The sequence below is a fragment of the Lactuca sativa genome, chromosome 6, assembly GCF_002870075.4.
Source record: "Lactuca sativa cultivar Salinas chromosome 6, Lsat_Salinas_v11, whole genome shotgun sequence".
NCBI classification, from domain to species: domain Eukaryota; kingdom Viridiplantae; phylum Streptophyta; class Magnoliopsida; order Asterales; family Asteraceae; genus Lactuca; species Lactuca sativa.
The window spans coordinates 103,765,518-103,909,696 of NC_056628.2; the positions used below are offsets into that span (position 1 = coordinate 103,765,518).

The 144,179-nt window shown below is 38.3% G+C and overlaps 3 protein-coding genes across 3 annotated transcripts; 2 read left to right on the forward strand and 1 right to left on the reverse strand.

The window, feature by feature from the left end:
* Positions 1–5,704: 5,704 nt before the first annotated feature.
* On the reverse strand, positions 5,705–120,996 carry LOC111908261 (sorbitol dehydrogenase). The gene is made up of 6 exons (XM_023904093.1): positions 120,885–120,996; positions 120,717–120,785; positions 120,282–120,517; positions 120,166–120,201; positions 5,906–6,144; positions 5,705–5,819 (listed from the first exon to the last, which is right to left on the reverse strand). Exons 1-6 carry the CDS (start codon positions 120,994–120,996, stop codon positions 5,705–5,707), a joined length of 807 nt encoding a protein of 268 aa, XP_023759861.1.
* An 8,534-nt stretch (positions 120,997–129,530) lies between these two features.
* LOC111908251 (uncharacterized) lies at positions 129,531–131,656 on the forward strand. Its single transcript, XM_023904085.1, has 3 exons — positions 129,531–129,962; positions 131,193–131,309; positions 131,351–131,656. The coding sequence occupies exons 1-3, from the start codon at positions 129,531–129,533 to the stop codon at positions 131,654–131,656; spliced, it is 855 nt and encodes a 284-aa protein (XP_023759853.1).
* A 33-nt stretch (positions 131,657–131,689) lies between these two features.
* LOC111908324 (uncharacterized) lies at positions 131,690–132,223 on the forward strand. Its single transcript, XM_023904155.1, has one exon. It carries the CDS (start codon positions 131,690–131,692, stop codon positions 132,221–132,223), a length of 534 nt encoding a protein of 177 aa, XP_023759923.1.
* Positions 132,224–144,179: the final 11,956 nt, after the last annotated feature.

Below are 144,179 nucleotides of genomic sequence, written 5' to 3' on the forward strand. Positions count from 1 at the left end.
TATCCCACCGCGGTAACCTTTATATCGAATATCGGCCCTTGACCGATATTTGATTTTCGACCGCTATAACTGCATAGCCAGGAATAGTAGAAATGCTGGTGGCACTTCAGTCTCAAACCAAAACAATTCAAGGCATTGTTCATACAAGGATTTCATGGGCTACAAACCCCGATCCTTCTACTGTACAAAAGGAGTCGTTGGTCTATCCCACTGGATAGAAAAAATCAATGTTGTAAAAATCCCAATTAGGTCCCGATTAATCTCCGATTAATCCCTAGGCGCTACTCGACCGATTAGAGAGCGCCTAGCGATTAATCCATGTATACAAAATGACTGAAACAATAGAACCCGATGAAATTTTAACACTTTGAACAAAATTATATCTCAATATAAATAAACTATTTGAGGTATGATTAGTGTTGTATTTATCATATCAACCTATTTTGTTATGATATTAGTGGTCTTTATGAACTTTTATATGATATTAGTCCTATTTAATTTTTTAAAATCTAACAAATTAGCAATTAATGGTCCCCGATTAATCCCCCGATTAATCTCTGCCTAGCCGATTAATCCCTTAACCCCAGTCCACCGACTAGCTAACGTCGAGCGATTTTTACAACCTTGGAAAATATGGAGACAATATTTCGCATCAATGCCTGCACTGTGGACTGCTGAGTGAAATACGCAACCTATACACTGATGGATTCCTCCTTGACTTGGTGGGATAACCATACTAACTCCATAGGGATCGATGAATCCTATGCCATGGGCTGAGAACCTCTTAAGAAGATGATGGCCAAAGAATTTTGTCAATGACAGGAAGTACATGCTCTAGAGCAGGAGATTTGGAACTTTACCATGAAAGGATTAGAGGTGGCTGCCTACATCCCTCGATTCAATGACCTTGCATAACTTTTCCCAGGAATGGTGACCTCGGAAGACAAAAAGACGAAGAGGTACACCTGGGGACTTGCTTCACTAGTCCAAGGTCTGGTTACTATGTCTAGACCCTCCAATTTCAATAGTTCCAAGCAATTGGCATATTAGTTGACTAAGAAATGTATATGTAAGAGTACCATGACCTCGCCAAAAGAGAAAAATCATGTTGGGAGTACAAAGAGGAAGTTCCATTAAAATCTGAAAGGGAACTTCAAGAATTGCAAGCCCAATCCAAAACCTATGGTTGTATATACTGCAATCACAAACAAGCCTTATTCTAGAACCCTACCTTGCTGTACTAAGTTGAACTTTCACCATGTTGGAAATTGATTAATGTGTAGCATCTGGAACTTGAGTGGTCACAACTCTAAGTTTTGCAGAAAGGCCCCGAACAATACAACCACAACCACTACTATAGGGGGAAGCTGAAACTGCTTCGAATGCAACCAACAAGGGCACTTCAATAAAGACTTCCCTAAACTGAAGAACCAGGGTGGTAAAGGAAGAACATTCGTTATAGGTATGGGAGACGCACAACATGAACCAATTGTGGTTACGAGTATGTTTCCTATCAACAATATTTATGCTTCTGTATGTAAATGACAACAAACAAAGGGTGCGTAGACAAGGTTTGAAAACTTGAACCTTCATTTTACTTAAGATCAATGTCTGCTAATAATAAAGATCTAGTCAAGTCTGGTAAACCAACCTTGTCTCAAAATTTAGATAATCAATAAAGTGCTCAGAAGTATAAAAGATTAAGTAAGAGTTATGTAAAGTAACTTAAGAACAAGAAGAATGTTCAAGAGAATGATTGCCTGAATAGTTATTGTTTTTATGTGAAAAAGGTGAATGTCCCACATATGACACATAAGAGACTACTTCTTAAATAGACTAAGAGTAACTAGAAGACAAATGAAGAAAAGTAAGCGTGGACTGCTAAACTTCTGAAGATCAACACAATGACACAGCCGTTAATGTTGATCTTATCTCATGTACGATACAATGCGAAAATGGGAACAACACAAAATAGTACTTGTAGCAATTAATGCACATTACAATCCAAAAAATACTTTAGCACTAAGATGCATCTTTGTCATATCTTTTACTTCAGAATAGTCTACACTTCGGAATTCATCACCTCGGACATGCTCCACTTCAGATTGCTGTAGGATCACTTTTCATGTTCTAACAATCTCCCCTAAGTGACCTTAGCAATCATCCAATTCATCACTTAGCTTCATCAAACACAAACAACTAAGCACTCTGGAGCCAGCTTTGGACTTTGATGTTCCATTGAAGATGATTAATAAATTTCTTTTTGATATGCTGAAATGAATCACTCTTGGCAGCATTTGAGATGAACTTCTGAAAAATCTATGAGGTAGTTATCAAGCACTTTGAAAAATTCCTTTTGATTGGTCTTATTTCTGAGGTAGGAAAAACCAAGTTCCGGTTCTTCAATTGGACCTTCTGCTAAGATTTGGGCCCAGGAAGTTTAGTAGTGATCTTGGCCAAAAAGTTTTCAATTTCGAAAAGATGCGCAAACTCTACATCAGATCTACAGAATTCAGTGATGTAGTCCTTTAGAAAGCTGATAGATGAGTTGTAAGCTTCGATGCTTGATTCATTTTGTTGGCGATCTCAGAGATGAGCAACTATAACGAGAATGTCGTTTGGATTCATTGTGGGAAAATCAACATCAGTCAGAGTGATGTTGGATTCCTTGTTCCAAGATATGTAGTATCTGTACAGAAGAGAGTCAAGTTTAAAATTTTCTTGGACCTTTCTACCATGACCAACTATCTTGGTAATTTTCTTCCAAGACCACACTTCCTTTTGGGGATGTGCGTTGATAAAATAGAAGGTGCTCAGTCTCTCTCGCTCAGTTTAGATAATGATATGCAAATCATCAGATGGATGCAAGGGAGCGAACTAGATGTAGCGATGGCCACAAGGAGATATTGGTAGGTCATGTTGAATTACATCATGTGTTGGAAGATTGAAGTACATAAAGGTCACGAAGTGTATGTCATGAAGAATCCCTTATTGGAAGAGAGGAGAAATGCCAATCATTAGATTTGGATTGTCTTTGAGTGCTTGAATCCAAATGCTTTCTTCCATTGCTTGTTGTTATTGTTCTTTTGACTAGTCCTTGGACATTTTGAACAACTTCAGTCGGCTGTCAGACCCAGTAGATATTTGTTTCCCTTTGTCTATTGATTGATCAGCTTGAGATGAGACGAAGCATATGATTTGTTGGCCAGATAGAGTAATGAATATCTCGAATGAAGGAGGAAGCATAGACTCTTTAGGGATCCGATTTTATGATAGGAGAACATGCATGAATTTGGACAATCCTCAGAGTAGGAATCGAAGGAGGCATTGGTTCAGTGGCTCGATAGGCATCAACCGTCAGCTTTATTTTGAACTTCACCATGTCTCGGCTCCTTTTAAATTCTTTAGACAAAGATGATGGCCAAGAAACTGAGGACCATTTCATCTTCTCTGCTTCTGAAAGGACTTTGGTAGGAGGTGCTCTAATAGCTTGAAGTCCAAGAATTACATCACTCACAAAATCAACAGTTGGATTAGGTGTCAAAGCCCATAACTATAATTCTTATGTACTTGACCCGAGAGTAGCATGGTCCATTTGGGTTGCATATCATCAGGACAATTTGTTAGGATGGACTTTTGAGAGAAGAGGTTATTTGTGATTTATTAATTTATTATAAGTTATAGTATATTAATATGAAATTATATGATTTAATTAGTATTGATCAAGATTCAGTTTTCTATTAATTTGGTGATCAAAAGAGACTAATTTAATTTATGGGGACTAATTATGGTAATTATTTATATTTATATGTGTTGGACTTATGATCCATGTTGGACTAAGTTTATGTATGGATACACAAAGAGTTGGGCCACATGAACCATGGATCATAAAACCCATGGGTATGGATTTGGGTTATACCCATGACCCTTGGAATCCTACTTATAAATATGAGCTCCTTAGCCAAAAAAAATGCCTACACTAGTTCTTGGAGTTCATGAAGGTGTTTTTGGTGCATGGAGATTCTCTCTCAAGTTCCACCTTTGTCCATGATGTGTTGTGATTCCATTTGAGGCTTCCACACTATTGGGGCTAAGTTTTTAATGGCCAAATACAACAAGGTTTCAAGCTACATAAGAGGTATGTCATCCTAAGTAGTATTTCATATTGTTTATGTCATTTGCATGCTAGTTATAGGCTTAATGCTTTGGAAACACCATTATATGTATAATTAGAGAAAACATTGATCCAAGGCATTTAGGTTTGTATGTGCACCATAGGATGTTGTAGTATACTAAAACCCAACATCATCATCATCATAAGCTTCAGATGTGTCTACTTCCACAACTTCTTTATTTGCATCTCGGAGAGCATATTCTGAGATTGATCTCCATTGAACTATCTGTTGTTTTCTTTGTTGTTCTACAATATGATGTTCTCCACCTCTTGCATGTGATGGCCCTACCTTCGACGCGAGTAATATATTTGACTTGAGCTCGCTTAAATGGTCAAATACTCGTTGAAAGCTTATATTTATTTGCTTTGAAAGCAAATCATAAGCTTGTGCAGTTGGAGCTTGAGATTTGAGGTGATCAAAGGTCTCGTTTAGAATGAGAAGCACTTCATCAAACTTGAAGTTCGGAACATCCATATAACGTTAAGCTGCAAAGATGACCTTGATAAGTACTTCTTGCATAACCATATTCATTGCATATTTGATAAAAAATCTTTTTCTCCAATCTCTGAATTTGTTTCACATGACGAATATGAGTTTGCTTGATTAGGGTGATTGTAACAGAGAGCATATCATCATCAACCTTGAGCATAGTGCTGATAGTACTGATGTGATGATTCGTGTTCTCCTTGTAACAAGCTACAAAATATTCTAGAGTATGATTCAGGTGAAGCGAGAAAAGTTGGTCAAGTTGATTGGCACGGTCAAATTTGGATGGAGCGGCTTCCTTGATCTCCGAAAGAGATTTGAGTACCATATAAAGTTTTGACTCATGACCTGCTACTTGATGAGTAACCTTGTCAACCTGGGAGTTTGTTGTAGCAATGATATTAAAATGTTCTAGCAAGGAAAACATATCCATAATGTTTTCATTGGAGGATACTGTGTCCAAAGTGAAACTTTCACACTTGTGATCAACATCATCCTTGCTATTGTAATCATCATGTGGATCTTCTCTGGTAGGAGAATCTTGATGACCTTGTAATGTTTTTTTATGGATGAGGAGGAACAACATTATTTTGCTAAAGTTCATCTTTATCATCTGATGCTGCTGAGGATGAAGAGAGTCTAAAATGAAATTGAGCTTTAGAGGAGGAAAGCTTCTAAAAAGTGTTGAAAGAGGTGCGAATACGAATAACACCGACAAGTGTGATGTCATCTTCAAACATGATTTCTTCTGAGACATCATCATCAACAATTGGGGAAGGAACATCTTTAGCAAACACAAACTCTGAAGGAAGAAGTTTGAAGCTCTTGATGAATGTGCCACCACGCTAAAGCGGAAACACGAGGCGCAACAATACACAGGGTTTCATAGCAAAAGAAAAAGAAAACAACAACCTTGGAATTTACTTTACAGTCTTATCTCTAAGTTCCAGTAAGGCATTTTCATTGGGGGATACTATATCCGAAGTGGAACTTTCAGACTTCTGATCAACATCGTCTTTGCTATTGTCATAATCATGTGGATCTTATTGAGTAGGAGAATCTTGATGACCTTCTAATGGTTTTTCTGAAGGAGGAGGAACAACATCATTTTGATCAAGTTCATCTTTTTCATCTGAAGATTTCGAGGACAAAGAGAGTCTAAAGTGAAAATGAGATTTAGAGGAGGAAAGCTTATGAAAAATGTCGAGTGAGGTGCGATGCGCGATGTGCTATCATCTTCAAACATGATTTCTTCTGAGACTTCATCATCGAAAACTGGGGAAGGAACACCTGCAACAATCATAAACTTTAAAGGAGGATCATCCGAGATATAGGTTGGTTCGGGAACATCTCCTATAGTAGCAACATTGTCTTGTAGAGGACCATTCATAGTATCAACATGAACATGATCGAACTTCTGAACTCTGTATCGCCTTGACTGTATCGATGGAAGGTTGAAGCTTTTGATGAATTTCCTACCCCGCTAAAACAGAAACACAAGGCACAATAGTACTTAGGGTTTCATAGCAAAAGATAAAGACAACACCAACCATAGTATTAAAAAGCGATACAATTTACAGTATCTCTTGAACAATTTTTAAAAGAAATTACAATGTTGTAAAATAAAATAAGACACACAAATGCTCCTACAAGTGATGTGTCCCTACGTTCCACTTACTCGATGATTCCTGAAAAAGCATGTAAAACGAGCGTCAACCATAGAAATAGTTGGTGAATACACATGTTTACAAAAAATGTGGTTTCATTAATCATAATCAAAGTTTTGATAGATGTTTCCATAAGCAAAAGTACATTGCTAAAATGAGTTCACAGAACTCTGCCAAAAAGCAATAGGTCATGGCTGTTGATGCTGCGATAACACCTACTGCTACTGCGCCAATGAAGCAGTATGCTGGAAGCCTGCCCAAGTGCAACAAGTGTAACTTCCACCACAACGGACCCTGCCAGGAAATGAGTGCGCTAACTACAACAGGAAGGGGCACACTGCCCGTTTCTGTAAGTCTCCGGCTAGGCCAATTACCCAAGTCCCCGACATTGGTGTGGGCCAGGCTTGCTACAGATGCGGAGAGGTGGGTCACTACTAAAGGAACTGCCCAAAGGCAGGGAACGTTGGCGGAGTGGGAAGAGTTTTGGCTATATGTCACGAGGAAGCGGTAGCCGACCCTACAGTGGTCACTGGTACGTTTCTCCTTGATAACTCTTATGCATGCATTCTATTTGATAGTGGAGCGGAGAGGAGTTTCGTGAACCAGAAATTTGCTCACTTACTTAAACAACAATCACGTGCACTTAAAGAATTGTTCACTGTAGAAATGACTAACGGAAAGACTGAGAGCACTAGCAGTATATACATAGGATGTACCCTAACTCAAGATAGCCATTCATTTCCAATCGACCTCATGTCGGTCTCAATTAAAAGTTTCGACGTCATTACCGGCATGGATTGGTTGAGTCTTCATCATGCTGACATCATGTGTTATGAAAAGGTCGTTCGCCTTAATCTACCGTCTAACGAAACTCTAGTTATCTATTGCGACAAAAACGGCATGAACCTTCGTATCATCTCGAGTATACAAGCCCAGAAGTACTTACGAAAGGAATGTCATGCATTCCTTGCTCATGTGGTTGATATGAGCCAAGAGACTAAAGACATGAAGAACATCCCAGAAGTACGTGACTTTCCTGACATATTTCCAGAAGAACTACCAGGATTACCACCACAACGTCAAGTCGAGTTCTGAATCGACTTAGTTCCAGGGGCTACCCCAGTAGCCAAATCGCCCTATCGTCTAGCATCAGCTGAGATGCCTGAGCTATCCGATCAACTTAACAAACTGCTCAGCAAGGGCTTTATTAGACCAAGCTTCTCACCATGGGGAGCACCGGTCTTGTTTGTGAAGAAGAAAGACGGATCGTCCCGTATGTGCATCAACTATAGAGAACTAAACAAACTAACCGTCAAGAATGGTTACCCTGTACCTCGCATAGACGACTTGTTTGACCAACTGCAAGGGGCAAATTACTTTTCAAAGATAGATCTGAGATCCGGGTATCACCAGTTATGAGTGCTAGAGGAGGATGTTCCCAAGACAGCCTTCCGAACTCGTTATGGACACTACGATTTTGTAGTGATGCCATTCGGATTAACCAATGCGCTTGTAGTCTTCATGGACTTAATGAATAGGGTGTGCCATCCTTAATTGGATCAGTTCGTCATTATGTTCATCGATGACATACTTATCTACTCTCGAAGTAAGGAGGATCATAGTCAACATCTACGTCAAGTCTTGGAAACACTACGGTCAGAGAAGCTCTAGACGAAGTTCTCTAAATGCGAGTTTTGGATTCGAAGATTCAAATTCTTTGTCACGTTGTTAGTGAAGAGATAATTCACGTGGACCTTTCCAAAATAAAGGCCATTGAGAACTGGTCAGCACCGAAGACGCCTACAAAAATTCGTCAATTTCTAGGCTTCAATGGCTACTATCGCAGGTTCACTCATAACTTCTCTAGGATCGCGAAACCACTTACAACATTGACCCAGAAGGGCGTGGCCTTTGACTGGGAAGAGAAACAAGAGAAGGCGTTCCAAACGCTGAAGCGAGCCTTATGCAGTGCATCGATACTATCCCTCCCAGAAGGAATAGAAAATTTCATGGTTTATTGCGATGCATCCAACCAAGGGCTCGGTTGTGTTCTTATACAACGAGGTAAGGTAATCGCCTATGCCTTAAGACAACTAAAGACACATGAAGTCAACTACACCACACATGATCTTGAGTTATGAGCAGTGGTATTTGCTATGAAGATCTGGAGACACTACCTGTATGGCACGAAGAGCACAATATTTACAAACCACAAGAGCCTTCAACATATATTCGACCAGAAAAAGCTCAATACAAGACAACGACGGTGGGTCGAGCTACATAATGACAACGAATGCGAAATTCGTTATCATACATGTAAAGCCAACATAGTAGTTGGCGCCCTAAGTCGGAAAGAATACTATGGTCGTAGAGTCAAATCATTGACTATGACTATCCATTCACACTTTTCCACATAAATTAAGGAGGCTCAACTTGAAGCCTTGAAACCTGAAAATGTGGGGGTGAATCCCTGAGAGGGATGGATAAAAGCTTGGAAGGCAAGGGTGGCGGAGCCTTATATTTCATGGATCAGATCTGGACACCAAGGCACGGTGGTTTCAGAGACTTAGTCATGATCGAAGCACTCAACTTGAGGAGGAAACTCCAGTTGAGCCAATTGACAAGTCTGTACCTCTGAGGCATTCCACAAGGGTTAGGAATGAACCTGAGCATTACTATGGATTCCATATTACTGTGGAAGGTGATACACTTATTAGTGATGAGACATTGATAGGTCTGGATGAACCTAACAGTTATGCGGAAGGCATGGTAGGCCCTGAGTCAGCCATGTGGAAAAAGGCAGTGGACAGTGCGATACAGTCCATGTATGACAATCAAGTTTGGAACTTGGTTGAGAATGTACCAGGTCGTAAGACTGTAGGGTGCAAATGGATCTTCAAGAAGAAGACCGACATGGATGGTAATGTACATATTTATAAGGAACGACTGGTTGCAAAGGGTTTCTTACAAACTCCGGGAGTTGATTATGATGAGACCTTTTCTCTAGTGGCCAAGATTAAGTCTATTAGGGTTCTATTAGCCATAGCCGCATTTCATGACTAGGAAATATGGAAAATGGATGTCAAAACCGCTTTCCTTAATGGAAAGTTGGCTAAGGATGTTTAGATGATTCAGCCAGAGGGTTTTGTTAATACAGAGTATCCTAATAGAGTTTGTAAGCTTGAGAAATCCATTTATGGTTTAAAGCAAGCACCTCGAAGATGGAACCTTTGCTTTGATGAGAAAATCAAAGAATTTGGCTTTTATAGGAGTGAAGATGAATCTTGTGTATATGTCAAGGCTAGTGGGAGTATAGTTAGCTTTTTGGTATTGTATGTGGATGACATACTACTCATAAAAAATGACATCCCAACTCTTCAGAGTACTTACTTGGATAACGTCCTGAATAGATTTAGCATGCAGGACTCGAAGAAAGGAGAGTTACCCATCCAGAGTAATGCTAGATTGAGTAAGACATAAAGCCCTAGTACTGAGGCTAAGATATCATAAACGAGTCGAATACCTTATGCTTCGGCTGTAGGATCGATCATGTATGCTATGACGTGTACTCGACCTGATGTAGCCTTTACCTTGAGCATGGTTAGCAGGTATCAGGGGAACCCTGTCAAGGCACACTGGACTGCGGTAAAGAATATCCTCAAGTACCTACGGACGACTAAGGACTGGGTCCTTACCCTCGGTGGGAGTGATGACTTGAGAGTTGTAGGGTATAATGATGCTAGTTTTCAGACTGATAGGGATAATTTCTGCTCTCAGTCAGGCTAGGTCTTTACCTTAAACAGAGGAGCAATTTCTTGGAAGAGTTCCAAGCAAGAGACAGTGGCTGATTCAACTTGCGAATCAGAGTATATAGCAGCTAGCGAGGCAGCAAAGGAGGCAATATGGCTGAAGAACTTCATCGGAGACCTTGAAGTTGTACCAGTTATTAAGGAGCCAATGGAAAGTTTCTGTGATAGTGAAAGTGATTTTATCTTAGCCAAGGAACCAAGGGATCACGGGAGATCCAGACACATCGATAGAAAATACCATTTTATCAGACATCGAATAGAAGAAGGACTCCTCGTGGTGAAGTGGGCATCATCATATGAGAATCCAGCAGATCCCCTCACGAAGGGACTGAATCGGGTTAAGCATCTCCAGCATGCTCGGAGCATAGGGATGAAGGATGATATTAGATTTAGTAGTTAGATAACCTTGAAATTTGTAAAGTGTAATTGACATTAGATGATGAATAAAAGGTGTTTTATTTATGAGTAAAGTGTTGCTATCTCTTGTCGATCATTTACTATATTTCTTTTGCATGTTTTGACTTCCAGAATAATTATGTTTGGTATATCATATTATTCGAACCTGCACAGTCGGTCATATGTCAGAAGTAGGTATGAATCAAGACTGTCATGATTGGTTGTAGAGGTCTAAGTTGTTGGACATGGCTACAAAAATCATGAGTGCTCATAAGTTCTGAGCATTGGACTCAACCCACGCTCACTGGAATCACGTCATGGAATTTATCTCGAGTGATCGTGAGACGGTAATATCATATAAGTCTTCAAACCTAGAGATATGAACCTTGGAAACCAAATTTTGCATGTATTTAGAAAAACATAGATCCAAGGTTTATTAGGGTTGCATGTACACTTAGGAAGTGTTAGAATGCTCAAAACCCATCAGTGGTATCAGAGCCTAGGCTTGTTTGTTGAATACTTGATGCAAACATGTTTTTCAAAAGCCAAAAACTGTCCAGACAGGAAAACTCGATGCGTTCTGGCCAAAAACTTGCCGAGTTTGTGTGTTATACCATGAACTCGACGAGTTCCTAGGTGAACTCGACGAGTTTGTCATCCAGTGAGCAGTTTTTGGAGCTCTGCTGCTGGAAATGGACTAGAAACATTACCCTAAACTATTTTGGTTTTATGAAACTTTTTTTAGATGGTGTAATAGTTGTTCTAATCCATCTACATTGGCTAATATCAATTTTAATGATTATATGTGTTCATATGTTCTTGAAATGTTGATATGAATATTCATGTTCTTATGAGTTCTTGATATATCATAGGAGTTACTTGTTCATATGATTAATTCATGATCTTTATGTGTTTTAATGGAGTCCATAACTTGTCCTCAAGTTATGGATAACCAAAAGTCTCTTTGTGTTAAAAGCCATTAAAAGAACACATAAGTTATAAAATGAAGAATCTTCATTTTAATAACTCATAAGTTATGAATATGAAAGGTTTTGTAAAGTTACAAAACTTTCCCTCAAGTTTTTGAACATGTAAAGTCACTTAATAAACTTTAGTTCCAACCCTTAGAACTTTAAAAGTTAAAATTCAACCCTTATACTTTATATTATAATTTAATAATATGTATATGTATAAGATCAAGTCGTCTTACCGCTAGTACGCCTCATTCACGAAGCCGGTCTATAAGGGGGGTATAAGGTTGTTGCCTATAAAATGGCAACCTAATGGGTGTCCACTCTCACCCAACGCTTCCTTGCTCGGTGGAGGGTCGTTAGTCGAACGGGTAAGACAAGGAGTTATAAATTCACATTAAAAAGTATGATGAATATTATACAGTAACTAAATGCTTTTATTAAATTCTCAATCTTAGTTACTTTAGGAAAAATGTGAATAAGGTGCTAATCCATGAAATTACACTTTACACATTGTTTAAGTCGTTGGTGGAGTGTGTGTGGTTAACCGGCACACTAACTTGGACTTAACAAGGTACGTAAAGGGTCACTTAAGGTTTATCATAGTATCGGTGGAGCATGTATGGTTTACCGGCACATCGATTGAGTGATAAACTTTAAGGGTACCAAGTGATTTGCATGGTTACTTCACACCTCGTTTTGTGATCCTCGATATCCCAGTCTGTAACACTCGTGTTTCTAACCTAGGCATTTATATTGATTTAATAGTCTAGGTTAACCTTTGTAACTCATTTAAAAGAAATGAAAAGGAATTATGTGAATTTTATGTGAATTATGTGTTTTATGCTTAATTATTAGGGTGTAATTAATTAAGAATAAAAATAAGCGTCAAAATTAAAGTGTGAGATAAGCCTGATATCTTTACATGAAGTTGTAGTGGTCAAAACAAGGATTTCGGGGATATAAAGAATGTCGAAATCCGAGTTATAACGAAGAAGTTATGACCTGTCGAAGTTTCGCGACAAAACCGGCACGGTGCTGAATGTCGTAAAAAGTGATTTTTCGATAAACTACTTTTTAGCCTTAGTAATCTAAACGAAATTTGTAGTATTCATTAAACCGAGAAGTTCGATAAAAAGAATGCCCAAATCTGACTTCGTATGAGGAAGTTATGATTTTTCAAAGTTTCAGCTTAGCAGTAGACAGCTAAAAACTCGAATTTTAGATCGAGCGACTTTTAGCCGACACAACCTAAACGAGAATTGAAGGTCTCGTCATTAGAAGTACAACGGTAAAAAGTCTGACGAAAACGGACGTCGGATGAAGAAGTTATGAATTTTTAACGGATTTCCTGTCCCGGTCTGTTAAAAATAATAATATAAAATTTAAATTCAAAATTAGCCAACGAAGTCTAAAGGGAAGTTGTAGAGAGTAATTTTAGCTACGCTTGCATATAAATACGTCAAAAACGGAGCTCGTATGCGAAAGTTATGGATTTTAGAAGTTTTGGCGCGAGAATCAAGAAAATTCGCATAGTCACGAGTTGCCACGTCACCCTCGCTGAAAAAGTACCACGTGTCCTGCTGAGTCACCAAGTTGTTGAGTCACCGAAGTTGTTGAGTCATGCGAAGCCACGTGTCGGATTCTGATTTGACCGAAGGGAGGTCCAATCCGAGCCACCCCCTGCGAAGCCTCTCAGCCGTCGGATCAGAAGCTTCTCAACTGTTGGATCAGGACATCGGACCCTATAAATAGAAGGGTACCTTCGAAGGCTCTCGGTTACTTTTGGAATTTTGCCATATTTAGCCTCTCTCTTCATATTTTCTTCATCATAGAATCCCCCAAAGCCCCGATATCGATTGTAAAGCCCGGAATACGCCACGAAGTGCCCGAGAAGCCCGGAAAATTTATTTTTTCGGTTTCGAAGCCCGACTTTTGCAAAGCCTGGTTTCTCAATAAAACTCCCGGTTTTATTAGAAATGATCGTTTTAGGAAACGAATTGCTGCCCGGTTATCATCAAATTAATGAGTATATAGTCACTTTCATTTTACACATAGATATGAAGTATTTACCTTATAATACGTGCTATGTGTAAATATATTAATTGTTTATTTGAGGTGACTGTTGAGTTGACATTTTATACAAGTTTTAAACTGTATAAGTATTTTTATCTACAAATATGTTAGGTAGAACATGGGTAGATAGTGATGTGTGATGAAATAAAATTGAGGAGAGGCCTCGATGTGTTTTGAGATCCAGTCATCTAGCGGAGTTTGGATAACGACCACGGACTTTCTAGACAGTCCAGTGGGAAACATTTGTAGGTCTGTAACCTGTAGGAGTTAATGAACTGAGAGTGTTCATTCGCTGTACTCCATCCCCCTCATGGTTGCCTTTAGGACATGTATGACAAGGGAAACCCCTTAGCAGTAATGTCCATCCCGATGATATTCTTTAGGCTAGGTCCCTTGTGAAAAGTGTTTAGGGACGTAAAGTGAGGATAACGGGAATGGGTAATCAGGGTTATTGTTGATTGGTGAACTTAATAAGTTTATTATTATTGTGGGTTGAAAACCCTCTATGCTCACCAGGCTCCCAAGCCCGACCCACTCAACTTTTTATGTTACAGGTAATGGACCCCGAGCATAGTCGGAGGACGACGAGAGATTTTTGGATTATAGACCAGTAGTTGTAAATAACTGTTGAAAGGCTTATAATGTCTTATTTATGCTTTTGATCTGTATTGGAACATGACATCCTGAGGTTTTGATATATATATATGGAAAACATATACCTTCTTAATGAAGGGTTTTGATAAACTTTTATCATATTTTGTTTGGGGACCAATTCTGCAACATCTTTTAAAAAGATTTCTCTGATTTTATTTTAAAAAGCATAAATTAAATCGGTCTTTTCTGGCCGAGAAATTAGGGGATGTCACAGTTGGTATCAGAGCATTAGTTTAAGCAAACTAAGAAATTGTAGAATTTCTAGACCTGAAGTTAGAATGCTAAGTGATGATTGTGAGATGAGTGTCTTCGATATTTTAGACACGACCACTAGTTTATTTTAGGGAAGATGCCTAAAATGCCCTTATGTGCTAAATGCTATGTGTTTGCCATGTGTGCCATTATTTGTTCGGATCTATGGTCTGTTGCCGACTGGATCTGGAAACCTTATGTGTGTAGGATTCTAAGCGTATGATTACGAGATTAGAACTAACATGTAAACGTTTCCGAGTGATAAGGGAATTGACATGTCTAACAAGGATAAAGACCTAAATTCGCCTTATTCGTTATATAGATTGTAACGGCCAGAACTTGTAGTGGAGCTGAAAATGCAAATTGAAACATAGATCAACAGCCTCAACTTCAAGTAGTTAAGCAAGTACCTGTTGTAGGAGCTGCACCTGAGCCAATGACGATGGCTGGGGTACAAGCAATGATCCAGATGATGTTAGATCGCCAAATGGAGGAGACAAGGTGATTACTACAACAACATAAGGAAGAGACTACGATGCTTGTTGAACAGCCCGTATTGAATGAAGGGCAATCAGTAGGAGGGAACTACAGTGGGACTCTTGGTCAAGCTATCACACCCCAAAACCGAGAACGGCGGAAACGTTATGGGGTAGAGGACGTCATGTAATGTATCACAACAATGCAATGTAGTAAACAAGCAACAACATCATTCATTGCATTAATACTATAATTTTAATTACATTTGAGTTCTTTCATAGTAAAATTCTACAAAATGGATATTCAAAATAAAATACGAGTCTTGACCGCTTCGTCTTCACTAAACCTGGTAGTCGTATCTATCTATCCGTGTCTTGGGAATACAAGTTATTTTGAAAGATAGTATCAGCAATAATGCTGGTGAATTCATAAGTATTTATGTGACTTTGATTTGTAGAACTGTAAAGAAAGACCTGTAAATGTTTGAAGGAAAGTTTGTACCAATGAACATGTTGGGCTGAAGTTCTGTTTTGTATTGCGTCTTTTGGGCTCGTAGATTAGCCTTGTATTCTCCGGTTTGGGCCTGTCCAACCGAGAGCCTTTTATGTATAGTATATAAGTTATCGCTTTCATGCATATTAGGTTAAGATTCAAGATTTCTGTTTTAGCGCTCCAGAGTTTACGTATTTGCTCTCTTGTAATCTTCTAATCCTTTACAGTTGATGTTCTTAATCGAGCTCTTCTAAGGATTTTATTTAATCATTCGACACGTTTGATTCAAGCTGTTTGTTCTTAATATTGCGTTCTTCCTTGTTATTTATATTGTGTTCTTGCAGTTTCACATTCACACACTTGTTCAAGATCTAATCGATCTTTATAGATTAAAAGCTATTGTGTTTTAAATCTCATCAATTGGTATCAGAGCAGGAGGCTGTGTAATCGATACACTTCTTTTCTGTGAAAAAGATTCTCATTAGGGTTTTCCGCAATCATCGATATTTATTGAGTCGTCATCTTAATTGACGTATCTTAGTATTTATTGTTTTGCCCTAATCTGCTTTATTACAAGTCTGATCTTTGAACAGGTTATTACGATCATCATGGACGCAACGCAATCAAACCCTATTAATATTTCCAACAGCATTGGTTCGACGACAAAGATTCCAATCTTATACACCCATGACTATGAAGTATGGGCACATCATTTTGAAGATTACGTGATTGGATCGGAGGACAATGGCTTTCTCATATGGGAAGCCATTATCAATGGACCATTTTCTCATTCAGCGACATCCAGAGTTATTAAGAAGCAAAAAGAATACAATGATTTGCTCAAGGACGTGACGAATCTTGCACAGGATGAGAAAGATAAATTCCAGTGCAACATTAAGGCACTAAGGTTGATCAGATTCGCCCTTCAGTCCGACACATTCAGACTAGTCAGCTCATGCACTACGGTGAAGGAAGTGTGGGATAGACTTCGCGAACTGTATTCAACAGACGAAGACCTTGAACACTCCATCCAAACCTTGCTTCTATCCGAGTTTGGTGAATTCAGGCAAGGAGCCGAAGAAACCGTGACCCAGACGTTTGATCGCTTCAATCATCTTCTCAGCAAGATGATCAAACACGACATCGAAAGGAAGCTCATCGAACAGAAGGTTACTTTCTTGAACGGACTGAGATCGGAATGGAGAGCAGTAGTTTCCACAGTCAAAGCCCATGAACAGTTTAAATCATACTCTTTGGCGAAACTGGTGGGTATTCTAAAGTCCCAAGAGAAGATTGTTGTTCAAGAGAAGAACGTGTCTAGTCTTGGTTCGTTGGCCCTCCTATCTAAAAGTAAAGCCGTGATGGAGGATGAAGAGCTCAACTTGGAAGAATATGACCTCACAACTGAGGATTATGCCATGATGGTATCCAATCCTAAGAGGTTCATAAAGAAGAGGTTCCCCAGCAACAAAAACCGAAACTGGCAGGGGAGTTATAGCTCTGAGAAGGCAAACAATGAACCGAAGGCTGAGGAGTCCAAGAAGGAACCGAAGGCAGATGGCGATTCCGGAGTAAGCTGTTTTTACTGTGGTGGCAAGAACCACTATGCTAAGGACTGTGTCCTTAAAAAGATGGCTGAAAAGGATGACGGAAAGGATGAGGAAGCCGTACTGCAGAAGAGGTTGGACGAGTTGAGGAAGAAAAAGTCTACCGCTAACCCTTCTATTAATGCTCTTATTGTGCAGGGTTCGGTTAATAACGATGAGTTCGGTAGCACCGAAGTTTGGTCCACTGACTCAGAAGACGAAGAAGTGAGGAAGCCTACTCATGGAAAGGCTTATATGGCTAAGGAGGAAAGCAGTGGTGGAAAATGCTTCATGGTGTCAAGCGCATCTCAAATGAGGGGATACAACACCGATGGAGGAAGCACTGGACCGAAAGTGCAGGAAGATATGTGCTTCACAGCCAAACCACTTAGCCAACAGTTCAATGAGCTTGATGAACTGATAAAGAAGGTACAATCTGTTTTTATTTCATCTAAAGTACCATCATCCTCATATGAGAAAGAACTAAAAAGCGTTAACACAAGAATTTCTCATTTAGATAGTAGCTTAACTCAAACTAGAGTCACCAATTCTAACCTGACTGATCAATTAAGCAGGGTGGCGTCGAAGAGTGAGGAGCGGCGTATGTGGATTGAGTTAAAAGAGTCGGAATTAATTAAAGTCAAAGACGAAAACATTTATTTGCAGAGAGACAATTTGAAATTGTTAAAACAACGAAATGTTTTTTGTTTAATAGCTAAACGTTTATATTCCAATATTACTCAGCTGCATTTGGACTGTGAGATAGGCAAAAAGATCCACCGTATGATTTTACCATTCCTTGAATTTAAGGAGGATGAAATCGATGCCGAAGCCTACAATTGTGAGAATGTGATTTCGTCTGATGATGTCAACCCATCTTATCAAATTGGACTGGACAAAATTGAGTCCTTCATTAAATCCAAAGACCATAAGGACATGCTCAAAAATCTTTTGGACGAAAATGATAGACTTAAACTGAGAACCGAAACCATACAAAAGTTTGACTCTCTAAATGCCAAAGTAAGCTCAGAAAATAAAATTGACGTTGAAAATGCATCTGAGCTTAACGAGGACGAAAACATGAGTGAAATTTCTGTAGAGGATACGGTTGACTGCTCAGAATTTGTGAAAAGCGAAACTGAAAACCACAAAAATCTTATTTCTGAAAATTCTGTGGAATTCGCTAGATTGTCCCAACAAAAGTCCCCGAACTTGGTAGAAAAGGCTGTTGTCTATCAAAAGGTCAGAACCACTCCGAATCAGGTATACAAAGTGACTGGAGTAACCGAACATCAGACAGCTGAACTCACGGCTATTGTTAACGAAGACAATGCTGATGGCTGTGATGAGTTCTTCTGGGAAGCTCCTATTGACAATGGAAACGAAACCGTTGGCCTATCTGAAAGAACCTCTTGGATGAAGAAAGGGAGATACATACCTGAACCTTTGAACAAGCCTGATAAATTCAGTGAACCAAGCACAAGTGGTACTAAAGACACTCCTCTAGAGGGTGATCATTCAGCAAAAGAAGACATTCCTTCAACGCCAACAGCTCGAAGTGAAATTTCATCAGATACTCCTTCCACTTCCTCAGGGCAAACTGAGTCTTCGTCAAACATTCCCTCTGCACCCTCAGCTCAAAGAAAAACTCCTAAAGATCAAAAGGAACCAGCCAAGGTGACATCAAAAGGGAAAGCGAACGTTCATCATCAACCCAAACAGATGAGGGATAAAAAGATAGAAAGGAACCTAAGATACAGGAAAAACCTTTCTGAAAGGAAACAATTCTGGCACTCCCAGAATGCATACTATTCGCACAAGGACAAGAATCTGAAGTATGAAAACAATCCCGTAAGAAAGCACGATAATTCCAACAACCGAAAGCCAAGGTTCGGTTCGCAAGAAGATACCAACCGAAAGCCAAGGTTCGGTTCGCACGAAGATACCAACCGAAAGCCAAGGTTCGGTTCGCACGAAAATACCAACCGAAAGCAAAGGTTCGGTTCAGAAAAGGATTTCAACCGAAACCAAAGGTTCGGTTCCAAGAACAACTCCAACCGAACTCAGAGGTTCGGTTCTGAAGTCAGAAGAGAACAAGACTTAAAGGTTAAACCCACCAACGATCAAAAGCTAAAGGGTCACCTAAAGTCATCAGCAAGGAAGACATCTCGATCTAACTCTTCTCGTCATTCTACTCCTACTCACTCATCTTCATCTTGCTCTAACGCTAATCCCACTTTTCCTCAAAAATCTCATTCATCAGCTGAACAGAAGGGAAAGCAAAAGGTCGATGAATCCAAGCCTGAGCCTAAAGGAAACCAACCTAATCTTAACAAAATAAAAGTTTTCACCATTAAAAGGAAAGATGAAACAACTTTGATTAAAAGAACATATCTTGTTGATATCTCTCTAACTATTCCTGTTCCCATGAAATCCTCACATGGACCCAAGAAACTTTGGGTTCCTAAATCTGCTTAATTTTTGCAGGTTATAAGTGACGAGCAGTTTGACGAAGAATGGTACATCGACAGTGGCTGCTCGCGTCACATGACAGGAAGGAAGGAGGAACTCAGGGAATACAGATCTCTTGCAAATGGTGGCAACGTTAAGTTTGGAAATAACTCTTACGGCACCATAAAGGGATATGGGATGATAACGAATGGTGATTTTACCATAAGAAAGGTGGCGTATGTGGAAGGACTTCAACACAACCTCATCAGTGTATCTCAGCTTGTTGGAGGTACAGGTCTCAAAGTTTTATTCGATGATGAAGGTTCTGAAATCATAGAGAAAACAACAAAGAAAGTGATTCTGAAGTCAGAGCGAAAGGGTGAAATGTTTCCGCTGAACATGAAACCCATCAAAGGGAACCCAGCAATCTGTCTGCTATCAAAAGCTCAATCCGACGAAAGCTGGTTGTGGCACAGAAGACTCTCTCATCTCAATTTCAAAGATATCAACCGACTTGTCACTGGAGGTCATGTTAGGGGTCTTCCATTGCTCAAGTTCGACAGAGAACATTTGTGTGCTGCATGCGAAATGGGAAAACAGAGTCGTCAAAGTCACCCATCTATAATCAACACAAAAGTTGTTGAACCACTCGAATTGCTTCATATCGATTTGTGTGGTCCTTCATCTATAGAAAGCATCGGTGGTAGCAAGTATATTCTTGTTATCGTTGATGACTTTTCACGATTTACATGGGTGTTCTTTCTAAAGCTCAAATCTGAAGCGACTCAAAAGCTGAAAGTATTTATCAAGCAAATTGAAGTCCAGCTCAAGAAGGTTGTTCGGAACATCAGAAGCGACAATGGTCTCGAATTCAAGAACAAGGAGTTTGAAGAGTTTCTTGCAGAAAAGGGAATTAGTCATAATTTCTCAGCTCCCTACACACCACAGCAGAACGGTATAGTCGAAAGACGAAACCGATCTCTGTGTGAAGCTGCCCGAACTATGTTAAGTTTCGCTTCCTTACCTCTTTATTTTTGGGCTGATGCTATTTCTGCTGCTTGTTATACACAAAACAGGTCCTATCTCAACAAGCGATTCACGCTCACACCATATGAGATACTGAACAACAGGAAGCCCAATGTGAAATTTTTCCACGTTTTTGGCTCAAGGTGTTTCATCTTTAACTCTAAAGAACACCGCAACAAGTTTGATGTCAAAGCCGACGAGGGAATCTTTCTGGGTTACTCACTCACTTCAAAGGCGTACAGGGTCCTAAACAAACGATCAAGAAGAATTGAAGAAACATACTATGTGACCTTCGACGACAGCTATGTCAAGAAGCTACAGGCCATAAATGACACTGCCAGGGAAATCTTCCCTCAAACTGGTCAAGTCACAGTCTCAATCGCCAATATGTACGAGAATTTTCTGGATCTCTTTGATGAACCGGAAAAAGCTTCTCTCTCAGAAGCAGGAGCAGCCGACAACAAAATAGATCATATGAAGCAGGTTGTCGAAGATGCTGCAAGAAGAATGCATGAAGGAGAAACGCCTACTGTTGAATCTCCAACCAACAAAGCTTCAGTCGAGGGGGAGCCAAGCTCACAAGTCCAGGGGGAGCCAAGCTCTACTACTTCAACCGAAGGTCCTTCACCAACCGAAGGTACCTCTCCAACCGAAGATGCCCCTCCAAACGAAGGTGCTTCAATGCCTGAAAGTTTAGCACCGCAAGAAACCCCTGAACCTCATGTTTCTCAAGACTCATCCATTGAGGGGGAGCATGATGATATGACGCTTGATTTCGATAGCCAATCTGAGCCTGAAGAGATGATCAACGCTGAACTAGATCCATCCTTTGATCCGAATTACCCTCCTCTTACAAAATGGACCAGAGATCATCCTATCTCTCAAGTAGTTGGTGATATATCTGACAATGTTCTGACCCGATCCCAACTGAAGGCAAAACAGACATCCTTATTCTCAAAAGTTGAGTTTTGTATGTTTAACTCATTTGTATCAAAAGTCGAACCGAAGACAGTGAACACTGCCCTCGATCACTCTGATTGGGTTCAAGCTATGCAAGACGAACTAAACGAGTTTGAGAGGAACAAAGTCTGGCGCCTCATTCCAACTCCTCCGGATGCTTCAGTTGTTGGTCTCAAATGGGTTTTTAGAAACAAAATGGACAAAGAAGGTAATGTCATAAGAAACAAGGCTCGCCTGGTTGTCAAAGGATACTGTCAGGAGGAAGGGATAGATTACGAAGAGACGTTCGCTCCAGTAGCTAGGCTAGAATCGGTTAGAATATTTCTGGCCTATGCTGCTCACAAAAACTTTGAGGTATTCCAAATGGACGTCAAGTGCGCATTTCTCAATGGAGAACTTGAAGAAACGGTGTATGTGGAGCAACCTCCTGGGTTCGTGAACGAAAAGTATCCACATCATTGCTACATTCTGGATAAAGCTGTGTACGGCCTCAAACAAGCTCCGAGGGCCTGGTATGAAACGCTTACAAAATTTTTAAAGATGTCCAAATTCAAACAAGGTTCGGTTGACCCCACCTTCTTTCGCAAAAAGGAAGGTAACCACCTTATGATAGTTCAAATTTATGTCGATGACATCATCTTTGGCTCTACGAATCCCAGCTTAACAGCTGAATTCAGAAAGTTGAATGAGACTAAGTTTGAAATGAGCTCAATGGGTCCTATTAATTTTTTCCTTGGTTTAAATATAAGACAGGGACCCGAAGGCATCTTTATCAATCAGGAAGCTTACACGAAGACTCTCCTAGCAAAGTTTGGCATGATGGGAGACTCAAAAGTCAAAGTCCCTATGGCATTCGGCACCAAACTTACCCCTTCACTCGATAAACCGGCCGTCGACATCACGCTCTATCGTCAAATGATTGGCTCACTGATGTATCTAACTGCTAGCAGGCCTGATATCATGTTTTCTGTATGTTATTGTGCTCGATTTCAGGCTAACCCACGCGAACCTCACATGCTGGCAGTGAAGAACATCCTACGCTATCTCAAGCGAACCGCCTCCTTGGGTCTATGGTATCCTTCCAACTCAGGCTTCTTCGTTCAAGCCTATTCTGATGCCGACCTTGGAGGATGTGGACTCGACCGTAAAAGCACAACTGGTGGCTGTCAATTTCTTGATGGGAAGTTGGTCAGCTGGCAATCCAAGAAACAAACATGTGTGTCGCTGTCTACTGCTGAAGCGGAATACATTGCCGCTGCATCTTGCACATCACAAGTGATTTGGATTCAGAGTCAACTTCGAGACTATGGACTCAATATGAAGAAGATCCCTCTATATTGTGACTCTGAAAGTGCAATTAGGATCTGTCATAACCCGGTGCAACACTCCAAAACCAAACACATAGCACTACGGTATCACTTCATTAAAGATCATGTGGAAGATGGAAATGTCGAAGTTCACTTCGTAAGAACCACTGATCAACTGGCTGATGTCTTTACCAAAGCTCTTCCTGAAGCATCATTCAATAAAATATTGCAAGGGCTCGGTATGATGGAATCAGAATCAGTTCCTCACACTACCGTAAGAAGCGAAACCAACCGAACGTTCGGGTTCGGTTCAACTATCTGACTCGCTCATTACTTCAAAGGTAGTTTTTCTGTGTTGTATATTTCTTGTGCAAAATTTATTTTCTTTATGTATAAAGTTTTTTTATTGCATATCTAAACTCCTTGGTTTCTTAAAATTTTCAAGAACCGAAACCAACCGAATGTTCGGGTTCGGTTTGTCAAAATTTTCAAGAACCGAAACCAACCGAATGTTCGGGTTCGGTTTTTCAAAATTTTCAAGAACCGAAACCAACCGAAGGTTCGGGTTCGGTTTTTCAAAATTTTCAAGAACCGAAACTAACCGAACGTTCGGGTTCGGTTTTTCAACTTTTTCCAACCGAAACCAACCGATCGCTCGGGTTCGGTTTTTCAATCTTTTTCAAAGTTTTTTTTAATTGTTTTTTTTACTCTTCCATAATTTTTTTATTATTTTTAATTTTTTTTATATATATAAATTTCAAAAAAAAAAAAAAAAAAAAAAAAAATACAAAAATATTTTCTTTTATTTTTCTTTGTATGCTCGTTTGTTTATGGGAATATATCTGCTGAATTACTTAAGTGTCCCTAGAAGCATGCTGCTGTATGTGTCCCAAGCCTCATAAGATTTTGAATAATAGCCTTCACGACTTGGTATACACAAACCTTGTCTTCCCAATAAGGCTAACTTATTTATTCTAATCGTGAGCTACCTCACTCTATTCTCACACGAGATGAGAGTCTCCTGCTTGGTCCTTCTATTCGCAGCAGAGGTACTATGTCTTCTTTAACCATCTCCATTACAAATTCTCCATAACATTCGTTTCATCACTGTAATCCTTGAGACTCTCAGAAACTACCACTGAGGTTTATGGTTACACCACTTCTGTGTTTATGATCTTAGTTTCGTGCCACTACAAACTGAGTGAAACCCAACATTCAACACCAAAGCATTGACGGTGACCAATCAACTTGATCAAGCTTTCACCAATGAATTGACGAATGTACCTTCATGAAATCTCAATTTCTTTTCGTTTTTGCGTGGTTCCAATGAAATTGTTACACACCATAACATTTCTTCCCATGGGATCCAGTTATAATTTTTATCTGAGATTTTATACTTCTCCAAGTCACTTAAAAATCAACTCCAAACCTACTTGTTCAACAGACTACACTGGTCTCACAAGTACTTTGTTCACATTCGTTCTTATATCAAGAATTGAATTGATGAATCAAAGCGAAACCACCCTTAATTTGCCTTATTAAAAGAAGCCTTTCAACATTTCTTAATAAATGTTTGATCGTAATTTAACGGGATTCCACACTAACACTTTGAGGTCTTTCTTGACCTTGAAGGAAGAGATTCGTGCCCGGGATCATCAGTTTCGTGTCCTTATGGACATCACAGATTATCCTAAAAAGAGTTGCTTTATTTCTTTTTCTTTTACACTCTTTGCACGAAAATCCAAAATTTTCAAAAATTCCGTTACTAATTATTTTACAGGCTGGATATTCACTGGATGATTACAAATGAAGTTGTGGTCAAAAATTAGCCACGTGGATTATTAATTCCAAACAGCCGTTTAAAAAGGGAAAAGACAAAAGATGCTGACGCGGCGGAAGTTCAAAGGATAGGAATTCAAACGACGGTAAAAAGCAGGCGCGTGAATTTGAAGAGGTCGCGCTTTTTCTGACACTATTGGACGCGTGTGCAAGTATTGAAGCGTCATCCATCAGGCATTAATGGCGCGTGTGGAAATAGAAACGGTTCCTCTCTCTGAACCGGCGCTTATTGGGCGGCGTGATCCTAGGAATCTGACACTCTCTCTCCTACGTGATCATCGCACGTCCCAACTGTCACCAATCAGTCTCTCAAAAACCCTTCCATATTTCCATAAGAGATTTGAATCGATCTTTCTCTCTCCTATCACCTACTATAAAACCCCAGCCAGACCACCTTTTTCCTCTTTACTGCCCCCATAATTTCCAAAGCAAAAATACTTCCAAACTCTCTCCCGGTTATCTTCTTCTCCAACCTGCAACAATGGCTGAATCCTCTTCCGTCCATGCTACTTCTCAGATTCTTCCAATCCGCCCTCAGCAATGCCTCGTGATTGATCTGAACCCACTGGCCTATGATCCCTACATGTCGCCGATCATCGAGTGTCTCAAATACTCCCAGCTTGCTCCGGCACTGTCACGGATTGAAACGGTGCCAATGGTCGCCCTATCTCAGGTCTACGCAACGGCTTATTACGACAAGGCCGTTGACAGAGTTTTCTTTGAAGTGGCGGAACACAAGACGTCAATTTCTCGTCCCCGCTTTTGCTCTATGCTTGGGTTTGCTGCTGACCCATCGCGTGTTCACCCGGAGACAATTCCAGTTGGTATGCTCTACAGCATGTTCTACAACATGGGCTACATGGAAGTTCTCACCTCCGTCGCCAGATTCAAGAAATCATGCCTACCGCCCCAATGGAATGGATTATTTACAGTTCTTTTCAAGGGACTGTCAGAACGAAGCTCAGGATCGGACGGGGCCAGTCGTCTGTTTCTGTCAATCATGTATGGGGTGTACAACGGGATCAATCTGGACTACGGATTTGTTCTTTGGCAACAACTGATTCAGAGCCTCTCTTCCACTTCCCGACACTCCGAGGTGTCACTAGCCCGGTTCTGGATCTTGATCACAAGGTGGGCTATGGACAAGTTCGATGTCCAAACTGCTGACGGTGCACCGATGTCTTCGGTTGGTACGTTCCACACCACGAAGATCATCGTATCAGCTGCATCGAAATTCTCCTTCATTGGCTCTATTCCGGAGTCGATGTATGGCAGTGTGCCATCTGAAAGCAGCTTCATCAAGGCGATCAGGGAGTTAGGGCCATCTGGTCCGAGGGAACTGACACCGGAAATGTTGAAATCAATCCATGATGCCGACAAACCGGTGGCAAGGGGTAAGAAGGCCGACAAGGGGAAGAAACCATCCAAAGCCCCAAAACCTACTCCCAAAAAGCGCAAACAGCCGAAGGCTGCCTCGTCACCACAACCGAAAAGGAGGAAGACCCAACAAAAGCGAAAGCTAATCCTTTCCTCCTCATCAAGTGAATCCGAAGGTGGGAGTTCGGGCTCTGAGGAGTCACAAGGAGACGAATCTCCACAAAGAGGCAACACACCTCCTCGGTCCCCAACCCCGGACATGGAACTTCACCAATCCCCAGTTCCCTCCCCTCAACCCACAATACCTATTTCCATTCCCACCATAACCCCCACTATACCATCAACCTCATTCCCCATACCACCACCAATATTCACCACCTCAACCGAAACCCCTCCCGTAACCGAACCTCCACAAACCGAAACCCATACACAACCACCAACCGAAACTAACCCCCCACCTACTCAACCTGAACCCACCAAACCCATAACACCCCTAGCCTCACCACCACCTCCATCTCCAGAAGACGCCTCCAATGGCGATGATCAATACCTAGGTGGTGATCACCTGAACTTTGATTCGGTCTACTACAGTCCGTTTCAAGTTCAAAGCGATGAGGAGGATGATGCTCCTGTTACTAAGAAGCATCTCCGCGAGCTGAACGAGAAGGTTGATCAACTTCTCGCCTCCTCTTCCAATCAGCAGTCATCATTATCTGAAGCTGCCATTCAGAGGATAGTTGATGCCTTCTCTCAGGCTCAACATGACTCAGTGGCCTCTGCTACTGCTGCTATAGACGCCTCCACCCGAGCTTGTGAGGCAGCGACCGAAAAAGTCGATAAACTATTCCACGACGCTTCTATCCTGCTGCAGTCTATGCAGGAAAGCGCCGAAGCCAACAAAACAACACTGGAACCTCTTGTTAATCAATTGGCCCAGTTTGTGAAGACGGAGTTATCCTCGTTCGCTACCCTCAGACAAAACCTTAGCGACGACAACTCGGCACTCCGTGCCTCCATTGAAGCCCGCTTGGCAAAGCTACAAGAGGATCTTGCGGCTGAAAATAAATTGATGGACGTCCTGGCGAGTAAGACCACTGCCCTCAAGGTCAAGAGCACTCAACTTTCCAACTCCGAACAACAGTTGGAGGCTCTTCGATCCGAAAGGGAAATAATCAAGACGTGTGTTTCGGATGTCCACGCGGCTCTATCCAACATCCTGGAAGCACACGATCCCATCCTGAACCACTCGGTGAGGCGTACCCTCGCTGAGAAACTCTCTCCGGCCATGGCTCTCTTGAGTAAAATTGAAGGCCTACCCAGTTTCGTGTCCATTCCGAAACAAGGGGGAGATGAGAAGACTGGATCGAAACCACCTCCTTCCTCAAAAGCAACTCACACAACCGAACCAACCCCAACTGGTCATGCCTCGGGTTCGGGTGTGAAGGACAAGGGCAAGAATATTGCAGAGGGAGGAGATGAAGATGAAGATGAAGACAAGGAGACTATTGCGGACATGTTGAAGAGAAAGAACAGTCGCAATACTCATGACGATGTCAATCGTGTGGCACGTGAAGCTGAAGAAGCCGAACGTAAACAAAAAGAAGCCAACGATCTCCTTGAGAGCCGAAAGCTGCTCTTCCCTGCCTGGACCAGGGATCGACTGATAAAAGAGGCCATAGAGACTCCAAGCATACTATGGCTCGAGCCGGTGATATCATTCGACTGCATCAACTCGGTCGATTCGCAATTTGATATGCCGCTGACTCGAAAGGCGTTCATCTTCCACGCCTTCTCCAACATTTACGAAGTCCCGCATCCGAACGATGAGCTTGACAGGGAGCTCATTGACTTTTATCTGGAGGCCGCTCGCCCTCAATACCTTACATGGAGCGCCCAGAAGATTGTCAATGTTCGGGTGATGAAGCCGTTTGCCGTGGGGAGATTCACCAACGTCAAGTTCAAGCTTATCCGAGGATCTGCAAGAACTGCTCACATGATCTCTCTGGCGGATCTGCCCAATCTGAACCCTCATGATTGGATAGTCTTGTACAACATCTTGCTGAAAAACGAAGCTGAATATAGTCCCATCTTGGACCATGTCAAAAGGATGCTGGCATGCTATATCATGGAGGTGGACTTAATGGATCAGGAGGTTGCCACAGTGTTTAAGAAGAAACCGAAAGTCAAGCCTGTGGGATCGGCCAGTGATCTAAACACGATGAAAATGGGCAAGATAGATTCGAGGCGAAACTCTGTGATGTTCACCAGAGCCGAAGGACAGAAATGTCTGTTCGCGTTAGCTGACAAGCACCTCTACACCACTACCTGCTTGGAACACGTCCTATCTATCATCAAGCGGTGTAAGGACAATTCGGCTGATGACATCAAATATTTTGAAGACATGATCAATTGGTACATCCGGTTTAGACAGACCATCCTTTCAATAACCAAGTGTCTGTTTAGTACCGTGAAGAAGAAGGTACCAGCTTCAGCTGCCGGCCCAAGTAAGAAGTAATGGTCTCGCTCCAAATTGACGCAAAGGGGGAGATTGTTGGGCTGAAGTTCTGTTTTGTATTGCGTCTTTTGGGCTCGTAGATTAGCCTTGTATTCTCCGGTTTGGGCCTGTCCAACCGAGAGCCTTTTATGTATAGTATATAAGTTATCGCTTTCATGCATATTAGGTTAAGATTCAAGATTTCTGTTTTAGCGCTCCAGAGTTTACGTATTTGCTCTCTTGTAATCTTCTAATCCTTTACAGTTGATGTTCTTAATCGAGCTCTTCTAAGGATTTTATTTAATCATTCGACACGTTTGATTCAAGCTGTTTGTTCTTAATATTGCGTTCTTCCTTGTTATTTATATTGTGTTCTTGCAGTTTCACATTCACACACTTGTTCAAGATCTAATCGATCTTTATAGATTAAAAGCTATTGTGTTTTAAATCTCATCAGAACATATTTGTAAGTAATTGTAGCCTTCTACCAAGACCCGACTGTTTTGAATGTTTGCTTTTAGAAATTCAATATTTTCTTACAAGTGAGTGGTAGTTTAAAAGTCCCAAACATGAACTACCATGGTGTTTTTCATGTTTAAAACAGTAGATTTGTATACGTATATAATCGCTAAGGTATTTGATAACCCCGTAAATCAACATGCTTTTAATACTCCATGTGAGTTTTATAACCATGCTAATGACCAAGACTGCCTGTAACAACGTTCTTCAGGTGTTGGAATGTTATGACGTTTGTCACCCCAGGCCTGCCGGCCTAGCTATAGCTAACAGCTTAGGTGTGGGACTGTCAATCCCTTATAGATCTATAAACAAGTATCACGCTCCCCCTACAAGGGATTATCGTATATAATACAAGACTTAATAATGCATACTCGAAAGTACGTGAAACGTCTCCCAAAACCTAGTATAAAATAGATTTACATATGAAAATGTCTATTTGTTTTTGTATATGAAAATATCTCTTTGATATGGTACTTGTAATATGTAAAATTTCATGAATATCTAGTACACTATCTTATGTAATCGTATCTCTTGAAATTGTATGTAATCGTATCTCTTCATATAGTATGTAATGTATTTGTATAGACTCATGAATAAACTGACTCTTGTGTGATCCCTTGTACTTGGGATGGTAAGTAGTATCTCCTAACTGTACCTATTATAGTTTCTAGTATTGTATGTGTATAACCGAAATATGCCTTTGCTACTCAAAGGTACTGAACCAACTGACGGAAACTTTTATGTCTATATATGTACTTATGATATATATAACTAATATTTAGATGACATTCAGACGAATATCCGATGCCCTAAAGCCACATCCCAACGAGGAAAAGGAAATAAAGCAAGCTAGCCGTCCTAAGTCTTTCAAACATTACTTATATAACGATACATATATAGGCATGCATTTGCCAATATAAAAATATAAAAGAAGTTTTGTAAAACCTTTGAAAAATTTAATAATAAGAAATGATGACTTGAGGTCAGTTTATAAAACGATTTGAAAGTAGTTTGTTTGATAAGAACAATTTGAAGCATAAGAAGACCTTTGTTTCAAACACGATTCTAACAGCGTTTGAAAGGAAACATAAAGTATGTAAGACAGTTTGATAAAGAGTTTTTAACATGTAAAAATGTTTGTCGTAACTATTATAGTTTTTCCAAAAGTTTGTTTCGTTTGTATAGTAAACCCTAGTGAAATGCTCACTTGTTATGTAATGTGTAACTTTTGTAGTGACATAAATGAACACATATACTCAAAGTATAAATAAAGTGTTTGATTCGTATATGTATTACAACATATTTAATTTCAAAAGACAAGATGTTATCGTGATATATTTTGCGTACGAAAGGTTCCACGTAGTACTCATGAATCACATATGATTTACTTGATAAAGAGAGCATATAGTGAAACTTTAGGTTACACATGATAATAATCGTGTGTTTACTTGTATTCCCCCCCTTAAAAGTGTATATAAAAAGTATTGATAACACATTTAAAAATGTAGTTTATAGGGGTATGAACTCACCTAAGAAAGTGCGTGATTTGAAGAAAACGAGATTTTCCTGGGCGGCACCTCGACCGGAAAGTGACGAGATTCTCGGAAATCTTAGGGCTTTGGACCTTCGTCGGGGCTTAGATATGAAACCGGGAAGTCGGGATGTTGTCGGCACGAAAAACGAGGTGAAAATGTGAGAGAAATGAAGAAATTTAGCAAAGGTAGCAGGCACCATCGCACTCTATTTATAGGAGCTAGAGGTCCTCGGTACGCTGGGCGTACTTCAGGCTTACGCGGGGCGTACCTCGTATGTTGGGCGTACTCCGAGCTTACGTTGGGCGTTCGCTTGCATCACTACTGACCACATACTTGGGCGAAGTGTTTGGTCGACCTGGACGATCCGGAGCCTAGCATCCGAGTACGCTGGGCGTAAATCGTTTCGGTGTGTGTGCCACGAACTTGTAGAATCCGTAACTTTCGCATACGGGCTCCATTATTGACGTTCTTTATATCCACGCGAAGGTGAGAAAATACTCTACAACTTTCCTTTAGACTCCGTCGGCTAATTTTGACTTTATTTTTTTATTATATTTTAATTAATAGGCCGGGACACGATAACTTCGTTAAAAATCCATAACTTCTTTATCCGACGTCCATTTTGGTTTATCTTTTTGCCATCGAACTATTATTGTCGAGACCTTCAACTCTCGTTTAAGTTGTGTCGGCTAAAATTCGCTCGATCTTTATTTCGAGTTTTTAGCTATCTACCGCTGTTACGAAACTTAGTAAATTTGTATCTTCTTCATATGAAGTCGGAGTTCTTTTTAGGCATGATCATGGTTTAACGTAATCTACGACTTTCGTTTAGATACCTAAGGCTAAAAATTATTGTATCGAAACTTTGCGTTTTACGTCTATCAGCGTTGCCGGTTTTTGCCGCGAATCTTAGATTGGTCATAACTTCTTCTTTATAACTCGGATTTTAGTGTTCTTTATATGTACGGAAACCTTGATACGATTCCTACTACTTTATTTAACCCAAATAAGATTTGTAGGAAAGTTATATTTTGGCCTAAATTTGACTGGTGTTACATTTTATTGTCTCAAAACATCGGGTTGTCACATCATCCCCCTGTTAGAGGGAATTTCGTCGCGAAATTCGAGTTTAAGCAGTATTAATAAACATGCTACGGACAGAAGTTTTATTTGCTACTCATGTTCTTAAGTGAACATTGGTCTTCACCTGGCATTCCAGCGAACCTTTCACTATCGGGATACGACTATGCTTCTTTCGTTTGACTTCACTGGTATGATAACTTTTCTTTGTCGAATGTGTGTTGACTGTTTCTGTGGTCTGTGAGATTATTACACCTGGTACCCTACAAGTAGTGTCTCCAGATCTTTAGAGCAATTACCGCTGCTCATGATTCAAGATCACGTGTTGAATAGTTAACTTCCTGTGTCTTAGGCTGTCTTGAGGTATGGGCAGTGACTTTTCCTATTGCTTAAGAACACAACCAACCCTTGGTTGGATGTATCGCATTACACCACGAAATGTTCTATTCCCTCTTGGGAGGGATAATGTTGGTGAGATGCATCAAACTTACTTTAACGTTTGGAACACTCTTTCTTGTTTACAGATAATTCCGGTGCTCTTCCAAGTGAGAAACTTGTCCTAAAGAATCCCCTTCTGAGGAGTTTATTAAGCTCGCTAGGAAGTTCTCGCATCTCAGTTGGAGCTAGACAACAAGGTGATTTGGCTACTGGGGCAGCCCCTGGAACTAGGTCGATTATGAATTCGACTTGACGTTGTGTTGGTAGTCTCGGTTGTCCTTCTGGGAAGGTGTCGGGAAAACCGCATACTTCTTGGATGTTCTTGAATGTCCTTTACTTCTCGACACGTCTCGGCGATGTGTGCAAGGAATGCATGATATTCCTTTCGTAAGCATTTCTGAGCTTGCACAAACGAAATGATGAGAGGGTTCGTACTTGGTTCGTGGCTGTAAATAACTAGGGCTTCGTTGTTTAGGGAGGTTAGGATGAACTGCTTTATCAAAGCACCTAATGTTGGCTCGATGTAGACTTAACCAACTCCTACTAATTATGATGTCAAAACCTTGGGGTGGATTAGCTGTCGTGAAGATCTAAAAGATAGTATGACTACTCATGAATTAGGGAAAAGGATAGGTATTTCCAAGTTTATTCTTACTGAAGCACGATCATTCGTAGTCTTGGGCAGTCTCCGTCCTGAAGTTCATAGTAGAACTCATACTTGGTTCATCTATCACAGTCTCGGGTATACGAGTCGTATATAATTAAGATTGAGAAGTCGTATATAATTAAGATTGAGAAGGTAGTCGAATAAATGATTCTTCTTTAAGCCCACATCCCAACGAGGAAAAGAAGTTAAAGTGGAGTCATCAATTCTAAGCCTGTAGAACCTTGATTATATACTACCCCCATGTATACATTCTTCAGCGATAGATCAACCATATGGGTCTTTGGATTGAACTTGACGTACTGTACGAGTGGTACTTCTGGGAGGTTTGCTGAGGTTTCTTTGGAAAGGATAAGAAACATGAGGTATTCTATGCATGAGTACTTCGGTGTTCTGGAATGACAGCTTCGCTAGAAAGACATTTTCGGAGAAGGAGAAGTGCGCACGAAACTGGTATTGCGAGGATCAAATTGAGTCAAGTTGTATGATGACATCGGACTTACTTGGAAATAACGGTATTAGATTTGATCATCAGGGTGTTACAGACAAAACACAACAGTGCAACTTTTAACAGAGTTATAGTACTTTGGTTTTACTACAAGACTATTGTTGCGAGCAAGGTATACTACAAAAGGTAAGTATACGCAGCACGAGGGTCCCCTTTACTGACGGGATCTCTCAAAATATAAGACTCGAGTTGCAGTAGTTTTAAACATGTTTAACATCATACTTAATGCTGACGATTGGAAGTGAGTCCCCATTATAGTTGGGTCCTTTATTGCTTTTTTCCATTCTGAGGTCAAACTCCTCATGTTCCACTGTCGTTCTTCTCTGTTGGGCAATCCCTCTTGAAGTCTCCCATTAAACCACATAGATGGCATATCCGAGAATTTTCGACATTGGTGGTTGAAGTAATGTGTTGGACCCCAGTCCCGCAGAAGCGGGTAGTGTGTCTGTTCTTGTTGCAGGTCTTGCAGTGTAATAGACGATAACTACCTAGGTGATGGAAGTTGCACTTATTACACTTCGGTAGGTTCCCAGCATACTGTCTGGCCAGGTTAAGGATAATTGGGATACTAGTAGTGTTGGGTGTAGGAGTTGTAGATGTCGTGGCTGCGAAGGCTGCCATCAGCGATGGTTTCTTGTTTGTCCCTCGAGGTGATTTGCCTTTAACTTTATCCCAGAATTTTTGTTTATTTCTCTTTGGTTTGAGGCCCGGAGTGTCGTGGTAGTTTGTTACTTGTGGGTGTACCTTGTTACTTGGATTGGAATTATTGAAAACCATCCCGCTAACACTTGCGTTGTTAGCGTTAAGGTGATTCAGAACAGCTGTGACGGCAGCTGAGACTGCAGCTTGAAAGGTAGCTGCATCAATCTGAAGAGTTGGTGTTGGGCTGATGGGTTGATTACTTTTCTTCGGCGACATGATTCTATAACATGAAAGAAAAAGGAGGTCGTGAGATATTATAGTTGAACCTAGATGTATTTCGATCGCTTTAAATAAAGAGTAAGAGTATGTTCTCGAAAGTTTGACCTACATCCCTATGATGCAGTCCTAGTACGAATTGGAAGTATGTTCATGATGGTTTGACCTACATCCCTATGATGCAGTCCTAGTATAATGTAGAAGTATGTTTGTAGAATGGTCTTAAGACGTTTGTCGTTCAAGCCGAGGTATCGCTGGTTGGTGAATAACATGATCTTACCACTAAAAGAGACTTGGAAATGTCTCCGGAGTTAAATTGATATAGTCTAATGACTTGACTAAAGCATGTTTCGGATAGACTCCAACGGAGGTATGATGAGGGTTTTTGAACAAAGAGCGACACGGAAGTTAGCCGACTGTCAATATCATCGATGTTTAAGATGTAATAAGTTTAGGAAAATTTTATCTTGAAGAAGGTCTTACATCATATCAGGAGTAGAAAGGTTTTGGCTGCATAAAGGCCTAACTAACAGTACTTACAGTACAAGATAGTTACATAGAAAAATGCTACATAGGATATACACAGGAAAATGATTCCTTTAAACAAGGAAGGGGAATAAAGCATTTCTTACTAGCGGCGGTCATCCTTTTAGTGAACTCTTAGTCCAACCAATTGACGTTCCATCATCAAGCAGGTGTCTTTCGTACACTCTCTGGCGTACTCATATCTCTATGACTTCAGCTCGTGTCTTAGCTAATGCTTGCAGCAGGGTCTCATGGTCTCTCTCCGATCTCTCACGAGTGTTTTCAAGATGATTGGTGTAGATGGTGTGCATTCTTGTATTGGCATTTAACCTCTTCGATATAATGGAGAGTCGTCTTCCCTGAATTTCGTTTCAAGTAACTCTACGGATCAGGATTGGTAAAACTTTGCCTGCTGAGCTCCCCTTAAGTTGTAGCAGTTTTGGTCTCTTTTAAACGGCATAGGTTGATTTTTCTCTTCGCTCCATGTTTTCAGGCATTCTATCCAAGGAAGTGTCGAGCCATGAAGAGCTGGACGAGGGTTAGGATTTCAATTGGGAGTTACCGGGGGTAGGTTCTCATTCTCGAGTTCGGAGTTATCATCATCTGAAAGGCCTTCAACATGGTGATCATTCAAAAGGGATTGGATGATCATTCTCTAGTTCTTCTCTGAACCATCCAACATTGCCTTTGTTTGGGAAGCACGGGTCATCGTGGGGAAGGGGTCCAGCTATGTTATCTATGTGATATTTGGGGTATAAGAATCTAACACATAAGTAGTTTATAGTAACACACAAAATACTCCTATAGTATTTTAGGTTTATGTTCTATTGTTCTCATTATGGTATTGTGGGTAAGTTTTTAGACTTGTTGCAACTCACAGCCACACTTAGGCACATGCTATTCAACCCTCGGATAATATAGTTGATCAGACTATATCATCCCAGTTTTGACTATATGTCTCTAAGTCTACTTGTGCTTCCCAACAATCGTAATACTTTTGTTCTGTCCTAGTGACACTGATTTTAGTATAAATGTAGGCATGTATACTCAATTAAATATTTTATTATTTTAAAAGTAGACTCTTTATCAGAGTATTTTAATCCCTATTGTATTTATAGTTTGTATATCTTTTATGGGTTGATATACTCAATTCACTATAAACAATGCTCTGATACCAATCTGTCACACCCCAAAACCGAGAACGGCGGAAACGTTCTGGGGTGGAGGACGTCATGTAATGTATCACAACAATGCAAAGTAGTAAACAAGCAACTACATCATCCATTGCATTAATAGTATAATTTTAATTATATTTGAGTCCTTTCATAGTAAAATTCTACAAAATGAATATTCAAAATAAAATATGAGTCTTGACCGCGCTCCGTCTTCACAGAACCTGGTAGTCGTACCTATCTATCTGTGTCCTGGGAATACAAGCTATTTTGAAAGAAAGTATCAGCAATAATGCTGGTGAATTCATAAGTATTTATGTGACTTTGATTTGTTGAACTGTAAAGAAAGACCTGTAAATGTTTGAAGGAAAGTTTGTACCAATGAACATGTTTGTAAGTAATTGTAAACGTTTGAAAACCCTAGAAAATCCTATATTTTCTACTAGTATAAAAAGTAGCCTTCTACCAAGACCCGACTGTTTTGAATGTTTACTTTTAGAAATTCAATATTTGCTTACAAGTGAGTGGTAGTTTAAAAGTCCCAAAAATGAACTACCATGGTGTTTTTCATGTTTAAAACAGTAGATTTGTATACGTATATAATCGCTAAGGTATTTGATAACCCCGTAAATCAACGTGTTTTTAATACTCCATGTGAGTTTTATAACCATGCTAATGACCCAGACTGCCTGTAACAACGTTCTTCAGGTGTTGGAATGTTATGACGTTTGTCATCCCAGGCCTGCCGGCCTAGCTTGTCACACCCCCAAACCAGAACGGCGGAAACGTTCGGGGGCGGAGGACGTCATATTCAGTATCATAACAGTTCATAGAAAGGAAAGTACACACCACGATATATATTAAAGTTTCCAAAATGTTTACATATTTGTATTCGTTACATGTTCAAAAGTTAAATACATAAACATCTTTCAAAATAAGTAATTAATGTCAGCACGTTACTCTCCAAAAGTTGATTTCCAAATCTGCTTAGCGGTTCCCTGAGAATACAAGTTATTTCAAAGAAAAAGTGTCAACAATTAAGTTGGTGAGTTCATAAGTAGTGTTTTGAGAAAATGTACGCCATTCGAAATTTCGTGTATGTTTTCCAGAAAAACGCAGTGTTTCAAATGTAAAGAGTTATGATTTGTTGTGTTGAAAATGAATGTATTAGATCCAGAAAATCCCATATTTTCCCTAATGGTTGAGATATGAATTGTTGTGTTTTCCAAGAAAAACCCTTATTTTCTTATAAAAGTATGAAATGCATATGAATGTTCGTGTCATAAGTTGTAAGTAATTGCACCAGGAAAATCCCTTATTTTCCTATTAGTTGTTTGGTTTGTATCTAGTAAAAACCCTTATTTTCCTAACATAACTGGCAGCCTCTAAGACCGAAAATCGCAAGCAACCGACGTGCTTGAAAGTTGTTTCATAGTTTTATATAATAAAGCTATACGAAGATCGCACTTGTTAGATGAAGAATAGATTTAATAGCTACTCGTTCATAAAAACATAACACTATAATAATTGTATATCCGATGAGTTTTATAACCATACTAAACATAATATGCCTGTTGCAACGTTCTTCAGGCGTCGTGGCGTTATGACAAACTGTCACCCCAAAGGAAGGACTGTAGCTTAACAGTCAGGGCGCGGGATCATGACTTCCCGTATAGATCTATACACATTTGACACGTTCTCCGAACGGGAGACTCTGGTTATAGACAAGACTTGTAGCGATACCTTCTAATAAAAAGGCAGTAGTTGAAGATGTACGTATCTCATGGATTCTCAACTAAGTCTGTATTAAAGTAATAGTTTTGTGTGCAAAGTTTATCCTTTTTCACAATGTTTGACAAAGCATAAATCATAAGTTTTTAGAATGTATAAAACGGTTTAGTAATGAAGGATACTTTGGAATTACTAAATACTTCGTATAAATCTAATGCATGTAAATTATGACAAGAGTTTTCACATAGCAGTACTAAATCACAAGTGATTCATTTGATGAAAATGAGTAAGTGAAATATTATGAAATACACGATAATAACCGTATGTTTACTTGTATTCCCCCCCCCCCCAAAAGAGTATAAAAGCATTTAAAATATATTTAAAGTGTGTTTGAAGGGGTATGAACTCACTTGGAAGTTTGAGGAATGCGAGATGGAAAACCGGGCAGAGTTTCGTCTCGGGAAGTGGATCTTTCTCGGGATTCTCGGGAATCTCGGGAGTAAAATCGACTCTCGGGACTTGAGTAAAAATGACCAGGGCTTCGGGTTTGAACGGGCACGGAAAACGAGGCAAAACGCAAGAGAAACGAGAAGAAATGAGCAATTTTTCCGGAGACCCTCGCATCTCTATTTATAGTGGTCTGGGAAGCCTCGGTACGCGGGGCGTACTAGAGTACGCGCTGCGTACTCATGCGTCATGCATGAGCGCATCCTCGGTCGAAACATCGGAGCGACGTGGACAGTTCGGAGCCCTTGATACGAGTACGCGGGGCATACGAGGGTACGCAGGGCGTACTCCGGTCCTATCTGCTGACTCCCCTTCGGATATTACCAAGAGTTTTTATTTATTTTTATATTTATTTTAAATAAACTTCTAAAATTCATATCTCCTTTATACGAACTCCGTTTTCGACGTTCTTTATATCCACGCGTAGGTGAGACTAAGATCTACAACTTTCGTTTAGATTCCGTTGGCAAATTATGAAATTATTTTTTATTATTTATTTATTAAAATGACGTGATTAAGGAATTTCTTTAAAAACTCATAACTTCTTTATCTGACGTCGGTTTTTGCCAGACTTTTTACCGCTGAAATACCATTGACGAGACCTTCGATTCTCGTTTAGGTCATTCTGGCCAATAGTCGCTCGATCTCCGATTCGAGTTTTTACGTAACTTCGTATTGCCGGTTTTTGTCGAAAAAACTTAGAATGGTCATAACTTCTTCGTTATAACTTGGATTTTAGTGTTCTTTATATGCTTGGAAACCATAAGACGATATCTATTACATAGCGTACTCCAAACAGAGCCTTTGAATACTTCATTTTTCGATGATATTCTAATTACTTTTTCAAAGAGGTTACAAGACTCGAATTTCAAGGACCTGAAACGACGGGTTGTTACATCATCCCCCCATGTTCTAATTAGAGGGAATTTCATCCCGAAATTAGAGTTCATGCTACGGATAGAAGTTTTATTTGCTCCCCATGTTCTTAATTGAACTCGGTTCCTCGCTTGGCATTCCAGCGAACCTTTCACTATCGGGATACGACTTTGCTTCCTTCGTTTGACTTCACTGACATGATAACTCTTCTTGGTCGAACGTATGTTGAATGTTTTTGTGGACTGTGAGAGTAGTACATCTTGTACCAATCGACAGAAAGGGGCATGTTTTGAGCTTCTAAGTTTATTTGTATGGGAGCATGATCACTCGTAGTCTTAGGCAGTCTCCATCCTGAAGTTCATATTAGAAATTCATACATGGTTCAACGATCAAAATCTCGTGTATACAAGTTGTATATAATTAAGATTGAAAAGGTAGTCGAATAACTGATTCTTCTTTAAGCTCACATCCCATTGAGGAAAAAGAAGTTAAAGTGGAATCGTCAATTCTAAAGCTGTAGAACCTTGATTATATATCACCCCTACGTATGTATTCATCAGTAACAGATCAACTGTATGGATCTTTGGATTTGAACTTGACGTACTGTACGAGTGACACTTCAGGGATTTCTTCGGAGAGGGAAAGAATTATGAGGTACTCCATTCATGAGTAATTGGGGTTCTGATATGATGGCTTCGCTGGAAAGGCGATTTCGAAGATAGAGGTGTACGTATGAAACTGTTTTTGTGAGAATCAAATTGAATCAAGTCGTATGATAATGTCGGAATCATAAGGAAACCTAAAGACATTAGATTTGAACATAAGACGCTTACCGACAAAACACAACTGTGCGACCATCAATAGAGTTACAGTACTTTAGTCTAGACTATTGTTGCGAATAAGGTATACTACAAAGGCAAGTATACGCAGCATGAGTATCCCTATACTGCCGGGATTCCGCAAAAGACAAGGCTCTGGTTGCACTAGTTTTGGATGGTTTATAAGTCTGTTACTACAAAACGTCTAAATTGCATTAATGTGGGTTCGGAGTAGGTCCTCCTGCAACTGTGGTCCTGAGAACCCTACCGTCTATGCCAGAACTCTTTGTGATAGGGCAATCCTTCTTGAGGTGCCCTTATCTCCTCGCCTTGGCGGCATGACTGGCTAGTGCTAACCTTAGTGGCGGGGGTGAGGTGTTTAGCCAGTGTTAAGTGGACACGAGTGCCTTCCTCAATACCCCACCTTGGAAATTGCTTCCTAAGGCGTTCTGCAGGAGTTGCCACTTGTTTCTTTATGAATCTAGATCCTAATGTGCGTGTTTCAGCGGACCTTCATTACTCCGCCTATCACTTCGATTGATCGGGATCGTGTGGTTTTGGGTTTAATTACTTACATTCTTCTAAATGTTAGCATATTCACTCGATGCATTAGGGTAGCTACGTTTTAAAGTTCATGGTTGAATTAACTACTAGTTTCTGGGTTTGGATTTGACTTGTTGCATGCGTGGTATTTCTAAATGATTTGTTGGGGGATACTACGGGAAGGTTGTAAAGATTCCTCATATGAGTACTTCGAGGTTTTGAAACTACAAACCAATTGGGGTTTGTGTGGGGTTTGTCATTATAAATCGATCGAGTTTAGTTAGTCGATGGTTAAAGTGAAAGGGTCCTTTATAACACATGGAACTGGTATGGGTAGGGCCACACCAATCCACGTCAAATGCCAATGTCGGTACTTCTCATTGTAAGACGTTCGTTAGTGGGATAGGGCATTCTACGTATGTGTTTTCAGTGCTTTTTAGTCTATCTCTATTATTACTACTATGAAAGTTTTGTTTAATGATTAGGGTGTTTGTTCGAGTAGATTTTTAAACTTGTGACTCACGGAACACCTCTGCGTCCCTACTATCAAATGGAATGTATGCAAATAAGTCATCAAGGAGAAATGTAACCAGAATAACCGTGGGGTCTACAATAGCCTCCTCTTGGCCCATTGCGAATACTTGGCCTTCTCCACCAGCATTCATGATGCTTGACTCCAGGCAGTCCCTTCGGAAGTGTCCCGTTACTCCGCATTCATAACAAGCGCGGTCTACTCCTACATTTGTGGCTAGAGCAGTTGGTTGGGCTAGTTCTCTGCAGTAGCGGACGATGTGTCCCTTTCTACTGCAACTAACGCAATGTAATTCACGGTAGGGTCCGTGATGATGAAAGTTGCATCGGTTGCACTTAGGCCGGTTGCCGTTGTACGACTTTTTGGGTGTAGGGGTATGGTTTGTTGATTTCTTTTTGGCGTTTCTTTGAGTTGATTTGCCTCCCCTCTTGCTCCAGGGTTTTCGTTTCATGTTCTTGTGTTCGCACCTTGCGGTATTCTTGTAGGTAGCTACTGGTAGGTGGCTTCAATTGTTTCTCTGATTAGGATTTTTGATACCGTTTCCTTCCCTGCTTGAGTTGACAGAGTTATTGTACGCTATAATGGCTGTCACTGTGGCTATAACTGTAGCTTGCAGAGTGGCGGTGTCCAATTGTAGGAATGGGGTTGCGTTGGTAAGTTGATTATTTCCGGCCCTTGTTGTGCCGCTAAAGTTTGCTTGAGATAGTGCAGCTGTTACTGCCGCAGCGATAGCAGATTGCACTATGTTGGGGTCATATTGAGTAGGTGGTGGTGGGGTTGGATTTCTACGTGCTGATCTACGAGGAGACATTGTTCTGATAAGGAAATAACATGAAAAACTATAAGTTTTAATGATTCGAAAGTCGCACATTAGTGATTTGTTATATATCAGAAGTTTGGTTTACCCCTGAATAGGGTTTTGAGTTCGACTCATAAGGAGAGTAGATAAACTCATGAATTGGAGGGGTATGAAAAGGGTTTAATAAAGGAAATACATAATATATTATAAAACATGGTGCGTTACATTTTGTAGTTAGGAAAATCTTGACCTATCTAAAGGTCTCCGGTTACAAGATTTAGAAAAGTAAGGACTTTATCCGAGGTCTTATGCTATGACAAAATTTTGGGAGTTCAGACAGGTATTATTTGTTACGCGAGCTGGCTACATGGGCCTTAGGTTCTGCCAACTGACGCTCCATCTCGAGCATACGTAGATCATGTCTTGTCTGGCGTGCCCGAAGTTCTATCACTTCGGTTTGAGTTGTCGTTAGCTCTCTCTGTAACACTTCATTTCGATTTACGATTCTCCCGTGAGCTAATCCTAACGTTCGGATGCGAACTGTGTTGACTCCAGTGTTCGCATCATTTTCCTCAGTTCGATGGAGGGTCGACCGTCCTTGCTCACCAATGCGAGAAATCCGACGAACCAATATAGTAAGGGCTCTGTCTGCTGAGCCTCCCTCGCTTAGGTTGTAGAAGCTTCGTTCTCCGTTGAATGGAAGGGGTTGATCCTAATCGCGGCTCCACCTATCCAGGTAAGTTGCCCAAAGGGGCGTCGAGCCATGAAATTCCGGTCGAGGATTAGGATTTTGAATTGGAGCCGTTAAGGGTAGGTTATTGTTCTCTGGATCTGAGTCTGATTCTTCTTCTTGCATTCCTTCTTCAGGATCATTCTCTATCCCTTCTCCATTACCTTGGTTGGGGTAGTAGGGGTCACCGGGGTGATGGAATCCAGCCATTGAGTCTATACGAGAATAGGGTTAAGAATTGACTATAAGCTAAAGCACATGGAATTTACTCTTTAAGTTTAAGGGTTGAAGGCACTCGAATACTCCCTTAGTATTCTTTAATGATATGCTTTTGGTAAGTTTTAAATTTTTTGTCCATTGCAGACACTCCTTGGCATATGATAGTCGGCTCTTGGACAAATATAGTTGATCAGGCTATATTCTTCCCAGATCTGATTACATGTCCCAAGGCATACTTGCACTGCACAACTTATTTATAATACTTCTATATTGTTTTAATTATGATACTGACCATGTTATTAATATGAAATGAATGCATGCCTACTTTACAAAAACTAAATAAATTTAATTTTAAAAGTATGACTCTTACTCAGAGTGTTTTTGCCCAGTTGTGTTTATAGTTGTATACCAAAATGGTTTTGATATACTTAATTCACTATAAACAATGCTCTGATACCAATTTGTCACACCCCCAAACCAGAACGGCGGAAACGTTCAGGGGCGGAGGACGTCATATTCAGTATCATAACAGTTCATAGAAAGGAAAGTACACACCACCATATATATTAAAGTTTCCAAAATGTTTACATAGTTGTATTCGTTACATGTTCAAAAGTTAAATACATAAACATCTTTCAAAATAAGTAATTAACGTCAACACGTTAATCTCCAAAAGTTGATTTCCAAATCTGCTTAGCGGTTCCCTGAGAATACAAGTTATTTCAAAGAAAAAGTGTCAACAATTAAGTTGGTGAGTTCATAAGTAGTGTTTTGAGAAAATGTACGCCATTCGAAAGTTCGTGTATGTTTTCCAGAAAAACGCAGTGTTTCAAATGTAAAGAGTTATGATTTGTTGTGTTGAAAATGAATGTATTAGATCCAGAAAATCCCATATTTTCCCTAATGGTTGAGATATGAATTGTTGTGTTTTCCAAGAAAAAACCCTTATTTTCTTATAAAAGTATGAAATGCATATGAATGTTCGTGTCATAAGTTGTAAGTAATTGCACCAGGAAAATCCCTTATTTTCCTATTAGTTGTTTGGTTTGTATCTAGTAAAAACCCTTATTTTCCTAACATAACTGGCAGCCTCTAAGACCGAAAATCGCAAGCAACCGACGTGCTTGAAAGTTGTTTCATAGTTTTATATAATAAAGCTATACGAAGATCGCACTTGTTAGATGAAGAATAGATTTAATAGCTACTCGTTCATAAAAACATAACACTATAATAATTGTATATCCGATGAGTTTTATAACCATACTAAACATAATATGCCTGTTGCAACGTTCTTCAGGCGTCGTGGCGTTATGACAAACTGTCACCCCAAAGGAAGGACTGTAGCTTAACAGTCAGGGCGCGAGATCATGACTTCCCGTATAGATCTATACACATTTGACACGTTCTCTGAACGGGAGACTCTGGTTATAGACAGGACTTGTAGCGATACCTTCTAATAAAAAGGCAGTAGTTGAAGATGTACGTATCTCATGGATTCTCAACTAAGTCTGTATTAAAGTAATAGTTTTGTGTGCAAAGTTTATCCTTTTTCACAATGTTTGACAAAGCATAAATCATAAGTTTTTAGAATGTATAAAACGGTTTAGTAATGAAGGATACTTTGGAATTACTAAATACTTTGTATAAATCTAATGCATGTAAATTATCCCAAGAGTTTTCACATAGCAGTACTAAATCACAAGTGATTCATTTGATAAAAATGAGTAAGTGAAATATTATGAAATACACGATAATAACCGTATGTTTACTTGTATTCCCCCCCCCCCCCCTAAAAGAGTATAAAAGCATTTAAAATATATTTAAAGTGTGTTTGAAGGGGTATGAACTCACTTGGAAGTTTGAAGATAGCGAGATGGAAAACCGGGCAGAGTTTCGTCTCGGGAAGTGGATCTTTCTCGGGATTCTCGGGATTCTCGGGAGTAAAATCGACTCTCGGGACTTGAGTAAAAATGACCAGGGCTTCGGGTTTGAACGGGCACGGAAAACGAGGCAAAACGCAAGAGAAACGAGAAGAAATGAGCAATTTTTCCGGAGACCCTCGCATCTCTATTTATAGTGGTCTGGGAAGCCTCGGTACGCGGGGCGTACTAGAGTACGCGCTGTGTACTCATGCGTCATGCATGAGCGCATCCTCGGTCGAAACATCGGAGCGACGTGGACAGTTCGGAGCCCTTGATACGAGTACGCGGGGCGTACGAGGGTACGCAGGGCGTACTCCGGTCCTATCTGCTGACTCCCCTTCGGATATTACCAAGAGTTTTTATTTATTTTTATATTTATTTTAAATAAACTTCTAAAATTCATATCTCCTTCATACGAACTCTGTTTTCGACGTTCTTTATATCCACGCGTAGGTGAGACTAAGATCTACAACTTTCGTTTAGATTCCGTTGGCAAATTATGAAATTATTTTTATTATTTATTTATTAAAATGACGTGATTAAGGAATTTCTTTAAAAATTCATAACTTCTTTATCTGACGTCGGTTTTTGCCAGACTTTTTACCGCTGAAATACCATTGATGAGACCTTCGATTCTCGTTTAGGTCATTCCGGCCAAAAGTCGCTCAATCTCCGATTCGAGTTTTTACATAACTTCGTATTGCCGGTTTTTGTCGGAAAAACTTAGAATGGTCATAACTTCTTCGTTATAACTCGGATTTGAGTGTTCTTTGTATGCTTGGAAACCTTAAGACGATATCTATTACATAGCGTACTCCAAACAGAGCCTTTGAATACTTCATTTTTCGATGATATTCTAATTACTTTTTCAAAGAGGTTACAAGACTCGAATTTCAAGGACCTGAAACGACGGGTTGTTACATAGCTGTAGCTAACAGCTTAGGTGTGGGATTGTCAATCCCATATAGATCTATACACAAGTATCACGCTCCCCCTACAAGGGATTATGGTATATAATACAAGACTTAATAATGCATACTCGAAAGTACGTGAAACGTCTCACAAAACTAGTATAAAACAGATTTACGTATGAAAATGTCTATTTGTTTTTGTATATGAAAATATCTCTTTGATATGGTACTTGTAATATGTAAAATGTCATGAATATCTAGTACACTATCTTATGTAATCGTATCTCTTGAAATTGTATATCTTGAAATTGTATGTAATCGTATCTCTTCATATAGTATGTAATGTATTTGTATAGACTGATGAATAAACTGACTCTTGTGTGATGCCTTTTACTTGGGATGGTAAGTAGTATCTCCTAACTGTACCTATTATAGTTTCTAGTATTGTATGTGTATAACCGACATATGCCTTTGCTACTTAAAGGTACTAAACCAACTGATGGAAACTTTTACGTCTATATATGTACTTATGATATATATAACTAATATTTAGACGAAATTCGGACGAATAACCGATGCCCTAAACCCACATCCCAACGAGGAAAAGGAAATAAAGCGAGCTAGCCATCCTAAGTCCTTCAAACATTACTTATATAACGATACATATATAGGCATGCATTTGCCAATATAAAAATATAAAAGAAGTTTTGTAAAACCTTTGAAAAATTTAATAAATAAGAAATGATGACTTGAGGTCAGTTTATAAAACGATTTGAAAGTAGTTTGTGTGATAAGAACAATTTTAAGTATAAAAAGACCTTTGTTTGAAACACGATTCTAATAGCGTTTGAAAGGAAACATAAAGTATGTAAGACAGTTTGATAAAGAGTTTTTAACATGTAAAAATGTTTGTCGTAACTATTATAGTTTTTCCAAAAGTTTGTTTCGTTTGTATAGTAAACCCTAGTGAAATGCTCACTTGTTATGTAATGTGTAACTTTTGTAGTGACATAAATGAACACATATACTCAAAGTATAAATAAAGTGTTTGATTCGTATATGTATAACAACATATTTAATTTCAAAAGACAAGAGGTTATCGTGATATATTTTGCGTACGAAAGGTTCCACATAGTAGTTATGAATCACATATCATTTACTTGATAAAAAGAGAATATAGTGAAACTTTAGGTTACACACGATAATAATCGTGTGTTTACTTGTATCCCCCCCCCCCTAAAAGTGTATATAAAAAGTATTGATAACACATTTAAAAATGTAGTTTATAGGGGTATGAACTCACCTAAGAAAGTGCGTGATTTGAAGAAAACGATATTTTCCCAGGCGGCACCTCGACCGGAAAGTGATGAGATTCTCGGGAATCCCGGGGCTTCGGACCTTCGTCGGGGCTTAGATATGAAACCGGGAAGCCGGGATGTTGTCGGCACGAAAAATGAGGTGAAAATGTGAGAGAAATGAAGAAATTTAGCAAAGCTAGCCGGCACCATCGCACTCTATTTATAGGAGCTGGAGGTCCTCGGTACGCTAGGCGTACTTCGGGCTTACGTGGGGCGTACCTCATATGCTGGGCGTACTCCGAGGTTACGCTAGGCGTTCGCTTGCATCACTGCTGAACGCATCATCGGGCGAAGTGTTTGGTCGGCGTGGACGATCGGGAGCCTAGCATCCGAGTACGCTGGGCGTACAAGGGTACGCTAGGCGTAAATCGTTTCGGTGTGTGTGCCACGAACTTGTAAAATGCGCAACTTTCGCATACGGGCTCTGTTTTTGACGTTCTGTATATCCACACGAAGGTGAGAAAATACTCTACAACTTTCATTTAGACTCCGTCGGCTAATTTTGACTTTATTTTTAATTATATTTTAATTAATAGGCCGGAACACGATAACTTCGTTAAAAATCCATAACTTCTTTATCCGACGTCCATTTTCGTTTGACTTTTTACCATCGAACTATTATTGTCGAGACCTTCAACTCTCGTTTATGTTGTGTCGGATAAAAATCGCTCGATCTTTATTTCGAGTTTTTAGCTGTCTACCGCTGTTACGAAACTTAGTAAATTTATATCTTCTTCATACGAAGTCCGTTTTGGGAGTTCTTTTTAGGCATGATCATGGTTTAACGTAACCTACGACTTTCATTTAGATACCTGAGGCTAAAAATTATTGTATCGAAACTTTGCGTTTTACGTCTATCAGCGTTGCCGGTTTTTGCCGCGAATCTTAGATTGGTCATAACTTCTTCTTTATAACTCGGATTTTAGTGTTCTTTATATGTACGAAACCTTGATACGATTCCTACTACTTTATTTAACCCAAATAAGATTTGTAGGAAAGTTATATTTTGGCCTAAATTTGAATGGTGTTACATTTTATTGTCTCAAAACATCGGGTTGTCACACAAGCCAACCCACCGATAGTTAGACAAAACAACTAGGATGGAGTTGATGGACGCGGATGCAAATATAAAGATTTCATGGCATCTAAACCGCCGTGTCTATCTGGGAGTCCGACACCGGTGGAAGTCATGAATTGGATCTCCGAAATGGAGACGATGTTTGAAAGTTGCGAGTGCAGCAACACACAAAAGACCGCACTTGCAATCCCTCTGTTAAAGTCTTGTGTGTTGAGCTGGTGGAAGTTACTAGATGATTCGATGCCCAAGGGTGAAGCTAGTAAGATGTCTTGGGAAGAATTTGTGGTATAACTGAAATTGCAGTACTGCTCTGAGCAGGATCTTCTGGAAATCAACAATGAGTTCCAGAATTTAAAGAAAGGAAAGATGAGCGTTACTGAAACGCTGCTAGTTTTATGGAAAAGATGAAGCTAGTTCCTCATCTAGTTCCAACTGAACTCTCTAAGGTCAACAAGTTTGCCCTCGGATTACCAACGGACTTTGGTCCGATGGTTAAGCAAGCAACCACTTTGAAAGCCGCCATCTGGGCTGCTAAGAATGTCGAGGTTCAGATCAAAGAGAAGGGTATGGAGAGGGCAGAAGTTGGTGAAAAGAGAAAATTTAAAGGAACTTTGGGTTCCAAAATGAAAAGCAAATTTTCTAAGTCCAAGAAGTTTGGAGGAGGAGGAGGTGAAGTGAAATGGTGTGAGAAGTGCAAAGACTGGGAGATGTAGTGAGGAGGTGACTTGCTTCAAATGTGGAAAGACTGGGCATTATGCCAACGTGTGTCCGTCCGACAAGAGGGTATGTTTTGAGTGCCATGAAGTAGGGCATCTAAACCACCAAAGCCAAAGGCGAGAGCCTTTCAGATGACACTTGAAGTTGCAAAAGAAGAAGTCGATGTCGCTTCAGGTACCTTTCTTGTAAACAAATTGCCTGCCCAAATTTTGTTTGATTCAGGAGCCAATTACTCCTTTATATCGCATGAATTTGGTAGAAAGCTAGCTTTGCCTGTAGATAGGCTACTTAATGCCTTATTAGTCGAGATTGCTAGTGGCAAGTTTTTACCTGTTAGCCATCGTATGAAAAACATCCTCATTGACTTGGATGGGAATAAGTTCCACGAGGAATTATTGCCTATCGAGTTAAATGGATTCGACATAGTTTTAGGAATGGATTGGCTTAGCGCCAACGATGCAGAAATATTATGTAGAAAGAAGATAGTAAAAGTAAACCCACCAGGGAAAGAGTCATTTATGCTGTACGGAGACAAACGCAGAGTAAATTATGGAATCATTTCCTTAATGAAAGCTAGAAAGTGTTTGGCCAAGGGATGTACATCATATCTACCGTTCGTGATTGATGCTAAGATGGAAAAGAAGGACGTGCAGAATATTCCGGTGGTGTGTGATTATTAGGAAGTCTTTCCCGAAGATCATCCCAGATTGCCCCCTGATCGACAAGTAGAATTTCGTATCAACTTGTTACCAGGAACGACACCGATAGCAAAAGCACTATATCGATTAGCACCAATAGAGATGAAAGAACTTATGACACAGCTTCAGGAGTTATTGGATAATGGTTTTATTCGACCTAGTTCATCGCCCTGGGGAGCCCCTGTGTTATTTGTAACGAAGAAATACGGAAGCATGAGAATGTGCATCGATTACAGACAGCTGAACAAAGTGACGATAAAGAACAAGTACCCGTTGCCAAGGATCGATGACTTGTTCGACCAATTACAGGGTTCGAGCTATTTCCCGAAGATCGATCTTAGGTCAGGATACCATCCACTAAAGGTGAGAGAGCATGATATCGAAAAGACTACGTTTAGAACAAGATATGGACACTATGAATTTTTGGTTATGTCGTTCGGACTGACCAATGCCCCAGCAGCTTTCATGGATTTGATGAATAGGGTTTGTAAAACATTCCTAGATAAATCCATGATTGTATTCATAGATGACATCTTGATTTATTCAAAGAGAAAGTAGGAGCATGAAAAGCATCTGCGTGAAGTGCTAGAAGTCCTGAAAAAGGAGAAGTTGTATGCAAAGTTCTCCAAATGTGAATTTTGGATTCAAGAAGTCCAATTTCTAGGTTATGTGGTTAACCAAGAAGGAATAATGGTTGACCCAACAAAGATTGAAGCTGTGATGAAGTGGGAACAACCAAAAAGTCCTACGGAGATTCGAAGCTTTTTAGGATGAGTTGGATATTACCGAAGGTTTATCCAAGGCTTTTCTTTGATTGCTACTCCATTAACAGCTTTGACCCACAAAGGAGCTACTTATGCTTGGAATGAGAAGCATAAGGAAGCCTTTGAGAAGTTGAAGAAGAGATTGTGTGAAGCACCGATTCTTTCGTTGCCTGAAGGAGTTGATAACTTCGCAGTTTATAGCGATGCGTCTGGAGTTGGGTTAGTTTGTGTTCTGACCCAAAGGGATAAAGCGATAGTATATACATCGAGGCAATTGAAGGAACATGAAAAGAACTACCCCACTCATGATCTGGAGTTGGCAGCGGTAGTATTCGCCCTAAAGATATGGAGGCATTATCTTTATGGCACAAAGTGTAAACTTTTCACTGATCATAAGAGTCTCTGATATCTCTTTAATCAGAAGGAATTGAACATGAGGCAATGACGCTGGCTAGAGTTACTCAAGGACTACGACTGTGAGATACTTTACCACCCTGGTAAAGCAAATGTTGTTGCTGATGCTCTCAGTCGGAAGGTAAACCTTGAAAAGAAAAGGGCAAGAGCGTTGAGAATTGAAGTTGCCTCGACAATTGTGGAAAGTTGTCTCGACAAGGAACAGTCACGACATGATTTTGGTGGTCGTTGATTGCTTCACTAAGAGTACGCATTCATAGCAGCCAAAGAGAAGTGGTCTATGGATAAACTTGTGAATTCTTACGTGAAGGAAATTGTGAGGCTTCACTATGTTCCGTTAACGATTGTGTCCGATCGTGATAGCCGTTTTACCTCGAGATTTTGGAGGAGTCTACAAGAAGAATTGGGTACCAAGTTGTGTTTGAGTATAGCTTACCATCCGCAGACCGATGGTCAGAGCGAACGGACGATTCAAACATTGGAGGATATGTTGAGAGCATGTACCCTAGAATTCCAAGGTAACTGGGATGAACACTTACCTCTAGTAGAATTTTCCTATAATAATAGTTTCCACTAAAGCATTAAGATGGCACATTATCACGCTTTGTATGGGGAAAAGTGTCGAACGCCATCATGTTGGCTGGAAGTAGGGGAAAAGCAGTTTATGGGACCTGAAATAGTCCATAAGACTGCTGAAAAGTTGAAAGTGATAAGGGAAAGGATGTTAGCTGCTCAAGATTGACAAAAGAGTTATGCTGACAAGAAAAGACAACCGATAACCTTTGAAGTTGGAGATTCGGTTTTACTTAAAGTCTCGCCGTGGAAGGACTTATAAGATTTCGTAAAAGAGGGAAGTTGAGTCCAAGGTTTATTGGACCATTTAAAGTTCTCCAGAGGATCGGGAATCAAGCTTACAAGCTAGAGTTACCGGAAGAACTGGAGGGTATTCATAACACCTTTCATGTGTGTTACTTGAGAAAGTTCATGGGAGATGTGCCCGACATAATTCCGATTTCTGAGTTAAGGTTGGATGAAAACAAGAGGTTGATCGAAGAACCTGAGGCAATCGTTGACCGTAAGACTATGAAGTTACGACGCAAGATGGTCGATTTAGTGCTTGTGCGCTGGAAACATACGAATGGACCAAATCTCACTTGAGAAACGAAGAGTGACATGATGAGTCGCTACCCGCAGTTGTTTGGTGATATGTGATTCCGGGGACGGAATCATCCTAAGGGGGAGAGAATTGTAACACTCGTGTTTCTAGCCTAGGCATTTATATTGAGTTGATAGTCTAGGTTAACCTTTGTAACTCATTTTGAAGAAATGAAAAGGAATTATGTGAATATTATGTGAATTATGTGTTTTATGCTTAATTATTAGGGCTTAATTAATTAAGAATAAAAATAAGCGTCAAAATTAAAGTGTGAGATAATCCCGATATCTTTACATAAAGTTGTAGTGGTCGAAACAAGGATTTCGGGGATATAAAGAATACCAAAATCCGAGTTATAACGAAGAAGTTATGACCTGTCGAAGTTTCGCGACAAAACCGGCACGGTGCTGAATGTCATAAAAAGTGAGTTTTCGATAAACTACTTTTTAGCCTTAGTAATCTGAATGAAAGTCATAGTATTCGTTAAACCGAGAAGCTTTTTAGGATTAGCTGGATATTACCGAAGGTTTATCCAAGGCTTTTTTTCTTTTGCTACTCCATTAACAGCTTTGACCCACAAAGGAGCTACTTATGCTTGGAATGAGAAGCATAAGGAAGCCTTTGAGAAGTTGAAGAAGAGGTTGTGTGAAGCACCGATTCTTTCATTGCCTGAAGGAGTTGATGACTTCACAGTTTATAGCGATGCATCTGGAGTTGGTTAGGTTGTGTTCTAACCCAAAGGGATAAAGTGATCGCGTATGCATCGAGGCAATTGAAGGAACATGAAAAGAACTACCCCACTCATGATCTGGAGTTGGCAGCGGTAGTATTTGCCTTAAAGATATGGAGGCATTATCTTTATGGCACAAAGTGTAAACTTTTCACTGATCATAAGAGTCTCCAATATCTCTTTAATCAAAAGGAATTGAACATGAAGCAACGATGCTGGCTAGAGTTACTCAAGGACTACGACTGTGAGATACTTTACCACCCTGGTAAAGCAAATGTTGTTGCTGATGCTCTCAGTCGGAAGGTAAACCTTGAAAATAAAAGGCCAAGAGCGTTGAGAATTGAAGTTGTCTCGACAATTGTGGAAAGTATAAAGAAAGCTCACGAGGAAGCTTTAGATAAAAATGACCGAAAGGAAGAACATTTGGGCAAAACGTTAGTGTTCGGTACAAACAACCAAGGGTTGAAGGTATTCCAAGATAGAATTTGGGTACCTAAGACGGGCAGAATAAGAGATCTTCTTATGGAAGAAGCTCACAAGACCATGTACTCGATTCATCCCGGCAGTACAAAAATGTATAGGGATTTAAAGCCCTATTATTGGTGGCCGACGATGAAGCTCGATGTTGCTAAGTATGTGGCCGAGTGTGTAACTTGTGCTAGGGTTAAGGCACAACATCAGAAACCATATGGGAGTTTAGAACCTTTACCCGTACCCATGGGTAAATGGGAAGACATCACCATGGATTTTGTGACTAAACTACCCAGAACAAGGAACGATCACGACATGATTTGGGTGGTCGTTGATCGCTTCACTAAGAGTGCGCATTTCATAGCAGCCAAAGAGAAATGGTCTATGGATAAACTTGCGAATTCTTACGTGAAGGAAATTGTGAGGCTTCACGGTGTTCCGTTAACGATTGTGTCTGATCGTGATAGCCGTTTTACCTCGAGATTTTGGAGGAGTCTACAAGAGGAATTGGGTACCAAGTTGTGTTTGAGTACAGCTTACCATCCGCAAACCGATGGTTAGAGCGAGCGAACGATTCAAACATTGGAGGATATGCTGAGAGCATGTACCCTAGAATTCCAAGGTAACTGGGATGAACACTTACCTTTAGTAGAATTCTCCTATAATAATAGTTTCCACTCGAGCATCAAGATGGCACCTTATCACGCTTTGTATGGGGAGAAGTGTCGAACGCCATCATGCTGGCTGGAAGCTGGGGAAAAGCAGTTTATGGGACCTGAAATAGTCAATCAGACTGCTGAAAAGTTGAAAGTGATAAGGGAAAGGATGTTAGCTGCTCAAGATCGACAAAAGAGTTATGCTGACATGAAAAGACAACCGATATCCTTCGATGTTGGAGATTCGGTTTTACTTAAAGTCTCACCGTGGAAGGGACTTATAAGATTTGGTAAGAGAGGGAAGTTGAGTCCAAGGTTTATTGGACCATTTAAAGTTCTTCAGAGGATCAGGAATCAAGCTTACAAGCTAGAGTTATCGGAAGAACTAGAGGGTATTCATAACACCTTTCATGTGTGGTATTTGAAAAAGTTCACGGGAGATGTGCCCGACATAATTCCGATTTCTGAGTTAAGGTTGGATGAAAACAAGAGGTTGATCGAAGAACCTGAGGCAATCATTGACCGTAAGATTATGAAGTTACGACGCAAGATGGTCGATTTAGTGCTTGTGCACTGGAAACATACGAATGGACCAAATCTCACTTGGGAAACAGAGAGTGACATGATGAGTCGCTACCCACAGTTGTTTGGTGATATGTGATTCCGGGGACGGAATCATCCTAAGGGGGAGAGAATTGTAACACTCGTGTTTCTAGGCTAGGCATTTATATTGAGTTGATAGTCTAGGTTAACCTTTGTAACTCATTTAGAAGAAATGAAAAGGAATTATGTGAATTTTATGTGAATTATGTGTTTTATGCTTAATTATTAGGGTTTAATTAATTAAGAATAAAAATAAGCGTCAAAATTAAAGTGTGAGATAATCCCGATATCTTTACATGTAGTTGTAGTGGTCGAAACAAGGATTTCGGGGATATAAAGAATGCCGAAATCCGAGTTATAACGAAGAAGTTATGACATGTCAAAGTTTCGCGACTAAACCGGCACGGTGCTGAATGTCGTAAAAAGTGAGTTTTCGATAAACTACTTTTTAGCCTTAGTAATCTAAACAAAAGTCGTAGTATTCGTTAAACCGAGAAGTTCGATAAAAAGAACGCCCAAATCTGACTTCGTATGAGGAAATTATGATTTTTCGAAGTTTCAGCTTAGCAGTAGACAACTAAAAACTCGAATTTTAGATTGAGCGATTTTCAGCCGACACAACCTAAACGAGAATTGAAGGTATCGTCATTAGGAGCACAACGGTAAAAATTCTGACGAAAACGGACGTCGGATGAAGAAGTTATGAATTTTTAACGGATTTCCTGTCCCGGTTTGTTAAAAATAATAATATAAAGTTTAAAGTTAAAATTAGCCGACGAAGTCTAAACGGAAGTTGTAGAGCTTAATTTTAGCTACGCGTGCATATAAAGAACGTCAAAAACGGAGCTCGTATGCGAAAGTTATGGATTTTAGAAGTTTTGGCGCGAAAATCGAGAAAATTCGCATATTCACGAGTTGCCATGTCACCCTAGCTGAAAAAAGTGCCACGTGTCCTGCTGAGTCACCGAAGCTGCTGAGTCATGCGAAGCCACGTTTCGGATTCTGATTTGACCGAAGGGAGGTCCAATCCGAGGCTAGCATATGGACCGAACCTCGCACCCTAGCTCCGAGCTTCGCATGTGTGATACGACTCCGCGGTCCAGTCAGCGAGTGCCACCGAGACCTTCACACATGCTGACCACCTACGCATCGGACACACGCCTTGGTCCACTTAGAATCAGCCAGCGAGCCCTCGCATGCGCAGACCATGTGCAAGCCACCCCCTGCGAAGCCTCTCAGCTGTCGGATCAGAAGCTTCTCAACCGTTGGATCAGGACTTCGGACCCTATAAATAGAAGGGTACCTGCGAAGGCTCTCGGTTACTTTAGGAGTTTTGCCATATTTAGCCCCTCTCTTCATATTTTCTTCATCTTAGAATCCCCCAAATCCCCAGTATCGATTGTAAAGCCTGGAATAGGCCACGAAGTGGCCGAGAAGCCCGGAAAATTTATTTTTTCAGTTTCGAAGCCCGACTTTTGCAAAGCCCGGTTTCTTAATATAACTCCCGGTTTTATTAGAAATGATCGTTTTAGGAAATGAATTGTTTCCCGATTATCATCAAATTAAGTGAGTGTATAGTCACTTTCATTTTACACATAGATATGAAGTATTTACCTTATAATACATGCTATGTGTAAATATATTAATTGTTTATTTGAGGTGACTGTTGAGTTGACGTTTTATACATGTTTTAAACTGTATAAGTATTTTTATCTACAAATATGTTGGGTAGAACATGGGTAGATAGTGATGTGTGATAAAATAAAATTGAGGAGAGGCATCGATCTGTTTTGAGATCCAGTCATCTAGCGGAGTTTGGATGACGACCACGAACTTTCTAGACAGTCCAGTGGGAAACATTAGCAGGTCCGCAACCTGTAGGTGTTAATGAACTAAGAGTGTTCATTCGCTGTACTCCATCCCCCTCATGGTTGCCTTTAGGACATGTATGGCTAGGGAAACCCCTTAGCAGTAGTGTCCATCGCGATGATATTCTTTAGGCTAGGTCCCTTGTGAAAAGTGTTTAGGGACGTAAAGTGAGGATAACGGGAACGGGTAATCAGGGTTATTGTTGATTGGTGAACTTAATAAGTTTATTATTATTGTGGGTTGAAAACCCTATATGCTCACCAGGCTCCCAGGCCTGACCCACTCAGCTTTTTATGTTACAGGTAGTGAACCCCGAGCATAGTCGGAGGACGACGAGAGATTGTTGCATTATAGGCCAGTAGTTGTAAATAACTGTTGAAAGGCTTATAATGTCTTGTTTATGCTTTTGATCTGTATCGGAACATGACATCCCGAGGTTTTGATATATATATATATATGGAAAACATATACCTTCTTAATGAAGGGTTTTGATAAACTTTTATCATATTTTGTTTGGGGACCAATTCCGCAACATCTTTTAAAAAGATTTCTCTGATTTTATTTTAAAAACCATTAATTAAATCGGTCTTTTCTGGCCGAGAAATTAGGGGATGTCACACAGTCACAAAACTAAGAGGGCACACTCGAGATTGAAACATGCCTTTGAAAAGTTCATTGAATCTCAAAAGAATCTAGGAATTTCTAACAACCAATTAAAAACCTAATATTTATATTTCGTTTTTTATGGTGGAAATTGGTGAATCGTCATTCACCTACCTTTCAAATATGTTATAGCTTGGATTACGGCATACCTCTTCTAAGTTATAATATATTGTGATTGGATCCTAGCCTTAATATTACATTTGGGTGTTTTATTAAGGACTCTCTTAATATCTAAACTAATATTGTTCTCTTCTTTCAGATGTCTTTAAAACAATTCTACTTCTGGCTCTAATCCTAATGGCTCCTTTACCCTTATGAACTTGTGTGGGAAAGTCAGTTTTGATTGATCCAACTTTAATGAATGGATCAGAAACATCAGGATGATTACCCGCTACGAGGACAAAGAATATGTCCCCGATAAGGAGCTTAAGGAGATTAATGAGACCACTGCAACTCCCATGGAGATCGCTGACTTCCAGGCACATGAAAGGGATGCTACAAAAGTGGCATGCATCATGTTGGCCACCATGACAGCGGAACTCCAAAAGTCCTATGAGGACTTCTACCCTTTTGAAATGCACCAAGATCTGATGGAAAGATACCATCAAAGTGCACGACAAGAGAGGTATGAAATCATTTGCTCCATGATGAAGTACGGGGAATCCGTCATGAGCCACATGTAGAAAATGCAAAGGTATGTAGATCGGTTGCTGAAGCTTAATGTGAACTTCCCTGAGGAACTTGCAATAGATATTATTTTGCACTCCTTACCATCGTGCTATGACCAATTCTGCATGACTTATCATATGAATAAGGAAGAGGCCACACTCAACGAACTTCAGGGACTCCTCAAGACCGCAGAAACATGTCTTAAGGGTAAGTCGGTTGTTAACACTCCTACTCCAAACTCCGACCCGGTTTTGGCAATCGGGAAAGGTCGAGGGAAGAAGAGGAAGAGCTCTTCGAAGGGTACCAAGGCTAGGACCCTTGATGGCTATTCTTCAAGTGGAACCAAGAAAGGTTTCGTCACTCCTTCTTCTGACCCAAAAGAGGTTGAATGCTTCTATTTCCATGAAAAGTCACATATGAAGCGGAACTGCCCAAAATACCAGCAAGATGTGAAGGATGGGAAAGTTAAACCCAACAATGCAGGTATTTACACTATCTTATCTAATAACTCATCCCATTCTAACTCTTGGGTCCTTGATACCGGTAGTGGTATTCATATATGTTCTAATTTTCAGGGACTAAGAAGAAGTGAGAATGTGGAGCATGGAAGAATAAACTTAATCATGGGGAATAGCAAAACTTTACCTGTCACCAAGATTGGAGTCTATACTTTATCGCTAAGTAGTGGGTTTAGTTTAGATTTGAATAAGTGTTATTATTCGCCAGAAATGGCAAGAAATATTATTTCCTTTCATTCATTGTATAAACAAGGATTCACCTTTTCATTTGATAATGAAGTTGGTTCGATAATGCTTTCTTTAATAGTGTTCTTTATTTTAAAGCATTACCTTGTGATGTTGTGTATGAAATTGTATCTGTGGTTGATAACTTAGGAAATAATGTATTGTGTATTGATTCTGTTAATGATATTAACTTGGATAAAGCATCATTATGGAATTGTCGTCTTGGACATATAAGCAAGAAACGTATAGGTTAACTACAAAAGGATGGAGTCTTGGAGTCATTTGACCTAAAGTCAGGTGATAGTTGTGAATCATGCTTACTTGGAAAATGACAAAGTCACCCTTCACAAGTTCTTGTGGGAGGGGTGAAGGTCTGTTGGATCTTCTACACACGGATGTGTGTGGACCCTTCAAACATGCCACAAGGGATGCTAATCGTTATTATTCGACTTTTACTGATGATTACATTAGATATGGATATGTATACTTAATCAAGCATAAGTCAGAGACTTTTGAAAGGTTTAAAGAATTTAAACAGGAAGTCGAGAATCAATTAGGCAGGAACATTAAGATGCTTCGAACCGATCGAGGTGGTGAGTATCTTAGTTCAGAGTTGCTTGACTATCTTAGGGAATGTGGGATTGTCTCACAATTGACACCTCCGAGGACACCGCGGTTCAATGGTGTAGCTAAGAGGCGTAATCAAACCTTGTTGGATATGGTTCGTTCCATTATGAGTCGAGCTTAGCTACCAATCTCATTTTAGGGGTATGCCTTAGAGACTGCCACCCATGTCCTAAATATGGTCCCTACAAAGAAAGTTTCCAAAACTCCTCATGACATGTGGATTGGTAAAGTACCCAAACTAGACCACATAAAGATTTGGGGGTGCGAGGATTTCGTGAGATGTGAGACTCATGATAATCTCGAACCTCGAAGCATGAGGTGTATTTTCATCAGCTACCCACAACAATCCTTTCGTTACCTCTTCTATAGACCTAGTGGAAATGTGGTCTTTGTAGCTAGGAGGGCTTTCTTTCGAGAGAGAGAGAGAGAGAGAGAGAGAGAGAGAGAGTTTATAAGCCAAGGAAATAGTGGGAGGCAAGTTCAACTTGAATAAATTCAAGAGTCAAGTGGTGAAGGAACTTCAAACCCTAGCACTCAACTTGAGGAGAAAACTCCTGTTGAGCCAATTGACAAGTCTGTACTTCTGAGGCGTTCCACAAGGGTTAGGAATGAACCTGAGCATTACTATGGATTCCATATTACTGTGGAAGGTGATACACTTATCAGTGATGAGACACTGATAGGTCTGGATGAACCTAACAGTTATGTGGAAGCTATGGCAGGCCCTGAGTCAGCCATGTGGAAAGAGGCAGTGGACAGTGAGATACAGTCCATGTATGACAATCAAGTTTGGAACTTGGTTGAGAATGTACCAGGTCGTAAGACTGTAGGGTGCAAAGGGATCTTCAAGAAGAAGATCGACATGGATGGTAATGTACACATTTATAAGGAACGACTGGTTGCAGGGGGTTTCTCACAAACTCCGGGAGTTGATTATGATGAGACCTTTTCTCCAGTGGCCAAGATTAAGTCTATTAGGGTTCTGTTAGCTATAGCCGCTTTCCTTAATGGAAAGTTGGCTGAGGATGTTTACATGAGTCAGCAAGAGGGTTTCGTTAACACAGAGTATCCTAATAGAGTGTGTAAGCTTGAGAAATCCATTTATGGGTTAAAGCAAGCACCTCGAAGATGGAATCTTTGCTTTGATGAGAAAATCAAAGAATTTGGATTTTCTAGGAGTGAAGATGTATCTTGTGTATATGTCAAGGCTAGTGGGAGTATAGTTAGATTTTTGGTATTGTATGTGGATGACATACTACTCATAAAAATGACATCTCAACTCTGCAGGAAGTTAAGTCCTGGCTTGGGAAGTGTTTCTCTATGAAGGACCTAGGAGAAGTTGCCTATATTCTAGGGATAAGGATCTTGAGAGACCGGAGTAAAAGACTAATTGGACTTAGTCATAGTACTTACTTGGATAAGGTGCAGAATAGATTTAGCATGCAGGACTCCAAGAAATGAGAGTTACCCATCCAAAGTAACGCCAGATTGATTAAGATATAAAGCCCTAGTACTGAGGCTGAGATATCATAAATGAGTCGAATACCTTATGCTTCGGCTGTAGGATCGATCATGTATGCTATGACGTGTACTCGACCTGATGTAGCCTTTGCCTTGAGCATGGTTAGCAGGTATCAGGGGAACCCTGGCAAGGCACACTGGACTGCGGTAAAGAATTTCCTCAAGTACCTACGGACGACTAAGGACTGGGTGCTTACCCTTGGTGGGAGTGATGACTTGAGAGTTGTAGGGTATAGTGATGCTAGTTTTTAGGCTGATAGGGATAATTTCTGCTCTCAGTTAGGCTAGGTCTTTACCTTAAACGGAGGATCAATTTCTTAGAAGAGTTCCAAGCAAGAGACAGTGGTTGATTCAACTTGCGAATCAGAGTATATAGCAGCTAGCGAGGCAGCAAAGGAGGCGATATGGCTGAAGAACTTCATTGGAGACCTTGGAGTTGTACCAGTTATTAAGGAGCCAATGGAAATTTTCTATGATAGTGAAAGTGATATTGCCTTAGCCAAGGAACCAAGGAATCACAGGAGATCCAGACACATCGACAGAAAATACCATTTTATCAGACATCGAATAGAAGAAGGACTCCTCGTGGTGAAGTGGGCATCATCATATGAGAATCCAGCAGATCCCCTCACAAAGGGACTGAATCGGGTTAAGCATCTCCAGCATGCTCGGAGCATAGGGCTGAAGGATGATATTAGATTTAGTAGTTAGATAACCTTGAAATTTGTAAAGTGTAATTGACATTAGATGATGAATAAAAGGTGTTTTATTTATGAGTAAAGTGTTGCTATCTCTTGTCGATCATTTACTATATTTCTTTTGCATGTTTTGACTTCCAGAATAATTATGTTTGGTATATCATATTATTCGAACCTGCACAGTCGGTCATATGTCGGAAGTAGGTATGAATCAAGACTGTCATGATTGGTTGCAGAGGTCTAAGTTGTTGGACATGGCTACAACAATCATGAGTGCTCATAAGTTCTGAGCATTCGACTCAACCCACGCTCACTGGAATCACTTCATGGAATTTATCTCGAGTGATCGTGAGATGGTAATATCATATAAGTCTTCAAACCTAGAGATATGATTTTCTACCTATGAGTTGGTTATGCACTGATTGTACGAAAAATGCATTGGTAACTCGATGTTATAAAACGTGCCTTTGTGTATGATTCAACAAGTAGTAGAGCAAACATATGAGTTGAAGTTTATCTGCTCCTTCTTGGATTAGAAGCTAATATATGGGCCCCTCGATGATTTTATTTTGACCTATGTAGCGGGCCCGGTCAGACCTAAGTTGATGTGTTCAATTAAGTTCTTTGTCAAACAAATCGGAAATCGGGAAACAAATTGCTGGACAATAAGTAAGGCATTGTTCCATGTATTTGTCCGGCTGATATCTAGAACAGAGGATTATATGATCACTTATCTTAAATGGCGTATCATCATCTTCTCAGTTCCGAGAGACCTTGAAGAGCTACGATTGACGATCGGTTCCTGAAGTCATACTTTGTCACACCCCGAAAACCAAAGGCGGAAACGTTCCCGGGGTTGACTCCATGTTGTGTATCAAATCCAATGTACATAGTAATCACAGTAAACAACCATTACATTACATATATGTGAAAGTTTTCATTTGGTTCAAAAGTAAATTGTACAAAGTTATACACATATCATATGAACAAAAGAGACGAGTCTTCAGAGCACTCCGTCTTCACCAAAAGATATCGCCGGGTACCTGTCTAACTTGGACCTGAGAATACAAGCAGTTTGAAAATCAGCATAAAGCTGGTGAGTTCATAAGCGGTTTTGTTTTGTGAAAATGTATCGGTTTCCTTTTGTTTTCTGAAAAGTTTTGATATCCAAGAAAATCCCATATTTTCTTATGTAAAGTAGTTAAGTTATCTTTCGTTACAGTTCTGTTACAAGTTATAAGTTAACCCCAGGAAAATCCCATATTTTCCTAATTTCAAGATCGATTGAATAACACAGAGTATAGTTTAATATACAAAACTATAATTTAGACGAACTGTAAATAGAAAGTATTTTGAAAATCTTGGGACTACATCCGAACCAGTTATAAGATAACTCGATAAAGACCATGGGATCACTATCCCGAAGATAGGTATAAGATAGCTTTATAAAATCATGAGATTATCATCCCGTATAAGAATTAGTTTCAAAACCATGGGATTGCCATCCCGAACGAAATGTAGACACAAGATCATGGGATTATCATCCCGAACGAGATACAGACTTAAAACCATGGGATTACCATCCCGAACGAGATATAGATTACAAGACCATGGGATTACCATCCCGAACAAGATATAGATTCTAAACAGATCCTAGCTGTGAATAAGTTTATATTAATACGTATTGTGAGTCGGGTAACCATACTGATACGACAACGAGACCTCCTTGACGTTAGTCAGACGTCGAATGATATCCAGAATTTGTCACCCCAGGCGTGCCCGCCTAACTGTAGCTAGCAGTTAAGGTGTGGGATTGTCAGTCCCGAATAGATCTATTCACAAATTCCTCTCTCTCCCTCCAGGAGACTCTGGTTACACTTCCGGAGAGGATTTACTTGATCATCCATAAAGGATAGTGACTATCTCACAAGCTAGTATTAAATTATTCACAGGATTTTCATACGATAATAGACATACAAAGATTTCAAGACATGATACATTGAAAAATAGATACATATAATGAGACTATCTGGCAAAACATTCGAATGATATAGAGATAAACTGAACCAGACATAGTTTATCTAATAACTTAATACAGATATCAGTACATGATAAAAAGAGAAACATAGAACCCCAAATTATTCCCATAATAATTTTATTAGTTTGGTTATTTTCTTAACTAAAATCCATTTAGTTGTAATTGATAAATCTTTCCTTATGCTCAACATAATACATAAGGAGTAAAAGAGTTTATAAGTTTGCCAGATATTATTTGAAACACATAAATGTTATGATTTGAAAACAGTTTTGGTTTGCTTGTATTCACCCCCTGAAAACAGTTAAAAAACAGTGAAAAAGGCATAGGGGTATGAACTCACCGGACGAGAAGTATGACGATTTGGATGCTAAGAGTTGATCCGGGGCTTGTAAATACACGAGGTTCCTAATTATAATGTAAAGATACACATTTGTATCTAATTAGGACTTAGATTGATTGTTGGATAGGGACAATTGCTTCAAGTGGCGAAAACACTCCGATACGAGTGTTTGGAGGGACCCGGGTGGCGTTTAAGGATGGGAAATGACACTAGGGACTTGGGACTTGAGTTTACTCCCTATGAGTAAACTAATATAAGAGTTTTTGGTCCAAAACACCCATTCCCCATGAGTTTACGGCCGTAAACTCATGGTAGGGTGGTTTATGGTGCAACTTTGGGTTATAAATGGATATGGACACTTGGAAATGCTTGGATTAATTTTTATTAAGGCTTGGATTGAATTAAAAACATCATTTACACTACATAAGGGAGTTTACGGCCTAGGCATGGGTTCTTTGGCCGTAAACTCTCACTTCTTCAAGATTTAGTGTTTTTAAGTTGTTAAAATCAATCACATGTGATTCTAAAAATTCCCACAAGCCTAGAAATGAGTTTGCAAGTGACATATGAGGGATTTATGGAGTTTACGGCCCATGAAACCCCCTTCATGTCCGTAAACTCTAATATGTCAAGCTACAATGTGTTTCAAGGTCTAAAACTTGCATGAAAGGACTTCTAAAATTCATCTCAAGGCTGTAGGGGTGTTTAGTTTGCATTCTAACACCAAAAATTTTGGAGTTTACGGCCCAAGAATAGGTATTGGCTGTAAACTCTTAGAAATCCCATAAAAGATGTGTTTAAGGCCTTTAAAGTATTTTTGGTTGGTCCCTTGATTTATTCCAAGGCTTTTGGTGGTGTTGGATGGCTTTCTAACACCTTAGAATTGGATTTATGCCATGTTTTGGGGAGTTTACGGCCCAAGCACTATCCTTGGCCGTAAACTCATCTAAATCCCCCAAAAATCATGTTTCAAGTGTCCAAATGCTAATACCAAGGTCCTATAATTCATATCTAAGCTATATAGGTGATTTGGAAGGGTTTAAAGGCATGAAAAACACCATTAACATGAGTTTACGGCCCAAGCTTATGCCTTGGCTGTAAACTCCTTCAAAGTCCTCAAAATCATAGTTTTAAATGTTCTAAGTCCATATCTTGAAGTCCCTTAGCCATATCTAAAGTCCAATTGAGTCTAGGAAGGAGTTTAAGGGCTAAAAACCCTTCAAAATGGTGTTTACGGCCTAGGCTGCCTCCTGGGCCATAAACTCACATATATTGTTCAATTTCATGATTAAGTGTCTAATTTGGAAGCTAAACATGCTATAGATTAAGGCTAGGAAGGTACCTTAAGGATTTGAAGCCTTAAATTTGAGTTTTGGACACTTAATCCTTGGATTTAGGAGAGAGGTTAGAGAGAGAGTAGAGAGAGAAGGAAAAAGCTTCAAATGAGTGCTTAAACATGTTTATATAGTTCCAAAAACTTGGACACGGTGGAATTCTACCCGATACTGGCCTTAAACGATGCTTTGGGTCGTACCCGATTAAGTTTCCGTCACCCGACGAGGATATTTCTAAAACTTATGAAATAAATGTTTTGGGCTAAATTCATGAGTTCCTAAATGATTTGGACCCTCATTGAATGAAAATAGATATATCATTTTAGTTAAATAAGCCCAAAAACGATAACGGGACATTTCGATTTCCGACAAGTTATTCGGGTAGAACGGATTTTCGGCGATGAAGAACTTCGGGTTGTTACATACTTGTAGTTATAGTTATTAGACTTATCCAAGTGGGAGACTGTTGGATAAGGTGTTTAAGTCCATAACTATTTATGGTATGTTCTTGACCCGACCCGGCATGGTCCATTTGGGTTGCATGGCACCATGCAATTGGATAGACTAAATGAGAGAAATAACACTTGTGGTTTATTAATATATTATAAGTTCTAATATATTAATAGTATTATTTAATTAGTTTGATCAAGAATTAATTTAGAATTAATTAAGTGATCAAAAGATAACTAATTAAATATATGGGTTGATTATGTAAATCATCCATAACTTGTATAGTGGGCTAAGAGGCTCCATGGATTATCAAGTTGGGTTAAACCCATAGGATGCTCCATGGATGCTCCATGGGAGTTACAAACCCATGGGTCATGGAAATGAAGAGTCATGACACATTAGGGTTTACATGGTGTAACCCTAGATGTATCAACACTATATAAGGAACATACTATCCAAAAAAATCGGCTACACAAGAGAAGTGAGGGCTAGGACGATTTTAGAAGTGTGTATTCGCTCTAAAGTCATTCCAAAAGCATTTGGTGCTGTGTGAAGCATTTGAGGCATCACACTTGGGGTGCTAGGCTCACAAGGTTTCAAGGAATCAAAATGAAATACATGGTATGTATTTCTAGCTATCCTTTTAGGATTAAAGTTCCTATGTTTGCTAGATAGGATTATGAACCTTGGAAACCAAATTTTGCATGTATTTAGACAAACATAGATCCAAGGTTTATTAGGGTTGCATGTACACTTAGGAAGTGTTAGAATGCTCAATACCCATCAATAACAACACTTGTTATATCTTTAACACAAAATACATTCGTTTTTAATTAGTTGATTATTTCTTCCAATCATCAACATGTGATATCAATTATTAGTGTCACCTGAAGTATAACATTCTCAAGTGAATGATGGAAAAATAAATAGTTCTATCATATAGATATTCAAATTCTTGGTCAAGTCAGACTTCCTCAACTTGATGAGATTTAGAGGTGCAGTTCCTCTTTCAGTGTCCAGTTTCTTCCATAATAACACTAATCATTTAGGTATCTTCTTGATTTCTAGGTTTATGTTGTATTGCCCTTAATTGAACTATATGTCTATTAGAGTGCACGATGTCTTAGACATTTCCTTTTATTCAGTGATTGAATAGGTTTGAAGCATGTTCTAGTATTATGATTGAATATCTTCTTGATTTGATGAGACATCTGATGTGTTTCCTAATTATCCAAGACTTTCTTAAATTCAAGGTTAAGTACTCCAATATGATGTGAGACACATCAACATCATAACAATAATACTTCCATCAAAGCATCATGATCAGACTGACTGGTTTGTAGAGGTTATTTAGGCATGGGATCTTTAGATATATATAATTCTATTTATTCTTAAGGTAGAACCTTAAGGTATTTTACCAGTTATAGAAATTATAACCATTAACAAGAGATGGATATTTTGTAGGGCATAAGAGTATTAATAGTTATATACAAAATGTAACAAAATTTCATTGAGTACTTTCAATATTTAATCTTTAAAAATTAATAACTACCATTGTTTCTAAAACATTAATTTACTAAAGTCTATGATCCAAGTAACGATACAAGTAAATGGTAGGTGGCCCTTTATCCTATCCACTTAATCAAACTCGGTAGGTAGCGATTACCAATTACATGAAATATGTAACTCCTGGATAATGGGATCCTTAAAAACTGTTGTTATACTTGGCATGTTTGATCCAATCTATGTCTCGAACCTCTCATGCTTAGGTGACCTTTATCACACAAGATTTCGATCAAGTCTTCCTGCTTGAACCAACTAGTATTGCAACTAACTAGTGACAAGGTGACTCTTTCGTCACTAGAAACTACAAAACTACCCCGATCATCATAAGACAATCCTAGTGGTTAGGTGACCCATCGCCCACTAAGACCATAGAAAAGATACCGAGTGTTTTTCAAAAGGACGAAAATGACTTGCATTTTTAAAATGTTTATATATGTGTTTTACAAATATGGCTATAAAAAACATGGTCTCATGAATATTGCATGCATGCAACAATTCATGTACCTTTTTTTTTGAAAATCATATCACTTGTTATAAGGTTCTTTAGGTACAAAATAAAACTTCATTTTATTTACTATTAGCCGCAATCAATTATAAAATAAAATCTGATATTTTAAAGTTTAGTCGTAGAGCGGTAAAGAAATGATAGTAGTCTTAAAAACTTCACTTTATACTTAAGACTTGGAGTTTTAGATGATTCTAAAATCATTATTTTAAATCTCATTTTAACAATTAAAACCTTATGACTTTATGAATTTGTAGAATAAACTCATTTTATTTTATAAACTGAATTTTAAGCATCTTATGATAAAAGTCATATTTTGATAAACCACAACTTGAGTGATGTTATTTATGTTTTAAATATCATTTTGCAATCATAAACATAATATCAACATGTTGAGTTATATCTAAAAACACCAATATCATATATTAAGTTTTGACGCAAAAATAATAACTAGTTTTATTATTTGTCGTTATAACACTATAAAATAATTTTAGTCTTTTTAATATAAAGTATTTATTTATTATAAAGACATGGATTTTATATAATTTTTAAACACATTTTAAACCATTTTAAATATTTTAAAGTTGGTTATTTATAAGTTTTATAGTAAACTATTTTCAACAAAAAACCGATTATTAACCGATAAACCGGTAATTGGTAAAAACATTTTTATAAATATTCGTTTATAAACATCTTATGTTATCTTTTATATATTTTTTTACTCAAACTTCAGGTGATTATTTTATGATAAAATATTCTTTAGCTTGTAAAAACCATTTTCATACATCAAACATAACATATAACAATCATAAAACAAACATCACATTCATATATTAAAATATGTATAAACCAAGTCATTTCTAGTAATAATTTTGTGATCCATCACAAGAATTATTAAGTCTTCCCTAAAAGACTTAAGGGACTATTAAAAAGATCTTCAACCTCCCACTTGCCAAGACAACTCTTATTGTGAGAAGAACTTCAAGTCTTTGGCTATGTTTGGCGTGCTAGCTGAAAAGCTGACTGTTAGCTGAAAAGCTAGCTGATAGCTGAAAAGCTAGCTGTGAAATAAAAAGCTAGCTGATAGCTGAAAAACTAGCTGATAAAAAATAACGTTCGGTAAAACTAGCTGAAAAGCTAGCTGAAATATATCAAATTACATAAAAGGACGTGTAAGAATATGTGTTTCTATAATTAATTAAGGTGTGTATTTGGAAAATTTAAAAAAAGCTCCTAAAAAGCTAGTCTAAGTAGCTTTTCAAAAAGCTAGCTTATAAGCTAGCTAATAAGCTACTTTTTGGCTTACCAAACACGACAACATAAAAAAGCTCAAAAAATAAGCTAGTTTATCAGCTAGCTGTGGCGCGCCAAACATAGCCTTTATCTTGTAAAGGTTGTAGCACTTAAACCGTTAAGATTGTAGTTAAGCCCAAACCAAGAGTAGAAGCTCATGGTAGGAATTATGGTCTCAAGTAGGTCAGTCATCTTCAAAATGGTTATTTCTTCATCTTGTTTCATTAAAAAAAATTACAACCAGTCTAACTAATTTATTACATCAAATAACAAATGAAAAAAATACATATTTGTATATTACATCTTATGAACAAATAAATAACAACCAAACACAACACAAAGGTAAAAATGACTTGTTTATACACAACAAAATATCAAATATAATAAGAAATCACTCTTTGTTTTTTCTAAGGGAACTTTTATATAACCAAAATGCATGAAAAAATAGTTATATATAAAAATAAACAATTTTAAACAAGTTGCCAAAAAAGACAAATATGGAAATTTCTTAACCAAAAGAAATACATGCTTGTTATCTTAACCACAACGGAAGCTTTAAAAAACCAAGTTTATTTTCAAGTTTATAACAAAACCAAACCATCTAGGATCCATTTATAAAGGTTAGAATGATATTAAAAGCAACCAAATAGTGTTTTAGAATGAAAGCCTTTGGAGCCTTTGAACCCACTTGGTTTTGGGGTGTTTATGAAGATAGTAAAATCAAAGAATATGCTTTTGTCTACAAGTATCCACTATCAAGATTAAGGCATTTGGAATGCTAGTTCCTTCTTGTATTCTTGAGTGTCTTAAGCCTTGAAGTACTTAACTCAAATAAGCACTAAAGGAGACAACTCAAGGAAGCTTTAAACCACCAAACTAACTTCAAAAGAAAGAGAGGGGAAGAGGGAGAAGAGAAGTTATGGCTTCTTGGTTCTTTTTGGGAAAAAATATGCAAGACTTGAAAAACTAGCTACAAACTCATGCAAAAGTCATCCTTTTATACTCACATGCAAGACATGCTTTTATATTAAAATAATATAAAGCAATGCTATCTTTTTAGAAGCATGGGAGACAGGTTATGGAGGTTGACAAGCAACCTTCATGCCTTAATAAAAAAAATCGGCCATGCCATAAGGAAGAGATAAAAACAGTCTAGCTGGTTAATTAACCAAGGTATGTTAACTCATTAGCCTAATGATGGTTAATCAAAGTATCCAAAATTGTGCACATGAATTATTAAATCATACCATATGATATAATAACTAGTTATACTCTCTTTTAATTTTTATTTTCGCAAAACAATAATTATTCCCTAATTAAATACAATAATTGATATTATTTATTAACAATCATATTAATAATAAATATACAAAATGTGTCAACTTGATAAATGTGTAACCCGATACGATCATATATTATTAGTAATGTCACTACTGTTGGATTTGGTGTCTAAGCCCATAACTATAATTGGGATGTACTTGACCTGATTGTAGCATGGTCCTTTTTGGGTTGTCTTCACTAGTGCAACTTGATAGGATGGATTTGGGGAATAAGGTTGCTTATGGTTTATTAATATATTACACGTATAATATATTAATATGAAATCATATTATTTAATTAGTATTGATAAAGAATTAATTTGGAATTAATTTTGTGATCAAAAGAGACTAATTAAATATAGGGGGATTGATTATTTAAATCAATCATTCTTGTAGTATGGGGCAATGATCCATGATTATGTAGGTGGGCTAAACTAATCCATGGATAGTCCATGGAGGTTAAAACCATGGAGCATGAGAATGTGGAAAGTCATGAGTTATTAGGGTTTACAAAGTGTAACCCTAGCATGTGCAACACTATAAATAGAACCCCTCCTACAGACAAATTTAGCTACACCATCTCTTGGAGATAGACAACTTATTCTCTTAAGCCTCCTCTTGCAGTTTGGTGTTTGTGAACCAATAGAGGCATTACACTTGAGGTGCTCAAGCTTTCAAAGGCCAAGAACTCTACCCTACTCAAGAGGTAAGCATCCAAACTAAGTTTATATTGTATAGCTTCAATTGTATGCTAGATAGGGAGAATGCTTTGGAAAAATTGAAAATGCATGTATAATTAGAGAAAACATAGATCCAAATTATTTTAGGGTTGCATGTGCACCATAGGAGTGTTATAGTGCTCAAAACCCAACAGTGGTATCAAAGCCTAGGATTGTTTTCTATTATATTTGATGCTTACTAGTTTTTCAAAGTTGAAAAAAGTCAAAATTTTGCCTCTGACTAGTGAACTCGCCGACTACATGAACAGACTCGACGAGTCTACTCAGTAAACAAGGCAACTCGTCGAGTCAGTTCATGCACTCGACGTGTTGAAGGCCCTGTTTGCAGAATTTCGAGTTTCTTGGCCTAGTTTGGATTAGGAACACTACCACAAATTGTTTTGGATCATTGGAAATGTTTCTTATGATATGGTAATGCTTGTACTCATCCAAACACAAGATACTTATCAAAGTTTTAAAATAATTGTTGTTTTATATGATAAACAAAGTTGTTTTTTTCAAATTGATGACTTCAAATTATCTTGATTATGAGTTTAGTTAGATCATGAATTATGTGATAATTTAGTTATTAGAAAATGATCTAAATGATGTTTAATGGCCTCCATAACTTGTCCTCAAGTTATGGAAAATGAAATATATATTCATTAACATCAAATTAAACTCATAGGTTATGAATGTGAAGAGTTTTGACAAGTTTCAAAACTTGCCCTCAAGTTTTGGAATTTGCAAAGTCTCATTAAATGAAACTTTTATTCCAAGCCCTAGAGTTTTAAAAGTTAAAATTCAACCCTTATACTTTATAATATTATAAGTTTAATATATATATATATATATATATATATATATATATATATATATATATATATATATATATATATATATATAAAAGAACAAGTCATTCTTACCGTTAGTAGACCTCATTCATGAAGCCGGTATATAAGGGGGTATAAGGTTACTGCCTATAAAATGGTGGTTTAATGGGTGTCCACTCTCACCCACCGCTTCCTTGACTGGTGGAGGGTCGTTAGCCAAACGGGTAGGATAGGACATTAATTCTCTCTCATTAAAAGTATAATGATAAATATAAAGTAACTAAACTTTTATTAAATTATCAATCTTAGTTACTTTAGGAAAAATGTGAAAATGGTGCTAATCCACAAAATTACACTTTGCACCTTTGTTAAGTCGTTAGTGGAGCGCGTGTGGTTAACCGACACACTAATCCGGAACTGACAATGTGTGGCAAAGGGTAACCCTTTGTTTATCATAGAACAATGGTGAGTGTGTAGTTAACCGGCATATTGATTAGGTGATCTGTAACATTAAGTGTACCAAGCTAATTTGCAGGGTTATTCACACCTTGTTTGTGATGCTCGACATCCCAGTCACAAACTTGAAGGGCACACCGAGATTTAAACATGCCATTGAAAAGTTCAATGAATCTCAAAGATCTAGGAATTTCAAACCAATTAAAACTTAATAATCTATTTCGTTTTTCATGGTTGAAATTGGTAAATCGTCATTTACCTACCTTCAAATATTTTACAATTGGATTACGACATCCCTCTTCGCAATTGTAGAATATTGTGTTGGGTCCTAGCCTTAATAGTTCATGTTGCGTGTAATATTAAGGATTATCTTATCTTCTAATCTAAACTTTTTTCTTCTTCTTTTCAGATGTATATCTTAAACAATGCTTCCACACCAATTCCTTCAGGCTTTTTCTCCCTCATGAACCTATGTGAGAGGGTCATTTTCGATGGCACGAACTTTAATGACTAGATTCGAAACATCAGAATGGTTATTCGCTATGAGGGAAAAGAATATGTCCTTGATAAAGAGCTAATGGAGATTGATTTAACCACTACTACTCCTAAACAAATCGTTGAACGCACTACTCTTGAGAGGGATGCAACAAAGGTGTCATGTCTTATGATTGCAACCATGACTACAAAGCTACATAATTTGATGGAAAGATACCATCAAAGTGCTCGGTAGGAGAGGTATTAGATCATTTCCTCCATGATCACAACCAAAATGAATGATGGTGAACCCATCACGTCCCACTTGTAAAAGATGCAGAGATTCATGGACCACTTGCTTAAATTGAATGTCAATCTTGATGAAGAGTTGCCCATAGATATTATTCTATACCATTTACCTCCTTGTTATGATCAGTTTCGTATGACTTACCATATGATCAAGGAGGAGGTCACTCTTAGCAAGCTTCAAGGCCTTTTAAGGACTACTAAAAGCAACCTAAAAGGCAAATCGATTGTGTCTACTCCTACTACTACTTCTACCCCTGTTCTGCCAATCGGACATGGAAAGGGAAAGAAGAGGAAGGCTCCCTCCAAGAGTTGCAAGGGAAAGTCTCTTGATAGATCCTCTTCTAGTGGGACCAAAGTTGGTTCTGCTAATTCCTCTAATCCGAAGGATGCAGAGTGCTTCCATTGCCATGAAAAATGGCACTGGAAATGAAGCCGCCCCAAGTACTTGCAGGACATAAAGGATGAGAAGATCAAATCCTCCTTTGTAGGTATTTACAATATTCAATCTAAAAACTCATCACATGTTAATTCTTGGGTCCTTGATACAGGTTGTAGATTTCACATTTGTTCTGATTTGCAGGGACTAAAAACAAGTAGGGATATGGAGCATGGGTAGATAAACTTAATCATGGGAAATAGGAAAATGTCGCATGTGACCAAGATTTGAGTTTATTGTCTATTGCTTAGTAATGGTTTAGATTTAGATTTAAATAATTGTTGTTACTCGACCGATTTCCTTTCACAGTTTGTACAAACAAGGTTTTACCTTTTATTTTAATAATGAAATTGGTCGTATTAATGCTTATTATAATGGTGTATTTTATTTTGAAGCATTACCTTGAAATGGTGTATATGAAACTGTGAATGTTGTAGATAACCTAGGAAATTATGTATTACACATTGATTCCTCCCATCATTTGGATAAAGCATGCTTGTGGCATTTTCATCTTGCGCATGTCAACAAGAAGCGCTAGCCCAACTCCAAAAGGATGGAGTTATGGAGTCATTTGACTTAAAGTCGGATGACACTTGCAGATCTTGTTTACTTGGAAAGATGACCAGGTCACCCTTCACTGGTACTTGTGAAAGGGGTGAAGGTATGTTGGATCTCATACACACTGATGTGTGTGGACCATTCAGAATCGCCACAAGGGATGCTAATCACTTCTATGTGACTTTTACTAATGATTACAACAGATATGGCTATATCTACTTAATCAAGCATAAGTCGGAAACCTTTGAAAAGTTCAAAGAGTTTAAGAAACAATTGGAGAATCAATTAGGCAGGAAGATAAAGATGTTGTGATCCGATCGAGGAAGAGAGTATCTTACTATCGAGTTCCTTGACTATCTTAAGGAATGTGGAATTGTTTCACAATTGACGCCACCTAGGACACCATGGCTTAATAATGTGGCTGAGAGGCGCAATAGAACCTTGGTAGACATGGTTCGTTCCATGATAAGTTGAGCTTCGTTACTTGTCTCATTCTGGGGGTATGAATTAGAGACTGCTGCCCATATCCTCAATCAAGTCCCTACCAAAAAGGTTTGCAAAACACCTCACGAGATGTGGACTGGGAAGGTTCCTACATTACACCACATCAAGGTTTGGGATTGCGGGGCTTTCATGAGACGCGAGACTTATGTCAAAATCAAACCTCGAAGTGAGCGATGTATTTTCATCGACTACTCGCAGAAGTCCTTTGGGTATCTCTTCCATAGACCAAATAACAATGTTGTCTTCATCGCGAGGAGAGGAGTCTTTCATGAGAGAGAACTCATATGCCAAGGGGAAAGTGGGAGGCATATTGACCTTGAAGAGATTCAAGAGTCAAGTAGTGAAGGAACATCAAACACTAGCACTCAACCCGAGGAGGAAAATCCAGTTGAACCAATTGACAAGTCTATACCTCCGAGGCATTCCAGTAGAGTTAGAGTTCCACCTGATTTTATGGTTTCCATATTACTGCAGAAGGTGATACATTTATCAGTGATAACACACTGGTAGAACTAGATGAACCTAATAACTACAAGGAAGACATGGCAGGCCCCGAGTCTGCTAAATGGAAAGAGGCTATGGACAGCGAGATTCAGTCCATGTATGACAATCAATTTTGGAACTTGGTTGACAATGTACTAGGTTGAAAGATAGTTGGGTGCAAATGGATCTTCAAGAAGAATATCGACATAGATGGGAATGTACACACATATAAGGCGCGATTGGTTGCGCAGGGCTTTACTCAAACTCCGAGAGATGATTATGATGAGACCTTCTCACCAGTAGCGAAGATAAAATCTATACGGGTTATGTTGGCCATTGTTGCATTTCATGACTATGAAATATGGCAAATGGATGTGAAAACCGCTTTCCTTAATGGAAAGGTTGTTGAAGGTGTTTACATGAGTCAGTCAGAGGGTTTTATTAATGAAAAGTACCCTAATAGAGTGTGTAAGCTTGAGAAATCCATTTATGGATTGAAACAAGCATCTCGCAGATGGGATCTTTGTTTTGATGAGAAAGTTAAAAGAGTTTGGATTTTCAAGAAGTAAGGATGAGTCATGTGTATATGTTAAAGCTAGTGGGAGTATAGTGAGTTTTCTGGTATTATATGTATATGACATACTACGCATAGGAAATGACATCCCAACCTTGCAAGAGGTTAAGTCCTGGCTTAGGAAGTGTTTCGCTATGAAGGACCTTAGAGAAGCTGCCTATATCCTAGGGATAAGGATATTGAGAGACAGAAGTAGAAGACTAATAGGACTTAGTCAAAGTACCTACTTGGACAAGGTGTTGAAGCATTTCAGCATGGAGAACTCCAAGAAAGGTAACCTACCTATCCTAAGCAATATCAAACGAAGTAAGACTCAGAGTCTGAGTACAGAGGCTGAGATAGCATAAATGAGTCATATACCATATGCTTTTGTAGATAGTTCGATCATGTATGGTATGACTTGTACTCGCCCTGATGTTGTCTTTGCTTTGAGCATGGTCAGCAAATATCAAGGGAGCCCTGGTAAAGCTCATTGGACTGCGGTTAGGGACATTCTTAAGTACCTGCAGAGGACTAAGGACTGGGTCCTTACCCTTGGTGGGAGTGATGACTTGAGATTGACAGGGTATAGTGACGCCATCTTTCAAACCGACAGAGATAATTTCCGCTCTCAGCCGAGCTGGGTGATTACCCTGAATGGAGGAGCAGTGACATGGAAGAGTTCCAAGTAGGAAACTGTAGCTAATTCAATGTATGAATCAGAGTACATATCAGCAAGCGAAGCAGTGAAGGAGGCAATATATTTGAAAACCTTCATCGGAGACCTTGGAGTTATTCCTTCCATAAAGGAGCATGTGGAAATTTTCTGCGATAATGAAGGGGCGGTTGCCTTAACCAAGGAACCGAGAGATCATGGAAGATCCAGACATATCGACAGAAAGTATCACTTCATAAGACATCAAGTCGAGGAAGGGAACCTCGTGGTGAAGAGGATATCATTAGAGGACAACCCAGCAGATCCTCTTATAAAGGGACTGACTTAGGTTAAGCACTTGCAGCATGTGTTGGGCATTGGTCTAAAGGACGATATTAGTTTTAGTGATTAGATAAAGTGAAACTTGTAATAGCAAAATTTTAATTGACATTTGATGATGAATAAAAGGAGTTTTATTTTTAAGTAAAGTTACTATCTTATGTCAATCATTTACTATTGTTTCACTTTGCATGTTTTAACTTCCAGAATAATAAGATTTATTCAAACTATCCACAGTCGATCATACTTTGGAAGTAGGTATGAAAGAAGACTGTCATGAGTTGGCTTGTAGATTTTTCTAAGGATTTAGGCATAGAAACAAGTTTGCTACACCATTCATGAGTACTTCTGAAATAAGATTTGAGTATTGGATCAACCCGCGCTCACCTGAATCACTTCATGGAATTTATCTCGTGTAACGCCCGTAGATCAGGGCTAGTTAATTTAGAGGCAATAGGGGTCGAAAACGACTTTTTGACAAAAGATTATTTAGAATAAATAATCTTAACCAAGTTGTAGAATATGTTACAAGGTTTCCGTACATATAAAGAACGCCGAAATCCGAGTTATAACGAAGAAGTTATGACCCGTCGAAGTTCCGCGACAAAACCGGCACGGCACCGGGAAGCGTAAATAGTGAATTTACGATAAAGCGAGATTTAGCCTTAGCGATCTAAAGGAAAGTCGTAGAATATGTTAAACTAAGAACATCGATAAAAAGAACGCCCAAATCTGACTTCGTATGAAGAAGTTATGATTTTTCGAAGTTTCGGACTAGCAGTGTACAGCCCGAAATTCAAATATTAGATCGAGCGGTTTTTAGCCGACACGACCTAAACGAGAATCGAAGATCTCGTTGAGAGTAGCGTAACGAGAAAAAGATGGGCGAAAACGGATGTCGGATGAAGAAGTTATGAAGATTTAACGGACCAATCCTATCCCGGCCCGTTCATAATATAAAATTTAAAATCGAGCCAAAATTAGATGACGAAGTCTAAACAAAAGTTGTAGAGTACGTTCCCACCTTTGCGTGGATATAAAGAACGTCGAAAACGGAGGTCGTACGCGAAAGTTACGAATTTTTAAAGTTGAGGGTGCAAATTGCGAAATCTGATGCGAGATGGATGACGTGGCTGCATCTGGGCCCTCGCTTGTTGACCAAGGCTTTGCTTCGGATTGTGACACGCCACCCTCGCAGTACGCCCCGCGTCCGAAGAGGTTACACCCCGCGTAGTTCCGATCTGATCCATCCGATGGGTGCGAGACAGCTGGGTCCGAGCTGGTGATCCTATCCGAGGAGTACGCCCAGCGTACCCTCAGTACGCCCAGCGTAATGTCCGAAGCCAGACCCTATAAATTGAGGTGCGAGGCTGTCATTTCTCTTCACCCCAAAACCTCTTCTTTCTCTCACTAGTTTCTCTCTCTAGCTCATCTAAAGCCCCCCTAAACCCTAGAAAAACCCCCTAGCACCCTAGGGAAGCCCCGAGGCTCCCGGAGTCCCGAGAAAAAGGAGTTTTCCGGTTTCGAAACGCTGCTCCAATTAATTTCCGGTTTTCGATAAAATTCGTTGTAAGTGTGCTACGCTTACGCAATTTTTAATATAGCTTTCAAATAATTATAGGAATGTTATTAGGTCTTTAAAATAATTATTTGGGCTATTATTATGAGTTATATCGAGTATTATTAACGCTTAATAATACTCAGACTAATTAATTTGTCGCGGTAATCGTTAAACTAAACCCCAGTGGTATCGATACTAGGTTTTATCGAAGGAATATCTTTTTGAGAGTATCGAAGCGCTGTCCGAGTACTGAGTCACCACCTACTCAGGTGAGTGCATGGTCCCTTTCATCTTACACATAGATATGAAGTATTTTAATATAAATTACGTGCTGTATGTGCATATTGTCTGAATACTTGCTGTCTATGCCGGGTGAAAGATTTTTATACATGTTTTAAATGATTTAAACTGTATATGTATTTTATATCTACAAAATGTGTTGGGTAAAACATGGGTAGATGAAATAGTTGTTTTGTGATAACACGATGGGAGACATCAATGTTGTCAGTGATCCAGTCATCTAATGGAGTATAGATGATGACCATGGGCGATACTAGACGGTCCGGTGGAATGCTAGTAAGCTCGTAACCTGTAGGTGTTTTTGAACTAGGTGCTCATTAGGTATTTTGAACTGAGTGTTTTCACTACGTATCTTTGAACTGAGTATGTTCACTAGGCATTTTGAACTAAGTGTGTTCACTAGTTACTATTGAACTAAGTGTTTACCAGATGTTTTGGACTACGTGTTCACCAGTTGTAATCTATAAGATTTGGTAACAATGGACTTCGTGTTGATTCCTTAGGATAATCCTTAGGAATGAATGAACGAGAAATAGTTGATTCTTAGGGTAGATCCTTAAGAGTAAAGAAGATAATGAGGATGGGTAATTGGGTTTAATTGATTGCTTGTTTAAACATAATAATTATATTATTGTGGGTTGAAAACCCTATGTACTCACCAGGTTTCCCAACCTGACCCACTCAGTTTATTTATATCACAGGTGTTGATATGAAGTCACATTACACTGAGAGATTAAAGAGATGTAGATCACTAGTGTAAATAAATGTAAGTTCTGTTTATGCTTATGTTTCTGTATTGACACTGACATCCCAAATCTTTTAAAATGAATAAAATACGTTTCTTCGAAAATGTTTTAATAACGTATTTATCGTGTTTTTCTGGGAACAAATTCCGCAACATTTTTATGAAATGAAGTACTCTGATTTTTAAACAAAGCATAAACAAACCGGTCTTTTCTGGCCGTGATTTTGGGGATGTCACAGTTGGTATCAGAGCATTAGTTTAAGCGAACTAGGAATATGGATTTATTTCTAGACTTAAACTTAGAATGCTAAGCGATGATTGTGAGGTCTGAGCACTAGCTTATTTTAGGAATGATGCCTAAATTGCTTTTATGTGCTAAATGCGTGTGCCTGGTATGCTGCTATTTGTTCGGATCTATGGTCTATTGCCGACCGGATCTGGAAATTTTATGTGCTCAGGTTTCTAAGCGTTTAATTACGATATTAGAACTGGCATGTAACTTTTTGGAGTAATAAGGAGGTATACACGTCTAAATCTTCTTTATCTATATTCTCGTCTTGATGCACTAAACGCATGTTTCCGTGAACGTAACGTCATGGTGAAGGCTGGTAGCAAATTATGTAAATAGTGGAAATGAAAAGGCTTATGATAGTGAATGATGCCTATCGGAAGATATCATAAGAGAGGTATCTTGCCTTTAGAATACATCTGATAAAATCAATACGTCTAGAGAAGTACGGTACATCTGAATGTACACATTTGATTGGCGGGAGGATAGAATGATTAGTGTAATTCCTAAAGTTTTCCTATCATCTGGAATTTCCATCACCAACCGAGTTGAAGTAGAATTGATGATTGAAGATACGCATGGAAAAAGTCCTAGTAGAGTTTAGGGAAATTTTTATGATTATTTGGACACACTTGTATGTGTTAAATTGTTTTGTGATTTTAGGACTTGGGGACTGCGATACAATACTTGGGACGAGTATGAGTAGGTGTGAATGGTAGTAGAGGCCTATACTACCGAAAGCATAGGACTCACACTTGGATTAGGGAAAGTCACAAGAGAACCCCATAATGGTCGAGATCTGAAAGATGGATCGAATGGCTGAAATGATTTAGCACCAAATGGTTTAAGGTGGCAAACAAATCAGTACGTTGAGCGTACCAAAGGGGTACGCAACTCATACTGGCAAGTAGTCGTATACGTCGAGCGTACAGCGCATACGCAGAGCGTACGCCCCTCAGTGGGCTTTTGGACTTCGGTTGGGCTTTGGACCTTTGGGCCTTAATTAGTTTTTGGGTTTTGAACTTTATAGAGTAGGTGGGCCTCATAATTCTATTATTGGGCCTTGAGTTGTATGAGTTGGGCCTTTTTAGGCTTTGGGCCCATTATTTTGTTTTGGGCCAAGTTTGGTTAGACCTATTATGGGAATTGTAAAACGGGATTTTATCTTTGGAGTCTGGATTTAGGATTTTGGCCCAAGGTTATGGTTTTAACCTATCTATGATTAGGATAATTTGTGTATGTTCCGTGTGGGAACTTCCCGTTCGGTAGCCAAGCAGTTAGTTATTTATCAGCAGATTAAGCTGAGTTTTCTCACTGTATCAATGGGTCGAAGGCACCAAGGCCTGCCTATTATTTGTGATGTAGAATGCTATTCATAATTGTGATTTGAGTATGAAAGACTAGGATTTGGCCCCTAGAAATTGTATGAAAGACCAGGATGTGGCCAATGGCATTTGTCTGAAAGACCAGGGTCTGGCTCCTAGCAGCTGTAAGGAAGACCAGGATTTGTCCCCTAATAGGGAATTACTTGTAATACTATGGTATGGCCCATAGTGTTGGGTACAAAGTTATCCATGTATGACTTTGCAAATGGGTTGACTTTTGTAGACCCACTTGCATGTGGTGCTTTAGCCTTATGACTTGAGAGATAGAGAGTGCCAGAGAGAGACATGTAAACACCTCTATATAAGGTGTGTTTATTCCACTTGTAGAGGTGTGCTTGAGACGTGTAAAAGTTGAGTGTGTGAGTGTGTGTTATTTATATAGATGTAGATCTATATCCCTTTTTGTAACACCATACATATTCAATACATATCTTAAACACCGAAATCACCCCTGTTCATTGTGCAATCTTAAATTCTGCATGCTAAAACATGTTCTGTAATCACATCAATTGGTATCAAAGCAGGTCTTCAAAGATCAATGTGATTTTTTGAAGAATGATTCTCGGTTTGGCAAAATTTGTCACAATTGGAGCATTTTTGGTGAGTCTCTCTCTGTGATCTCTCTTAATTTCATTGAATTCGTGTGTTGCGTTTTTGATTTTTGATCATTTTAATTCATTGGATTAAATTTGTTTCAAACCCCTTTGATAATCCAATAATTTTTTAAGATCAAGCCTAAAATCAAAACAAATTTCGTTATTGCTCATTCGATCTAAAAAATATCGATCCCAAACATTAATCTTGAGTCGTTACTGTACATATCGTACAATTGAGCCCAATTACAACTGAGTAATTCTTTTATCCGATGAACTACATTCGATCATTCTCGGTTGTTCGATTCGTGAGTTGTTGGTAAATCGATTTCATTTGATTAATAGATTACTGAAAATCGACACTGAAATTTTTGATTAATTGATTGATTGAGGTCGAAATCGAATCCGATAAGGTTTCTAGTTTATGTCTGGAAAGAAATTGGGAATGAGTTGAAGTGAAAATTCAACGATGATTTTGTTTTTATACAATTTGGAGCTGATTTCATTTTGTCATCTCTATCATTTGATCAGCTTTGATTATTGAGTTGGAATTCTGAATCGGTTGGGTATGATTTATTCTATTCCCAAGCTGATGATGATCAAGTAATTGTCGATCAAATTCTTTGATTTGGATGAAATTGATCAATAACAATCAACTATTCTCTGATTGATTTGAAAATCGATGATAGATTTGTGGATTTCTGTTTTTCAATTAATGAATTAAAGACTCAAAACAAAAACTCAAAGTTGTTGTTCTTGGTTAACTTATACGCATGCGTCACTGAGTTGTACAATTGAATTATCATCATCTGACTTCAACTACGTATCAATTGGAATAAAATTGATTTGCTTGGTGTTTTTGACTGATGTCTGATGCTTAGAGTTAAGTATCGATATCTTGGAGACTGATCGATTTCAAAGGGTTGGAGGGTTCTTATGTGAAATCGATTTCAAAGGCTTGATGTGTTGACGGTGATGTTGGTTGATATTTGGTTATTGATGACAATTAACGAACGAGAGAAAATTTTCGTTAAAAATGGTACTTCATCGATTATAGTTTATCAGTGTCAACCTAACGAAAGTCACAATTGCGCTTTTGATGACCTGATAAATGTGTTAGAGTCGATCGATCGAAGCCTTTTGTGTGATGATCGATAATTTTGATTTGGGAAGAATTGTGAGAACTAAGATTTGGAATCGAGATGCTTGGGTTAACAATCGAATGGTTCGCTATTGGTGATTTTGTCGATTGGGTTCATGTATGGTCGTTGATTTTGCTTGTCGATAACGAAATTGTTTTTCAAAATTTCAATAGGGAACCTGTGATGATAACGAAGGATTGTTGACTAAAGAACGAAAGCTTGGACCTTTGATTTGACGAATTAGATTGAAGACTTGAATGTTGAGTAACGAAAAATTGGTGATACGAACGAAAGCTAACCTGTTGATGTCGATTATTTTGGGAAGAACTGGTTATAACGAAATTTTGATGCAGTGAGTAAATACAAATGGTTCAGACGAGATTTAGAGGCTTCGACATGCTTCGATTTCGTTAAAATGGTGTTGGAAAATTTTTGTTAGAATGGCCGGTGCTGAGGATTTCGTACGAAGGGAAGGAAATTTTTCGTTGCTGATTAACGAAAAGTGATTTTCGTTACCTGTGAATTTTTTCGTTAAAATGAGTTGGGGAAGAAGAAAGCTTAAAAGTTTCGTAAATGGCCCTTACAGTTTCGACAGTTTGACACATTTTAAAACTTTCGTAAGTTGGACAATTTTTCGTTAGTTTTGAAGAAATGAGGAAGAGTTTCGAAACCAGTCCCTATACTTTTGAATGTTTGGCAGTTTTTGACCAACTTCGACAATTGGGGTATCTTTTGTATGTTTGGAGGACAAAAGAACTTTCGAAATCAGTCCCTAGAGTTTTGGAAATTTGGCAGTTTTTGCCCAAGTTCGAAAATGGGCTGATTTTGCTGAGAAATTGAACAATATGCATTTTAGGCCCCTGCAGCTTTTGCAAATTGATGCTTTCTACCCAACTTTGGAAAAGGGGGAGAGTTTCACATTTTTGGCTGTTTTGGGCGCATTGGGTCACTACAGAATTTTGAAATTGACAATTTCTACCCATTTTTGAGAAATTTTGTCAAAGGTGATCCGTGAACAAAGCTAAAAATTGAAGATTTTTTGGGTTTTCCGGATTGAAGCACAACGTTTATGCCACTTGTTAATGAAGAGTTTTGATACAAAAAATTCCAAATAGAGCATGTTCTCTTTCCTTGAAGGTTTTATAATCAAATTTCGATTATAGAAAGGGGGAGAAATTTATATGGAAATTCGAACTTGAATTTTTCATATTACGCGGATTTTAAGACCGAAGTGAGCTTGAATTTTTGAAGTACACGAAATGATGCAATTGGAAGTTTGGAAGTGATTTCGTTTCGAAATGGGTTTGGAATTATTGAAGATTTTCGGGGTGTGTTTTTATGCTCAACTTTTGGGTGACCAATTTGGAGTTTGAGAAGCTCGTGATCATTCGTTGATGCTCGATTTGTATGGTCTCAAATCCTAGAGCCCAAATTGAAGAATCATGGAAGAATTGAAGATTTGAAGTTCATTTCGATATGTGTCACCCTTGAGGCTCGGATCGCGTAGTTGCTCAATTTTGGAAGATTTGAAGTGGGTCATCCATTCCTAACTTGGAGGGGGAGAATGTTGGGGTACAAAGTAATCCATGTATGACTTTGTAAATGGGTTGACTTTTGCAGACCCACTTTCATGTGGTGCTTTAGCCTTATGACTTGAGAGATAGAGAGTGAGAGAGAGACATGTAAACACCTCTATATAGGTGGGTTTATTCCACTTGTAGAGGTGTGCTTGAGAGGTGTAAAAGTTGAGTGTGTGAGTGTGTGTTATTTATGTAGATGTAGATCTATGTCCCTTTTTGTAACACCATACATATTCAATACATCTGTTAAACTCCGAAATCACCGTGTTCATTGTGTAATCTTTAATTCTGCATGCCTAACCATGTTCTGTAATCACATCACATAACACCAATTTATTTATGTTTGGTATGTGGTACTTTGGGAAACTCACTAAGATTTTGCTTACTGTTTGTATTTATGTTTTTAGGTAATTTCGGTATTAAGGGAAAGGGCCCGACATGATGGCACAACATATTCCCCTCACTATTTTCCGCACTTGTTGATATTTTACTATGATGATTAGACATAGTTAGTATGTAATGGATTTTGGAACAATTTAATGACTTTAACTCTTTTTTGGAAAAATAAAAAATTTTATCCTGGTTTTTGGGTTGTTACAAGTTGGTATCAGAGCCTTAGTTTGAGGGATTCGGGCACGCTTTCGGGTGTGTTAAAACTCAAACTGAGGAAATGATAAATTTCTCAAAAGAAAAAAAATGAATTTTTGAAAAAGATTCTTTTAAGAAAAGGGGGAGTACAATGCATGCAATAAGACGAGCTCAAGTAAGTGTTTCCCAAGTTACCCATACTTATGTATTGTAACTAGTATGCTTTATATGTGAACTGCATGCTAGATTAGGGCTAAGGATACCTTAAGGAGTAATATGATAGAATTGTCTTATTTTTGTGATACATTATAGCTCAATAGAACTTGATATCATGTATTACTTGGAATTGATATCATCTTAGTTATTTTCTAAGTGTATGCTTTCAAAGTTGTATATGAATAGGATTGTATATCCCTATAATGATCGATTTAGCCTCATTTCTTGTTCCTTGTTTGGTTGTGGACTTAGGGTAGAGTTTTTACTCAACAGTCTATGTGATCCTATTTCGTGTACAACTTGCATGCATAAGGAAACCAACGGTGTTGATTGAGGTTCTTGGTACTGCTAGTGGTGAGGGTTGAGAGTTCCTAGAAGATTCTAGGATATGTATGTTGTGTAACATAGGTTTGTTCTTGGTTATAGTTTGGTAAATTAGAGGAATCATAAATTACCATTATGAGGATACAGTTAGGTGTAGAAGGTAGTATTGGGCCCGTATTACTGGAAGCATAGGACCTGTACCTAAGACAGGTGTAGATCTGGGGATCCTAAGGGTACATGTGTGTTGCGATTTTCCCTCGAGTTCTTTTTGATTGTTTATATCTTGTGTTTTGGTTTTAGTATGGTGGTCACTCGTTTGGGAACGGGAGGTTCTGGTCCTGGCTTTGGATCGGGTTCAGGTTCTGGCTCTGGCTCAAAACAGATTGATGAGAGACTATGTGAGCTCATTGCAGCCGAGGTTACTCGTGGTATTCTTGATTCCACCCCCCTTGCTTTTTTGTACCATCAAGGAGGGGCTTGTGGAGCTCAAAGAGGATCAGCTCAGGTCTTTTTGAGCCGAGATTGTTGCGGTTCAGTTTAGGACTCAAGCTCCTTCATTCCGGGAGTTCAAGGCATGTAGAGCGCCTAAGTTCTTTGGGGATAAGGACCTCATCGCTATATGTCGATGGATCGTTGACATGGAGAATGATCAGTGTAAGAGCTTTTGCCTTGAGGGGGGCAAAGATGGGATTCACGTCCTACTTAATGAGGGACAAAGCGTGGGACTAGTGGGAGGAGGTTACCCCGGTGGTAGGGTCGGCAGCGGTGGCTATGATGACATGGGAGGACTTCGATAAGAGGTTATAGAGGGAGTTTGTACCAGTTATCGAGGTGCATCGGCTAGCGAGGGAGTTCCAAGACCTTCTCCATGATGGGTTTTAGCCATAAGAACATCCTATGTGCTCATGCAACCCTAATGCTTGGATCTAGGTTTCTCTATTATACATGCAATTCATCCAAGACTTTAAACCCTAGTTCTAGCATACAGTTAATCAAATTAACTTATGAAAGGGGTTTAGATCTTACCTTGATTGTTATGTAGCAATAACAATCTTAAATCCTCCTTGTAATGACTTTAGAAAGCTTAGAGTCACAAGTGTCACTCCTCTAATGGTTCACAAACACCAAGAGCAAGAGGATGAAGAATAATGAGAGAGGAGGCTGTCCAAAACGTGTGGAAACCCTAGAGAACAAGTTCACCTCGTTTTTTGGGCTTAAGGGTTCTTTAAATAGTGAGGCTATTAGGGTTATCTAATAAGGAAACCCTAATTTGGATGCTTAGGCCCTAAGTAACCCATGGACTCCTTCCTTAAAGGCCTAGGACAATTTCTAATGGGTTTCCCCATAGAATTCGTCCAGCCCTTTAATATGGAGTCCATTAGCTCAATATTCCACTATCATACAATTGACAGTTCTAGTCCCTTAAGTTCAATTAATGTCTTTTAGCCACAAAATTAATTCCTAATTAATTATTGACTAATTTTAATTAAACAATATGATTTCTCCTTTATTATATCATTCTCATAATATATTAATAAATCATAATTAATCCTTTCTCTTCATAATTCATCCTATCAAGTTGCTTTGGTGAAGCCAACCCAAAAGGACCATGCACCATCGGGTCAAGTACATACCAAAATTGTTATGGACTTAGACACTAATCCAACAGTCTCCCACTTGGATAAGTCTAATAACTATTCTGCGTATGACTTCAGATCTTGATCTGCAATCGTAACTTTCCAAAGCCGGTGTCAACTCTGATCTTATCAGATATGCGTGTCCTTTAGATAAGGGATCATATATTCCTCCATTCTAGATATCGTATAGATATGAGACATGAACTTAATCATTCTTTCTATACTATTTCCCGACTTCCGATTTATGACGACTGATAACAAACTACAATTTGAACACATCAAATTAATCTCGGCTTGGCCAAGCGCTTAGGTGCCATCACTAAATCATCGAGGAGCCCAAAGATATCGCTTTTATCCTACTTTGGATAAAAGGAACAGATAAACATTGATTCCATGCTTGCTTTCACTCACTTACTAAATTACACACAACAATATGTTTTATAACACCAAGTTACTGGTGCGTTCAATGTGCAACCGACTCGCAAGATACAACTCACACATCTCAGTTTCAAGAATATAAGATGTTATTCTCTCACCAATCACTCGTGATACAATTCATGAAGTGATCCAAGTGAGCGTGGGTTTAATCCAATGCTCAAATCATATTCATAAGCACTCATGAACGTTGCAGCAAACATTTGCTTATGTCCAACACTCTTTAGACAATCCATACACCAATTCATGACAGTCTTCATTCATATCTACTTCCAACATATGAATGACTATGGTCCGTTCGAATAATTTGACTGTTCTGAACCAATTAAATTATTCAGGAAGTCAAAACATGCAAAGTAAAACACAAGAATAATACTAATCCCATATGGCCTCCAACCTTTAAGTATAAATAAAACACCTTTTATTTATCACCATATCGATTACTCATTATTTGTTGTTTCGGGTAATCAACTTCTTACTTAAATTATTACAATACTTGTCCCATGCTCTTAGCATGCACACAATGTTTACCTATGGTTCTTACTTTGTGAAATAGATCAAATGAACACATTTCCAATCATACTCATTTTACAACTCCTAATCCTTTTCACAAGTGAAAGAATATCAAATTCTTGCCACTTATAGAATATGCTAGATTCTAACATTTTATGCATTGATCCTTTCGTAACGTCATAACACAAAAGTCACAATGACTATTGCCAATGAAATTACCAATTTCTCTATCGGAAATTGTTACAAGACAATTCCATAGATGTGATTTCTTTCACTAAAAGTACATTTCTTTGAACATCTTTTTGCATAAAAGTTTCTAATCTACACATAGATTCTTAATGCCCAACTCCCAATATGGAAACATCCTAATATTTTCCATATGACAACTCATTCCTAATAGAATCTTATCTATTCATAATAATGTCGATATGGTCCATCCAATATCATACTTCCAACTACTCACAAGTAACCAATCCTCAGCGAGCTTTGGATTGTTCTTTGATAGTTGTTTAATTATCTTAGTCAAAGCCGATTCTTGTCCTTTTTCCTTCTAAATGCACTAAACATTTGGAAAATTTTAGAATGGTCACATATTATAACATTTGCAATCGATCCTATACTCGAAGCGTATGGGACACGATGCATAATGTCTTACATAAAGATTTGATACTTTATCAATCTTCTGCCATAATATCTTATGTTCATGTTCTTATAATTCGAATTATGAAGAGGAATGCCGTAATCATAATCGAAATTTAAGAACTCACTATGTATCCTTGACTAAAATTATTAACATTCCATAACCTAAGCCTTTAGTTTTGAAATGAAGCATAATATTCTCTCCCTTAATTATAGAAAAACAACTATTCAACCCTCGCAACTTTGCAAAGTATGAATCTTGTTTTCTATAATTAATATTGCTGACTCGCAATACTTACCTTAATAATCATGCAATCATAACATTTATGCTCCCACTATTACGATGATTATTATAAACATAACACTTATGCTCCCACTAGCTTTGACACGTATTTAGAAACAGCTTAACTTTTAGAAAAACAATGCATATTGAACTTCTTTAAGTTCATATTTCTAGTACTCAATGCTTTGATAATCTTTTATCAAGGCTTCTTAAACTTATACACCTTTTCCTTAGATAGCTCATATGTGTGTCTTAAACAATTCAGACTAATTGCCAAATCTCACAATTCGAATCATGGAAAGGGATACCGTAACCATAATCGAATTCGAGAATACAATTTCACAATCTTCTTAAAATCTTTCTTAGTGAAATCATTTCCTCACAGTCATTTTAATGAAGGAGGAAATCTTATGAAACTTCGATTTTAATGGTGTATGTGTTCCTATCCATGTGAATTTGTTAAAACCAAAGTTTGTGACAAATTCAAACTCATATGGACCGAGCCTTCTCAATCTTGATTTCTTGCCTTATGGTAACACGGCAGCCCACCATGTCTTCTAAGTAGTTAAGCGGCTCATCCTTTCCAATCAATGTACTTTTCATTGATCAAGGTCCTTGCCTTTTATGCATTCAAATGAGAACTCATAGGGCTCACATGCATAATTAACTCAATTGGAACGGTACAGAAAACAAGATGATGTCAACACGATAGGTTGTAAACCTCAACTCATGTGCTAGTGATGATCGATAAGGTTTATTTTGATTTATTCTTGAAACCTTTCAAGACCATTAAGACTCCCACTGACTCCTTGACATATAAGATTCTCTTGTCAACAAGCATTTCTTGACAAACAAATATTCAAGAGTTAGTGTAGCTTTTATCAAGATAAAACACTTCATAAATTGGTCCTAGTTGGTCTTTGTCTTATCCAAGACATCACAACTTTCCAATTTCAAATGTTCAAGAATAAGAAAACCTTTTTCCAAATTCTACATTTGATGAATGTTATAAACCTCCTTAAGACTTGTCACTCAATGTCACAATCTTAACTTTAAGACTTGTTTTGGAATGAAGTATGATTGACTTCTTGATTTAACCATTTCTTCAATTCTTGATTTCTCTTCTCAGACATACAATTGCACTAAGACTCACTTAGAGGATCAATTGAGATATGGTTCTTAATCATTAAGACCTATCTTCTTAGAATAGAGAAACTTTTATATTTTTGCCTACTTGATTCCTCTTATTCGTTTTGCTATTGATTTAAACTTTTTCAATCAATTCAGAATGACACTTACTCTTATAAGTATAATCATATTTACTAAACCTTTAGTAAATCATGACAAATATCTTTGTTGGTGGACTTGATCAACACACAACTTTGTGTACTCGATCTCCTAGTCCTTCACTTGACACTTTGTCAACGAATTAGTCTAATTTTCCCAAATGTGAAAGTTTTTCATTAATCATACAATACTTGTTTCATGATTCCAAGTTTCTGTCCACTTGAAACTTGGGCGATGAGAAACTCTCCCTATTTGGTAAATTCTTGACATTAACATAATCAAGAATGACATCCATTTGTTGTAGAAATATGCAAACATCAATTTTTCAACGATTTCATTACAAGGAAATAAATAAATAAATAAATAAATACGCCAAACAAAAAATTAATTTATTCATAAAAGTAGCGGAAAACATTTGTCCTTACAATGCAAAATCAATTGAAAAACTATGTAATCAAATATTCCTAAGAACTCTATCATAACTTTCTAAGCTCAAAATCTAATCTTCAAATCCATGCGATCGAGATCCATTTTCTTCGTGATTAGACTCATCTTGCTCTTTCATCAAGCTTCCTCTCCTTTCACTGATCTTGCAAAACATTCAAATGGAATCTTATCACATCATGTATTAAGAATCAACGAATAGGAACTTAATGGAGTTAGATAGTGGATTTTACTTGAAGCACAACCATACTCTTTGACTCTCCCATCTCTGGATTCTTCAGGCTCTTAGGATATACTTGTATCCAACACCCTTTCACTTGGCAGCAAACACAGATCGGTTCTCCTAAAACGTTCTTGGAAGCATGGTTGGTTGACTTTTCCAACAAATATGCTCCATTGCCTTGCCAAATCATTTCTGATTTAGCAGCAATGAGCATGTAAGTTAAGTCAATGAGGCTTGCGTCATGATCCATCATATGATACTTTCTTTTGAACTCATTATATGATTCAGGGAGTGACTGTAGAACCCAGTCCACAGCCAACTTATCAGGGAATGATGCACCCAACATTATCAACCTATCGATGTGTGATTTCATTCCTAGAACGTGGGCACACACGGGTTTACCATCTTCATGTTTCATTTCCAATAGGGCTTTAGTGACATTGAACCTTTCAATTCTTCGATCTTGTGGGTTAGGGAGAATAATTGGAGGAGGTGGAGGAAGTAAAGCATGATCTTTTGCTCCTCGATTGAATCGTGGAATATCATCTTCATGTGGAATGCTTGTTCCACGGGATTTGGGAAGACCATAGTTGTCGTACTTTGACATCTACAAAACGGGAGAAAATAAATTCAAGTTAGTTGATTGATTGAGTCCTTAATAAATCACCCAAATGAGATATTAAGTCTAGGGCCCAACACAATACGCTACAACCTAGAAAAGGGATGCCGTAATCTAGTTGCAGAATATTTGAAGGTAAGTGAATGACGATTCACTAATTTTCCACCATGAAAAACGAAAAACCGATTAAGTTTTAAATGCTTTGAAAACTCCTAGATCCTTTGAGATTCATTGAACTTTTCAATGGCATGTTTCAATCTCGATATGCCCCTCTAGTTTGTGACTGGGATGCCGAGGATCACAAAGCAGGTGTGAATAACCAAGCGAACTTACATGGTGCCCCCACATGTTACAGTCACCAATTCGATGTGCCGGTTAACCACACACGCTCCACCGAACGTTGACAAACATTGAGTCACCCTTTGCTACCTTTGCTTAGAACCATTTAGTGTGCCGGTTAACCACACACGCTCCACTAACGTCTTTGCAAGGGCACAAAGTGTAGTTTCATGGAATTGCATCAATTCACTTTTGTAAAAAACATCTAGTTACTTTTGTACTTCATTATACTTATAATGGAAGGTTTCTATCCTATCTTACCCGTTCGGATAACGACCCTCCACTAGTCAAGAGTGCGGTGGGTAAAAGTGGATACCCATTCAATCGCCATTTTATAGACAATTTCCTTAAGCACCCCTTATAGACCAGCTTCGTGAATGAGGCCTACTAACGGTAAGACTGACTTTTACTCATACATATATATAATGTTAGACTTTTAATGTTATATATAGTATACGGTGTATTTTACACTTTTTAAAATACTATGTGGTCAAATTTAATAATTATACTTTTAATTCAGTTGTAAACCAAAAAACTATATGGATTTATTAAATCTCATTTAATTATACAACTTAATTAATTAATAAAACCATAAGGGTGTGATTTGAACTTTTCAAAACAATACTAGGGTTTTAGAATTTAACATTCCTAAATTAAACTTTTAACCAACTTTTAAATTCCAAAACTTGAGGGCAAGTTTTGAAACATTTCAAAACATTAAGGTTTAGAATTTAAATATTTCAAAATCAAACCTTTTAATCAAAATTTTAATTTCCAAAACTTGAGGGCAAGTTTTGAAACTATTCAAAACACAAGGATCAAATAGCAAATAACTTAAATTAAACAATTAATCTAATTATTATCTAATTTGACTTAAAATTAATTTCTTGCAAGATAAGTTACCCAATTAATAAAAATAATCAAACTTTAATCAAATAAGGAAGTTATTATCTAATCAATTGGTAATTATCTTTTGTTTAATCAAGGATACACTATAAATATGATTAAAATTCGAATCCTAATGACCCATAACAGTTAAGGCAAGTATCTTTGAGTAAAACAGCAAGAAATCCCAAAACTACCTCCTTCTGACGCTCGAACTCGCCGAGTTCCTCTATGGACTCGCCGAGTCCACATTGGAACTCGCCGAGTTCAGCAGTCAGAAAGCCAAAATTTCGATTTTGCAACAAGAATGAACATGCAAGGAATCAATACAATAGAAACCAATCAAGGCTCTGATACCACTGATGGGTTTTAGCCATAAGGACATTCTATGTGCTCATACAAACCCTAATGCTTAGATCTAGGTTTCTCTATTGTACATGCAATTCATCCAAGACTTTAAACCCTAGATCTAGCATATGATAATCAATATTAACATAATAATGGGTTTAAGATATTACCTTGATTGTTATGTAGAAATAACAATCACAAATCTTCCTTGTAATGACTTTAGAAAGCTTAGAGTCACAAATGTCACTCCTCTAATGGTTCACAAACACCAAGAGCAAGAGGATGAAGAATAATGAGAGAGGAGGCTGCCCAAAACGTGTGGAAACCCTAGAGAACAAGTTCACCTCGTTTTTGGGGCTTAAGGGTTCTTTAAATAGTGAGGGTATTAGGGTTATCTAACAAGGAAACCCTAATTTAGATGCTTAGGCCCTAAGTAACCCATGGACTCCTTCTTTAAAGGCCTAGGACGATTTCTAATGGGTTTCCCCATAGAATTCGTCCACCCCTTTAATATGGAGTCCATTAGCTCAATATTCCACTATCATACAATTGACAGTTCTAGTCCCTTAAGTTCAATTAATATCTTTTAGCCACAAAATTAATTCCTAATTAATTATTGACTAATATTAAATAAACAATATGATTTCTCCTTTAATATATCATTCTCATAATATATTAATAAATCATAATTAATCCTTTCTCTCCATAATTCATCCTATCAAGTTGCTTTGGTGAAGGCAACCCAAAAGGACCATGCACCATCGGGTCAAGTACAAACCAAAATAGTTATGGACTTAGACACTAATCCAACACTCCAGACTATAGAGACTGAGGCAGAGATTACTACCAAATTCAAGGAAATATCACTATTGGTCCCGTAATACGCTACAGATGAGGAAATGAGGAAGACGAGATATCATGATATGTTGAGGGATGATATTAGGGAGTTCCTGAGCTTCTCAGGGTGCAAGACCCTAAATGATATGGTCGAGAAGGCCCACAAACAAGAGATTGCATTGGAGCTCCGGACGAAGCTAAAGTCAGAGCAGGTTCAGTTAGTTTTGGGTCAGGCTAAGAGACCCAAGACCTATGATACCCACACACCAGAGGCTAGTAGGGTCGGGGCCATTGCACCAAGTGCGGTAAGCCGCATAATGGAGCTTGTCGATCGGCGGTTTAGGATGTTTTATCTGTGGTCAATCGGGTCATGTGAGCACGGTTTTTCGCAAGAGGGATCCGATTTGCTTTCATTATAATCAGACCAGACATAAAAAGGCCAATTATCTGAGATTATCTGGGGAGCAGTGGTGGCGCCAGCGCCAGCCACCTTGAGGATTATCGATGGCCGCCGGGGCAAGGCGGAGGCTCCTGTGGTGAAGAGTAGGCTTTTCAGCTGACAACCGATGAGGCTCGTGCAGTGCTGGATGTAGTTACTCGTATGTGTTCTAACCCTATCTTTTATTGCTCTCCTTGATTATGCTTATATTTATTATGATCTTGCATAGGGACCTTTTTGGTCAACAGTTTTTCTGCTCATGATCTGTTTGATTCGGGGGCTACCCGATTCTTCGTATCTCTTGCACTTAACAAGAAGTTTTGAGATGCTCTGGGGACTTTGGATTTGTTGGATTAGTGTCTAAGTCCATAACTATTTTGGTATGTACTTGACCCGATGGTGCATGGTCCTTTTGGGTTGCCTTCACCAAAGCAACTTGATAGGATGAATTATGGAGAGAAAGGATTAAATATGATTTATTAATATATTATGAGAATAATATATTAAAGGAGAAATCATATTGTTTAATTAATATTAGTCAATAATTAATTGGTAATTAGTTTTGTGACTAAAAGAGATTAATTAAACTTAAGGGACTGGAATTGTAATTATAAGATAATTGCAATTAGGGCCATGGATTGCCTTTTATTATAAGGTGGACGAATTCTATGGGGGAAGCCCATATGAAATCGTCCAAGGTTTTAAGAAAAGGGCTCCATGGGTTGCTTAGGGCTTAAGCAACCAAATTAGGGTTTCCTTGTTAGATAACCCTAATAGCCTCACTATATAAAGACCCCTTATGCCTCAAAAACGTGGACAAGCAACCTTCTAGGGTTAGAACACGTTTTGGGCAGCCTCCATCCTCTCTCCTCTTCATCCTCTTGCTTATGGTGTTTGTGAACCATTAGAGGAGTGACACTTGTGACTCTAAGCCTTCCAAAGTCAATTAAAGGAGGAATTGGGATTGTTATTGCTACATAACAATCAAGGTAATATCTTAAACCTAATTATATGTTAATATTGATTTCCATATGCTAGAATTAGGGTTTATAGTCTTGGATTCAAAGCCTTTACAATAGAGAAACCTAGATCCAAGCATTAGGGTTTGTATGAGCACATAGGATGTCTTATGACCAAAACCCATCAGTGGTATCAGAGTCTGGTTTGGTTTCAATTGTATTGATGCTTGATGTAACTGGAAAATTCGTTTTTTTGGATTCTGGAGGCTGGACTCGCCGAGTCCATGCAGATTCGTCGAGTCCAAGCCTGACTCGCCGAGTCAGCTCGTCAAATGGAGGGTATTTCGCGATTTCTTGCTGTTTTTGCTTATGGATAGTTACCTTATCATGTTAGATCAATATTAATCCGATTATATGATATATTTGACTATATTTTTGATCTAATTGAAGATATTTATCAATTAATAAGATAATTGTTTCCTTATAAGATAATTGATTAATTATTTTGACTAAATTGATAAATTGTTTTGCAAGAAATCATTAAATAAATCAAATATGGATAATTATGTGATTAAATGTTAATTTGAATTATTTGTTATTTGATCCTTGTTGTTATGAAAAGTTTCATATTTTTCCCTTTAGGTTTTAAAGTTTAAATTTGAACCCAATAGTTTTGTAGTTTTGAAATTTAAATAGTTGAAACCCTAATGTTTTGAAAAAATGTTTCAAAACTTGCCCTCAAGTTTTTGGAATTTAAAAGTTGATTAAAAGTTTAATTAGGAATGTTAAATTCTAAAACTCTAGTATAGTTTTGAATAAGTTCAAATCACACCCTTATGATTTTATTAATTAATTAAGGTGTATAATTAAAAGAAGTTTAATAAATCCATAAACGTTTAGGTTTACAATTTAAATGAATTAAAAGTGTAATTGTTAAATTAGACCACCTAGTATTTTAAAAGTATAAAATACATCCTATACTATGTATATAACATTAAAGGTATAACATTATATATATGTATGAGTAAAAGTCAGTCTTACCGTTAGTAGGCCTCATTCACGAAGCTGGTCTATAAGGGGTGTTTAAGGAAATTGCCTATAAAATGGCGATTGAATGGGTATCCACTCTTACCCACCGCACTCTTGACTAGTGGAGGGTCGTTAGCCGAACGGGTAGGATAGGACGAAACCTTCCATTATAAGTATAATGAAGTATAAAAGTAACTAAATGTTTTCATAAAATTCCCAATCTTAGTTACTTAGGCAAAAGTGAATTGATGCAACTCCATGAAATTACACTTTGTGCCCTTGCGAAGACGTTAGTGGAGCGTGTGATGGTTTACCGGCACACTAAATGGTTCTAAGCAAAGGTAGCAACGGGTGACTCAATGCTTGTCATAGTTCGGTGGAGCGTGTGTGGTTTACCGGCACATCGAATAGGTGAATGTAACATGTGAGGGCACCATGTAAGTTTGCATGGTTATTCACACCCGCTTTGTGATCCTCGGCATCCCAGTCACAAACAAGAGGGGCATATCGAGATTTAAACATGCCATTAAAAGTTCAATGAATCTCAAAGGATCTAGGAGTTTTCATAGATTTAAAACTTAAATTCTTTTTCATTTTTCGTGGTGGAAATTAGTGAATCGTCATTCACTTACCTTCAAATATTCTACAATTAGGGTTACGGCATCCCTCTCCCGAATTATAGAATATTCTGTTGGGTCCTAGCCTTAGTATCTCATTTGGGTGATTTGCTAAGGACTCAATCTATCAACTAACTTGAATTCATTTTTCTCCCGTTTTGTAGATCTCAAAGTTCGACAACTATGGTCTTCCCAAATCCCGTGGAACAGGCATTCCACATGAAGATGATATTCCACGATTCGATCGAGGAACAAGAGATCATGCTTCACTTCCTCCTCCTCCTCTAATTATTCTCCCTAACCCACAAGTTCAAAGGCTTGAAAAGTTCAAGATCACTCAAGCCCTTTTGGCAAATAAACATAAAGAAGGAAAGTCGGTGTGTGCACACGTCATACGGATGAAGTCACACATTGATAGGTTAAGAATGTTGGGATCCATTGTCTGTGAGGAAATGGCTGTTGATTGGGTTCTTCAGTCACTTCCCAACTCATATAGTGAGTTCGTAAGAGAGTACTACATGATGAACTACGACGTGACCCTTATAGATCTCACCTATATGCTTATTGCTGCTGAATTTGCAATGATTTGGCGCAATAGAAAAGCAAAGTTGATTGGTGAATCTGCCTTCGAGACCTCTATGGATATAGACAATGGCAACGATAGACATGCTATGATCGAAAAGTTTGATCATAAGAGAAAGGCGATGTCTGAAGTAGTTCCATGTCCTATTCCAAAAGAGTCGATTTGCTTTTATTGCCAAGAGAAGGGGCATTGGAGACGAAGCTGCCCCATTTACCTAAGAGATCTAAGAGATGGGAGAGTCGAAACGTATGGCTCTAATATAGGTAAAATCCATTGACTAACTCTTTTAAGCTTCTATTCTAGATTCTTAATACATAATGTAATAAGATTACAATTGATGTTTTGTAAGATCGAAGAAAAGGGAGCTTAAGGGAAGAAGTGAGCAAAATCTAACCGTAAAGGAATGATTTTGATCACATTTCTCGAAGATTAGATTCTTAAGCTACTACTTAGAGTTAGAATTAGATTGCTAAGAAAGATGTATTAGCATAAGTTTTTCAATGAGTTGCATTGTAAGGACAAAATTTTTTCCGCAATAAAATAAATTTTGATTTTAAATTTTATTTATTTATCCTTACAATGGCGAGTATGAAAAATTGATGTTAAAATGTTTCTATTATTAGCAATAATGGATTTGGTTCTTATTATATTATTTATGGAAAGTCAAGAATTTACCAAATAGGGAGAGTTTCTCATCGCCCAAGTTTCAATTGGATAGAAACTTGGAATCATGCAACGTGGATGCACGATGAATGAGAAATTTCGTATTTGGAAATTAGACTAATTCATTGACAAACTGTCAAGTGAAGGACTGGGAGATCGAGTACACAAAGTTGTGTGTTGATCAAAGTCCACCATAAGAGTAACGAGATATTCGTCATGATTTAATAAAGGTTTAGTAAATATGATTATACTTATAAGATTAAGTGTAATTCTGAATTGATTGAAAAAAAGTTTAAATCAATAGTAGAACGAATAACAAGAATCAAGTAGGCAGAGAGATAAAAGTTTCTCCATTCTAAGAAGAAGGGAGATTACCTTTTATGCTTTATGATAGGTCTTAATGATTAAGAACCATATCTCAATTGATCCTCTAAGTGAGTCTTGGAACAATTGTATGTCCAAGAAGAGGAATCAAAGATTGAAGAAATGGTCAAATCAAGAAGTCAATCATACTTCGTTCCAAAACAAGTCTTAGAGTTAAGATTGTGACAATGAGTGAAAAGTATTAAGAAGGTTTAAAACATTCATTAAATGTGGTAAGTTGTGATGTCTTAGATCAGAGAAAGATCAACTAGGACCAATTTATGAGGAGTTTTGATAAAAGTTACACTAACTCTTGAATATTTGTTTGTCAAGAAATGGTTATTGACAAGAGAACCTTATATGTCAAGGAGTCAGTGAGATTCTTAATGGTCTTGAAAGGTCTCAAGAACAAATCAAATAAACCTTATTGATCATCACTAGCACACGAGTTAAGGTTTACAACCTATCGTGATGACATTATTTTGATTCTGTGCCAATCCAATCGAGTTAATTATGCATGAGAGTTCTATGAGTTCTCATTTTGAACGCATAAAAGGCAAAGCACCTTAATCAATGAAAGGTACATTGATAAGAAAAGGTGAGCTGCTTAACTACTTGGAAGACATGGTGGGCAGCTGTGCTACCATAAGGCAAGAAATCAAGATTAAGAAAGCTCGGTCCATATGAGTTTGAATTTGTCGTAAACTTTAGTTTTAACAAATTCACATGGATAAGAACACATACACCACTCAAATCTAAGTGTCATAAGATTTCCTCCTTCATGAAAATGATTGTGAAGAAATGCTTTCACTAAGAGAGATTTTAAGAAGATAGTGATTGTAAAATTGCATTCTCAAATTCAATCATGGTTACGACATCCCTTTCCATAATTTGAATTGTGAGGTTTGACAATTAGTCTTAATTGTTTAGACACACATATGAACTATCGAAGGCAAATGTGTATAAGTTCAAGAAACCTTGATAAAAGATTATCAAAGCACTAAGTATTAGAAACATGAACTTAAGAAATTCAATAAGCATTGTTTTTCTGAAAGTTAAGATGTTTATGACTACATGTCGAAGCTAATGGGAGCATAAGTGTTATGTTTTATAATAATCATCAAGATAGTGGGAGCATAAAAGTTATGATTGTATGATTATTAAGGAAAGTATTGCAAGGTTAGCAATATTAATTATAGAAAATAAGAGTCATACTTTGCAAAGTCGCAATAGTTGAAGAATTGTTTTGCTATAATTAAGGGAGAGAATATTATGCTTCATTTCAAATCTAAAGGCTTAGTTTGTGGAATGTTAATAAAATTTAGTCAAAGGTACATAGTGTGTTCTTAAAATTTCGATTATGATTACGGCATCCCTCTTCACAATTCGAATTTTGAGAACATAGCAAATAAAACATTATGCGTCGTGTCCCATACGCTTCGGGTATAGGATCAATTGCAAATGCTTTAATGTTTGACCATTCTAAAATTTTCCAAATGTCGAGCGCATTTAGAGGGAAAAAGGGACTAGAATTGGTTTTGACTAAAACAATTAAACAACTATCAAAGGACAACCCAAAGTTCGACGAGGATTGGTCGCTTGTGAGTAGTTGGAAGTATAGTATTGGAAAATATGGAAATGTTTCCATATTGGATGGACCGTATCGACATCATTACGAATAGATAAGATTCTATTAAGAATGAGTTGTCATATGGAACATATGGAAGTGTGTCCATATTGGGAATTGAATATTGAGAAATCTATGACTAGATTAGAAACTTCTATGCAAAAGGATGCTCAAAGGAATGTACTTTGAGTGAGAGACATCATATCTAAGGAATTGTCTTGTAACAATGTCCGATAGAGGACTTTGTAATATCATTGGCAATAGTCTTTGTGACTTTGGTGCAGTGACATTACGAAAGGATCATTGCATAGAATGTTAGAATCTATCATATTCTATAAGTAGCAAGAATTTAATATTCTTTCACTTATGGAAAAAGGATTTGGAGTTGTGAAATGAGAATGATTGGAAATGTGTTCAATGTGATCTATTTCACAAAGTAAGAACCATAGGTAAACATTGTGTTCATGCTAAGAGCATGGGACAAGTGTAATAATTCAAGTAAGAAGTTGATTACCTGAAACGACAAATAATGAGTAATCAATATGGTGATAAATAAAAGGTGTTTTATTTATACTCAAAGGTTTGAGGCCATATGGGATTAGTATTATTCTTGTGTTTCACTTTGCATGTTTTGACTTCCAGAATAATTGAGTTTATTAAGAATAATGGAATTATTCGAACGAGCCACAGTCGTTCATATGTTGGAAGTAGATATGAATGAAGACTGTCGTGAATTGGTGTGTGGATTGTCTAAAGATCATTAGACATAAGCAAATGTTTGCTGCAACGTTCATGAGTGCTTATGAATATGATTTGAGCATTGGATTAAACCCACGCTCACTTGCATCACTCCATGAATTGTATCACGAGTGATTGGTGAGACGATAACATCTTATATTCTTGAAACCGAGATGTGTGAGTTGTATCTTGCGAATCGGTTGCACATTGATAATATGTAAACGCACTAGTAACTTGGTGTTATAAAACATATTGTTGTGTGTGATTCGGTGTGTGAGTGCAAGCAAGCATTGTATCAAAGTTTATTCGTTCCTTTTATTCAAAGTAGAATAAAAGCGATATCTTTGGGCCCCTCGATGGTTTAGTGATGACAAACGTAAATGCTCGGCCGGGCTAGGGCTAATTTGATTTGTTCAGTTAGTCAGTCGTCATAAATCGGAATCGAGATATAGTACAAAGAGAATGATTTGAAATCATATCTCATATGATATCTAGAATGGAGGAATATATGATCCCTTATCTAAGGACATGCGTATCTGATAGGATCAGAGTTGACAGCGGCTTTGGAAAGCTACGATTGCAGATCAGGATCCGAAGTAATACGCAGAATAGTTGTTAGACTTATCCAAGTGGGAGACTTTTGGATTAGTGTCTAAGTCCATAACTATTTTGGTATGTACTTGACCCGATGGTGCATGGTCCTTTTGGGTTGCCTTCACCAAAGCAACTTGATAGGATGAATTATGGAGAGAAAGGATTAAATATGATTTATTAATATATTATGAGAATAATATATTAAAGGAGAAATCATATTGTTTAATTAATATTAGTCAATAATTAATTGGTAATTAGTTTTGTGACTAAAAGAGATTAATTAAACTTAAGGGACTGGAATTGTAATTATAAGATAATTGCAATTAGGGCCATGGATTGCCTTTTATTATAAGGTGGACGAATTCTATGGGGGAAGCCCATATGAAATCGTCCAAGGTTTTAAGAAAAGGGCTCCATGGGTTGCTTAGGGCTTAAGCAACCAAATTAGGGTTTTCTTGTTAGATAACCCTAATAGCCTCACTATATAAAGACCCCTTATGCCTCAAAAACGTGGACAAGCAACCTTCTAGGGTTAGAACACGTTTTGGGCAGCCTCCATCCTCTCTCCTCTTCATCCTCTTGCTTATGGTGTTTGTGAACCATTAGAGGAGTGACACTTGTGACTCTAAGCCTTCCAAAGTCAATTAAAGGAGGAATTGGGATTGTTATTGCTACATAACAATCAAGGTAATATCTTAAACCTAATTATATGTTAATATTGATTTCCATATGCTAGAATTAGGGTTTATAGTCTTGGATTCAAAGCATGTACAATAGAGAAACCTAGATCCAAGCATTAGGGTTTGTATGAGCACATAGGATGTCTTATGACCAAAACCCATCAGGATTCCCATCTAGAGGTGAAGATTGTGGATGATCATACCGTGAGTGCTCGAGGTTGTGTCTTGAACATGTTTAGCGATAAGTTCTCTATTGATTTAGTGTGCATCCCCTTGAGTGGATCGAAGGTTTTCATTGGGATAGATTGGTTAGGCCCCATTGGGACTATGATTGATTGTGAGCAGTAGCTGGTGAGAGTTTGAATCCTAATGGGCAAGAACTGGTTATTACTGGCGAGAGAGGTTCGTATGGGCTAGCTCTTTGTTTAGCTGCGAGGGCCAGGAGATATCTGCAGCAAGGTTGTTTTGGTCTCTTAGCTTTATGTTTGTGGCACACAGGTTGAGGCCACGATGGAGTTAAGATGGGTACCCATTGTGTGGGATTTTCCAGATACTTTCCCTGAGGATTTGCCTGGAGTGCTTCTCAGGAGGCAGATTAAGTTTTGTATTGATTTAGTATCCGGTGTGGCTTCGATAGAAAATGCGTCGTATCGCCTAGCACCACCAGAGATGCAGGAGTTGTCTACGCAGCTGCAGGAGCTGCTAGATAAGGGTTTTATTCGTCCAAGCAGTTCTGCGTGGGGAGCACCAATCCTATTTGTGAAGAAGAAACACGGTTTACACAGGATATACATTGATTATCAGGAGTTGAATAAGTTAACGGTGAAGAACCGTTACCCACTCCCGAATATCGATGATTTATTTGATCAGCTCCAGGGTGCATCTTGGTTCTCAGGGCTGAGGATGTACGGAAGACAGCTTTCAGGACTCGTTATGGTCATTACGAGTTCGTGGTGATGCCTTTCGGGCTCACCAATGCACCCACAACATTCATGGATCTCATGAACCGAGTCTATAAGCCGATGTTGGATCGGTATGTGATTGTTTTCATTGATGATATTCTGGTCTATTCCACGACCAAGGAGCAGCATTAGCAACACTTGTGAGAGGTGCTGGAAACCCTGAGGAGGGAGACGCTTTATGCCAAATTCTTCAAATATGAGTTTTGGTTGCACGAGGTGCAGCTTTTGGAGCACATCGTCAACCAAAAGGGAATGTTGGTTGAACCGGCCAAGATTGAGGTTATGTTGCGTTGGGAGGTCCCGTGGACCGCATCTGAGATTCGAAGTTTCTTAGGTCTCGTGGGGTATTATCAGAGATTTGTCCCGGATTTCTCCAAGATTTTTGTACCTTTGACCTGTTTGACAAAGAAGAGTGTCATCTTTCATTGGGGGCCTGATCAGTAGTTGGAGTTTGAGAATCTGATGCAGAGGTTATGGGAGCCCCGATTCTCTTGCTTCCTAAGGGTTTGGATGATTTTGTGGTTTACTACGACGCCTCTATTTCGGGTTTGGGAGATGTTCTTATGCAGAGGGGTCACGTGATTGCTTATGCTTCGAGGCAGCTGAAGCCTCATTAGGTGAATGTAACGCTCGGGTTTCGGGGCTAAGTATTTTTAGACGATGTAATAGTTTTGGTCAACAATTGTAACTCTTTTGAAGTAATATAGATGAAATATTTGAATACTATGTGAATTATGTGTATTTATGTACTTATTACTTATTTATAAACTTATAATAAATAAAGAATAAAAATAAGCGTCAAAATTAAAGTGTGAGATAAGCCCGATGTCTTTACATAAAGTTGTAGTGGTTGAAACAAGGATTCCGAGAATATAAAGAACGAGTTCTGGAGATCAACAACGAGTTCCAAAATCTAATGAAGGGAAGAATGAGCGTTTTTGAATACGTTGCAAACTTTACAGAGAAAATGAAGCTTGTTCCTCAACTCGTCCGAACTAAACTCTCCAAGGTTAACAAGTTTGCCCTTGGATTACTAGCGGACTTCGGTCCAATGGTCAAGCAAACAACCACTCTGAAAGTCGCCATCTGGACTGCTAAGAATGTGGAGACCCAAATACGAGAGAAGGGTCTGGAGAGAGCGGAGGTGGGAGAGAAAAGGAAATTTAATGGGTTGTCAAAATTCAGCAAGAAAAGCAAGTTCTCAAGACCTGGTACGCAGAAGTCTGGAGGAGGTGAAGCCAAATGGTGCAACAAGTGCAAGAAGAAGCACCAGGGGAAATGTGATGGAGGAGTCACTTGTTTCAAATATGGAAAACCTGGGCACTATGCCAGCGAGTGCACGTTCACAAAGAAGGTATGTTATGAGTGCAACGAGGAGGGGCACATATTGAGGGACTGCTCGAAGAAGAAGGAGGCAGAAAGACCCAACATTCCACCGAAGCCGAAGGCAAGAGCCTTCCAGATGACACTCAAGGCTGCGAAGGAGCCAGAAAACGTCGCTTCAGGTACTTTTCTTGTAAACGGTTTTCCTGCCAATATATTGTTTGATTCCGGAGCGAACTACTCCTTTGTGTCACATAAATTTGGTGGGAAACTAGCATTGCCTGTAGGAAAACTTGATAATGCCTTAGTTGTGGAAGTTTCCAGTGGCAAGTTCGTACCTGTTAGTAATCATATTAGGAACATCGTCATCAACCTAAACGGAAACGAATTCCATGAAGAGCTATTACCCATAGAGTTAAACGGTTTCGACATCGTTTTGGGAATGGATTGGCTTAGCGCCAACGATGCTGAGATTCTATGTAAGAAGAAGATAGTAAGAGTAAACCCACCCGAAAAAGATTCATTTATGGTGTACGGGGACAAACGCAGAGTAAATTCTGGAATCATCTCCTTGATGAAATCCATGAAATGTTTGTCCAAGGGATGTGCATCGTACTTGGCATTCATGATCGATTCTGGAAGATCTTCTCGGATTACCTCCTAATAGACAAGTAGAGTTCAGAATAGACTTGTTACCAGGAACAACACCGATAGCGAAGGCACCGTACCGATTAGCAACGACGGAGATGAAGGAGCTTATGATGCAACTTCAGGAGTTGTTGGACAACGGTTTCATTCGACCATGTTCATCACCCTGGGGAGCTCCGGTGCTATTCTTGAAGAAGAAAGATGGAAGCATGAGAATGTGTATAGACTACCGAGAGCTGAACAAGGCAACAATGAAGAACAAGTACCCATTGTCGAGGATTGATGACCTATTCAATCAACTGCAAGGTTCGAGCTATTTCTCAAAGATCGATCTTAGGTCAGGATATCATCAACTAAAAGTGAGAGAGCGGGATATCGAGAAGACTGCATTCAGAACTAGATATACATACTATGAGTTTTTGGTTATTTCGTTTGGAGTAACCAATGCTCCAGCAACATTCATTGATTTGATGAACACGGTTTGTAAACCACTCCTCGATAAATTCGTGATAGTGTTCATCAATGACATTTTGATCTATTCGAAAAGCCTGGAAGAGCATGGAAAGCATCTACATGAATTATTAGAAGTGCTGAAGAAAGAGAAGTTGTACGCAAAGTTCTCCAAGTGTGATTTTTGGATCTGAAAAGTCTAATTCGTGGGTCATGTGGTTAACCAGGAGGGGATAATGGTTGACCCAACAAAAATCGAAGCTGTAATGAAGTGGGAACGTCCGAAGAGTCCCACAGAGATTCGAAGCTTTCTAGGATTAGCTAGATATTACCAACGACTTATCCAAGGCTTTTCTGCGATAGCTGCTCCATTGGCAGCTTTGACTCACAAATGAGCTACATATACATGGAGTGAGAAACACGAAGAGGTATTCGAGAAGCTAAAGAAGAAGTTATGCGAAGCACCGATTCTTTCTCTACCCGATGGAGTTGAAGACTTTGCGGTGTATAGCAATGCGTCGGGAGTCGGGTTGGGTTGTGTTCTAACCCAAAGAGAAAAGGTGATAGCATATGCCTCTCAACAATTGAAAGAGCACGAAAAGAACTACCCCACTCATGATGTGGAGTTGGCAGCGGTAGTATCTGCCTTGAAGATATGGAGGCATTACCTCTATAACACAAAGTGCAAGCTTTTCACTGATCATAAGAGTCTCCAGTATCTCTTTATTTAGAAGGAATTGAACATGAGACAATGATGTTGGCTAGAGTTACTCAAGGACTACGACTGTGAGATACTTTACCACCCCGGTAAAGCAAATGTTGTTGTTGATGCTCTCAGTTGAAAACTCAACCTTGAGAGAAAAAGGCCAAGAGCGTTAAGAATTGAAGTTATCTCGACGATTGTGGAAAATATCAGGAAAGCTCAAGAAGAAGCTTCAGAGAAAAATGACCGAAAGGAAGAACGTTTGGGCAAAACGTTAGTGTTCGGTACAAACAGTCAAGGACTGAAGGTATTCCAAGATCGGATTTGGGTACCTAAGATGGAAGGAATAAGAGATCTTTTGATGGAAGAAACTCACAAGACCATGTACTAAATTCATCCTGGCAGCACAAAAATGTATAGGGATCTAAAACCTTACTACTGGTGGCCGACGATGAAACTCGATGCTGCGAAGTATGTGGCTGAGTGTGTGACATGTGCAAGAGTTAAGGAACAAGATCAGAAACTGTATGGGAGTTTAGAACCTTTACCTATACCCATGGGTAAATGGGAAGACATCACCATGGATTTTGTGACTAAACTGCCCAGGACGAAGAACGGTCATGACGTGATTTGGGTGATCATGGATCGTTTCACCAAGAGTGCATATTTCATAGCAGTCAACGAGAGGTGGTATATGGATAAGCTCGCAAATGCTTACATGAAGGAAGTGATAAGACTTCACGGTGTTCCTCTAACGATTGTATCAGATCGTGATAGTAGTTTCACGTCGAGGTTTTGGCGAAGTCTACAAGAGGAATTGGGTACGAAGTTATGTTTGAGTACGGCTTACCATCCACAGACTGATGGTCAGAGCGAAAGAACGATTCAGACACTGGAAGATATGCTGAGAGCATGTACCCTCGAGTTCCAAGGGAACTGGGACGAGCACTTACCTCTAGTAGAATTTTCCTACAACAATAGTTTCAACTCGAGCATCAAGATGGCACCCTATCAAGCTTTGTACGGACAGAAGTGTCGCACGCCATATTTTTGGCTTGAGGCTGGAGAAAAGCAATTTATGGGCCTCGAGATAGTCCATGAGACTGCTGAGAAGCTGAAGGTAATTTGGGAAAGAATGTTAGCAGCATAGGATCGTCAGAAGAGCTATGCTGACAAGAAAAGACGACCGATGACCTTGGAAGTTGGGGATTCGGTTATGCTTAAGGTCTCACCATGGAAGGGACTTATAAGATTTGGGAAACGAGGAAATTTGAGTCCAAGGTTTATTGGATCGTTCAAAGTTCTTCAGAAGATTGGGAACCAAGCTTATAAGCTAGAATTACCCGAAGAGCTGGATGGTATTCATAACACCTTCCATGTGTGTTATTTGAGAAAATTCATGGGAGAAGTTCCCGACATAATTCCAATCTCAGAGTTAAGAATGGATGAGAATAAGAGGCGGGTCAAAGAGCTCGAGGCAATCGTTAACCGTAAGACTAAGAAGTCACGACGCAAGATGGTCGACTTAGTGCTAGTCTGATGGAAACATTCGAATGGGCTGAATCTCACTTGGGAAATAGAAAGTGACATGATGAGTCGCTACCTACATCTGTTTGCTGATACATGATTCCTGGATGAAATCATCCTAAAAGGGAGAGAATTGTAACGCTCGGGTTTCGGGGCTAAGCATTTTTAGACGATGTAATAGTCTAGGTCAACTATTGTAACTCTTTTGAAGTAATAAAGATGAAATATTTGAATACTATGTGAAGTATGTGTATTTATGTACTTATTACTTATTTATAAACTTATAATAAATAAAGAATAAAAATAAGCGTCAAAATTAAAGTGTGAGAGAAGCCCGATGTCTTTACATAAAGTTGTAGTGGTTGAAACAAAGATTTCGGGAATATAAAGAACGCCGAAATTTGAGTTATAACGAAGAAGTTATGACCCGTCGAAGTAAATAGTGAATTTATGATAGAATGATTTTTAGCCTTAACGATCTAATCAAAATTCATAGAATATGTTAAACCGAGAGCGTCCATAAAAAGAACGCCCAAACCTGACTTCGTATGAGGAAGTTATGATTTTTCGAAGTTTCGGCTTAGCAGTGTAAAGCCCGAAATTCGAATACTAGATCGAGCGGTTTTTAGCCGACACAACCTAAACGAGAATCGAAGATCTTATTAATAGTAGCGTAACGATAAAAAGACAGATGAAAACGGACATCAGATGAAGAAGTTATGAGATTTTAAAGGACCAATCATGTCCCGGCCTGTTAATAATATTACTTTTAAAATAAAGTCAAAATTTGCCGATGGAGTCTACACGAAAGTTGTAGAGTATGTTCCCGCCTACGCGTGGATATAAAGAATGTCGAAAATGGAGCTCGCATGAGGAAGATACGAATTTTTGAAGTTAGAACTCGGATTTACAAAGCTGTTGATGATGTGGCCAAATCTCAGCCGTCCGATGAAGCCGCTTCAGATGATGACACATCGCCCCTCTTCTACGCCCAGCGTCCGAAGTTCAGTACGCCTCGCGTACACTTGCTTTCCTCGGTCCAGAAGAGCCCACGTCAACTCAGCCTCCTCGCAGCACGTGTCTCGTACGAAGGCTAGCTGGCGCCTTTATCCGAAGTAGGCCCAACGGAACCAAAGGCTACGCCCAGCGTAGTCTGAAGGAGGAGGCCTATAAATAGAAGGTCGCAGTTGCCTTCTGTCTCACCCCAAAAACTCACTATCTCTCTAACTTCTTTCTCTCTCTAAAGGTTCCTAACCCCCTTAAAGCCTAGGTGAACCCCTAGCACCCGAAGGAAGCCCCGAGGCTCCTGGAGTCCCAAGAAAAAGGGTCTTTCAATTTAGAAACGCTGCTCCGAGCAAAGCCTGATTTTCTTTAAAACCCACTATAAGTGAGCTACGCCTATGAAATTTTTTATATAGCTTTTAAATAATTATAGTAATGTTATTAGGTCCTTAGAATATTTAATTGGGCTATTACTATGGGTTATATAATGTCGTTATAATATCTTTTTAACCTCTCGCGGTACGGGGGTTCCGGTTTGGAGGGTCGCTTGGGTTGCTGGATTCAGAAGTGCTTATATGCCAAAATGATGCTGCCCACCGGTGTTCCATGTCTGGCCGCTTGGGTGAAAAGTATTGTGTCACGCTTATATAATAGTAATAATAGTTAGACTATTAATTAGTCTCGGTTAACGTCAGACTAAACCCTAGAGATATTGATACTAGGTTTTGTCGAGGGACAATTGTTTTGAGATAACGAAGCGTTGTTCGAGGGCAGAATCACCACCTTTTTCGGTGAGTGCATAGTCACTTTCATCTTACACATAGATATGAAGTATTTAATATAAACTACGTGCTATATGTGCATATTGTCTGAATACTTGTTGTCTATGCTGATGAAAGATTTTTATACATGTTTTAAATGATTTAAACTGTATATGTATTTTATATCTATAAATATGTTGGGGTAAAACATGAGTAGATGTAATAGATGGTGTGTGATAAAATGATGAGAGACCTCGATGTTGTTGTTGTTGATTTTTTCATCTAGCGGAGTATGGATGACGACCACGGACTCTTTTAGACAGTTCAGTGGAACGCTAGCAGGCTCGCAACCTGTTGGTGTTTGTGAACGATGTGTTCACCAGTGTACTCCATCCCCCTCATGGTTGCCTTAAGGACATTTATTGTTGAGGAATCCCCTTAGCAGTAGTGTCCCTCCCGATGATGATCCTTAGGCTAGGTCCCTTATGCTAGGTGTTTAGGGACGTAAAGTGATGATAACGGGAACGGGTAATCGGATTATTGTTAATTGATGAAATTAAATAACTTATTTATTGTGGGTTGAAAACCCTATGTGCTCACCAGGCTCCCAAGCCTGACCCACTAAGTTTCTTGTATTACAGGTAGTGGCGCATGAGCATAGATGTTTGGATGAGAGATAACGGATTATAGGCCTGTAAATACGAAATAATGTAGTAAGGCTCATGTTGTACTGTTTTTGCTCTTTATCCGTATCGAACATGACATCCCAAGTCTTTTAATGAAATACATTTATTTGGAAATGATTTTGATAAATCTTTATCATATTTTGTTTTAGAACAAATTCTGCAACACTTTCATTTAAAATGTTACTCTTATTTTCAAACAATTCATAAACAAAATCGGTCTTTTCTGGCCGTGAAAATGAGGATGTCACAGTGAACTACCCCACACATGATTTGGAGTTAGGGCCGTCGTTTTTTCCCTCAAGATCTGGAGGCACTATTTGTATGGGGTCCGGTGTAGCATCTACACCGACCATAAGAGTTTAAGGTATTTGATGGACTAGCCGAATTTGATTATATGGCAGCGAAGATGGTTGGATATGGTAAAGGATAACGGTTGCGAGATCCTGTACCATCTTGGGAAGGCCAATGTGGTCGTCGATGCTTTTAGTTGCTAGGCGGTGAGTACTCCTATCAGAGTTGTTTGCTTGAGAATGTTTGTCATCTCGCCTATGTTAGATTTGATCAAGGAAGCTCAAGTGGAGGGTATGAAGAAAGGAGAATTGGAAGGTCAAGCGGATCATGGGGCAAATTCCATTGTTTGTCACAGACAGCAGTGGATTGTTGACTCGGTGTGGTAGAATTTAGGTCCTGGCATCAGGTGGAGCGAGACAAAAAGTATCAGATGAGGCGTATAAGTCAAAGTTCTCTATCCATCTAGGGGCCACGAGGGCCACACAGATGTACAAGGATTTGAGGATGAGTTATTGGTGGCCCTGTATGAAAAGGGAGGTAGCTTGGTTTTTTTAAGTGGTGCTTGACTTGCAGGAAAGTCAAGGACAAGCACTAGAGACCCCATGGAAAGATGTATCCGTACCCAGTCCCATGTGGAAGTGGGAGAACATCATTATGGAATTCATCAAAATTTGCCTAGGACGGCGCATGAGGTTGATTCAATCTGGTTCATCATGGACCGACTGACCAAGAGTGCATATTTCATTCCGATTGTAGAGAGCATATCCGCAGAGAAGCTAGCTGATATTTATGTCCGGGAGGTAGTGGTTCGGCACAGGGTATCAGTTTCAGTAGTCTCGGACAGAGATGTTCATTTCACCTCCAGGTTTTGGAGGAAGTTTCATGAAGAGTTGGGTACTCAGTTGCATTTTAGTATTGCATACCACCCTCAGACCGATGGCCAGAGCGAGCGAATAATCCAGACGCTAGAGGATATGCATCGGGCTCATGTGTTGGATTTTGGGGGGAGTTAGGATACATACCTTCCACTAGTCGAGTTCTCTTACAACAACAGTTATCATGCTAGTATTTATCGACCACCATTTGAGTTGTTGTATGGGAGGAGGTGTAGAACCTCGGTTTGTTGGGGCGAGGTTGCTCATCGGCTCATGGGAAGCATCGAGGTGGTACTTAAGACCACATACTTGATTCAACATGTATGCGAAAGGTTGCGGGTCACGCAGAGTCGACATAAGAGTTATGTCGATCGATGTCGTTCAGACCTTTAGTTTTAGGTGGGAGACGTGGTGCTGCTGAACGTGTCACCTTGGAAAGCTGTCATCCAGTTTCGGAAGCGGGGAAAGTTGGGCTCCCGGTTTATTGGCCCTTTTAGGATTACTGCCCGAGTGGGCAAGATTACATACTGGCCGGACCTACCTGAGGAGCTCGGTCAGATCCATAACACTTTCCACGTGTCTTGGTTATGGAAGTGTGTAGCCGATGATTCAGTAGTGATTTCATTGGATGATATCCATGTTGATGAGCGCCTGAATTACGTGGAGAGGACGATTGCTATCCTTGACAGGAAAATGAAGACTCGGCATAATAAGGTATTGAATATGGTGAAGGTGCAATAGCAGCACCGAAAGGGCTCTAAGTGGACATGGGAGTCGGAGGATGAGATGAGGGAGCACTACCCTGACTTATTTGCATCAGCACACTTCAAGGACGAAGTCTAAATCAATTGGGGGATATTTTTAACATTCAATTCTAGGTATGTTCTTGTTTGGACCTTAAAGTTGATTTTTTTGCAAGAGTGATCCCTCGTATGATGGGCGTACATTTGGTACGCTTAGCATACATGTGCGGTTGGATACGGGTACTTAAGCACGTACACTAGGCGTACGTGGTGTACATGGGACGTACGACAGCCAACACCAAACCTTAATTCTTAGGGCATGATCCCTGTTTAAACATTATTATTGCCTTTGGACACTTACTCTCATCAGCCTCCACTGTTCATTCGCCCCTTTCAAACCCTAGTTCACCTCCTTTGAGTGTTCTTGAGCTTTGAAGTGATTTTGTGGCATTTTAGTGTGTGTTCAAGAAGAAGGAACTTGGAGACCAAGCATTTGTTGAGGTTGAGCTTCTAGATCCATAGTCTTCATCAACTTTGGAAGCTTTTAAAGGTAAAAAGTTCTTACCTTGATGATTCATTTTAAGTGTTAGAGTTTAGGGCTTGTTTATAAGTCCATTTGGTCCGATGGGTTCTTTTTGTGAGTTTGGCAACTCCAGAAGTTAGAGGTGTTAGATCTCAGTCCCTTTGATATTTTAGATGCATAAAAATGTCATATTGGTGGTTGATATGAGTCCATGCATGAATTTAAGTCCATAATGTGAGCTTTGTTGGACAAAATGGATGTTGGGTTCCATTAATACATACTAAGGCATAAAGTTGCCTACTTTATGTCTTAGAACCCAATAATGGTTGAGATCTGAAAGTTAGATCGAATGGTTAAAAGGATTAAGAACCAAATGGCTTAAGGTGGCAAGCAGCTTAGAACGTAGTGCGTACTGGTAAGTGGTCGTGTACGCCTTGCGTTAGCCTCTCAGTGGGCTTTTGGACTTTGGTTGGGCTTTGGACCTTTGGTCCTTAGTTAGTTTTTGGGATTTGATCTATTTAGAGTAAGTGGGCCTTAGAATTCTATTAGTGGGCCTTAAGTTGGATGAGTTTGGCCTTTTTAGGCCTTGGGGCCCATTATTGTGTTTTGCGCCAAGTTTGATTAGGCCCATTATGGGAAGGGTAAAATGGGCTTTTTATCTTAGGAGTATGGATTTGGGATTTAGGCCCACGGTTATGGTTTATACCCTATCTCTGATTGGGGTAATTTGTGTATGTTTTGTGTGGGATCTTCCGGTTCGATAGCTAGGTAGTTAGTTATTTATCAGCGGACTAAGGTGAGTTTTCTCATTATATCAATGGGTCGAAGGCACCAAGGCCGACCCATTACTTGTGATGTAGAATGCTAGTCATAATTGTGATATTTATATGAAACTCTAGGATTTGACCCCTAGCAATTGTATGAAAGACCAGGATGTGGCCCCTGACATTTGTATAAAAGACCACAGTCTGACCCCTGGCAACTGTAAGGAAGATCGAGATTTGGCCCCCGGCAGGGAATTACTTGTAAGACTATGCTCAGGCCCATATCACTAATTTATTTATGTTTGGTATGTAGTACTTGGGGAAACTCATTAAGCTTTTGCTTATAGTTTGTATTTATGTTTTCAGGTACTTCCAGTGCTAAGGGAAAGGGTTTGATGTGATGGCACAACATACTCCCCTCACTATTTTCCGCACTTATTGATATTGTTACTCTGATGATTGGACATAGTTATTATGTAATGGATTTTGGAACAATTTAATGACTATGACTCTTGTTTGGAAAAATGAAAATTTTTATCCTGGTTTTTGGGTTGTTACATTTATGATTGAGAAAATAGTTCAGAAATGTCAAATAAATTTATTTTTTAGGATAAAAGATAAATTATGATGGGTTTCCTGAAATTCTAATGTACATGTATTTAATAAACCTTTGTAACGCTTCGAGTTGATGAAACCCATTTCATAAAATCTGAACTATAAATTAGATCTTCTTCTCTAAGAAACTCTTTATGCTTTTAAAACTCTCTTGATTCCAAATAAAAGTTATTTTAAAAACTCTCAAATATTTCAATCTCTCTAAAATTTGATGAAATTCACTAAGTTTGTAATGTTTATTTCTTCCAATAGTCAAAAGGGATCTAGTTCCCCCCACGATGAATTCGGATTGACAATTCCTTTAAGAAACTTTTAGGTCAATACTGATTTAGACAAATATGATGCATCTATATACATTCATATGGAGGTTCAAAATGTTCATACTATAAATTCTCCTTTCACAATCACCATGAATATAATTCCCATGAATGTACTATCTAAGGTTGTATCATCTTCTAAGAAACTCATGGATTCAGATATCATTATGGTAACTCTTGTTGATGATCAATAGATTACTTTGAGTAAGGAGATTTTTGTCAAATACATTAGCTTGCCACTAGTCAAAATTGATGTTCCTTTTTAGAAACTTTCATTAGAAGAAGTATTCAAGATGTTGTACTACATAGGATATCAAATTAAATTAGAATTGATGGGAGACTTCAAGAGGGTTAACCTTTCGACAATGTGGCATTTCTATTGCACTACATCTATATACGCCTTTACAATAAGATTGGAGCCATCGATCGAATTGGAAGAACAATGTTGGAACTTCTATGGGGGATTTTCACTAGAAATCTCATTGATTTTGGAACTATACAATGTGAATATTTTCTTATCTATCTTTGATGAATGAGGATAATGATAACTACATATCGCATTTGGGTACTTCACTTGAGGAAGTTTCACTCTATTAATGAAGTTATGATGGGAGATAAATAGGAAATATTCATCGCTCTCACTCTTAAATGCTACTTTTTTCCTAAGGATCAATCCTCTTTGGGACCAATTAGACATCTCCCAAAATCTATGTTAGAGTTGATTAATTCCAAATCTATCGTCGTCGTAGCTCAACACTTCAAGTATAAGGAAGATAAAGCACCAAACCATACTACCATATTTATTAAGAAGTGGAAGAAGAAGATCTTCTCAAAGGAAAATTTGGGCAAAAAAATCTATTGCAACAATTTTTGTTTTAAAATATTGTATTATACAACTCTATAAAATATAAATTGTTGTGTTTGAAAAAAAACTGTTGTGTAAAAATCAATTTCCATAAAATTTTATAGAAAGTTGCACTTTATTAGTTGTGCTTTTTAACAAAGACATAATGAGGAAATATTGTATTTTTGAATGTTATAGGTATGTATATTTGTTTCTGTTGAATTTTTCGTCGTTATGAAATATTTAGTGTTATGTAATGGACTCGAAGTTTTCATTTTGCTCTTCGTAATATGTTTAAATTATTTTTGAGTTGTGGTCCGTCCTCTGACTAGTTTTTCTTTTAAAACAAACCATTGACTGTTAAAATATTATTAAATTTAAGTAAATGATAAAATAAAATTGCAAGTTGAGCTATAATACAAAAATAGCTTTTGTTTACATTTTATAATAATGGCGTGCCAACAATTTAGAAATAAGTTTGAGACTTTGTAGCAAACCTATGGTTGGTTAGTTGACCATCCTTTCAATTTCTTTCATTGTAGATATTGTAGTAAATTACACAAACGGTCGGGTTTAAGTGTAATTTGCATGTTGGTTCATAACTTATTTTTTAATTTGAAAGATTTTTACTGTTTGTTTTTGTTACGTATTTGGTTCCTGTCTTATCTAAAAATATTATTTTTCCCTTGATCTTTTAATTTATTTAAATAAACACATCCCCAACCTCATCCCTCACCTTACCTTAATACCCCATCATTTTCCCTTATTCAAATAATAGTTTTTTTAGATAAAACAGGGACCAAGCACGCAATAAAAACAAAAAGTACAGACCAAACACGAAACAAAAACAAATAGTAGAGACCTTCCGAGTTAAAAAAAATAAGTTAGAAACCAACCATATAAATTACTTCAGATCCAAACCGTAAGGATCATTCCTATAATTTACTCTAGATATTGATAGGGACGACTTGGAGTGTATCCTTTTCAACTCGTTCCCATCCTTTAGGTAGCTGTCTATCACCCTATGGACTTTGACTCAACCAAAAACATTGACTATGATTCCTTATTCATTTATTTCAAGTTAATTGTCTATTATTAAATTTTTTATTTATTTATTTTTTCAATTTTGACCTAAAATATTTTTATTTGTGTTATATATTACTTGATGAAACTTATAACAATGAAAAAACATTTAAAAACAATTCATTCATATATTTTTCATCAAGTATTATCTCTCAAAAACAAAAAATACTTAAAGTCAAAATTGAAAAATAAAGATTTCAAAAGTCAAATATGGACAATTAATTTGAGACGGAGATAGTATATTTCTCATTGCCGCTCTAATACCCCAGCGTACCAACAACAACGATGTATGTCTAATCATAAATGATTATATATATATATATATATATATATATATATATATATATATATATATATATATATATATATATATATATATATATATATATAGAGAGAGAGAGAGAGAGAGAGAGAGAGGGAGAGAGAGAGAAAGAGAAAAGTTCAATAGAGAACTATTAAAAATGGTTTTTCAAGGAACCAAATATTTTTTCAACTTTTAAATTTTATTTTTTATCGAAAAAAATCTAAAAATATCTAAATTAATAACTTCACCTTGTGAATACTAAAAAATAAAGACAAAAGTTCAAAAATGGTCCCTATGGTTTTCAAAAATATCAAGTTTAATCCTTAAGTTCAAAAAACCTCACAGATGGTCCCTGTGGTTTCAAAACTTTTAACAAATGGTCCTTTTTGCTAACGTCGTTAGCTTTTGGCCGTTAAGTGAAGGGCGTTTCTGTCTTTTCACTACCACATGGACCATTTATGAAGTTTTGTCTTATTTTAAAAATAATAATAAAATAATTATTGTATGGTTTCAAAGCACTCCATGGATGATGACAATGGGCCCCTTTGATGAATTCTAGGTTAAAACCCAAGACTTATCTTTTCCCCATAAATAGTCATTTATTATTCATAATTAGGGTTAAGAGTGAGACAAAATGTAGCCGCCACGTGAGGTTTCTTATGTAGTGTTAGATTTTTTAGTCTATGCTGAAAGTGTAATTTATTCCTCATGTTTTGAATAAATCGAGTGATCATTCGACCTAATCTTCATATTTGTGTTTGTTCTTATTTTCCGCATCTTGTTCATCAAATCTTAAGTAGGGTTTTAATCCCAACAAGTGGTATCAGAGAGGGTCTTTGAAGATCTATTGATTTTTGAAGTATCAGTTCTTGATTTGATGATTTTTTGCACAAGTTATTGAAGATTTTTTGTGTTTTGGCGGTATGGAATCAAACTTCTTGTTCAAGCTACTATTCATGAAGACTTATGGTGTATTCTACTATTCATCGTGGTATTTTTTCTTTTCTTTGGATCTGATTTGTTTTGAGATCAAAATATTTTGATTCAATTATTTTTCTATAGATCCACGTTAACCACGAGTTCCACTGTTACTCATTTTTTTTGGATCTGATTATTATTCATTCAACCGATCCAATACCGTTTATTTGTTCTTGAGCCCATTTTTTTTTACTCTTCATTCGTTCCATCCTTTGGGCTCATTGTGTTTGTTTACTATTCATCATTTAGCCCACTTAATTGTTGAAATCGTAAGTTCTAGATCCGTAAGTCAAAATCTTTGTTGGCTGATCGTTTGTTTATGGCGTTTGAAATCACAAATCACGCAGTCGACATATCTCTTGATTGGGAACATTGCATATTGAAATCCTCTGGTCAATCTAAACGATTTATTTGACTTTGCTAATCACTCGTTCCAATTTGATTTATCACCTGTTTTCTGTTCTTGAGTCGAGATGTGTGAATCACATCATTCACAAAATCGATTTTGACTTTGTTATCTGATTATCTCATTTGATTTGATTTGCTTAATCTGTTCCTCATCTCAATTGTAAAATTGTTGAGTGGAATTTTGGAGTCCTATGATGTACAGTTGACGAACAGATGGTCAAACCTAAAATGCATTCAAAGTCAAAATCAATTTTGGAATTGAATTGATCCTTGGTCACTGATTTGAATTTATGGAGTATATTGTCGACTGACTTGGAATTGGAATGGCCAATTAAAAAGTCAAATTGAAATTGTGGTGTTCTCATCTGTTCGCAATTTGATGGTCCGCTGTTCTTATTAATCACGGTGAAATGGGTCTCAGAATCGAGCATGTGTTTGGTTAGGGCTTATATCAAAATCGATTGTGTGATGAACAGATGAGGATCGGATGAACAGAACTGGGTTTGTTTGTGGTCAAATACTGAAAAATCAAAATCGCTATGAAAGCCTTACCTGTGAACGCTCGTTTATTGTTCTTCTCTTTGGGGTATAATCAACGAAATTGAAGCGAATCTATGATTGGGTTCGTCTGTTGCCTTGGCACGAAAGAAGGGAAGACAAAAAGCGAACCTATGGTTCGGCTTGGCCAATGTTTCGCTCTTTGTTCGCATCGTCATGCTTGATTTTGCTTTTGTATCAATGGCCTTGGAACGTACCTGGAACGAACTTGAGTTCGGTTGGTAGCTCTTGGAACGAAAGGGCTTGAAGCGAATGTAGAGTGAGAACAATAAGCGAACATGTGAGTGGATTCGCCTTGGGATAAAGCTGATGCACTTGGACTGAACCTAGAACAACGACCTTGGGTTCGCTTGTTAATGGTTGGAGCGAACGGAGGATGAACCGAAAGCGAACATGTGCTCGAACCGAACATGGTTTCGGTTCAATGAACCTGGACCAAACTTGGTTTCGGTTGCTTGTACTCGAAGCGAACCTATTGCAGTCGATGTTTATATGTGCCAATTTCAAGATTTCGCGTCTGGTTTGAGTCATCGTTGAAAGATCATCTGGAGTATGATGCCGTGCTCTTTCATCTACGTCTAAATGGGGAAGAAGATAGTAAAGTTTAATTTTTTGGTCCCTGCAATTTCAGCACATTGGCACTTTTTGTCCCTGTTGTTTTCACAGATTGGTATTTTTGGATCATTTCCAGTTTTTGCTTCAAATAAAGGGGTATATTGATGCTGAATTACCATTCCAGCCCCTGTCTTTCAGCAAGTGACAGTTTCGGCCCAATATTCATAAAAGTTTACTACATTGAGGGCCAGTGAACAGTTTTAGATTTTTCAACGCTCATAGTCTTTCGTGAACAGAAAAATAATGATTCCATCAAGTCTTGGTGGTTTGGAAAGTCGTTTTTCGTGATAACGTCAAATTTTCACGACTTTTTTTGGATTTTATACTTTATTGTGTATATTATTTTGTCATGGGGAAGCATAGTTAATTTTTATCCATTCAAGATCATTCTCATGACCATAAGAAGGCTTTATAATCACATTTTCGATTATAAATCGGGGGAGAATTTGATATGACCATTTGAAATTGGAATTTAACTTTTCAAATTTGATGATTTTTGATAAAGCTTGTGGTAGAATTATGAAGGTAGCTTTTACAGTGGAAGTTCTTCATCGAGCTCTGCTAAAGCTTTTACAGAGAAGTATCCTTTACAGTAGAAGTTCTTCATCGAACTCGGCTAAGGACTTGTTATATCTCCGACTTCTAGTATTTTCTCGATCAAGTAGCGTTACGAATCTTAAAGTTGGGTTGTTACATGATATTTTTTTTGATGGCTTATATTATTAGCTTATTTGAAGATTATTGTGACTTGGAGGGGGAGCTCTTCAAAGACAAGAAGTGATTCGGTTTCTTTGTTCTGAAATGGGTTTTTATGGCGGGTTTGGTTTTCATGAAGATTCTTTGGGATTACATTCGAAAATGAAGTTTAAAGACATTACTTCAGTTCTTGGTTTATATATCCTAGAGCCCGTGTTTGAAGACTATTGAAGAATCAAGATTCGTGGATTGCTTCATATATTTCTCGTTGTAGATCTTTTTATTTGCTAGATGCTTTTTTTGGAAGTTAAAGCATTGCCATCCATTCCATACTTTGAGGGGGAGATTGTAGGGTTTCAAAGCACTCCATGGATGATGGCAATGGGCCCCTTTGATGATTTCTAGGTTAAAAGCCCAAGACATATTTTTTCCCTATAAATAGTCATGTATTATTCATAATTAGGGTTAAGAGTGAGGCAAAATGTAGCCGCCGCGTGAGGTTTCTTATGTAGTGTTAGATTTTTTAGTCTATGCTGAAAGTGTAATTTATTCCTCATGTTTTGAATAAATCGAGTGATCATTCGACCTAATCTTCATATTTGTGTTTGTTCTTATTTTCTGCATCTTGTTCATTAAATCTCAATTAGGGTTTTAATCCCAACAATTATTTAATATAAAATGGTCTCTCTCTCTCTCTCTCTCTCTCTCTCTCTCAAAAAAATCCCGGTGTAAACTTCACACCTCTCGTAAGCGAAATAGTCATCTCATGGTGGCCCTTCCCTACCAGACACACTTTGTGTCGGCACGTGTGGCGGTGAGAGCCGTTGTCATTGTCTAGTTGAAACCTGCATAATCAAAGCTCACATCCACTCCACTTCCCATGCCTTTCAGTATGGATTCCACTTCTCCTTTCATATCCTAAGTTTATTAAATCTGATGGATACCCACAGTTTGAAACATGAATCCACTGGATGCACCACCTGTTGATTGAAACCATAATCAAAATTAGGGTTTCAACATCTTATTGGGGACGATGATGATGTAAGAGTATAACCTTTACCTGATTGGCAAGAAATCCGTGGACGGGAGGAGTGGCGAAAAATTTCATATCTGGGCAAAGATTGTATTGGCCTTCTTTGCATTGTGTACATCTCCAGCAGCTAATTCTAGGCTCAAGAGCTACACGATCAACAGGGACAAGATCATTCACATTGCTCAGAATTTCTTTAATCCCACCAGCACATTCATATCCGATATCCATTGGTTCTTTCACCATAAAATATGCACATCTTAATGTTTGTGTATGTTTTCACAGTAAATTTTGTATCGGGGATCAATTACATCGATTGTTACTCTATATATTCTATCAAGTAAATAGAAATAATAATCCAGAAGCACCCATAATTCAAAAGAGGATTCTAATTATTCAATTTGGCAAAATCACATATCTAGAATTAGATGAAACCCTAAAAGGGGTGAGGGGGATGATGATGGACCTTGAGATAATGAACATTACTATTGCATATACCAACAACTTTCATTCTTACTCTAACATCATAAGGCCCTGAATCGATTCAATCAAGTTGATCAACTATTGAAATTAATCTTGATTTACTTGTACAACTAGAAATTAAGAAGTGGAAGATGAAGATAGAAAGGATACCAAGAGGTAGAAGCTTAAAGGGTTGGATCTTGAGGGTGTTGGTGGAAACAAGCCAAGCAACCATGTTTTCTTCTTTAACATTTAAGCGATCACTCTTTCCTCCTTTACCCATCTCTCAATATCTCTACAACTTTACAATAATCGATGAGGACTGATATCGCTACTTCTTCTTCTACCACTGTGGTGATATATACTTGTCTATTTTTCTGCATGTTTTACTAATTTTTTATACGAAAATTATTAATTTGTGATACGAAGATTATGAATTTGGGTATCTAGTTTGGAGAGAGAGAGGGGGAAAGAGAGAGAGAGAGAGAGAGAGAGAGAGAGAGAGAGAGAGAGAGAGAGAGACTATAATATTAAATAGTTATTATTATTGTTTTTAAGGCAAAACTTCATAAATGGTCCCTGTGACAGTGAAAAAACAGAAATGCCCTTCATTTAACGGCCAAAAGTTAACAAAGTTAGCGAAAAAGACTATTTGTTAAAAGTTTTGAAACCACATGGACCATCTGTGAGGTTTTTTGAACTTAAGGACAAAACTTGATATTTTTGAAAACCACAAGGACCATTTTTGAAGTTTTTTCAAAAATAAATTATAAATTTTTCACATTCACCGTGTAAACTCATATTCACATTGTGAATCTGTATAGATTCACACTGTGAATTTGACAGAAAAAAATAGTAAATTTTTTTATCGAATTTGATATCATTGGAAAATTGATAAAAAATTATGAAATTTTGTATTTTTAGTTTTTTTATTAATAAAAATAAGCTTTAAAAGTTGAAAAAAAATATTGGTTCCTTGATTCCATGTTTAATAATGGTTCTCTGTTAAACCTCACCATATATATATATATATATATATATATATATATATATATATATATATATATATATATATATATATATATATATATATATATATATATATATATATATATATATATATAATTTGAATAAAGTGAATCTTTTTTATAATAATTAAATATCGTTCCGGTTTTTGTATTTTTAGTTTTATATATATATATATATATATATATATATATATATATATATATATATATATATATATATATATATATATATATATATATATATATATATATATATATATATATATATATATATAATTTGAATAAAGTGAATCTTTTTTATAATAATTAAATATCGTTCCGGTTTTTGTATTTTTAGTTTTATATATATATATATATATATATATATATATATATATATATATATATATATATATATATATATATGTAATTTGAATAAAGTGAATCTTTTTTATAATAATTAAATATCGTTCCGGTTCACAACCTAGATTCGAACAAACTCGAACAAACTTAAATGAAAAAAAAATGTATTTCTTTATAATATTGATTTGAACAAAGTGAAATTATGAAAAATAGTTCAAATTCATAAAATTGATTTAATATAGTTAAAAATATTTTTTTTATATATAAATATGGTTGTTTATCTATAGAGCTTATAAAATTAGGAGTTTGGATCTATTTACTTATTTCCACAAAAATAAATTCTAAAAATAAAAATAAAATAAAATGGATTTTGTGCTATTATAACTAAGAAATATTCGATCGTTGATGAAATTCCCTGCCTACATAAAGACACATGATGAAAGGAACAACATTTTGAAATAGTATCTCCTGATTTCCATAAAAATAACATATGAAGACAAAACCTAAAAACCGACTAACGAAGGGTTATTTGGTCAATTTATTTCTTGGTCTCATATTACTACTCATAATAATGAGCTTTGATGTAATTCCTATTATATGTAAATTCACATAAAACACATTTTGATACACTTCCTCTAGCCATCTCCACCATTTGCATTTGTCATCACATTTGCATTTGTCATCACAGTTGTGGAATATCATGAAACTTAAAAGATTAGTTTTATAATAATAGGATATAAAGAGATTACAACAAGACATAAAATACTAGAAACTTGTGTCTGTTACATGATATTTTGATAATTTTTATCATTTTATTATAAATGTAAGAGTATGTTTAGTCGGAAGTTTTTGATTTTTTACAATTGCATGATACTTTTATATTCTTATAATATATGGTTTTTTTTTGTAGATTTTTGTTTTTATGCTATCTTTTTCTGCAACAGGTTACACCAATTCTTACAAAAATGACAAACCTCATGTAATCTTTGGTACATTATTTAAATTTCATTTAAAAGTTTACATTATGATAAAAAAAATTCACAAAGATAATATATTGTAATGTTGAATAAAACAAACAAGAGATTGCAAACCTAATCATATTTGAGATCAAACTTAAAAACTCTTCAATACAACTTCCCACCATATGTCAAAGTGTTTTAGGTTTTATGGTCATGACTTGACTTGTTAAAAGCAAAAACCTACATGAACAAAAAATAAATTAATAAATAAAGAATAAAATTGAATACCCATTTAACAGATTTAGGGGTAAAACTCATTTTGGTTGTTTGTTTGACAAATGTGCAGTAGGATTATTAGAATTTTTAATATAATTCATATACACTTCTCTTATTGAATGTTATATGGTTTTTTGAGCAAGGTAAACATACAGACAGAGAATGTAAAAATGACCATTAGATTGAAATTGTCGTCAAAATAATTGAATTTTAGGATTTAAGTTGGAATACCTTTGATCTTTGATCTAGGCTACGATCATCTAGGTTGTGTTATGTTCTATCATAAAGGCTATGGTTTTCATAACCAAACTAGTCTATATATACTCTACTACTTAACTACTTTTAAGTTATAGCCAATAGTTCTGAACTTTTGATAATTTAGGCTTAAAAAATTATTTTTAGATTATCAATAACCATTTTCTACAAGAAAACCGAGTATTGAGATAAATATAAACACACCTAACTATCCCTGGGCCTTGCTTTAAAGGAATTTTAGTTATATTGCATTCTTAAGTAGCACTAATCACACATCCAAACAAAGTGTCAAAACAAATACCTTTTCGATAATATCAACAAATACTATTAAACATATATCGTAATCTAAAAACAAATAAGTTTCTTTTAGTTTTAGTATAAATATAAAGGGTTTTTTTTGTGAAAATAAAGCAAAAAGGGGGGCTAAAAGCAACTTACCATTGCAATCACAATCAGTGCATATAACACTCTTTGTTTTAGCTTTTGCTTCCTTTCATAGTTTTTTAACATATAACATATCTAATGAATAGATCTTCGAGGTTAAGTTTTGTGTTTTAACAAACCAGTAACATCATTGAAAAAAAAATTAGTTCACTATGAAGATTGCTAATATATATATATATATATATATATATATATATATATATATATATATATATATATATATATATATATATATATATATATATATATATATATATATATATATATATATATATGCTTACCTTTGAAAGTATACATCCAACAAGGAGATGCAAAGGTTCAACTATTATGTAATGTGTGTGAAGCTTCCTCACATATATATATATATATATATATATATATATATATATATATATATATATATATATATATATATATATATATACATGCTTCCCTTTGAAAGTATACATCCAACAAGGAGATGCAAAGGTTCAACTATTATGTAATTTGTGTGAAGCTTCCTCAGATTACAAACACAAGATTACGGATAAGACTTCCAACAAAACAACCAAGACTTGCAAGAACAAGAAGAATCTAAGAAGGAAATATTTTAAATATTTATTTGGTTGTCTGTTTTTGCATCTATTTGTATAATCATGGTTGCAGATGCATCCTAATAGACATGACTTCAAGTATGAATAAGAAATGTAAAACTAATATAAGCAAAATAATCAACTAATATAAGATAAATAATCAACATACAGTAAATAACATAGAAGTTCTACACATTGTTCCTTTCACCAAGAAAAGAGGTTTTGTCTTCACCAAGAAGACGGGTTTTGTCACAAAGACGATTGACACAAAGCCACGATCACTTACCTACTACATTAGGGTTTGTCGTAATGTAGTATATATACTAATTGTATATCCCTAGATTAAAGGGATTGCGACTAATCTATATTAATGATCATATCCTTATCACAAAGATTACGGATCTGATATATATTTGATAGTTTCGTTTTTATTACTTCTTTTCATAGTTTATTTTTAGTTAAAACCATCTCATTTTAGTTAATTTTCATGCATATTTTCTCTTTTTGTTATTTTTCTCCTTTACCTGATGCTTTCCAGTCTATTGAGCTTATTTGCAGGATTTATCGAAAACTTTTTATTATTGGAGATGTGGAAGGAGTGCGGGACTACTGGAGGCTTGTAATTTGTTTATGGACTTGAAGTGGTGCAACTGGGCTTGGTGTCAACATAAACAAGAAAACGCGTTAGACTTAAATTTCGGGTGGGATGACGAGAATTCAAGCAATAGAAGATTAAAGGAGCATCTTGGAAGAGTTTGGAAGGCACAATTGGGCTACCAAGAATTATGCATGTGGGCTAGAGTATAAATTAGAAGATTGGGCTGGATGGTATTTGTAATGGGCCAAGGCATGTATTCAGCGTGACCCACACGATCTGTGTGGATCCATACATGGTCCACGTGAAGAGTGGTGAAGTGAAAACGGGTTTTGACTTGTTGACTCTATTTGTGGAAGGTTGGTGGGTGGCTTTTGGCAACTTTTTGAATCTTGAAATGAACCCCTTTTACTGGAGATTTGAAACATTTTTGCATCATCAACACTTGGAAGAAGAACTCCATTTTGCTCTCAAGAAGGCTTTGGAAGAATTGGATGATTTAGAAGATTGGTGTAATTTCTTTCCATCTTGCAACTAGAACAATGTTTGGTACCACTAAACTACCTTGTATTTCTTTTATTTTGGCCATGCTTGGCTACATTTTCATTTGGTTGATTAGCGTTTAACCCATGGATGATTAGTTGCTTTGAAGACTTATTATTATCTTGTGTTTGAAGTTTATGGAAATGTTTTCTAGTTAAACATCTTGTTGTGTTTATTTATCTTTGATCATGAGCTTAGATGAATGAATGTTTATTTTTGTTTACTAATTTCTTGGTTAAGTAATGGACCCTCAAATTAGTAAGCAACAAATGGTTTATATGTTTGTTTTCATTTCATTTAGACCATGGAGATGTTTCCTCCATAATGATAATGTAAGCATTTGATTATCTTTTGGACTTGGTAACTCTTGGAACTTAAAGCTAATTGATTTTCATAATATTATATGCTTCATTGATTTTGTGACTAAAATTAAGGGAATTTGTTAGAGCTCCTCGAACCATTCTAATACCTAAGAAGAGTTGAGGCAATTTGTGCTTATGAATTGCTATAGCCAAGTTAAACAAATTTACAAGATTTGCTCCATTCAGTCTAATGATAAGTCAACTATGTCATCCATGTGGTGTATCCCAAAATCAACCAATTTCACTTCATTGAATTTAATCAAATCTTTTACTTGTTTACTTGTCATATTTACATTCTAGCTAGTTTTAATTTTGTTAAACAATCAAAAAGATTTAACCCCCCCCCCCCCCCTTTTTTCACCTTTACTTTTGTTTTACAAGTACTTGAACAAGTGATTTAGATAGAGATTTAAATTGAACCAATCTCCGTGGATATGATCGCTTTACCGCTATACACTATTTTAGTGTGTAATATTTAGGGTATTTATTTTGTTGGCCTCGACAACCACCAAATTTTGGCATCGTTGCAGGGGATTGGTTTATTTTTAATCAATTTGTTTCTCTATGCCCAGATCTCAGCGTACAGGTGACTTGATTTATAATCTAGAAATTGAAAAAGAAGCAAGGCGTTTGGCGAAGGAAAAAACAATAGTATGCAGTCAAACTTCCAATCCTCACGGGGATCCGGAGGTTGAACCCGCTTCATCAAGTGACACGGAACCCGATTCTAGTGCCGACCCTCGCCAAGAAATTCCCAAAACACCACCTCTACAACAAAATCCACCCATTATTGAACCAATTACAATGGCAGACGGAGGAGAAGCTCCCGAAAGAACTTTGAGGCAAATGATGGAAACCGATGTTACACAAACTCCAACGAGTATCAATTATCCCATTTTGGAAGGAGGTTTGGAGTTGAAGTCAAGTTTAGTCCATCATCTTCCAACTTTTCATGGATTAGAAAATGAAGACCCTCATAAGCACTTAAAGATGTTTCACATTATTTGCATTAGTATGAAGTCACAAGGGTCAACCGATGACAAAATCAAGCTAAGGGCATTCCCCTTTTCATTGGACGATAGAGCAAAGGATTAGTTATTCTATCTTCCCCTGGGGTCAATCAACTCATGGACCGACATGGCAAGAGCTTTTCTTGATAAGTTCTATCCTTCTTCAAGAATCTCAAGTCTTAGAAATGAGATTTGTGGAATCCGCCAAGGTCAAAATGAGACTTTTCATGATTTATTGGGAGAGGTTCAACAACTTGTGCTATTGTTGCCCACAACACCAAATTCCGGAACAACTCCTCATTCAACACTTCTATGAGGGATTGTTTCCAATAGAGAGAAGACTAGTTGATGTCTCAAGTTGTGGTGATGTCTTTAGTAAAACTCCACAACAAACAAGACAACTTTTCAATATCATAGCCGCGAATTCCCAACATTTTGGCCCGCGTCAAGATATGAAGAGAGAGACTCAACAAAAAGTCAATGAGGTGGGAACATCAAACCTCGAGTCTCAAATCAAAGACTTAACCTCCGTTGTTCAAAATCTAGCCATGGGACAAACTCCACAAGTGATGGTTTGTGGAATATGTGCAACAATGGGACATCCTACGGATATGTGTCCCATTCTCGAAAAAGATGCGGAACATGTGAATGCCACGGGAGAATTCCAAAATTACCACAAGAAACCATCCGGTTACAAAAATTCTTACAATTCAAGTTGGAAGCCAAATCCGAACATGAGCTACAACCCAAGACCATTGCCTCAAAATCCATTGGTTAGACCTTCCTATCCACCACCACAACCTCATTACCAACATCCACAACCACACTATCAACCCAAACCACACCCTCCACATCATCATCAACAACCTCCTTAATCCCAAACAAGTAGCTCCAGAATGTCTCTTGAAGATATTGTCAAATCCTTAGCCACTAGTACCCAACAATTCCAAAAAGAGACAAGAACTAGTATCTCCAACCTTGAAGCACAAATGGGAGATATAGTTACATCCATAAGTAAGTTGGAGTCCTATAGGAAATTGCCTTCTTAAACCGAAAAGAACCCAAATGTCAATGTGGTGACCTTGAGAAGTGGCAAACAAGCCCGAGAAAAGTAGTTTGAAGAAGAAGCCAAGAGAAGAAAAGGAAGAAATAGAGGTAATTCCCATTGAGGATCCTATAGCCAATAATGAAGCACAAGTCGGAGCCCCAAAGTAGACTACCCCTCTAGTGACACCAATAGCCACTCAACCGCCATTCCCCTCCCGACTTGCAACTTCAAAGAAGAACATGGAGGACAAAGAGATTTTGGACACCTTTCGAAAGGTGGAATTGAACATTCCTTTACTCGATGCAATCAAACAAATTCCTAGATACGCAAAGTTCTTGAAAGAGCTTTACACCAACAAGAGAAAGTTGAAGGGAAATGAGAAGAGCTCAATGAACGAAATTGCATCCGCAGTTTTACAAAGGAAGCTTCCACCAAAGTGCAAAGATCCGGGAATGTTTACAGTTCGTTGCAAGATAGGAGATGTCACTTTTAGTAGTGCCATGCTTGACCTTGGTGCTTCTATTGATGTCATGCCATATTCGGTGTATGAATCATTGAATGTTGGTCCTTTAAGTGAAACCGGTTTCATAATCTCTCTTTCGGATAAATCAAGTGTCTTTCCTAAAGGTGTTTTGGAAGATGTCCTAGTGCAAGTAAACCAATTGGTCTTCCCGACGGATTTCTACGTGATCGATATAGATGAACAAGTGTCCTCAAAGGTATAATTTTACTTGGGAGACCATTTTTGAAGACGGCTAGAATGAAGACTGATGTGTATGTGGGAAGCTTAACGATGGAGTTTCATGGGGAAAGAATAAGTTTCAATATCTACGATGCTATGAGATATCCTAGTGACGTTTCATCTTTGTGTTTTTTTGATGTTATCGAACCATTAACCCAAGAGTTGTTCGAGTTGTCTAATGGTGACATGTTGGAGATGGTTTTGAGCAAAGGGTTCGATTGTGGAAAATTAGCCAAGAAGTTGAAGCTCTACTCACTAGAACCCGAAGTTGAAAGATTGGTTAGCAATTTGGAGATCAAGAAAACCACTCAATCTAGTGTGAAGCAAATTGAATTACCTCAAACTCACACAAGATTTCCACCCTCCCTTGTTCAACCACTGGAGTTAGAATTGAAGGTCCTTCCTCAAGACTTGAAGTATGCGTACTTGGGAAACAACGAGACTCTTCCGGTCATCATTTCAACTCACTTAACCGAATTCAAAGAAGAGAAACTCCTCAAAGTGTTGAAGGAACATAAAGAAGCAATGGGTTGGACGATTGCGAATATCAAAGGGTTGAGTCCCTCCACTTGTATACACAAGATTTTGATGGATGATGAATGCAAGTCGATACTGGACGCACAAAGCTGAACCCGCCAATGATGGAAGTTATGAAGAAAGAGATATTAAAGCTTCTTGATGCGGGAATGATTTATCCAATCTCAGATAGCAAATGGGTGAGCCCAGTCCAATTTGTTCCAAAGAAGACGGATATCACGGTGGTCGAGAACAAAAAAGGTATGATGGTCCCCACTCGCGTACAAAATGGGTGGAGAATATGTATTGACTACCGCAAACTCAATGCAAGCACAAGAAAAGATCACTTCCCATTACCTTTCATTGACCAAATGTTAGAAAGGTTGGTCGGGAAATCTCATTATTGTTGTCTAGATGGGTACTCCGGTTTTCTCCAAATCCCGGTGGCACTGAAAGACCAAGAAAAGAGAACCTTTACATGTCTATTTAGCACTTTTGCATACCGGAGAATGTCATTCGGATTATGTAACGCCCCTGCCACTTTCCAACGTTGCATGGTTAGTATCTTTTTAGAAAATGTTGAAAATATAACTGAAGTTTTCATGGACGATTTTACAGTATATGGAAACTCCTTTAAAGAGTGTTTGACCAATCTCACCAAAATTTTGAAAAGATGTATTGAAACAAATTTGGTTTTAAAATTTGAAAAGTGTCATTTTATGGTGAGTCAGGGTCTTATTTTGGGTCACATTGTGTCAAAGAAAGGAATTGAGGTAGATATGGCCAAAATTGATGTTATTCAAAGCTTACCTTACCCGACTTGTGTTCGGGAAGTTCGTTCTTTCTTGGGCCATGTAGGTTTCTACCGGTGATTCATCAAGGACTTTTCAAAGATAGCAAGACCAATGTGCCAACTCTTGCAAAAGGATGTTGATTTAAAGTTCAATGAGGCGTGCAAAGAAGCTTTCGACAAGATCAAAGAGTTGCTTACATCCGCCCCCATCATGCAAGCACCAAATTAGGATCCCCCACTTTGAGATCTTGTGTGATGCAAACAACTATGCAATAGGCGCCGTTTTGGGTCAAAAGAATGGAAGAGCCTCCCATGTGATCTAATATTCATCGAGAACACTAGACATTGCTCAAAGAAACTACTCTACCATGGAGAAGGAGCTATTGGCCATAGTGTTTGATTTGGAGAAGTTTAGGCAATATCTACTTGGCACCAAAGTTATTGTGTATTCGGATCACGCAGCTCTCAAGTACTTAATGACAAAGAAAGATGCAAAGACATGACTCTTCCGGTGGATCTTACTATTATAATAATTTGATTTGGAAATCTGAGACAAGAGTGGATGCGAGAATCTTGTTGCCGATCACCTAAGTTGGATCACTTCAAATGAGACTCCTCTCCCGTTGCGGGACGAGTTTCTGGATGAGCATCTCTTTTCCCCTACTCAATCTACTCTTTGGTATGCCGATATTGTTAACTTTTTGGTCACAAAAGGTATCCCGACACATTCTCACATGCTCAAAAAGACAAGCTCAAAAGTGATGCAAAATACTATATGTGGGATGAACCTTACTTGTGGAAACATTGTTCCGATCATATCATTAGGTGATGCATACCCCAACAAGAGCATCAATCCATTTTGCAATTTTGTCATGAATTTTCTTGTGGGGGACACTTCGGACCTAGCCGGACCTTGAGAAAAGTCCTTGAGTGTGGACTATTTTAGCCAACCATGTCATGTGATTGTTATATGTTTTGTAAAAGTTGTGAACAGTGCCAAAGGAAGGGGAACATTTTGCAAAAGAACCAAATGCCACAAAATCCAATACTTGTTTGTGAAAATTTTGACATATGGGGGATTGATTTCATGATTCCATTCCCTTCTCGTTTGGTAACATTTACATCTTGCTTGCGGTTGACTATGTTTCTAAGTGGATTGAGGCCAAAGCCACACGATCGGATGCTGCCAAAACGGTTAACAGCTTTTTGAAATCTAATGTCTTTGTGATATTTGGTGTGCCTAGGGCTTTGATTAGTGATCGAGGGATACATTTTTGCAATAAGATAATGGAGACCTTGCTGAAAAAGTACAACATGACCCATCGTGTCTCTACCGCCTACCACCCCCAAACAAACGGTCAATTAGAAATTTTAAATCGTAAGGTGAAGAGTATTCTTGAGAAAATGGTGAATCGTTCAACAAATGATTGGAGTTCAAGGCTTGATGATGCCTTATAGGCCTATCGGACCGCGTACAAGACCCCAATAGGAATGTCTCCATTTAGGTTGGTTTTTGGAAAACCATGTCATCTTCCCGTGGAATTGGAACACCGTGCATTTTGGGCGGTTAAGCAATGCAACTTCAACATTGATGAGGCGGGAAGGCATAGGAAGCTTCAACTTCAAGAGTTAGAGGAATTGAGAAATGACTCCTATGAAAACTCAAGAATTTACAAGGAGAAAACGAAGCTTTTCCACGAAAAGTCCATTACACGCAAGCACTTTGAGTCGGGACATAGGGTTTTACTTTACCACTTGAGATTGAAATTATTTCCTGGAAAGTTGAGGTCAAGATGGATAGGTCCATTTGTTGTGCTAAAAGTCTTTGAGCACGGAGCGGTTGAGATCCAAAGTGAAGAAACGGGGCAAATCTTTAAAGTCATTAGGCATCATTTGAAACCTTTCTATGAAGGTTTTAACGCAAATGTCCTAGATGTCATCCAATTGGATGCCCGATATACTGAAATCGAAAGGGAAGGACGTTTCGCCAAAGACGTTAAAGAAGGGAATTTTTGGAAAACTTAAAGTTTTCATCTTTTCTAATTTCGAATAAATGTCTTAGATAGATCCTTTTTGCGTTTGACATTTCTTCTTCTTCCTTCTTGTAGTACAAGAGTGTTGGATTTTAAGGCCCGGTGTTCGTTTTGGTCAAAGGGCGAAAGTTGAGAAAGTTGAAACAGGTTACACGCAGACCGTGTGTACTCAGGGGTGTGTCCGCGTTAATAAACAAATGGTCTGCGTATGGTCCCCAAAAGTGTTTGTGTCCAACATCAAATTCAGGAGGATTACAGAGCATTTCACATGGACCATGTGTAGTCCTATGAGCGTCCGCGTTAATAGACACACAGACTGCGTATACTCTCCGAATTCGTCCGCCTCTGAGGAAGGCAAACAGAATTGTTCCAGGCTTATTCACGCGGACCGCATGTACTAGTGAACGCGTCCACATGAGGTGTTGACTTTCGTTGACCCGGTTTTGACCACATTTGACCGCAACTTAAGCCTAATAAAACCACCAGCTGGCCCTCTTCTTCCCTTCTTCTTCTATTTCTTTTCCGTAAACTCCATTAAAATACCTCCATCTCCACCACTAAAACTCGATTTCCCATCAAACCGCCAGTCGGAATTTAGTAATAACCACTGCCATTCTCACCTATTTTTCGATCTCTACAAACCCCACCCAAAATCCGGTCCGATCCGTTGCTGCAATTCCAAGCGCCACCACCACCATCTCGCCACTTTCCGACCATTTTCTGGCCAACTCCATCCACCTTTCGCGATTCCAACACCACCATTGTGCTCCTCTTGGTCAAGGCTACAAACCCCACTAAAAATATCTCTTACAGCTCGCCGAAAATTTTTGCCGGAATCTCATGTGACATCCCCAAAATCTCGGCCAGAAAAGACCGATTTCATTTATGCTTTTTAAAACATTTTCAGAGTAAATCCATTTGATTTTTAAAAGATATGCGGAATTTGTTCCCAAAAACAAAACATGATAAAATAGATATTTATCAAAACATTTCATATAGAAATATGATTTCATTTCATAATCAAAAGTCGGGATGTCATGTTCCGATACAGATCATAAAGCATAAACGATAACATCACAAGTCGTTCAACAAATATATACATATACAGACTTGTAAACAAAACAACTTGATGATTCGCCCATCTTAAGCTCTTGCGCCACTTCCTGTAATACAAATCAACTGAGTGGGTCAGGCTTGGGAGCCTGGTGAGCATATAGGGTTTTCAAACCCACAATAATTATATTTAATTTCATCAATCAACAATAAACCCGATTACCCATTCCCGTTATCCTCACCTTACGTTCCTAAAAATAACGTCTATTATAAGGAACTTATTTCAGGATTTTCATCGGGACGGACATTACTGCAGAGGGGCTTCCTCAACAATAAGTATCCTAAAGGCAACCATGTGGGGGATAGAGTACACCGGTGAACACGTCGTTCGCAACACCTACAGGTAATGAGCCTGCTAGTGTTCCACAGGACAGTCTAGAATAGTCCGTGGTCGTCATCCATACTCTGCTGAATGACTAGAATAACACCAATAACACCGAGGCCTCTCATCTGTTTATTTTACACCAATTATCTACCCATGTTCTACCCAACATATTAGTAGATAAAAATATACATTTTTATACATTGTTTAAAAACCTGTATAGCATGCTTTAATCAATACATATTCCACATAACAGATGAGGCATACACACATAACACGTATTTCATAGAGAATATACATTCACACATATAACCACAAAATATATACACGTAGCACGTATTTTATATTAAATACTTCATAATATTGCGTATTGAAAAGGGACTATACACTCACTTGATCAGAAGATGATCCGACAGCACTACGGCTTATAGAAATAGCGTCTCTCCGCAGATCTGGAAGATCTTCACAAAAACCGGCTCCTCGCGGGCAGGGCTTCGGCTCGGGAATAACGCTCTTCGGGATTCTCGGGGCTTCGGATCTCGCTTCGGGGCTCGGGAATAATACCGGGGCTTCGGGGTATAATCGGCACGCAAATCGAGGCGAAAAGGCTAGAGAGAATGAGGATTTTGCAAAAGAAAAGAAGCTGCTTCGGACCTCCTTTTATAGCCTGATCCTCGGGGTTACGCGGGGCGTAACTTCGGGGTACGCGGGGCGTAATGCTTCGCAGATCGTCATCGCTTACGTCACTGGTCCACCTTCGTCATCGCTTACGACACACTACTCCGTAGAACTCGAGTGCCCTACGCTATACGCGGGGCGTACAGCAGTACGCGCTGCGTACTTCGGATAGACCGCCTCACTTCACTTCGGATAATATCGGGGGTTAAAATAAAAATAAATATTAAATATTTATTAAACTTCAAAAATTCGTATCTCCTTCATACGAACTCCGTTTTCGACGTTCTTTATATCCACGCGAAGGTGAGACTACGCTCTACAACTTTCGTTTAGATTCCGTCGGCTAATTTTGACTTTTATTTTTATTAATTATTTTTAGAAGGCTCGGACAGGAAAACTTCGTTATTAAATCATAACTTCTTCGTCCGACGTCCGTTCTCGCCTATCTTTCCGTCGTTTCGCTACTAACAACGAGATCTTCGATTCTCATTTAGATTGTTTTGGCTAAAAGCTGCTCGATCTCAAATCGAGTATTCGGGCTGCATACTGCTAAGTCAAAACTTAGAAAAATCATAACTTCCTCATACGAAGTCAGATTTGGGCGTTCCTTTTATGCACGCTCTCGGTTTAACGAAATCTACGACTTTCGTTTAGATCGCTAAGGCTAAATATCGCTCTATCTTAAATTCATGTTTTACGTCACTCAGCGTCGTGTCGGTCCCGTCGCGAAACTTCGACAGGTCATAACTTCTTCGTTATAACTCAGATTTTGGCATTCCTTATATCTCCGGAATCCTTGTTTCAACCACTACAACTTTATGCAAAGATATCGGGCTTAACTCACACTTAAATTTTGACGCTTATTTTATTCTTAATTCATTAAATTATAATAATTAAGAAAATAAACACATAAATCACATAATTCACATAATTCACAAATAATACATTTTTATTATTTCAAATTGGGGTTACAATGGTTAACCTAGACTATTACATTGCTACAATGGCAAGCCTAGAAACACGGGCGTTACATCTCAAGCCGTTGTCGGATTTCTCGGTAAAGTTTTTCTCACGGTATATTGAACAAAGCTTAAAGCTTGGGACGGAGAGTTGCAAGATTTTCAAATCCCAAATTTTCGCGCGAAAAAAATATCACAGGTAAATTCTTTCCTTGACTTTAATTGACCAATATGCATGTTTTAGAACAACAATTTATATGGCATCACATCAACTGAGTCTCGATAATGTTTCTTGCATTGAGTGTCGAATCATTTTAGAAGTACATAAGGAGTCGATTGGTGATTGGAATTGAAATACCATTTTTTGGGATTGTGGTTCGTGTATTAGTTATTTGTCTTGCAGGAAGATCATGTGCACGTCTAGAAAACGTCCGGCCGCCGCCAGAGCTCAAAATGATGCACCCGACATACCAAGATTTTAGGATACCAAGGCGGCCGAAAATTACATGAAGAGTTTGCCTAGAAAGGTTGCCTCCACCAAATTTGTGTGCAAACCCACGCTCATCTCATTAGGGGTTTTTGAGGGGGTCACCCAATTGTTCCGTAACATCGGGTGGGAAAACCTTCTCAATCTCATGGCACATACTTACGAGCTCCCTACTAGAGAATATCTTACCGATTGCAGGTTGGATAATGAAAAGAAAAAAGCCGCATTCCAACCTCTGGGGGACCGAAGGTATATTGATTTTGCAACAATAAACGACATCTTCGGCTTACCTTCCTTGAACACATCCACGATTTTCGACATCTTGCCTGCCGAGTTCAACCACGAGACCTGTTGGACGGAAATCACCGGGGGTATCTTTTCTTGCGCCGGTCGGGATAAAGCAACCTCCATCATTTACCCGTGCCTCCGTATTTCCCATCGTATCTTGGTGTGCACTGCTTTTTCTTGTAAAGAAGCCGGTCAGGCCACCAAAAATGAGCTCTTCTTCCTTTGGTGCATGACATGACGTCAAAACCACCAATCCTGGAATTTTCTTCATTCCGTTTCTATAAATGCACAATTATGAGAACCAAAGTGTCTGGTGATATTTGCATTGATGGATTTGTCACCCTTTTAGCCCGTGGTCTTGACATCGAGCTCCCAGACGAATACCAACTTGTTGACAATAATACTCTTTTGGATGAGCGTGCTCTCACAAACATGCACCACATCCTTTGCCGGAGCAGGAGCAGTTTTACATGGTATTGTCCTTAGGGGGTTTGATATCTTGTTCTCCCCGACCCTCGAGTCTCCAACTTCACCCCCCCACGATCGAACTCAGTGGAGACTTGTGAGGACCATCACTCAGTCAATCAATAAGGATGCGCTCCAGGCTCAAGATGACGTCGAGATGCATGTAGATGAGGAGTTCGGTGATGAGCCCAGCCATGGTCTACATCAAGCCCAGCCCCAAGCACCTCCCGGATACTACCCGCTTCCCCCCAATTTTGCTGAACGGTTCGAGCCTTGAAACACCCATAAAAATCAAGCCAATTTTAAACTTTTAAAATGCATTCCAAATTCAATAGTTATTACAAAACAAGTTTCCAAAAGTATTTTATATCAGAGTATCCTAGAACAAAATCATCCAAATGAGGAGCGGTACGATCATGCCTTTGCCTTGCCACGATCCCTTGATGTACCTGAAACAATAAACTGAAACTGTAAGCCCGAAAGGTTAGTGAGATCCCCCCCAAATACCGATACACATACAATCCACATAACCAAGTCATCAATATCATAACAAACTGAACATCATGTAATGGGTCTACAGCTTTACAAACTAGATTACCCCTCCCTGGGCCCACAGTGTGAGTCCGGATTGCTTTCGGCCCACAGCTTACATCTAGCTTGCCATCGAGCCCGCAGTACGAGTCTCCTTCAGCTTGTAACTGGAATGCTCCCAGGTATGTTGGTTTACCACACGAAGCAATCTCACCACAACCCATCCCACATAACATATCATCATATAACATAATCACTGAGCATGCAGATAATCATGAACAACACATGTAGGATAACATATCCAATGGGTCGGCCTTGGTGCCTTAGACCCCTTAGTATAGTGAGGATAACTCACCTTGCAATTGTCGACTCGGTAGATGAACTCCAACTCTCGGATCACTGCCACGAACTCCACCACCTATTATCATAATATAACCATACTCGTAAGTTCTCAACCTTTCAAGGTACCCCATAAGTCAACTAGTCAACCCCTGGTCAAAGAAAAAGTCAACAATTATGGTCAACAGTCCATGTTGACCCTAACTCGTCGAGTATCCTCAGCAACTCGCCGAGTTCCTTGAGATACTCGTCCACTCGCCGAGTCACCAGAGTTACAACTTCAGATCTTTGTTTAAGCACGAGAAACCTTTCTTACAAACTCATGCACAAAGGGGTTTAGGAGAAAATGGGCCAAGGAAAACGATCTAGTACCTTCAAGAGAGTCTTTGCTGATGCAGAACTTGAATCCTACGAACTCTTACTTCAACTAGCTTGTTTTCCCAAGTGATTCCTTCTCAAAATCCTTCCTCCAAGCTTAAACTCTCCAAAGAACACACACACACACACACACTCGAGTTAGGGTTAAAGAGAGACAAGAGGTTGTAAAGGGGAGGTTGGGGGAGGCCAGTGATCCTTTAAATAGGGTGAAATGCCCCAGAATTTAGGGTTTCATCTGCCAGCTCCTACTCGTCGAGTCCCTTCTTGGACTCGGCGAGTAGGTCACTAAAACGCGTGGACCATCTCGCTACTACTCGACGAGTAGGGCGGCCAACTCATCGACTAGACCCAAAGACCAAAAAGATTCAACATAAATCAATACCTAAGAATCGGTGCATTACAACTCTCCCCCACTTGAATTAGACTTCACCCTCGACGTCCGGTGCGATGAACAATGTCGGGTAATGCTCCCGCATCTCTACCTCCGGCTCCCACGTCCACTCAGATCCCTTTCGATGCTCCCATTGTACCTTCACCAAAGGTATCTCCTTATTCCGCAAGACTTTCATCTTCCTTTCAAGTATGGCCACATGCCTCTCCACGTAATTCAGGCGCACATCAACCTGAATATCATCCAATGACACCACTGCCTCCTGATCCACAATGCACTTCTGTAGCTGTGAAACATGGAAAGTATTGTGGATCCGACTAAGCTCCTCCGGGAGCTCTAGCCTGTACGCCACCTTGCCGACCCTGGCAATGACCCTGAACAGTCCAATGTATCGGGGACCCAATTTCCCCCGCTTTCTGAAGCGAATCACACCTTTCCAGGGTGATTCGGTGTCCAACCTCACCCTAACAAACCAGGATGTGGCATCTGCGCCCATATAATAACTCAAAAGACGGGGCGCCAATGCTGGAATGGTAGCTATTATTGTAAGCAAACTCTGCAAGAGGTAGGTGGGAATACCAACTCCCACCGAAATCAATGACACACGCCCTCAACATATCCTCGAGGGTCTAAATGGTCCGCTCGCTCTGACCATCTATTTGTGGATGAAACACTGTGGTAAAGTGTAAGCATGTGCCCAGTTCCTCATGGAACTTCTGCCAGAAACAGGAGGTAAATCTAACATCTCGGTCTGAGACAATGGACACCGGAATCCCGTGGCGAGTAACGATCTTGCGGACATATAAGTCGGCCAACCTCTCGGTCGAAGAGTTCTCCTGTATCGCCAAGAAATGAGCACTCTTGGTCAATCAATCCACGATGACCCATATGACATCAAACCCTTTCGCCATCCTTGGAAGCTTCGTGATGAAGTTCATTGTGATATGCTCTCATTTCCACATGGGAATCTCCAGAGGCTGCAGCTCACCATGCGGCCTCTGATGCTCGTCCTTGACCATCCTAAAAGTCAAGTACCTCTCGACATACCAAGAGATTTCTCGCTTCATACATGGCCACCAGTAACTCAAACTCAGGTCTCGGTACATCTTGGTGGCCCCCGGGAGTATGGAAAAATGAGATTTATGAGCCTCCTCCATAACCGTCTGCTTGACTCCACTAGTCATCGGAACCCAAACTCGACCACATCGAGTCAATAGCCCCTAGCTATCCTGAATGAACCGAGCGCTTTCGCCCTTGATCCTTTCCATCTTCCAGTTATCTGGTCGTATGCCCTCGGCCTGGGCATCTCTGATCAAACTCACCATCGGGGAATCCATTGCTATCCTCATACACTTTGCTAGGGTGGAAGACCCAACTGACTTGCGGCTCAACGCGTCCGCAACCACATTCTCTTTACCAGGGTGGTAAAGGATCTCACAATCGTAGTCATTGACTACACCTAAACACCTGGGTTGTCATATATTCAGGTTCAACTAATCCATGATGTGTCTCAAACTCTTGTGATCCGTGTATATGGTACAGCGGACCCCATATAGGTAATGCCTCCAAATCTTGAGAGCGAATACCACCACTCCCAGCTCCAGATCATGTGTAGGGTATCTTATCTCATGCGGCTTCAGCTGTCGCGATGCATAGGCTATCACTCATCCTCTCTGCATGAGGACGACTCCTAAACCTGTGATGGATGCATTACAGAATACCACAAAATCCTCTACTCCCTCGGGGAGTGTCAAAAGTGGAGCCTCACACAAACACCACCGGAGGGTCTCAAAGTCCCTTTGCTGCTCGGGGCCCCACTGGAAATCCACCCCCTTCCTCGTTAGACGAGTGAGGGGTATTGCAACCTTGGAGAAGTCTCGAATAAATCTCCGATAATATCCCGCTGACCCCAGAAAATTCCTAATATCCGAAGGAGACATCAACACCTCCCACTGCATAATTGCCTTGATTTTGGTCGGGTCGACCAAAATCCCCTCCTGGTTAACGAGATGTCCGAGGAACTGGACCTCTCGTAACCAAAACTCAAATTTCGAGAACTTGGCATACAATTTTTCTTGTCTCAGAACTTCCAACAGCTCCCTGAGGTTCTCCTCGTGCTGCTCTCGGGTCTATGAACACAATGACCAAGCGATCAAGCATCAGTCTGCAGACCAGATTCATCAGGTCCATGAATACTGCCTGTAATGCCCGGGTTTCGAGGCTAAGCATTTTTAGATGATGTAATAGTCTAGGTCAACTATTGTAGCTCTTTTAAAGTAATAAAGATGAAATATTTGAATAATATGTGAATTTTGTGCATTTATGTGCTTATTACTTATTTATAAATGTATAATAAATAAAGGATAAAAATAAGTGTCAAAATTAAAGTATGAGATAAACCCGATATCTTTACATAAAGTTGTAGCGGTCGAAACAAGGATTCCGGGGATATAAAGAATGCTAAAATCCGAGTTATAACGAAGAAGTTATGACCCGTCGAAGTTTCGCGACGGAACCGGCGCGACATCGGGAAGCGTAAATAGTTAATTTAAGATAGTGCGAGTTTTAGCCTTAGCGACCTAAATGAAATCTGTAGAATACGTTAAACTGAGAGCGTCCATAAAAAGAACGCCCAAATCTGACTTCGTATGAGGAAAAGTCCTAACAAATTAATGAGGTATGTATTTATTTATGTATTTTTATCACGTGAAACCGGTACCAAATTAATGTGGTATGTATTTATTTATGTATTTTTTTTATCAAAACTGCATTTTATAATATATATATATATATATATATATATATATATATATATATATATATATATATATATATATATATATATATATATATATATATATATATTATAAAAAATAAGTTTTTTCTCAAAAAAATAAAATAAAATAAAATAAAATTAAAACATTAGCAGCGACGCCTTTAGAGACGACTACTATTAATTGCGACGACAAAGACCTCCGGCGAGTATTGCTGGAAAAACTCCTACCGGTTGCCGGAATATTAATAGAGGCGACACTATTAGAGACGACAGTGGCATATTAGGGACGACATGTATTAGAGACGACACTATTAGAGACGACAATGGGCTATTAGTTACGAGACAATTGCGGCGACTCTTTAGCGACGACATGTCGTTGCTAATACTATTAGCGACGACCGAAATGACCAATTGCGACGATTTTTGTCGATGCTAAAGGTTAGTTTTTTTGTAGTGTTAACGGGGTTTATGAACCTTGTGTTGTGAAGCCAAACACTCAAAAAGGTCACAAAAGAAGCCTCTCCCAATCTCGTTCACTCTATCTCTCTCTATTCAAAATCTCTCTCAAATCTCTCTTAAAAGTTCCTTTAACTTTTTATAATCATTTTGGGCATCCCGACACTTAACTTGGTGAAAAATGGCGCAAAACGGGACGAATTCTTGGAAAATAGCCTTAAAGAACCGAAACCTTCCTTTAAGGGCCGAATCCTCTCGGACCGAAACTAGGAAGAACCGAAGCTTGCTATAGGGACCGAACCTTCCGAACGGAAACCCTTAGGACCAAACCCGAAGCCTCTCGCCTTCTCTTCCTACCCTCTCCTTCGGGCTATTTCGCTCCAACTCATCTTCGGCCCAGCAGCAGTAAGGATCGAACCTCGGCCCAGTACCGAGAAGTCTCGCAGGAAGCCCTTTTTCACCCGGTTTTCGATAACGAGTTCATTTTAAGCCCGTTTTACATAATTTTAACGCAGGATTTTCACCCGAAATCATATTTTAACATATAAAACCCCTTATTTCTTAATTAATCATGTTTTTGGGGATAAATTTTATCCAAGAAGAGCGGGTGAAGTACAAAGGGTGGAGTGTTGACTTTTCTTTGATTTATGACACAAGCAACCACCCATACCCACTCCATGACCAACCTACACCCCTCCCCACCATACCTAGTCACTTCCTTGTACTTTTCCATCAATCTCCTGCCATTCTCATGTCCTAAGAGCTGGACAACCCACCCCCTCTCCTCACTTCACTCATTTTCTCTCATTTCCACCAAAAGATCAAACACTTTTCTCTCAACCTTTTCTCTCTCAATTTCGAGATTTCCAAGACATTTTTCAAGCTTTCCTTCTACATTTGATAAGTATCATCACCCTTATCATGGTTATTGCACTTCCTTCTACTCAAAATCATAGAAATCTCACACAAACATCGTCACCTTCATGTTAGGTTCTCGATTCATCAAGGCATCTTCTTAGTGTTCTTGAGTTGAACACTTCCTTTCTTCAAACATCCATCCACTAAGAACACAAAAGGTGAGTTCATACCCCTACATTTTCACGTTTTCTTCAAGTTTTAGGGGGTGGGGGGGGGGGGCAATACAAGTTAAAACACCAAGAACACAACTAAACTCAAACAACAGCTTTCATCAGAAAAGTTGAGTCTTATTCACGGATTATTTTGACTATCTTAAACTTAATATCTTTCAAAACTGTTTAATATTAAAATATTTCAGGTTCATACCTTTAAAATGACTACTTGCATATCTCCATACGATTTTTGTACGATTTATGGTGATTTTTACAAAACCGCCTATCGTTTCAGAAACGAATTCAGACCAATCTGTGAATACGAACATTTTAACACAAGTTAAAGACTTCCAAAAATCTTAATAAAAATTATGAATAAACTAGACACATTTATGAACTCTCAGAATTTACAGATTCAGTTTTCGACTTTGTATGATTTTTCTAAAACAGTGCAGAAAGGTTAAAAACTAGTTAATAGCTTATAACTTTCATAACACTTTGTATTATGTTGAGCAAAGTGTATAACAATAAGTTCTAAATATTGAATGTGTTTTCGTTTTAGTTTATCATCATAAACTGAAATTTAGTCATTCATGATAAGATTCTTCATTCATTTAGAACACATATAATAAACTATAATAAGCATAGTTTATGGATTCATAGCACTAATGTATTTTCATAAAAGAGTTCTTTTACATTACAAATGTTTTGGATAAACTATAATAGTTATAGTTTATGTATCATTTACATTTCAAACTTATTTACCAAAGGTTTTCAGTTCAGTTTACGTAAATCTGTTAATGAATAAATTTGTGAGTCATTCCCTTCGTGTTACCTTCATGGTAACAAAACCAAAGTCTCTTGTAGGGAGAGTGTGATAGTTGTGTATAGATCTATATTGGGTCTGACAAGCCCGCACTAGAGCTGCTTGCAACAGCTAGACCGGCAGGTCTGAGGTGACAAATGTCATTTAACTTGCGACGCCTGAAGAACGTCGTATTACGAGGCCGTCTGAGTCTTAGCATGGTTATAATAGCTCACATGTGGTATTAAAAAATCATAAGCTTTACGGGTTCTACTTTTAAATTAGCGAGTTATGTCGATTTAACTCACAGGAATTACTTTAAGTATGGAAAAATACTTGTACACTTTTATATTAAAAAAGATTTTATGCCGATTTAAAATCACTTTTATATCTTTAAGTATGGAAAAATACTTATTTATTTTCGGTCCTTGGATTTAGGACTACCTAAATCTTATAAGGAAAATATTGGATTTTCTTTGGAAACATATTTCTATTAGAACTACATTCATCTAGAATTGTTAGGCTTCAGCTATAATTGCTAAGTGTATATGTTAGAGTTATTGGTGGGCTCGCCTTTCTTCCTGTTCCTTGTTTAGTTGTGGACCTAGGGCAGACCCATTATATTCGACGGTTTATTAAATTTAAATTTTATATAACTTATATACACTGGGTGATTATAGAAGGAATCTACGGGTCTTTCTAGGGTTCATTATCGTATAACATGGAAGCATTCATTTCACACTTAACAAAGAAAATATTGGGTTTTCTGGAAACATACTTTGTCGCTTTTACAAAGAAAATGGTTTCTTTCTCAAACAAAACTCTTATGAACTCACCAACTTAATTGTTGACACTTTTTCAAAACTACTTGTATTCTCAGGAAATCAGTG

Excerpts from the sequence above, each read along its gene's own strand:
- LOC111908324 (XM_023904155.1), top strand. The coding sequence starts at position 131,690 with ATGTCTCCATTTAGGTTGGTTTTTGGAAAACCATGTCATCTTCCCGTG.
- LOC111908251 (XM_023904085.1), top strand. The coding sequence starts at position 129,531 with ATGGAAGTTATGAAGAAAGAGATATTAAAGCTTCTTGATGCGGGAATG. Across the intron at positions 129,963-131,192 it reads CCACTTTCCAACGTTGCATG|TGCCAAAGGAAGGGGAACAT; the intron begins GTTAGTATCTTT and ends AGTTGTGAACAG. Across the intron at positions 131,310-131,350 it reads TTCCATTCCCTTCTCGTTTG|TGGATTGAGGCCAAAGCCAC; the intron begins GTAACATTTACA and ends TATGTTTCTAAG.
- LOC111908261 (XM_023904093.1), bottom strand. The coding sequence starts at position 120,996 with ATGGGTAAAGGAGGAAAGAGTGATCGCTTAAATGTTAAAGAAGAAAAC. Across the intron at positions 6,145-120,165 it reads ATTCATGTTTCAAACTGTGG|CGGGGTAGGAAATTCATCAA; the intron begins GTATCCATCAGA and ends TTTCTGTTTTAG. Across the intron at positions 5,820-5,905 it reads GAAGTCTCAGAAGAAATCAT|ACTCTCTTTGTCCTCGAAAT; the intron begins GTTTGAAGATGA and ends TTTTCACTTTAG.